The sequence below is a fragment of the Cricetulus griseus genome, chromosome 6, assembly GCF_003668045.3.
Source record: "Cricetulus griseus strain 17A/GY chromosome 6, alternate assembly CriGri-PICRH-1.0, whole genome shotgun sequence".
Taxonomy (NCBI): domain Eukaryota; kingdom Metazoa; phylum Chordata; class Mammalia; order Rodentia; family Cricetidae; genus Cricetulus; species Cricetulus griseus.
The window spans coordinates 74,733,200-74,863,567 of record NC_048599.1 but is presented as its reverse complement, the minus strand read 5'-3'; the positions used below and the strand labels follow the sequence as shown (position 1 = coordinate 74,863,567).

General features: G+C 42.2%; 1 protein-coding gene across 12 annotated transcripts; it reads right to left on the bottom strand.

Annotated features, from left to right (window-relative positions):
- Positions 1-16,403: 16,403 nt before the first annotated feature.
- Positions 16,404-99,387, bottom strand: Cd44 (CD44 molecule (Indian blood group)). 12 transcript variants are annotated; one of them, XM_027422375.2, is made up of 19 exons: positions 99,080-99,387; positions 64,947-65,112; positions 61,505-61,638; positions 56,111-56,179; positions 53,065-53,286; positions 49,148-49,273; positions 47,140-47,256; positions 45,669-45,794; positions 43,273-43,386; positions 42,685-42,801; positions 39,761-39,889; positions 38,194-38,316; positions 35,053-35,154; positions 33,275-33,364; positions 32,325-32,522; positions 29,813-29,872; positions 25,581-25,652; positions 23,507-23,585; positions 16,404-16,832 (listed from the first exon to the last, which is right to left on the bottom strand). In XM_027422375.2, exons 1-19 carry the CDS (start codon positions 99,150-99,152, stop codon positions 16,628-16,630), a joined length of 2,322 nt encoding a protein of 773 aa, XP_027278176.1. In that variant the 5' UTR covers positions 99,153-99,387; the 3' UTR covers positions 16,404-16,627. The 12 variants fall into 12 exon arrangements, with proteins under 12 accessions (XP_027278176.1, XP_027278178.1, XP_035302163.1 ...); XM_027422377.2 differs by lacking the exon at positions 39,761-39,889 and having other exon boundaries at positions 99,080-99,381; XM_035446272.1 differs by lacking the exon at positions 43,273-43,386 and having other exon boundaries at positions 99,080-99,381.
- Positions 99,388-130,368: the final 30,981 nt, after the last annotated feature.

Genomic DNA, 130,368 nt, shown 5'->3' with positions numbered 1-130,368 from the left:
GGATTATAAACACCCAACACCATGTCTAGCTCTTTGTGTAGGTGTCAGTATTGAACTCAGGTCCTCATGTTTAAGGCAAGCACTCTACTAGCTCTTTTCCTAACCCTGTAGAGGGGTTCATGGAAGAATAACCTTAAAAATATTAGCACAATACTTGGAGCACAGCAAGGATTGAATTAAAGTTATATATTATCATCATCTTCATCACCATCTTCAGCAGCAGCATCAACACCATCTTCACCACCACTACTGATGACAACTTTTTAGTGGCTAAGCTGCAAGAAACCACATATCCTTTCTCCCATGTTGGTCTTTCCCCCATCTATATTACATGGACATTACTGTGAAGTCTACAGCTCAGCTGCCCTTCCCCAAACCCGAGTTTTGCTGACAGATATTTACCTCTCCCGAACTAGTCAAGGATAAAGCATCTTTCCTGCAGAAAAGTTTCATGGCTCTCCTGAACTCACATTGTCTGACCCTTGACATGCTCTCCATTATATAGCAAGCCTCTGTGCTCAGCAAGGAGACAAGGTACAGGGTTTCTTCAGGGAAAAGCAACAAGTCTCAGACTGGCCAAGGAAGCTGCTCACTGGAATGAGATCTTGAACTTCTCACCCTCCAAATGGAAATAGGATTTTGAGAAATGAAGCAATTCTTTTCTTTACTGGAGAGTCCCTTGGGGAGTCCCGAGATCACAATGCTTATGTTCTCACAGAGACAAATGTCATGAGAAAAAACATTTCTGTGGAATGTGCCCAACCCAGCAGAGCCATTCAGAACTCCTTTGGCTGGATCTTTTCCCAGTCTCTTCTTTTGTCTCATTCTTTTTTTCCTCTGCATCATGTTCATGCATAAAGGATGTTCACACATCCTCATAGCTCCAAACAGCAGAACTTGTAAGAAACTTCTGAGAGCATCTTGGTTGTGGAGTTCATCGGTCGCTTATGCTTGTCTCTGGTTCTCAGCAATATCTAGACCCCCATCACATCCTAGTCTACTGCTAATGAATTATAAACTATTAATGAATGCATTGTTTTCAGAGATTTTTAATATTTTTATTCACGTGTATATGTGAGTCCGTGTGAATGGGTGGCATGTGTGGTATGTCTCCAAAGCATGGCAGAGTTCTCTAGTTGAGGTCCATGGTTTCTTTGTCATTACATTTCTTCTTTTGGAGTGTGGAGACAGGGGTGCGTGTGTGTGTGTGTGTGTGTGTGTGTGTGTGTGTGTGTGTGTGTGTGTTTGTGTGTGTTTGTATGCACACAGCTGTGTGTGTATGCATATGTGTGTGAAGATATACATGATGTATGTGCATGTCTGAATGCACATTTGTATGTGGATGTGGGCAGATATTGTCTATTTTATTTTTTGAGGCAAGTTCTCTCACTGTTCACTTGCACTGGTTGGCTATGAGCCCCAGAGACCTAACCCAGTGCTTGAATTACAAGTGTTTACTACCTTAGCTAGCTTTTTAAGTAGTGTTGGGGATTAAACTTAGGTCCTCATGCTTACACAGCAAGCACTATGTTGGCGGAGCCATCTCTTGACCCAGAATTACGTATCTTAACGTGATCTCTGGTGGTATTAAAGTTTTATTTATTTTTGTCTTATGTGTATGAGTGCTTTGCCTGAATATATGTATGTGAAATGCCTATGGAGGCAAGAAGACAGCATGGGATCCCCTGGAACTGAAGTTACAGACACTTGTGAGCCACCATGTGGGTACTGAGGACTAAACCTAGGTCCTCTGGAAAACAACAAGTATCCTTAACCACAGTACCATTTCTTCAGTCCCTATTAATGTATTTGGATGAAATGCCCTCATATGCTAACAGCTATAGTCACAGGCCTTTAAAAACACGTCTCTTCTCCTGACTGGACAAAATGCAGAGAGAAAGAGACTTTGGGGCATCAGTCTAAAATGGAATGTCTTCATCAAACCTTTCCCATCAAGGATCAGGGATCAATGCAGAAGAAGAAGCAGAAAGATCATATAGACCAGGGGAGGTAGACTTCAAGAAACTGTCTTCCAGACATAACAGGACTGACACATATATGAATATGCAGGCACTGTGTGGCAACACATAAGACCTGCATGGATTCAAGCCAGATGTGGTCCCAGCACTTAGAGGGAGAAGTGCACATGGGGGTCTACTCCTAACTAAGGAGACATTTGCAAAGGATGCCTGCTGGCAAATGGAAAACAAAGTTTTGTTGTTTGTTTGTTTTTGTCCCTTGGTATATCAAACACACTAGATGGCAGTGCTCCTGCTCAGGAGGAGCTGGCCAACATAAAGTGAATTCCATGTGTTTTTCTGTGGGGTTTTGTTGGGGAATTTTTTTTTGACATATTGGTATTTTTGTTTGTTTTGATTTTGATTTGTTTTTGAGAGTGATAGCAAGAGAGAGAACACATAGGCAAGGGGAGAGAACAAGAGGTTGGGTAGGTAGGGAGATTGGGAGAAGGGAAAAATATGATCAAAAATTATTGTATGAAAAGCATTTTGTGTTCCAGCTTAGATATCTCTTCTCAGCCATTAGCTCATTAGAGAACAAAATAAGATATTTCTGATGTACCAGCAACAAATGATGTCTAAGAAGGTGATGTGTTTAATAGTAATGAAGACTTCCTTGCAAGACAGACCAAGGGAAAGGTAAGAAAGGTAGCCCCTACTAAGATAATTAGATCTGCAGCTGATGACCAAAGTTGACTAAAGCTTCAGAATCACACACACAAATTTTTTTCTGGTTCAATTTCAAGTTAAAAGTCAGGTTATTTTTCAAAAAGCATTTGTGTTAGGCTTGGCATGGTTGTGATACATATCTTAAATCCCAGCTCTCAGGTGGAACTCTGTCAGTTCCAAGCTAGCCTGGTTGACATAACCAGTTCCAAAGCCAGCCATTGCTGCCCAGTGAGACCATGTCTCAAAGCAACAAAGAAACAAACATTAATTCATAAACAAAAACAACCCCTCCCAAAAAGCAGCAAAACAAACCAATTAAAAATCAGCCATGCTATGAGAAACACTGATAGATTGGTTGATTTCTGCAATTGCCACAAATTGATAATAAATTTTTCTTCCTGGCCATTCTCCAAAGAGATGAGTTTTATTTCTCCAGATGGGACCTTGCTTCAGAAAACGTCAAGTGGAGCAGACAGAGAATGTTCTTGCTCAGCATTTATTGATCATATTTATACATAGTAGCTTATGTATAAACATAAATATAGAAATACATGAATGATCGGTGTTAGGCAGGTAGATATAATCATAAAAGACAGATAAATAGATATATACATAGGTAGGTAGGTAATAGAAATACATGATCAATATGATAGAAATAGATAATAAATACAAATAGAGGATAGAAATAGGTGATAAACAGAGATGTTAGAAATAGATAATTGGTAGATATGATAAATAGAAATAGATGATAGAATGTAGATAGAGAGATGATAGATAAATAAAGACAGACAGACAAATAGATGACAGATAGGCATATAGATGTCTATTAATTTAATTTTTAAATACTCAATGCCTAGGAACCTTCCTAGCTCCGTTTGACAAGTAAAGAAACTAGGAAGAGAACATTAAGTAATGTCTGCTAAGTAAGGTGATGACCAGGGATCTTTCACTTCAGAGATTTGGAGTCTGGGAGACAGGGATACAGCCTCCCAGCTTCTGTACATCAGCTCTGCAACTGGACCCAACCTCAGTATTGCTACCCTGGTGACTTTACTATTTACACTTTGTTTTTTGTTCAAGATTCTAAGTCCCTAGAAGAGGATGCAATTATGTTCCTTTTCCACTCCACACCCCATCATCTCTGCCCCCTTGGTGTCTCTATGACAGAAGCACCTGCAGGTTGTGCTGGGACATAAGACAGTCCTTTAAAAGCAAAAGAAAAAAACCAACCAAACCAAAAAAATCCCCAAACAATTTTTTATCTTACATTTCATGTGTTCATGCATGTACATGCATGAGTCTGTGTGCACCACATACGTGCAGTGCCCACAGAGGTGAGAAGAGGACATTGGACATTCTGGAACTGGAATTATAGGTGGCCGTATACTGTCTAAAGTGGGTAACTGAACCCAGATCCTCTGGAAGAGCAGTAAGTGTTCCAACTGCTGAGCCATCTCTCCAACCTCCACGCTGTCTTAGAGACCTTCACTCAGCTCATACCTGAGGCTGTAGCTTTCCACACTGACTCCAGCAAGCTTCCTCTGCTGTGTGTGTGCTCCCTGCCTTCCAGTTCTGCTCACACCTTCCTCTCCTCATGTCCCTTCTCTCAGTGTCTTTGTATTTGTGTGATTATGTTCTTTTGACACATTGCCATGATCGGAGTTTCCTTTAGGGAAATACACAGATGAGTGTATTTAATTAGTGTCGTTTAACTGGAAGTTGAAGACTGGGGACTAGGAAGGCAGTTGAGCTGGTAGCGTACTTGACTAGATTGCATAGATCCTCAGTGCCACTAAAACTGGGCCAGGTGGCACGTATTGCAATCCCAGCATGTCAGAGGTTGAGGCAAGAGCATCAGAGGTTGAAGTTTATCTTTGGTTACATAGACAATCTAGGCTACATGAGACCTTGACTCAATAAAGTAAACTAAGAAGAAGGAAGAAGAAGAGGAAGGGGAAAGAAAGAAGTGAAGGGGAGGAAAAGGGAAGAAAAAATATCACAGCTGAATCACCCACTCACTCTCAAATGGGATTCACAGCACAATCTCCTTCTTAACTAACAGCACTAGACCAGGAGTGAGCTACGCCTTCCCTAGAAGTGCATGCATGTAATTGCTCCACTAGCTAGCTCCACCTTGACGTCCTGGTGACACTGTACTAGCCAACCTGCAGAACATATACCAATTTAGTTCTAGGTTATGATTTAGACTGGGAGCAACCAAACACTGCATTTGGAAGAGCACTAAAGCACAACCACGTGAATTGGTTTCTCTTTTCCTGATATCTAGGGTGTCTCTGGCTATCATTCACTTGTACATTTATTCAACCTAAACGAATAGGCATTAATGTGCCAGGAATTTCCAGGTACGGAAGCATTGCAGAAAACGTGAAGCTGACTATAATGATGGAATACTCAGCTATTGGTTGTTTGAAAGTTCTATGTATTACTAATAAGGGTGGAATGAAGAAAGGGGAATAAGTTCCTTACCCCAAAGTCACAGAAGCTTATCTGTGTGTATCCATGCACTCACAAGTGTCTATCTACGTCATGCTATGTGTCTTGGTGTATATGTCTGAGCACTGATGCTGTGTGTGCTTCTTCTGGAATAGGCATTGTGGAGAACACCTTCCCAAGAGATAGTCCTCACCTCTTCGTAACTCCTTCCCTCATCCCCTTTCAGTTCCAATGACGATCCCCACAGCCTCCCTTGTCCCTAGTTCCCAAACCCCATCTACTATGTCAGCCTGTCAGCTTTCCCACCCTCCATCCTTGATTTGCTTTTTTCCTCTTGGGCCCTGGTCATTCCCCATGGAGAAGGGTAGGAACTGGCTCTGCATCCTCTGAGTTTTCCAGGTTGAAGCTTCCACCCTGGCTTGTGGCTGGATTTCCCCTGGGTTGCTGAAAACCCAACCAGTCTTACTACCTCTAGCATTAATTTTTCTCAGAAAGTCCCTATTCTGACCCAGTCAACAAGTACAAGTGGTCCACCTCATTTTGATACTCTTCTTAACGGAATTAATACCCATGCAAAAGAAAAATATCTACCCCTACCTTGCCTCTGTGGTAACTTATCAGACACCTTATTGTTACTGGACAATAAGGAATATGGCATCTAAGACACATTTCTTCAGACTCTGGAGTCTCTGTCTTGACTGTAGAGGTAATGTTTCTAGATGTTTGAAGTTCCTTTCTTGATTTTTTTCTACAATGATAGACTGTTGCCTGTAAGTCAAACTAAACAAAACCCTTTCTCCCCTACGTTGTTTTTTTTTGTTTGTTTTTTGTTTTTTGGGTTTTTTTGCACAACAATATTAATGAAACTAGAACATCCACTTATAATCAACCTGTTTGTTTAATAGGCAAATCTTATTTTAAAGTCATTTCAATCTGTTTTGGTCATTTTGAAATTTGTTTAATGGCTTGTCAGAGTTCACACCAGTTCTCTTCAGGAACTGCAATGAAAATATCCCTGTTGAAAGGGTTGGTATTTTAAAAAGGATGGGGAGAAGTTTCAATTGCTTACAAGTGTTTGCTGCTGCACAAGCCGAGGACCTGAGTGTGTTCCCCAGGATCCACATTAACAAATTTGAAAAGCAGACATGGTGGGTCACGGGGTGGGGGGTGGGGGTGGGGAGTGAGGGGGTGTTAACTAGTCAGCCTAGCTGAGTCATTGAGCTCCATGTAGTGAGATGCCCTGTGCCAAAACAAAACGAAACAAACAATAACAAAAATCCAAAGCAGATGGTGTCCTGAGGAACAACACTGAAGGTTAGCCTCTGTACACACCCCCACACACAACTGAACCCCCATGCCCCACAAAAAGGGTTTGGTATGTTCAAATAAAAACAAACTGACATAGGCTTCAGGGAATCTATTCTGGCCCAAGCTGTCCATGCAGAGCTCAGCTCTGCTCCTTTCTAGAAGAGAGATTATGTTTCATGTGCCTTGGTTTTCCTCTCTGTAGAATGAGGATAAATGGAGCTTTATCTCCCGGAGGTGCTCTGTGTCTCACTTCAGTTTTATTTTAGCATGCACTACTGCAGTGCTCTGTACTAGGGAATGTTCTGAGAACTTTAAAATAACAATGTGTTTAGTTTTGATTGCTCTGTAAGCCACATGTTATCTGTATTAATCAGTCTACAGAGAAGTTGAATAATTCAGACACCATGTCTAAGACAGTGCCTGGAAGATAGCTGTTTCTCAGGGTCATTAGTCATAGGCCACAATCCTTCTATATATCCCTTCAGAAAAGGCTTGACTACAATTATTTGTATTCCTCAGATAAGAATGTGTCCAAATAGAGAGCACAATGCTTGGAATTTAGCAAATATTGGGCAAATGATAGTCACATTGCAACTTAATGTTTCCCTCATGATCTCTGAGTCTTTTTCAAAACATAAAATGCAGATTAAGTCAGAACATGCATGATTAGTTGTACCCTGACTTTTCCCCTCCCAGACTACCCAGAAACACTGGTCCTCCACACAAGCCTTTAGTGAAAGGACCCCCACCATCCCCCTCTTTTGTCTTCTTGGATTAACCTTGAGGATTCAAGGATTAAAGTCTGGTAGCAGAATTCAATTCCCATGTAGATCAAAAAGACTTTTTTTTGAGAAGTCCACTAGGGGGCATGTTATCAACAGGCCAGAGAGCCAACAAGATGGCCAAAAACCACAGAGAAAATGACAAGTTTCTAGAAAGTACATGAACACAGGTGTCAGGGACTCTTTGCTCATTCAGTGAGACTCCAGCTTGGTGTTACATGAAGAGAGACCACAGCATTGCCAATAGCTTTGCAGGTCAGGCTACATTTTGTGTTTCTGAGTTCCAGTGGTCCCCAAACCCAGACTTCAAAGATTTAGACAGTAAGCCAAGAGTGGCTAATCACCCTGCTGGAACTTCATATTGTAAACCTGACTCATGGGCTTGCTTTATAGCTATTATTATTTATGTAGCTACTGTGTTCTCAGACGAGACAATGAACAGCTGTTAGTTATTTGCTCCTGAATAACTGTTAAAGTTCCGCTCTTCTTTTCATGCTTTCCTTTTTATCTTTCTGACAGCTTTTCCTGGCAATTCTCTCTTTGTCCTTAAGCAGACTTCACATGACAAGAGGAGAAAGTAGAAAGCAAAGTTCTTGCAGAACTCCAGTGACTTACAGAGAATTCTGGCTTGCCCACTACTGCTCAAAACCAGTCTCTCCAGTTCTGGGCAGATGAATTCCAAATTACCTGCATAGGCTCTGTTGAGGCAGGACCCTGGAAAGGGGTACCCATTCCCTCCTCTCACAGTAACAAATCTGCCTAATTCAACAATTCAAAACCGGGGGCGGGTTCCCTTTCCTCTCTGATAGCCATTTGAATATCAGGGTGAGAGAACTAGGGATTCAGCAGTTCCATTCTTAGAAGTCTTAAGACAGGTTCAGGGATTCTTGGATCGTTGTTGACTTCCCTTTCAATCGTGATTCATGGTCTATCCAGCTCCCTACTGTGTATCACACAGAAATGGTGTTAAAGCTGTCAGGAATGAGGAGGAACGTGAAAGCCTTATGCATTTATCAAATTCCATCATCTCATTTAATTTCCCAGATGTCTTTCTGATAGAAATAATTATCCCCATCTTATAGATAAGAAAAACCAAGACACAGGATTGCTAAATGAATTAAGATGCACATAAGTAAACAAAAAAAAAAAAAACCGCCAAAGCTGGGTTTGAACTGAGTCTGGTTTTAAAGACTATCATGCTCAAACTAAGTGTTACCTGTCTTTGCTGGAGTTTGTGCCATTTCTCCTCAGGGAGTGAGGATAGAGGAAGTGGTTTGGATGAGACTGCTGGAAAACAGCAGTCACCGCATGATGAAGTCAGCAGTCTGGAAGTCTGAAGGGGATGGGATGGAGGGGGCAGGAGATGGGGAGTCCTAACAAGCAAACAAACTACTGGTGTTGAAGACCAGATGTCAGCACAGGCAAGGAATGGAGCCCGAGGCCAAGGCACTGGATCAGACTTCCTTCTTACACGACCCTTTGCGTGGGCCATCATGGCACAGCTCCCTACACTTCCGAATGACTTGATCCGTCTCCTTCCAATAAATGCAGAATCTGTGAGGTCCTTTATGGCTTTCTAAACAAACTCCATCAATATAGCCTACATGGTGCATCTCTTCACTTACTCCCAACCCTTCCCAGTAGCTTCTGGAGGACTCTTTCTACCTCATTAGGCACAGAAAGCTAGCTTAGGAGTGCTGGCCTGACTCGAAAGGTTTGGAGATGATCTATTAATGTCAACAAACTCAATTTAACACACTTATGACGATAGGCAATAAGACATAGGAAGTCAGAGCCCCATCCTAACCATACTGCTTTCTGCTTGGGTGGTTTGGAGACTACAGTGTATTTCTCTGTGTTTGTAGCTGACTCATCCATTAAAAATGGGATAAGAATTCCTCTTTTACTATTTGAGTGCATAACCACACATATCTACAAGTGATCAGTAGTAAATAGTAAATTTTGAGGCCATATTTGATCTGGGACTTTTGTCACCATTTGGAGGTACAAAACACAGAACCTGTTTTCAAGTGGTCTGCTGTAGTAGAAGAGACAGAATGATGGGGAAATGGATAGAATTTAACTGTATCAGTAACCTGTGGACAAGGTCAAGGTGCTATTAGGGAAGGAGAGTATGCTCAATCTGAATAAAGGTGGGGTGAGACAACTTCCTGAAGATGACATCAAAGCCATGGGTGGGTGCCCAATTTTGGTTAATGTGTAGCCACATCTTGGGTAGCTAATATTACATCAAGGATGCCAGCTGTTTGCTTTGGTGACTCCTTGCTCTTAGGTCTTGCTTTGAAAACAAAAGCTCTTCTGTGAAAAATCAATGAGCTTACCTCACAAGGTGCCCTGGGTTCTGAAATAATCTGGATATAGTCACCCTAAGTTAATAACCACACAATTAGGCTCAGAGTTCAGGAAATTGGAAGGGATGGTGAAGGCAGAGACTAAATACCTATGTACATGTGTACATGACAGGTAGGATGTGTGTGTGTGTGTGTGTGTGTGTGTGTGTGTGTGTGTGTGTGCATGTGAGTATTGTATGAATGTGTTCGTATGGATGTATGCGCCTGTACGTGAAGACCAGAGGTTGATGTTAAATGTTCTTGACATCTCTGATTTTTTTTCTACCTTAATTTTGAGATAGGTTCATTCACTGAAACTGGAATTGGTCTATTAAGCTAGCTTGGCTGGCCAATGAGCTTCAGAGGTCTGCCAGTCCTGGGTTTACAGACCTAGTGCCACCACTGCTCTTGGCTATTTATGTGGATGCTGGAGATGAGGATTTGAGTCCTATATAGCAAGTGCTTTATTGACTGCTCCATCTCCCCAGACCCTGAGTTAACATTTTTGAGAGCCTATAACATATCAGGCAACACTAAGTACCTCGTCTAATAAGGGTAACCCTATCACAGTTTTCCTGTCCACCCCTTTATTGCAGATGATGAACTAAGATTCCAATTATTTAAGGCATGTGAGCAGGGTTATATTAAGTAGGTGAGAGAATCAATATTAAAACTCAACATTTAATACTGACTCCAAAGCTCATGCTCTTTTTAATGCTCTGGGCACCCTCCCAAACACACACATACTTGCACATGCTTGCTTCTTTCTTTTCCAATCTCATGCCATTTATGAATTTGTTCATGGTTTTCCATACTAATGTTATCACCAACATGGCCTAACATTTCTTAAACATAAACATAAACATGAGAGGTACCCTTGAGCCATGAAAATCTTTCAACACACCTGATGACACTAAAAGCTCTTGTAATTGGTCTCCCTCCTAGCTTCCTTTGGAAGGTGTCTTTGTTACTCTTCTCACTGGGAGATAGAATCTGTTTTGTTTTGTTTTTTTCTTTAAATCTGAGCTGCTCTTGGGTTTGGCTTTGGCCAATACAATATGGTGGTAGAATCATAGAAAGTTAGTTCTGGGCTTTGGCCACTAGGAGCTATGTAAGCATCCAGTTTCTTCTTAGGTCCCTGCCAGGCCTATATAAGCCAGCTGGTAGCATGTAAGAGGCATATGGAAACAAACTCTTGGCATCCAAGATGAAACTATCCTAGACCAGGCAGCTTCTCTCTGAGCAGTTTATCAACAACATAAACATGAATGAGTCAACTGAGCCAACCCCGGTCGGCAGATGCACTGAATCAACCCGCAGACTTGGGAAGAATAAGCAAATGTTTATTTTAAGAATCTAATTTTGTATCAGCAGCTAGCTGATACAACCAAAATGTGAATTCCTTTTTAATTAGGAGTCAACAGAGGCAAAACACGTATACTTTCCATTTTTAGTCTGTTCTCCAATTTGGATGATTTCCCCCTAGACTGGATGGACCATCTTCCCCTGGGATCTCTATCCACTGTTTTAAGAATTTTCTTTATTTCCTCAAGCTCACATTTTTCCCTTTCTTGGAAACACTTATTTTAGGTAGAGTGTACCCACTGGGAGTTGCCTAAGAGTGAGTGAATGGGCTTGGATACTGTGCATATCTGAAATGTCTCCATTCTGTTCTTACCCTTAATTTGTATCCCAGCTTAGTTGCTAGTCTAGCCTGGAAACAATTCCCTCGAAAATTTCTTTAAGTATAGTTAAATGCATTCAATTTAGCTCAGGCTAAACAAAACACCTTCATGAGGTTCATTTAGTTCAAGTGAAAAATTCCAATTTTGTATTCTTGAAGGCCTCCAATTACTTTTCCAATTCTAGGTGCCCTTGGTTTGGTGAGGGTATTATAGGTACACAGATATTTACTACTCTCCTAGGCTCAGTGTGGGCTGAAGATCAGATTATTTTGGAAATATCCAAGCCTCTGGAAAAGTCTTTTGGGGCACATCCCATCTGGGAAGCTTCCCATGGGCAGGAAGCTTTTATTCCACCATGTCTCTTGGCCTTCTTTCTTCCACAGTGATGAGTGAGAAGTCTGATTTTCTTCTGGTTATGTTGTGTTTGTTTGATTTGATTTTTGAGACAGGGTCTTTCTATGTAGCTGACCTATCAGACTTATCTTCCTCTATTTTTGACTCACAAGAGCTGGGATTCTGGGTGAACAGTATCTTATCCAGCTCTACAGTATCATGCCCAGGCCCTAGTTTGAGTCTTACTTACTGATCCTTACTGCACAGCCCCTGTCTGTTTCCCTGAGGCACTATCATATTAGTGTCTTCAGACTTTTTTCCAGGCTTGTAAAATTCCATAGAAAGGTGGAACTTCTTGAAGGAATCAGGACTTTGACAGTGTTCTGGAAGCCAAGAAGAAAGAGAAGACCAGGGAATTTGAACAGGTCCATATGCACAACTTCAGAGTGTGTGTGTGTGTGTGTGTGTGTGTGTGTGTGTGTGTGTGTGTGTGTATGTGTGTGTGTGTGTGTGTGTGTGAGAGAGAGAGAGAGAGAGAGAGAGAGTGAGAGAGAGAGAGAGAGAGAGGAGATATTTATATTGCCAACTGTGTCTCCCTTGTTGCCCTTAACTATTTTACCCTCTCCAAATAATATATTTTTGCTTTTCTGTGGGGATTGTGAAAGGACAATAAACTAGACTGCATAAAGGAAGGGAGGGGGCTGGGACTCCAACTGCTCATCCACCTTCCTCATCATTTGCAGGATAGTTACCAATGCCAATTTCTGGGCCTCTGTGGCAATCATTTCACTTTCCCCACAATTGATTTAGGGTTGAACACTTCCAAAATTTTCAACCAGTTATCAGTTAACCACCATTTCCTAGCTTCAAAGTATTGTTGCTCTCCTTTCTCCTCCCAAGCTTCTTTTGAGAATAACTCTTCATTTCTGTCATGTCCTTTTGTTGAAGAGAGGGTCTCATGTATCCTAGCTGGCCCAACATTCAATATGTGTCCAAGAATAGCCTTGAACTTCAGATCTTACTGACTCTAAATTCCAAAGGCCAGGGTTACAGACACACACCTGACGGGGAATGTACTGTATATGTTTATCTTATTGATTGTTAAATAAAATACTGTTTGGCCAATGAGACAGCAAGTTAGATGGAACTAGGAGTCAAAGAGGATTCTGGGAAATGTAGTAGAGAAGTGCTGATCCAGGCAGGAAGTGACATAGCAAGGAGACTCATATTTAAGCGAAGGAGAAACAGGAAGGGTCCCTTTTTTCCCGTTCGCCTCCTCCAGCGACAGGATATGAGCCACCAGCAAGGAGGGACACCAATAAGGTGTCCGATAAGATAAGTCTTATAAAATATATAGATTTATGATAATTGAGACTGAGCTAACAGATGAGGAATCCTAGTTATTGGCCAAGCAGCTTTGAACCTAATACAAGTTTCTATGTATTCATTTGGGCCTAACTCTAGCGGGTGGCTGACATAAAGCTCACACATGGCGGTGGGGCTCAGGCAGCTTTTGGCAGAAAGATTTATCGTAACACACACCACTACACCAATATGTGTAGTGCTGGGAATGGAACTCAGGCCCTTGTGTATACCAAGCAAGTACTCTCTCAACTGATCTGCAGCCCCAGATGTGGTTAAGAAGCTGTCATGATAGTTGGAATTAAGGTATGTTTACTACTCTCATAAACCAAGAGGCCAAAGGCAGCCCTAGGCATTTTAGGAGGTCACACTTTACAGCATCCAATCATCCATTGCTTAGATGATTCTGAAGAATGTATCTCCTGGGGGCAGTCAAACTTTTCCTCAACATTAAATTCAAGTGATGGAAGTTTGTGTATTTGTTTGTTATTGTTGTTTCTTTCTTTAAGTGGTACATCACTGTAATCCCAACACTTGGGATGTAGGAGCAGAGGGATCAAGAGTTCTAGGGCTGTGGAAATGACTCAGGGGTTAATATACTTATAGCACATCTGTGAAGACTGGAGATCAGATCCCTAGAACCCATGTAAAACATTGGTGGGCATAGTGGGTCACCTGAAACCCAGAGCAAGGTGGCTAGCAAGACTAGCCATACTGGAGAGCTTTGGGTTTAATTTAAAGACTCTGCCTCAATGAATAAAGTGGAAGAGTCAGCAGGGATGACCTTGATATCCACCTCAGGCTTCCACATACATGTCTGCTCCAGCATGTTTTTCTATACACATGCAAACAAAACAAAAAAGGAACATGAGTCCAGATGCCTCAGAAACCTATGAGTTCTTCCACATTACTCAGACATCCAGAGAGTCACTCTCTGCCCCTCCCCACTTCCCAGGCCCCTCACATCAGAGACCATGGGTTCCATTTCTTATGGCTTTTTAATGTTTTCCAATACACACTTTCAATTGGGCGATATATACATCACGCTTTCCTCATTATTATTGGTCAATCAATAAATATACAAAAACCAGAGAAAGGGAGGGTGGTCTCTGAAAAAAAATCAAAGGAACGATAACAAAAGTCATTGTACATACATAACAATTGGCTGCACTTGAAAAGTCAACACAGGAGATTTTCACAAAGTGGTCAATTCTTGTTCCTCGGAACCTTTTAATTTCCCGAAGAATGTGGCTCTTTCTTCTACTTTGTTTCAACAGTCTTGAATGCATGTTGGCTATAAAGCCAGTTCTTGGTGTTATGGATGACAATGTAAAGCTTTTTTCTTAAAGAAAGCCTTCAGGACACACGAGAAATTTACAATTGCTGGTAAAAATAACATCTGAAGTGCTCATGTTACTTTACAAAAATCACTAAATGTCACCCCCTTATTTTTATTAACAAACTCCCAGTTCAATGACTTATCCTCTATCACCTGGCAAGTCATTGGTAGGAGTAACACAAAGTCAGATTATGCTACCAGAATCATAATCATCATGGCAAGTATTATCCTACCCCAATCCAACTGGTAGGCATATCTGGAATGGGTAGAGAATCGTCTCTGGCCCTGAGACTTACATGCCTCTCCTAGTGCCTCTAAAGGGTATCTAAGTATCAAGGAGAGCATGGAAGAGTCTTTTGTACCCTTTATACACAATTCCAGAGTGGTTTGCTGCATACAGGTTAAAGAGCCCAGGTGATCCTGTTGTGGGCATGTCAGGCCAGGACAGCTGTAAGGACAAGGAACATTCTAACACCAGTTGAGAAGAATAAACAGTCACCTAGTGTGTATTTCAACTGGAAAAGAAGAAAAAAACTAAGTGTCTAAATATGAAACTGACTAATAAACATTCACAGAGGAAGAAAAAGAAAATCTGTGGGAGCCATGGCATTGGAGAGAGGTGAACAGGGAAGGAGGGAAAGTAGGTAGGGGAAGCTGAGGCTAGAAATAGTTTTGGAAAGTCTGTGCATTTCCTTAAATAAAGCCTGAGTCCACTCTTGATATAAACTCAAACCCAATTTAGATGGTAAACTTTTCTCTTGCATTTTTTTATTTGAAAAAATATTAAACATATAAATTTAGTCAACAGTAACACCATGGGAGACTTAGAAAGGAAGTCTCATCTTACAGAAAGCCTTACTTTATAGATTTAATTTCTTCTACAAGTAACCAGGGAAGATCCAGGAGCAATGGGACATTCCGGCAGATGGATAAATGCCACCAAACACTTACCCAAAATGTGGGAAAAAAAAATGAGGTTAGAGGGTAACACCATTCTCCCTTGGCTAAACCATAAGTCTGCTTATCCGTTGATAAGATTCCAGTAGTGGGCAGCCCTGAGGCTTTCTGGGGGATTCCCAGGCACCTCATTCTGAGGACCAACTGGTTTGTGAAAATGTCAACAAGCACATCCATGGAAATAGTGGGATGGGTTGTACACCGCACCCTCCTTATGCCAATCTACTGCTTGCTGTCTGCACTTTAATTTCTGTTGGCTGCTCTTTCATTGTAAGGTGTCACAAGTATGCACCATATTGTTTTGTGAAGTCACTAGTAGGATCAGTTTCTACGAAATAAGACTCTAAAAACTGAAGGACATAGAAACTTAATGTGCCCTTTAAGGGAGAGAAAAGGGTGGCCCAAACACAAAGGTGATTAAAGCTTTCCTACACACAATTCAGATTCCAGAATAGGAGAGAAACCCTTTTGATAGCCCTAGATACAAAACAGTGTTTCTTTGTTTGATCTTTTAGGAAATTCAGCCTGGTGAACCTGAGTTGGGCATAGATGCTCTGGCACAGGTTTAGGAGGACCATTCTAAAGTCATCCTGATATGCTATGAAGACTCAAACCTTGCTGGTTTAGAAACTGAAGGATCACAGCACAACAGGTCAATATGGAAGATGGACAGGTGTTTATTATGAATCAACTTATACCCTGTTATGCTTCTGACAAAAATAAACTAAAAAAAAAAGTCATACTGAACAAAGGACCTCCAGGGTTTGATTTTTCAAAAACAAAGATAAATAGCTTACTACAGATAAATAGCTTCACCCTTTGGGGTTCTTTCAGAAGCATCTGAAAATTTTCCAGCAGAGAGGGGAGTCTATAAAAAAAAAAGGTATGTAACCAGTACACCTGATCTCCCACCCCACTGGAAAGCAATGCCCGAGATTGGGCTGCTGGAGAGGCAATATGGACCCGTTCAAATTTCTTCCCAGAGACCAATCCCTCTAAGCCCTGGGGTAAGTCCCTGGCTGGTGGCTGTTACCTGGGACTTAGGTTAGGGAAAAGATTCAATAGGGACCAGGAATTTGCATTTGATAGAAGCCATCCATAGCATCCCTTGGGAATGCAAGACCTCTAGGAAGGAGCTGGAAGAGTCAAATTCTTAATGGAGTATTCTTTGGGCCCTCATTTCAGAAAGCAATGCTGTTTTCATAAATTGGAACAGACTTTTAACAAAATGCAAAAGGAATAGAAAATTTTGTGCAGAAACTACCCCCAATAAAAATAATCAGTAGCACATTGCATCTGTTAAGGGTCCCAGCTCCCAGTATTGACATGTTTGCGATTTTGGTGTCTTTCCAAGTTACTGGTATAGGCACTACACCCCAATCTTCATGTCTACATTCTGCAGATTCCGGGTCTCATCCGCTGTCATAAACTGGTCTGGAGTCTCTGAGGGTTCCTTGTTCACCAAATGCACCATTTCCTGAGACTTGCTGGCCTCCCCGTTGAGCTCACTTGGCTTCCTGTCCTCCACCTTTCCATTGCCACTGTTGATCACCAGCTTTTTCTTCTGCCCACACCTGATGAGTTTTAAAAACATCATATGAGAAAAGGTACACAATCAATCAATCAATCAATCAATCAATCAATCAATCAATCAATCCATCAACCAACTATCATCATCATGACTGAAACCACAGGGGATATCAACATGATCATCAGTACAAGTTAGCATGGTCTTCCCATGTGCTAAGCACTGGGCATGGTGCCCTTTCTACTTGGTCCTCCTAACTCATAACACCAGCACTTAATTGTTTGTTTGTTTGTGACAGGATAGCTCTGCCTGTCCTGAAACTCACTCTGTAGACCAGGCTGGTCTCCACCTCAGAGATCTGCCTGCTTCTGCATCCCAAGTGCTGGAATTAAAGGTATGCACCACCACTGCCTACTGACACCAGCACTTCTTAAAGTGAGGTCCCTAGTCCAGCAGCAAAAGCACCTGGGGACTTCTCAGACATGGACATTATCCACTCTACTGCTTACTGAAGAAGAAATCAGAAGGCGGTGGGGCCCAGGATCTGAGGTTTAACAGACTATAATTGCAGCTACTCTGGAGGCTGAGACAGGAAGATCACAAGTTCAAGGCCTTCTTGGACTACAAAATGAGTTCAAGACCAATCTGGATAGTGAATGAAACCCAGTCTTCAAATAAAAAGGCAAAAGAAGTCTGATATGTATAGCTTAGTGGTAGAGTACTTGCCTAGCATGCATGATACTCTAGGTTCAGTCTGTGGTACTTGGAACAAACAATAAACCACCACACTGTGGTGACTTCTGCTGCAGTCAACTTTGAGAATCAGGTACCCAAAGCTATTATTACCCCCAGCCCTTTACAGCTGAAGAAATTGTTAGGGATCTGAAAATCCAAGTCTTTCTAAGTTAGTTAACAAGCAATGAAAGAGTCAGGATGCAAACCCTGATCCTTCTGACTCTGGAGTCCTGGTTCTCCATCCCCCATACCATGCAGTGCAAATGTTTGCCTGTGAAGCATTCAAGTTCCACAGCCTCAGATAAACGGTGACGACTGTGATCATAAATCATTCTGATCTGTGTATCCAAGAAAGTTCCGCTACTTCCTCCTTCAGCCCTTGTCAGTATTATTACAACATGGACAGAATATAAGAAACCAACACTGATTCAGAAGGACAAGGCCATACTGATTTTTGTTTCTCTAAGGTTGGTTAACTTTCACATATGCTGCTATAGGATGCTTAAAACCAATGTAAGAAAGACCATTTGTTGTCACTTTGAGATTTCTTAGTAATGTTACTCAAGATTCTCAGACAGGAGAAGGGTTTCTGTGGAAAGCATGACTCTGACCTTGCCCTTGTGATTCTCATAGCCCTGCCTGGTCCCACACAATCTGACTCAGAGCTTCCTCCTTGTTGTAACCTGCTCACTGCTGTGCATATAGCAGTTATATTAGGCTAATGGATGCAAAGTCTTAGAGCTTCACAACTATGACGAGGGGAAATAGATGAGCACTTATTAAATGCATGCTCAATTCCAGACACAGTACAAGTAGTTTGTTATAATCCTTATTAAAGCAGCTTTCACTCCCACTCTTGCAGCAGTGGGAACTGAGGACCAGAGCACTTTAAGGGCTGGTTTGAGATTGCAGAAGAAGTAAGAACGACAGAGTCCATATTCAGATGTTGAGCTTCGGACTGAAAAGGCTGCATTCACCCTGGCCCTGTCAGTGCTGAAGATTTGAAAACAATGAAGTTGGAACAGTTCTCTTTGCTGCTGGATATTTCCAGGTCTAGAGTCAAAGCGTCTATTATTTGTGATCATGGGCTCTTCCCTGCAAGACTGCCAAGGTCATAAACTTTAATCTCCTGTTTGGGAAAGTCAAAACCATACTGCCTCAACAGGAAGCAGATTCTGTATCTTCCAGCACAGGTATGGGGAAGGGTGGAAGGAAAGATGTTCCAACTGTAAAATAAATGGATGAGGGGTGGGGATGTAGGTGGGGTCCATAGAGACAGCAGGATGCATGATGAAGGACTTTAGTTGGCTTGGTATTGAGATCTTAAAGCTGTGTGACCTGAAGCATCTCACTTGACTTCTCTGAGCCTCAGTTGATAATATGTACTTGTGAAATCAGGCTGTTGGACTGTCAGCCTCACAGGATTGGGGCAAGTACTTCACACAGAGGGAACTCCATAGTCTGCCTACTACTGCTATTTACTGTTTTATGAACAATGTGGGTTGAAATAAGGCCTGGGATAATCAGAGGAGAACCTGGAATATAGTAAGCATTCAGAAGTGCTGGCTGCAGTCGTTAATGGGATGAAAGCCACGTGATGTGAACTCTAGTGGTTTCTTCAGCTGCTTCCACTGTAACCACCCGACAGGGATGACAACATCCTAGAGAGACCTTCGTGCCCCTCCTTTGGGCCATCAGACAGTTAAAACAAGGGACCCTAAGAAATGGGAATTTCTTCCAAAAAGAATCTCATACTTGGGGGAAGAAAAAGGCTGAATCCTGGGGCCAGCCAGAGGGGAACTTGTCTTTGGGATAGAGAGCTCACATAGTTCCCACAAATTGTAACAACTTCCGTGCAGGACAATCTGGAGCTCTGACAATGCTGGGTCAATGATGGGTGGCATCATGCCTTCACTATAATCGCTTACATGTTCATACCTCTTGCCTTCTATTTAAACCTTAAACTCATGTTTGGACTCTGAAGATGGACTGGGGGAAGAGTTGTCATGGGATAGCTTTATTTGTTCCTCTTCCCAATGTGGCCACAACTGACTACCTCTCCTTTCTCTGCTTTTCACAGTGAATTGTGAAACTGTAACTAGCCTATTGGGAATGGGTGGGCAAGTCAGGGGCTAGGGTTCGGGCTCTGACCCTGACAACCCCAGCCCACCATTGGCCTTCCTCTAAGCACTGGTAGGATAACTCAAAGGCTGGAGGAGAACATTGCTGTCTTATTTCAAATTCTCAGGTTGCATAGCCTGCGTTCTTAGAGGACAATTGCCTGACTTAACTAAGTCTCACTTGCTTATTGTTTATCAACCAGAGAGTTGAAGGGTAGAATAAGAAACAAAGGAAAATGCACTCTAAGTATTGAAATATGCCTGTGCATTCGGACAGGACCAGATTGTTACTCCAAATCAGCAGTTCTCAGTCTTCCTAATGCTGCGACCTTTTAATACAGTTCCTCATGTTGTGGTGACTCCCCAACCATAGACTTATTTTTGTTGCTACTTCATAACTGTAATTTTGCTACTGCCGAAGTACAGAGGTCCAGAGCCAGTGCTCATGACTGCTGAGCCACCTCTCTGAGCCCCTCCCCACCAGAACCATTAAGAAGCTGTGATTCTCATGGCCCCTGTGTGTTTGTATGTGTGGTTGATGCACTGAGCACCAAGGTGTCCTCAATAGTGACTGGATGGAATTAGTAGTGTGTGTGTGTGTGTGTGTGTGTGTGTGTGTGTGTGTGTGTGTGCATACATAGGTTTGTGGGCTCCTGGGTGCACATGAGTGTGGAGACCAAAGGTCAATGTGTCTTCCTGAGTCACTCTCCCCCTTATTTATTTATTTATTTATTTATTTATTTATTTATTTATTTTGAGGCAGGATCTCTCACTGAATCTGGAGCTCATCAATTTGGCTAGGCTGACTGTCCAGTAAGCTCCAGGGAGAGACTTTTGGATCTGCCTCCCCAGTGCTGGGATTGTTAGTTCACACTACCATGTCTAGCTTTTTATGTAGGTTCTGGGGACATGAAACTCAGGGCCTCATTTGTGCTCAGCAATCCACTACTAACTGAACCACATTTCCAGCTCTTAGTAGGTATGAGGCCCTGGCATATTTAAGCCTCAAAACTTTTAAAGAAGAAACACTGTCTTCATTTTCTCTCATTCCTCATCAGGGCTAACAGCCATAGAAGCCTGCAAAAGATGTTATTGGATAAATGAATCCCCTCTGGAGGCCTCATTTTCCACCAAAATTTTTTGGATGAAAATAGGGTTCCCTATCTTTCTTAAATGCAGTGTTCAAAGCAGAAAGGCTCTTGCCTCCTAACAGGATTAGAGATGGGCTATTAGCTTTAGGAAGACAACACACATTAAGGGGCCTGTGTGGCCGTTAACCACCCTTCAGCAGCGTGGCAAATCTGTTTTCAATTATCAAATCAGGACACAGTAATTTATGGTGTCCATGAAGCTGCTTTTCTGGTGAGAGGCTAGTTCAGCCAGCTTCTGCCTGTCTCTGTTTTTCTGTTGCTAGGGTGATGGCTGGCCTGGGGACAAGAAGAGGAGAGGCCATGAGGCCCTTTCTCTGCCACTGAGGAGACAGAGAACCATGTGGGATGAGATGCCACAATGTGACAATGTGCAGACTCCAACTGCTCTCAGGGACAGTTGAGATGTTTGGGGAGGGCCCCACACATCAACAGCATTGGGGACATCTCTATGGTGACATCTGCAAAACTTATGGACTGTATATGTGATACCTCCTAGGGTCTGGAATCAAAGGCTGATTCCAAACAAAAGGAAATTCATATTTAATTGAGCAAAAATAATCCAAGAGGAAGAATAAAAACTCTTTGAAGGGAATCCCCAACTTACACATCTAAGTTGAACTAAAAATAAGCCTGTTTCTATCCAGTCATAGGAGCCCAAAGGAGATCTCTTAGATTTCCCCTCAGTTTTGGTATGTGGTCAGTGCTCATGACTAATGTTTTCATTATGCTCTCAAAGTATAGGTAGCAATGCTGTGACTTGGTTGAACATTTTCATTAACCCTAAATAAAATAAAACAGTATTACTCTGAAGATGATAAGAAAGCCTACAGAGACTATGCTGGGCGCTGGAAAGAGTTGCTTATTGTTTCTGAACAACAATAAAGGGAGCCATTATGGGTTTAAAGAGAAATCTGGCACTAGGGAAATGACCAGAGAGCTACAAGGATGACACAAGCTAACAATCTAAGCAATAGTGGAAAGGCTACCATAAATGTTCTCCCCCGATAATGAGATTGATGACTACCTTATATGCCATCCTAGAGCCTTCATCCAATAGCTGATGGAAGCAGAAGCAGACACCCACAGCTAAACACTGAACTGAACTCCTGGAATCCAGTTGCAGAGAGGAAGGAGTGATGAGCAAAGGGGTCAGGACCAGGCTGGTGAATCCCACAGAAACAGCTGACCTGAACAAGGGGGAGCTCATGGACCCCAAACTAATAGCTGGGAAACTATCACAAGACTGATCAAGGTCCCCTGAATATGGGTGTCAGGGAGGAGGCCTTGGCAATCTATGGGGCCTCTGGTAGTAGATCAGTATTTATCCCTAGCATACAAATGGACTTCTGGAGCCCATTCCACATAGAGGAATACTCCCTCAGCCTAGACACATGGGGGAGGGCCTAGGTCTTGCTTCAAAGGATGACAGACTCTGAAGATCCCCCATGGAAGGCCACACCCTCCCTGGGGAGCAGAAAGGAGATGGGATAGGGAGTTAGTGGGGGGCAGAGAAGAGAGAGGGAACTGGGATTGACATATAAAACAATCTTGTTTCTAACTTAAATAAAAAATAGAAGAAAAAACCAACAACAATGAAGTGTATAATTCTTCCCAGACATCTCAGAATCTGAGGCATTGGCGGGGGGGGGGGGGGGGCTGTAGGGTGATATAGAGACACAGCAAAGTCAACCCAGTTTAGCCGGAAGACTCTAACCTTCCATGAGGCAACCACAATGGCTGTTTACAAAAAGCTTAATGTCTGTAGCAGACACTTTGGGAAAAAAAATGAATCTTTAAAGTGTCTGTGAAGATTGCAGATTTAGATGTTTTTTGGAGTACCCTGGATTAAGTTCACATCTCCTACTGCTAGAGTTACTATGGTCCTGCATTTCACCTTTTATTTAAGATATATATATATATATATTATATATATATAATATATATATTGAATACTTTTGAAATACTTTTGAAATATTATAATAACTTTTGAAATACCGAGCCTTTGTTAAGGTGGAGGGGAGGGGATTCATGGATGTGAGCAGCCTGTTTGCCCGTTCTGTGGTGCTGAACTTATTTTCTTGCCTAGGAAAGTTAATCATTGTTTCATGGACCCCACTGTGATAAAGATTTTCCTGGGTCAATGCCCTGAATCCCTGAAAGTTTCAATTAAAACTTTTGGAAAACACAAAATAACATCTTTACAGAGAACCAAACAACAAAACAAACCCAGGGCCCATGCCAACTTTGGGCAGGGTCTAGAAGATTCCATAAGCTTCCAATGGTCAAAAGAAGATGACCAATTCTTGATTTACTATACAACATTTTGTGACTCATGAAAGAACTTAGTAAATGCTTGTTTAACAAACCAATGGCTGAATATACACATTATATGACTTCCCAGTGATATATTTCATAACTTCTATCAGATAGTCACCATAAGAGTTTGACCATGAAAAATTAAGAACAGTAAGATTCAACCACTGTTTAAAAGGAGGGGTTCTGATGTTTTATTTCTCTGAAGAATGGGACTGAGAAAGGCTTGTTAAACTAAGACATGCATTGGATCCCTGGGATCTTGTTAAAGAACAAGCTCTGATACAGGAGGTCTGGTGTCAGGCTGAAAACCATGCCCCAGGGTACCAGGGCTTCAGGCTATAGTCAGAGCATCATGGATAACCCTCAAAGTGGAAAGCTGAAAGGGTTCTCTCTCTTACCTTCTCCTACTGTTGACAGCAATGCAAACAGCAAGAATCAGAGCCAGCGCCAGGAGAGATGCCAGGATGATGAGCCAATCTGGTGAGAATGAACCAAAGGACATACATGAGCTTCACAAATACTTTATGGAATAAAAATGCAATTTAAAATGGATATGCTCCAAATAAAAACCCTAGTCCACTCTGCAGAGAGGTCTGACCAATAGGTACAGCTAGAATATTCTACGAAAAACTTGGCTGCAATTGTTCCATCCAACAGGCTTCTCGATTAATCTTTTACGAACAGTTAGTCAAATCCTGCTGGAAGAAAGTTCTTTCCAAAGGCATATCAAACAAGATGCTGAAGCCTGTATGTGTTATTGGTGAAATGTTAAATAGATTAAAGGAAATTTACATTTTTCTTAACAGAAACATTCCATGCCTATGTAAGAGCATCTGCCTTATATTTCATTCAAAGCAAAGATGGGTTTCATAACCCAGTGGGCAAAGGACATTCTTATGGTGAGTGTTAAGGTAGATTTCTGCCAGTCATTTCAATTATTCGGCTGCTCTTGGCAACAGACCCCAAAACACTCATGCTTTTTTATGTAGAATTTACACTTTCAGAAAATTATAGGATCTCAAAGTGTGTTGTAAAGATGTTCATCATTATGCTATTTCTAACCACGAAAGTTGAAACTGACCTAATGTCCAATGGTGAGGGATTAAATAAATTAATCAGGATACATCCACTTTTGTTAAGTGCTATAATTCAAGGGAAAGCTTTTAATGACATGGAGAGTGGAACTGACAACAGAGAATGTTAGCTAAGCTGCACATACAGCAGTTTTGAAATAAATTACTTTGAAAAAATATTAGGAAGAACATCTTTAAGACTTAAGTACTTTTGGGTACTCAGATAGACAGTAAGTGATCTGCATTTCTATCCATTTTCTAAGCTGTATTTTCTAAAGTTTATTTGATAATTATGCAGCACTTGTGGATTAATGCAATGTTATGCACATGTTTTAAACTCCGGCTTCAATAAGATTGACAAGTTGAATCAATTCAGTTGCAGATGTGTGGAGTAAACGAAGGCTTGACAAAGAGGAAAGACAGAAAGTTGTCAGTCATTGTCCACTAGTTGGAAGTCTTGCTTTCCTCCTGTCAAATGAGGCATCCTCTTTGGCTCACCTCAAGAAAGCAGGGTCACTGTTGGGATGATGCCATTTCTGTTCTGTTCTGTTCTCTTCCCCCATCTGCCTGACCTCCAACACTGAGGGTTCCACGTTCCTTTCCCCTTCACTAGGATGAATCCCTCTGCTTGAATTCAGCCTATCCATCCCCTGTCTGCTCCTCCCTGGAAGTTTTCTGCCTTCTCGGGTGGTCATCAAGCTGAAGCAAAGGAGCAAGACCCACAGGGAAGCTGTTTGGGCCCCCCCAAAGAAAGCATTGAAAGGGTAATGTGCAGCATGCAGAGAAACTTCCTTTGTGAAATCCCCCCTTTGCACATGCTCAATTTCAACACCAAGCTACAAGGAGAAATTGTATGAAATGCTAAATCTTGCAGCATGGGACAGCCAGAAGTCAAAGCTCCCTCCCTGTACATGCGATTCTTTATAAAACGTTTCTTCTGGCTGAATGAACAGACTGTTCCTCAAAGAAAAGTAGTTTGGGGAGAAGAAGAATGTTTTCACTCCACCCAGCACAGATGGTCTCATATCTCCTCCCTGCCCTTCCCACCAATGCAAAGAGAATTACACATTTCATCTCCAGCCCTAGAAACATAGGGAGAACCGGGTTGAGATAGGAAGGACCTGGGTGAGCCATGGGGGGTCACCTGGGGGATCGTTCATGTGAGTAACTGGCATACCAGTTCTTTGAGGAAGGCCTCATGTAAACTCTTCCAGGACATGAGGGGCCTAGAGGGGAAAAAAGAGAGGTCCCCTCCTTTTCTATGAAGAGGCTATCATATTTTTGTTTATCCTTAAGCTTGCAAAGAGGTGCCTGATGTGCATTTAATGAGGCCTCTTCTAGGATATTCTGAGAATCTTACTGTAATTAGCTTCCATTTGCTACATGGTGTGAAACTCACCTGGAATCTGAGGTTTCCTCCCTGGAGAAGAAGTTGTGTTCACCCCACCATCTTGACTCCCACTTGAGTGTCCTAAGGGGAGAAGCAACAAGCTCTTTCAGCCCAAATTTGGAATGTATAGCCAGGAGTTCCTTCCAGAGTGTTGTCCTGGGCTAGCCTCCAACCACTGCCTCACTAGACGTTATAAACAGATTCAAGAAGCAGACATCTACAAAGTGTTAGACAAAAGATACATTCTCTCTCCTCAACTCCCAGGAAAGTTCAGTGTGACTAAGCTAAGGCTTACAAATATTACTTTTGCTGTAAGGAATAGTGATGGACACTGTTTGAACTTGAGCTCCAGTGCTGGTCCACCCAGGGTGTAGAACCTAACTTACTAGCTACTTGTGCTGAACCAAGTTATCATCTCCAAGTCTCTGTTTTCTCACTTATAAAATGAGGATCATAGCAGAAACACCTTCATTGTTGTCTTACAGAGGTCAAAGTATATGATAGTAGTAGCTGTGTGTAGTTATAACGTTCTGTGTTAAGACCTTGCCTATAAGCAGGGCCCTATCAGTAGGGAGCTGGCTACCAATAGGATATCTCAAGTTTAGTTCCAAACCTCCATAAATAACATCTTCATTTTGATAATATCTCTAATGTATTCATGTGCTTCAGAAAGTCCAAAGTGAATCTAAAAATCACGTGCTTTGTGCTGCTTAGTTTTTTGTCAACTTGATACTAGCAGGCCTGGGTCACCTGTGAAGAAGGAACTTCAGTTGAGAAAATGCTTCTACCGAATTAACCTGTAGGCAAATCTATGGGGGGGGGGTTCTTGAAGAATGATTGTTATGGGAGGGACCAGCTCACCAGGGCAGTGCCACTCTAGACAAGTGGTCCTGGGTGGAATTCAAGTGGAGCAATCCATGGAGAGCAAGTCATAAATAGCATTCCTCCACGGCTTCTGCTTCAGTTTCTGCCTCCAGGTTCCTTCCCTGACTTTCTTAAGTGGACCATGACTCAGAATATGAAAGCCAAATAAACCTTCCTCCCCAAGGAAAGATTTGGTTATGGTCTTTATCACAGCAATAGAAAGCAAACCAGGACATACATAGGCACTGATATGAACACTATTTTTTTTTTTGCAGGAAGGGGGAGCAATGGCCTTTTCTGTCTATAAATAAAAGGTTATTAGAGTCTATGCTAATACAGTGAAACACAATAGAAAAATAAATATTTTATACTGTTAAAATAAAAACAAGGAAACGAACAAAAAGCCCAACTTGGAAGGGAGCATTGTGAGACAGACCATCTATGAGTCAGAATCCAGATGCCTTTTCAAACCAAGGATGACATTACATTTCAAAGGAAATTTCTTGGTTTTCTGTTTTCTTTTTTCCTTTACTGTTTTTCACTAAATAGCAATCTGTTCTGGAATCTTGAAGGCCACCAAGGGGAGAAAAACCTAGGAAAGACTTTTTGGCTAGCCCATTGGCCAGGATGGCTGGGCTTAAAAGAGTGTTTTCTGAGAGAGCCAAACATTAGACTCTGTAGAGTGGATGCTGAAATCTAACTACATAGGATGACTTCAGTTTGGACTGTTTTGTGCTGTGCTAAAGCTCCCACAAAATGGAGCAAAGTAACTTCTGTGCTGTTTCCACAGCCCTGTACTGTGGTCTCTGCTTCACAGATCTCAAAGGAGTCCATGGCAATTTTTCTACCCACCTGCCAGTGTCCTGGGCAATTGGCAAGTTTATGCATGCACAAGTCATGGCATAGCAACTATCCAAACTGTAGAGCTTTGGCCTTGAAAACCACTGTAAAGGTATAGTCACTCCCACTGGTCTCTTTTGTCTGACGCACGGCAGCTTTTGATATTTGAAAGGGAGGCCACTAATAGATCATAATCTATTTTCCTTTTCCAAAGAAGTGCTCCCAGCAAGGAAAGAACTAGGTGTGTGCACAAGATGAAACCTCCTGGTTAAACAATAGACACCTGCATAGGAGCCAAAGGAAAAAGACTAGTTCCCACCCACCTGATTCTCACTTCAAGCAAAAGACCAAGAGGCCAGAAACAGCAGGCTTCCCTGTGCCCAAGAGCTCCATAAATCCAATCAGGGCAGAAAAGGCCTGGAGAACAAGTTTTGCAAAGCAGGACACTGGGCACACCAGTTTGGAGATAGGGCCCTACCACAGACATGGGCACAGAGATCATTCAGTTGGCTTCAGCAGTGAGAAAGGCAGTGGAGAGTGTAGCATACAAACCAGCTGAAGTGGAGGGGCTTAGATCAACCCAGACCCTGATCCAGTTTGCATCTGGATAGGACAAGATTAGGATCTTCCCACAAGCTTCTGTGTGCAGTCTCTGCAACTGGTCCACACATCACACTCACAATAGTGGTGGTCTCTTGGTTTTGGAAGCTATGCCTTCAAACTTAACTGCTTACATCCTCAATACCTTGTGTTCCACATAGAACCTAGATTACTGAAGTAGGTATCATGGTCTTTCTTCTTACTGACAAGGAAATAAGAGCTGGGGAAGACCAAGTGTGCTAAGGACTCCAGTGAGCTCGAAACATCTGTCTCTACTTCAGGGTAATTTCTAATGAGCCTTATACCTCTAAGTTCCTACATTTAAGGGATGTTATCAATGCCTCCATGTAAATATCCATCCTCACATTTTCTTGAACCCTGGAGGCAGTCCTTGTCCCACATACAAGTCCACACCAGAGGATGCTAGTTTTTATGGATTTCCTGGTCCCTATGGACCACATAGATTTGTGATGATCAGAAGCTCATGGTAGGAAGTACTGAGAGAAACTCTCTATAACCCCAGCATTAGGCATTAAAAGTAAGCTTGCCTCATGTCAGATTTTGCTGCCTGGAGTAATGTTTTCAGGAGTTGATTTGAGTCATGGCCAACAGCAATCTATTTAATAATGCATGTCTGGCCATAATTATGGTCATTATGGAATTTTCTTCCAGACCAGACTTAGGAGAGGCAATCTGAGACCCCAGGCCTAAAACCTGGCTCCACTACTCTCTGGTCATATCAACTTGGCAAGTTGCTTACCTTCTCTCACCATTCCTTATTCTCCTCATCTGTAATAAGGAGATGATAATAGTGTTTTCATATATTATAGGGTTGGCAAGGTAATTAGATGAGTTAATAGAAAATTAACTATGAACTCCCTGGCATTGGGCTTACTTACTCGACTGAAATATCAGTTTCATGTAGTTCAATGTACAAATAAAATGTTTTGCTTAATCTTTCTGGCATATAGTAAATTCTGAAGTGCTGGCTACTTCATCAGGTGCCAGAATTATGCTAAACACTTTCAGGTATTCATTGTCATTTGGTCTTGAAAGGGCACCCTGTGACAATATCTCAAGATTATCAGCTAAGACATTGAATCTCAGGCCCTGTGATCATCTTACTCAATTTATAGGTGGAGGAAGGAGAATCAAACACAAGCTATGTTACGTCAAAAGTGTTCTCTTAGTGACTCTGGAATGGGACAATGTTAGATGGGGGCTCTCCTAGTCAGGGTTACCATTGATGAAACACCATAACCCCAACCAAGTTGGGCATGAAAGGGTTTACTCAGCTTACATATCACAGTCCAGGAACTCAAACCTGGCCGGAGGCAGGAGCTAATGCAGTGGCCATGGAGCAAAGTGCTGCTTACTGGCTTGTTCTTTGTTGCTTTCTCGGTATGCTTTCTTATAGAACTCAGAACCACCAGCCCAGCAGTGGTCCCAGGCACAATGTGATGGCCCCTCCCCCATCAATCACTAAGAAAATGCTCCATATTCTTGTCTATAGCTGGATCTTACTGAGGCATCTTCTCAACTGAGGTTCCCTCCTCTCCAATGACTCTAGCTTGTGTCAAGCTGACATAGCACTAGCCAGCACAGAAGTACTGCGTGAATTCTTCCAGACCCTTTCAGATAGAATCTCCTTTCTAGAGAATTTGTTCTCAAACTGTGGTACCCATCCCAGAAGTATCAGGGTGAATGGGAATTTATTAGGCACACAAATGCTTGGGCTCCACCCCAGACCTACTGAATCAGAAACTTCAGGGTGGGGTCCAGCAAAGTGACTTACTAAGCCCTCCCTGTGACTGAAAATACATGTGTGTTCTCTTTTTAAGTGTGAAACAATTCTCTAGAGACACTGACTCAGGGTTCATTAGCAATCATCAGATTCAGTGATCTTAATAGTAAGTGACTAAACATTTCAAACTCACCAGCTAATTCGGTCACAGTGTGGGGATTCCCACTGGGGTCCACGAATGAATCTTGGTCTTCTAGAATAATAGGCAATAAAAAAAAATAGTCAGTACTGTGTGTCCACTCACACTGTCATCTTCATTTCCACCAGGTGCGTTTTCAGAAAAACATCATCTGCTAATAATGAAGTCACAGCTCATCTTTAAGACCTTGATGAGTGAACTAGAGTCTTAATCAAAATTAAGGAAACTGAGGCAACACCAGCCATCCTGGATGCTAAAAGTATGTTGTGGGTAGACATCCAAGAACAGAGTATTCCGGGGGAAAATACTACAATGCTTTCATGTGGCTGGGGTTTGAAGGGGACACTTCTTGGCTTTGATACTGGAATATAATCACTTAAATAGGATCTGGCTCAGATAGTGAAAGAGGTTTCTCTGAGTCTAAAACAAAAGAATCTTAGGGATGAATGAGGCAAGGACTCAAAGGGAAAAAATAAAATGTTTAGAGGAGAAAGGTCAAACGTAAGTGAAAAAAGAAACAGTGAAATAGCGTGAATGACGTAGAGCTGGGTATCAGAATAAATCTCAATTGATTTTTTTTTCAAATTTACACCTGCATTTTCAACAGTCATTGATATGATCCCATCTTCTCAAATATCTATCATCAGAAAACTTTAGGTTGTGACAAACTCAAGAGGGGCTAAATTTAAATCCCGAGATGAAATCTTAGATTCAGCATATAGGAAACATAAACAGAGATCAAGGGCTCCTAAAGTTGGTACAGATCATTACAATGATGCCTAGAAAGAGAATACAGTGAGCTGCTGATCACCATTCCCTGGTTAAGAGAGGGTTGCTTGGAATTGCTCCTAACTTTATGAGAGACTGCTTTTTTTCCCTCAGATAATGGTTATAATGATGGACAACAACATTTGCTGAAACACCACGTGAGAGTCCCACCACCAAAGTCACCATTTCCAAAGCCATCACCATCACCAGGCCCAACAGCACCACTGCCATTCATGGTTCAGTGCTTTGCATTGAGCGTGTAGACTGAGAAATGTGTACTGACAGAAATATCATTTGTGAATCTTCTGGAAGGAACCCATTTACTAATCACTGAATTCACAGAGAACTGGGAGAAATACAGATACCACCACCTTTCTTACAGTTATCAGATGGGATTAGCACATGTGTGTACGAATTTGGTAAGCACTTTACTTGTTAGCAATTAGACTCTGCAAGCCACCTAAGAAACTATAACTAAGATTGCCATTTCAAATTTAAATCCATTAAGTGGCATGATGGAGGGGACCATTTTTGCATGAGAACATTGCTGGCACTCCTAGAATTGATTCGTTCTGCAGGAATCTTACAGCAGCACTTGGAAGTTTTAATGAAGAAAAGATGGTTATTAATAAGGACACTAAGCAAAAAGCCTTCAGAGTAAAAGGGGGCTTGGGCTTGCCAATATTGCTGAAATTGGTATTTTTAAAGATCCTTTTCTTGAAGTCTTAGAGTGGAAAGCCAAAGGAAATATGTCATGCATATGACATCCTGGGTTTTCTTTCCCTCTGTCAATCAGAACTTCACCACTACCATCTGTTTTGCATATGTGATTCCCATGAGATCATTATTTTGTCTTTTGGGAGAGTGGAGGAGGTTGTGTCTTTCTACAAGTGTGTGTGTGTGTGTGTGTGTGTGTGTGTGTGTGTGTGTGTGTGTATTTAAGGTTATTAATCTTTAAGGTGTTAGTGGTTGAATGGTAGAGGTACCTGGACTATATGCACTAGCAGGAGTGGGCATCTAGTTTCTTAGCCACAGAAAGCTTTTTCCCCTTTCTACAGAGTTAGTTTCTTAATACAAACAAAGAAATAAAGAAGAGATGTAGAGAAGATTGCTTATTTGAGAGAAAGGTCTCATGCTGAGTCCATGACAGATTTAGTTGAGTAAGTCATTGTTTACAATTACAATAAAAGTGAGGATCCCAGTTTATTAATAGTGAATCATGAACTTTGAAGCACACCAGGAGTAGAAAAGGTTCATATACCAAACCATCACCCAAAATGAAATGAACCAGTCCATCATTACCTATTAAAGATAATTTCAGAGGAAAGATACCAGTATATGAAAATCAATTAAATTGGTGAAGCTTTACTAAATAGTTAAAATATATTAGCTGAATCAAGTGAAATTTCTAATATTTAACTATTTCGGTCCACAAAAATGTAAGTTTCACATGGTTCAAGTTAATGTATCACAGAATAAAGAAAAGACAAAGCAAGAAAGCCTACCATGAGAACCAAGTCACAAAAAGTAAATGGAGATTACACAAGGAGATGCAAACATTATTTTATCTCAAATAAGTCCAAGTTTGCTGGCACTAAAATTGATGATCAATGATGAAAACCATTCCCATGGCACAAAGTGATCTAATCGCAGCCTGCACAGAAAATATCCTCTACAATAAGAAAAATATATATTGTTTCTCCAGAGAAGCAAACCAGATGACAAATGACCAAATTACCTGGTAAGGAGCCATCAACATTAAAGTCGGAGTCTGCAGCAACAGTCGCTTCAGTTTCTCCAAAGACCCCAGTCTTAGCAGGAGTCACTAGGGTGAGAGTCCCATTTTCCATTGTGTCTGGGTAATGAGAGGTGTAGCCTTCCAGAGAAGTAGTTGCATCTTTGGGAAGGCTTGGACCTCTTCTTCCACCACTCCTAGCTGTGTGGAGGTGGAGTCAATGACAAGTCCATGCCTGTATGGTCACCACCCACCATGTGCTTGTCTTCAGAAGGTAAAGTTACTGAGACATCTTTATACTTGTTCTCCAAGACCAAAAGCATATGGTACTGAATAAAAACAATGTTTTACAAAAGACACCAGCTGGATAGTACTCAACAGAAGAGATTTTGGTGACTACTATCCACAAGAGGCATTTCTTACAAGATTTATCTGAGTCATCAAGGGGAGGTTAATCCCATTGTGACCTTGAACTCAGGTACTACAGGATTTCGAGCTTTATTTTCAGTTGGATCCACTTCTGAGGAAGAGGGAGAAACAAACCATTGGCTTTCCATCTGTCTGCAACTGGAATAATAAATTCAAGATCCAAAAGACCTGAGTCTACTGACTTAATCTTTTCTGTGCCAGAAGGGCATTGCTTCTTAGTCACCAATATTGTGGAGTTGTGGTCCAGAAGACAAAAATGGAAATAATATTATTGTAATGAATTTCAGAAAATCTTATAGAAACAATCATCATTTTCTAAACCAACTCAACAGAAAAGTTTGTACCTAATGTACATTGGCTTCTAAAAGGTCTATAAAGCAGGAAAGTCAGAGACCACCACCAGACACACCTTTTGATTAAAACTAATGTATAAAAATTAGCAATGGATGTACCACCACCGAAGATACCAGAACATTTTGATTTCTGCTAAATAACCAAAGCTAGTTGGGCTTTATGATCCTTACTGCTAGATGGCAGAACAGAAGTTGTTGAGTGGTATTTCTCTTCTTCCATTTCTCCATGTGATGTAAAGAAGTCCTGAGAATGACTCTGCGCTGTTTCAATGAGGGATGAAGTTAGTGTTAATTAGGAACCATGATACAAGTCCTTTGTTGCCCACTTACATTGATGATCTAGCTATGAATTAGCAGATGGATAGATACAAAGGGAGAATGATAAATTTGCCCTTTATCATCTGCCCGATTGTTAAAAATATACAGAAAAATTATATTTTGTCCCTAGTTAGCTTCTTTTTCTCTTAGTGCAGTTCCAAAGTGAAGCCAAAGCCAAAACTTTGCCCTCCCTGGAGCACCTTGACCCAACTACACTAGGGATCCCCAGGAAACAAAAATCACAGATATGAAAAGTAGAGCTTTAATTTCAGTTTTCCTCAACCATTAAGACTGCCAAATTGTGAACAAAGAAGTTATAAGGAAAAAGTGCTATGTAGCTTGTCTTCGAACACTAAAGAAAAAGCTCATCTCCATCAATTAACCCAGAGAAAATTTTACAGGGAAATACATGACTCCCTTGTAGAAAGCATTGCATTTTAGTTACTTCTTTGTTAATAGGCTGTGATCTCGCCTATAACAGGGTTTCACTTCACTGCACCAAGGAAATGCTTGCCTGGGCAAACACAGGGCCCTCAGTGACTTATCAATTTGGGATTGAATCATTGCCCATATCTGAAATTACTTTGACTGTTTTAAGTTTCTTTTGTGTTCTTCCAAGAAAGGCACTGACTGACCTCTGAGGAGCGGGTACAAAGGCTATATAAAACATGCCCATGAGCCATGTCCACCACCAATAAATGCAGCCAGGAGAGACCTTCACCAAATCCCAAATCCAACACCAGAACAAAAGCCAACAGTAACACAAAATGGAAATACAAGTCCTGCATTGGCAAGAGCCATTTATAGGCTTATTTATATCTCCTTTGATGCCAATTACTGTTGTTTACATTAATGATGGTCAATACATGCCTGCTGGCTTTTTTCCCTATGCCTAAAGGTCTCCTATAAAGGACTCTGACCATTATGTGTAGCAAGAAGTAAAATGAGGCCTTCTTAATTTGGAGATTTCTTTGATAATCTGCCAAGAATTTATGAATGAGTTTGGGTTGATCCTTGGGCTATCCTTATACACATGGTGAAAATTAAGGACACTAAAAATTTCATATTCCTTCATCTTTGGCAGATGTTTAAGGATAGAAAACTATGTTAGCAAATGATTCTTTTTAATTCCAGGGATGCCACTTTGGTCAGTTATTAACAACATGCCTGTTGCTCCTCTCAAGTCTAAATGCTATTTCTCTATTCACTATGATAATCTGGCCCTCATGTTACACCATCATGAACGCAATCTTTCTCCTTCCTTGGCTGGAAGAAGGGTGTGAATGAAAAAGTTTCTATTAAAACATAGAGAAAACAATCTACTAGTGATGGTCTTCAATGTCCTTCACATGAAGAGTTGGAGAAGAAACATGGAGATGAATTAAGCCTCCATATCCTTTTGCTAATAAAAAGTCATTGGCTCTGAAGGAGACTCTGAATGAAGATAAAGTCAGGTTTAAAGAACCCATACAAGAAAGACAGCCAATGAAAACGGATTCATCCCCTGCCTGAGCTGAACCACCTAACAAAGACCACACCATTCCACCACCAAATGTGACATTTTGACCAATGTGAGCAGATGTGAAGTAGGAAGACAGGTCAACAAAAGAGCTGTGTGTCATTATCCTTACGAGTTGTCACTGAAAGTGGTCCTGTCCTGTCCAAGTCTTCCACCAAATGGGTATTTGGAGCTGTAGTAGGCTGAAAGGTTGTACTATGACTGGCGTCCGTATCTGAAGGAATTAAATCTGTGTTACTGCCTTATTCCCTATGCCATTGCCCAAGGGCCATTGTCATACAGCCAAGCAATTTTTATATTCAGCCTGATAAGAGGAAAGAAACAGGTTCACATGTACAGACTATGCTAAATGATTGTTTCTTTAAGAATACCACAGGATATTCATGGTTTTCATTCAGGGCAGAGTCGAGTTAAAGCTATCACATATTTGTTTGCTTGTTTTGCTTTGTCTGGAAGGAAGTTGCAAGAGCACTCAATGAGGCTCACAGTCCTGGCAAAGGGACAGAAATGTAGCCCATGTGTAATTTGCTCAACTCCAAGGCAGACAAATACAGTCAGACTCATGGAGACAAATAACACACACAAGCACCATTTTGTCACCTCCTGCTCACCAGGCCAAACAAAACAACACCAAGAAAAGTTTTTAAGCAGCCATTGAATTCCCTTATTTGGTTATTTCTGTTCTTTTATTTTTGCTTCACAACGTAAACACAGAAAAAACAAAAAAATATACACATTACCCAATATAACTATGTTGAGACAACAGGAAGTATCCATAGACAAACAAGAATCATTCTTCCCATAAATATAAGAAAGACGTATCTTGGGAGTTCTGATTATAGTATTGAGTGGTATGAAACATCCCTGAAGTAATTAAAAAGACTGCTTTTTCTGATGGTTATCACAGATCTATTATGGGCTGGAATAACAAGTTCAGAGTGAAATAAAGGCCAAACAGTCCATAAACACCATCAATATTGCTAACTCTACAATTTTCTCAGTCCACCCACACCACTGCCTCTGGGGAGATCTAATCAGTTCCAACAGTGGGAAGCACTGGGATATGGGACACCCACATTGGGACTCCAGCCTTTGCATGCTAAAAGCAAAGACAGATAAGATCTCTGTTAGAGAAAAATGTGTGGCTCACTCTACCATCAGGATTTCAAAGAAGAAAGGCCAGTTGCCCCATTCAAAATTTTAAATGGATACCCTACCAGGAAATGGCCTTGTCTGATGAATGTCTGCATCCACCCTTGTTTATTTTTCCTCTGATTAGAAAAATGCTTTGAGGACTGTCATGTCATTGTACGATAGAAGCTGTCATGTGTGTGTGAGGAAACGTAGTAAAGAAACTGCAGACATGACTACTTCGTGATATGGTTTGTATTGTAGGTGTGTGTGTGTGTGTGTGTGAGAGAGAGAGAGAGAGAGAGAGAGAGAGGAGAGAGAGAGAGAGAGAGAGAGAGAGAGAGAGAGAGAGAAACAGCCAGAGGCATCTGGAGGAGTTCAGAACAAAGAAAGGAAAAGGTAGACTATGCATGGCCAGAAGACTGGACATAGCCAGGGCTAGGAAAGAGGGAGAGAGAGAGAGAATAGTGGAGACAGCAAGATAGCAAGAGATAGAGAATAGAACACAGTGAGAGAGTAAAAAAAAGTAAGAATATAAGGAGGGTGAGTAGCTGTGGGGAGGGGAGAGCCAGGAGACTGGCACAGGGGACTTTGAAATGTTGTAACAAGTACTTGTGAATTGCGACTGAGGGATCTTGGAGGCCAACATGGGCTTTGATCTGCAGTGGCAGGTATATGTCAATGGAGAGCCATGTGTCCTTTCTGCCAGAGCTAAGGGAACTGATTCCTTTTGACAGATGGGAACTGGTTCCACAAGTTCTTGAGGAATGCTGGCCTTTATCTAACCACTAGAAATCCTCCTATAGTCTAGATTGAGCTCCTTTCTGGATATTTGGACTGCCTATGAGATCTAACACCTTTTACTTGATTATTTACCTATGAAATCGAATCTTTCTCTCTTCTTCAGGTTGGACACTTAATAATGATTCTGGAGGTGTTTTGCTGAGTTTATTTATTTATTGATTGATTAATTATTTACTTTTTAGAATGTATTTCAGTCAGATATGTGTAGAGCATATGGCTGACAATTTATATCCAGAAAATACATCTAAATGAAACTTCTCTGAAAAAATTTACAAAACCCTGTATTTGGTTATTTTGGAATGTTACATTTTTGTGATAAGGATATTTTGTTTTAAAAAATGTAATTCTGCTCATGAGTATAATAGAAACCCAGTCTTCCAGTTGTTGAATCCTAAGAGGACAATGGCCACCAATTCTTGGTGTTTCTCTCAAGCAGGTTGCTGCTGTTACTTTTAACAGGAAAGTTGCTTTTAAATGTGCAAATTAGTCAAATAATTCACAACCCTCCTTTCTTGCAAAACTACAACTAATACCTTTTGCTTTCTCTTTTTAAATTGCTTGTGTTTCAATAAGAATGAAAGGCATTAACAAAATAGGAGTTTTTGTCTCATGTATAAGTTGTCTATTCATTAAGTTCATAGCCATTCAAGGAGGGCCCAGAATGGTCTAAATCACTAATATTTCAATACCACATTATCTCTAAATGAGGCAACAATAAATAACTTTACAGAGTCATTGCATTGTTTGTTTACATTAGCTATTCACCTTTTTTTTTTCACAAGTTAGATTTGTATACCAAAACCAAAATTTATCTTTGAATCTATAATGGATACAGTCACATCACTGAATCCATTTTTATTGTTTCTTTTGAAATCTTTGTACTTAAAAAGGAAGGAATCTTAAGAATATCCTTTTCTTAGTCAGGCATGATAGTAAATGCAATTGCAGCATTCAGGAGACTGAGGCAGGAGCATCATCAAGAATTGATGACCAGCTTGGGATATGTAGTGAGACCATCTTAAAGTAAGAAACAACCCACCTGTCTCCTAGGTGTAAGTAACTTCCACTCTTGTCAGCCTAAGACTGACTAGTCCTTAACCTTCCTGGCAAATTCTATACTTGCTGACCAGAACTGTGCACACAGATGATGTGCATATCTATTTCATACCGATTTGTATCAGCAAACTAATTTTTGAAAGTGCACCAGGATGCTTAGGAAAGTAGACTGAACTAAAATCAACAGTACATTTCAAAGGGAAAAGACACATAGTTGATTCTAAGAAACATGGTATATTAAAAAGTTTCAGATGCCGTTTACCCTTCCTTTCTGTTTGATGATCTTGTCCCATTGGATGTGAAATTGGGTCGAGGAACTCAGTCCAGGAGACGTTCTCTTGACTCTGGGTTGTCATTCTTTGACTTGGATGGTTGTGGGTTGATGCTGTTGTCACCATGCAGTTCAAACAATCATCAAAATGTTAATTGACATTTGGGCAGGGATATATAGACTGGCTTTTTAAAAAAAGACTTTATTCTCTAGAGAAGATAATGAAAATCACTTTCTAGTAGTGAGGACAAAGGAGCTGCATCAGTTTAGAATGTTTTCCCACGTTTGGTTTCATTTGTGTTCAATTTCTTGGTCACCAGCATGTAAGTTGGAGGATGCATAGCATTAACAAGTGCTGTAATGGATAGAAGATGAGTTACAGGCATCAAGGGAGGATGAAGTAATTGTCAACACAAGCTGCCACAGTCCCCTAAAGAAAGCCTTGTAAGAGCTCAAGTGCATGATGTCACTCTGAGACAATCACCTCCCACAGTGAAATGCATGAGCTGGTAGTGATAAACAGAAGACATCAGGTAAAGGCTTCCCAAGGGATGAGCATGAAAGTGCTACTTCTCACAAAAGCACAGAGGGGGTCCATCAGAAACATTGCCTTCTAACAATGAGAAATGGCATGTAGGTACTCGTGGATTATGCCTTTGTTTCATTCTGTGCCATTGGAGAAGTACAGGAAGAAAGATTACAGTAGCATTCCCCAGAAACAAACACACCAAGGAGCCAGTCACCAAACTACTAGTGATTCATTTACAAGTTGCCCTGCACTGCAAAGAGGTTATGTATCAGATTCCACATTGCAGATGGAAACATGGAGATATTTCCCACTGATACCAAGTGATAATGTAGAATTCACACACTTTGCAGGGCAGGGTGAATCACAACGCTTAATCACACAGACAAAGGAATCATGCAGAGGGGCTTGCAGAGACATGTTATCATCTGGCATCCTTCACAGATGATAAGACTTAAATCTAATTCCCACAACCCCACAGTTCCAGAATGGAGAAGATGACTTTATTTGTAAATGTGATTAAGCAGTTGTACATTCGAGGAGATATTCAAAACAGGTAAGAACAAAAGGTCAGATGACATCACCCAGGGATCTTTCTTTTTCTTCTAATGCTTGAATCCACCCACAACACTAGATTTCTAATAAAATTCTTTCTTATAAGCTTAGTGCTTTACAAAAATATAAGGAAAAAACAGACTTGTATTATATAGTAAGTGAGTTTTAGGAAGCAGAAACGGGGTTTTCATTAGAGAGGGCCTTTGTCATTGTCTCACTAGGTGATGCCTCAAACTAGATATGAAAACCACACACGTAGAGACTAAATCTATTTTTTTCATGTGCGTCTATCTATGGCTGTCCAGGTAGCTTGTTAAGAACATTAACACTCTGGATCTATGTTTACTTCAATGTGATGTATTAAGGAACCAAACACCTTGGACAATTCCTTCAGTGTCTTTTTTTGTGTCGACTTTCCAATGCCCAGTATTGAACTCAGAAAGTAGTTTCCACCCACATTGTGAAACCCTCCATTACCAGTTGCCCCTGCTGTCACATGGGAGTCTTCAGTTGGTGTGGGGGAGTACTTCCCCTGCCATCCATTCTCAAACCACTGCTCTTGCTGAGTAGCAGCTTCTTCTGTTGTACTACTAGGAGCTGCCTGGGCTGTGAGGAGAATGCTGATGGTGAGCCATATTGTCTAGGTTCTTAACAAACCCTCTGATATGTCTGTCTACATTAAGGGTAGAGATAGATAGGTAGGTAGGTAAGTAGGTACATACATACACACACACACACATATACACACACACACACATATATATATATATATATATATATACTATATACATACACATATAGATATATAGATGATAGATAAATGCTACATACATACATAGATACATGGATGATAGATAAATACATACATACATGCATACATACATTCATAATAGATGATAGATAGATAGATAGATAGGTAGATAATGACAATAATAGTTGGTGATAAGCTACTTATATTCTGAAAGGTAGATTCCAGAAATAAAAGTTTTAATTTTCCAATCCTTTAATTTTCCAGATGGGAAAAGAAATTTCATTTGTTGAAAGTCATGTACCCAGAGTAGCACAAAGTCAGGATGAGACCTTAGCCTGTATATTATGAAGTCTAAGTATTCTTGTTTTAATATTGTCTGTAGCCTCACATATTCTGCCAGAAAGAGCTTCTGTTGGAAGAATGATCTCTGTGTTCCAGTGATTTTTGCAGTGGGAAATGTGTTACATGACAACTCACAACACTATTGTAGTAGGCGACATTTGCAAATAGGCTGCACAACCTATCACCACACTCAGCAGAAACATGCTGGCATGCAGGCTATGGGGATGCCTGGGATGTTACTGTCATGTGATTGTCTAGGGACGTTTAAAATTGTAAAATCTCTTCTGAACAAAGCTAATTCAGTGGAAGAAAAAAAAAAACTATTCTAGCCAGTTGGGGAATTATATAAATAATAACAGCATCAGATAGGCTTAACCTTTCAAACATTGTTTTAAAAAGGCAAGATGACTGGGATAAAATCCCATCAGAGTGCTTCCTGGAAAAGTCAGAAAGCCACTGACATTTTCATCTGTAACAGTTCATAGCAAATTTCTGATTCATCAGGAAAATTAGAGCCTATAAATTGCCAAACCAAAATAACTTTCATGACTTGCAAAATTCACTGTATCTCATTATCTTAGAAAATGGTTTGTGTGATTTTGTAATAGCAAATATATTTTTAAAATGAAATTCATGCTAATTTTGCCTTTACATTTTCCAAACCATTCCTGGGATTAACTAATTATCCAAAGGGAGGGAGGCCCAAATCTTTAGTTATTTTCCATTAGTTAAGTCACTATCTCGCAACAAGTAATAAAGTTAAAAAAAATTGAATGTAATTATTTTTAAAAGTAAAAATTAGAAAGTGGACTGCTATGCTACTCAAAGTTTAACAAATAAATAAGTATACATGTGTGCTCACAACACACACATGTATCTACATTCACTCTATCATTTATTGTGTAAGTATAATTAATCCTTCAAGTGTCCAACCATGCCCTGGTGTTTTCAGTATAGTCAGGAATGGGTTAGGAAAACAGAGAACTTCCACTGTAAACCATAAGGGCTGACTGTTTTCTAGGAGTTGTAATGCCCCCTTGATGAAGTCCAGAGGTTACTATTGTCTATTTTGCAATCATTGATGGTAACTTCTGTTTGTTAACTCTATCTAGATTTTCAAATATCTCCTAGTAAGTTTACTCCACATCCATCATATTTTTACATTAGATGCATTTAATCCAAGCTTCTTAAATAGCATTCTGCTTAAATGCAAACATTAAGCATTCTGCTTAATGCAAAAATAATTGATAAGAGAGCTGTTAGAACCCAGGGGAGACTGGAATGGGTCCTGTTTCATCTATATTCTTTTTTCACCAGTCTACTTCTTGGTTAACTCAACCCTTAATCTTTATGCATATATCAAATTAACTAGGGTGAGTAGGCAATGTCTGTCAGACACTCAGTACAATGCCCAGAACTTATTAACCCGTGTCTCTAACTTTTCCTTGACTGACTGAACACATCCCTAGAACCAAGAAATCCTCAGCTCTTTGGTTCCTAAGCTACTGTTTCTTACATTTCCTTTTTAAGAATATTCAAGAATATGAAAGTGGTGGTTGAACTATAATTTTTAAAGTGCTACAAGATGTTATTGCAAGGATCAGTTTTATCCCAAATAAAGTAGACATCTCTCTGAGATACAGATGAAAGATGAATACATTTCACTTTTTCTTTGTTTTCTTGTCCTAGGTTCATAATCCAGTGGTGAAACACAAGATTGTTTTTGGAAAACCTGAGATATTTGTCTATAAGTAGAAATAACAATAGGATCATCAGGCCCTTTCCCAAGTTGCCCTGAATTTTTTTTAACCAAAGGATAGCTTAGAACTTGAAGAGAAACCGTATGAGGCCTGAGTTTCCAGGACACAGTGGTACTATTCTACCACAGAGCAAGGAAGAGAGTATGGAAATAAAGAAACTGGATATATCACAGGTATTCACTGAAGTTGATTTCAAAGATCTGCCCACTCATGAAGATTTCCTTCCAGATCCCACACTAAATACTTGAGGAACACACTCCCAGTACCACATCTCCAAAATCACATACCAACCACCAAAACAGAACCCTTAGGAATCATTGACACAAAAAAACAGCATCTCATATCCACTTTGTAAGCATTCTGGTCTCTCTGAAAATCTGACAACTAACTTGTCATCTTTCTTCCTTATTTCTAAAATTTGTGGGCAGATCTGGCCCCTTTCAGGCTCTGCAGATAAATTACTTTGCAGAGACAAAAGGTGTGGCCAACAGCTAAACAGCATCTCTGCTAACTTGGGTACTAGAACTTCAGAGCATTGTCCTTCTTACTTGTACTTGTAGCATGTGGGTTCTCCTCTTCATCCTGATACTCATGGTGATTGAAAGGAGGCTGTGGTTCCTGGGTCGAGTTTTCTCCATGAGCAATAGTGCTGTTTCTGTCTATATCTGTTGTGATGATGGTTAAGTACACTGTGACTTTTAATCAAATAGTCTTAAATAATCCTTTTCTTCTACTGAAGTACATGTTATTTACTGGTCCCATGCCTAAGTACTATCTCTGAGTACTTACTCTCAATAAATCTGAGTGACTTCACTAATCTGTCTCCAGAGAAAATGAACAGGTACAGATTTCTATGATATTACTTATTATTCCAGAATAACCAATTTGTCAGAGACAGTACAATAAACCATTCATATGGAGTAATTTTAATAACAAAATGACATAAAATGACTTGTGTCCAGGTAGTATAGTTAATAAATGACTCCCATGTGGAGTTGAGTACCCTCATGAAAGTTCGCTAGGGAAAGTTCGCTAAGGAAATTAATTAAATTTCCCACGGAGTCCAGATGTTTGACCTTCACAGTATCATAGGCTTTGAGGGAAAGTATCATTAACAAATGTGCGTAACTCATTACCAGTCATTCTGGTGGTTGTCTGAGGTAGTACTTCTGGGTTTGAATGGCTTGGCTTCCACTGAATCCAGTCTTGGTTCTGTTTTGTATGGTCAGAAACCCGTGGGGTGGATGAAACTGTGATAATGATGATTGAAGCAATTAGAAAAATGTTATTTCTGGAGCCTTCATTGCTTGCTTTGTACATTTCATTCTTCTGTAGTCTACACATTAGCTCATCTATACAAGGATGTATAGATGGTTGAGTGGAAATGGGGAGAAAGGAAAGAGCCTTCAGCTTCATCCACCGTGTTGTTTTGTATCTCAATGTCCTTTGCATTTAGGACATGAGATCTTCTGGATAAAATAGTCAAGGAGGTTGCAGTAGCAGGAAGAACAGCTTTGAAGACACTAGCCCTCCACCAAGAATGACCAAGATGTGAAGAGTTTTGCCCATCCATGCAAATTGTAGGAGCCCTCTGCATCTGGAAGCCATTTGTTGGTATCACTGGTAGGTGAGCTAGCTGTAGAGGTTGATAGCTGAGTTATAACACAGGAATCACTATTTTGTTAGTGATTTTGCTGGGGAAAGACATAACCACAAGAGCCAAAGCTTTCATGTCGATGGTCTTTGGAAAGAATCTCTGCCTTGAAAAGCCATATGGATTAACTACTCTCCCCCCCCACCCCTGTACATATACCAAAAAGCCATAAGATCCTCATTAAATAAAGAACATATTATAAGCAAGCCATTCACAGCTACTGAAAAAGAACCAAGGTATACAGTTTCATAGGAAAGAATAAGAAGTAACCGTCCACCATCAGTCAGCACAACAAACTGGAAAACAAAGACATGTCAGTTCACCAATGCCAATGTCATGCAAAATAAGCAGGCTGGGATAGAAGGTTCGGCAATGCCAGAAATTGTATCTTTTGTAAAAAGGCTATTTGCAAGTTCATCTTCCTTCAAATTTTACTTTGGTAACACAAAACAATTTCATAAGTTAAGAAAATACTTTAGAGTCATTAACCACATTTCTAATAAGCATGAAAAAAGTGATAGTTAGCCCAAGCCTCCAGGAGAAAGAGGGCATCCTGTTGAATTAAAAGGCTTAGGTGCTAAGTAGAAAAGTGAAATTGAATACACACTATAAATATGGGGGGAGATGACATGACAACTTTATCCCCTGGAGTGTGACATAACACATTTGTAAGTGGTTCTTTTGAGATTGATGTCTAGGGAAGCTACATCCTGAATCCAGAAGACACTGTCATAGTAATACTCAATGTGTGTGGGTTCTTTGGGTTCTTTTCTAATGTTCCTAAGCTCTGCAGAGGCTCCAGCCTGAGAAATGCACCACTTAACTCTTTATATAGAATATCTGGGTTGTCTCTACTATTTGCTGTATCAATGCCACACACTCAGATGTCTTCAAGCCACAAGCTGCTTTTAGATCCTTCCCTCACTAGGTGCTATTCACTTGGGAATGAAATCCTTCAATTGTAATGGGATGGATAAAGCTCTGGCTCTCTAAGGTAGCTGATACAGTACCCCAAAATCCTTTCTCCAAATGTTAATTGAATCAGGTTTATGATTCTCATCTCTGTCCAGCAAAATCTTAGCTTATGATAAGTTTAGGGAAATCGGTCACAGGGCAGAACAGGATATTTTTCTCTACATTCTCCCTCTTGATGTCCTTAGGAAATTTTATAGAGCTCACAAATTTGCACATGGTTACATAGTGGTGTCACTATCTGCTTTTATTTATTAACACTGTCTTTTTTAAAGCTTAGCTGGCATTCATTCTTCCTTCTACTGTTATTCTGTTATATTAGTGTCTGGCAAGTTGGTTTAAACTTTTTGAATTTTTCTTTTGATTTCAACCATTTTTGATTAATTAAAGAAGTTTTTGATATCTAGTGCCTATGTTTTAAACCATTACAAGGCCTCCCAAACTTTCAATTCAGGATCATGTGCAATTTTTAATTCCCCTCCTCCAAGTCACATTAACATCTGTCCCAGCAGTCCATGAGCCTCCTGTAGGCAAAAGTTTTGGCCTTTCCATCCTTTTGTTCTCATTGTCTGGCACAGCAGGGACACAGTGAATATTTGTTGTAGTGTTTTAATATGTCATTCCCTAGTCACACCTGAGAATGCAGATATTCTATAAGAGCAGACATTGATAAATAAGACAGGAAGAACACGAAGTGTTGGAAACTTCAGGACCCATTTTTCTCAGCAATATTTTTGGTTTCCATTTTATCTCCTCCTACAAAATCTCATCAGAATGGTATTAAAGTAAAATCATAGATTCACTCATTTTTTGCATCATCTGTTTCCCAAGAGAGATACTGTATCATCACCTAGGTCCCTCAACAAGTCTTGCATATATGGTTCTACTGTAATTGTTTATTCTTACTGGTGCTGGAGATAAAATCTTCATCATCATCAATGCCTGATCCAGAAAAACTGGGGTATTTGTCTGTTTCATCTTCATTTTCCTCATTTGGCTCCCAGCCTGTTGGATTGGTATTTGACTCCGTACCTGTTGTGGTGACTTGCATTAGTAGTTGAGCTGGCTACCAAGGAACCCATTTCAACCAAGGAGGAAAGTCAGGCCCGGGAGGTGTTATGGAGTTCCCAAGATTTTAAGAAGAAAGTGAAAGCGTAGGTTTGTGTATCTGTAAAGCCTCATATCTTAAGATAATACACATTAAAATAATTGGCCATGATCTTTACAACTCAATATTCTTTAAGGAGGCTAAGAATAACTATAGGTAGAGCCTACCTAAGAAGTTAGAGAAAAACACAACAAAGCACAGACCCGTGCAAATTCCCCCTTGCTTTCAGATGTCTCTCTTATTACATCTTTAGAATATTCTATTAAAGCTCGGGTGTCAGGACAGGAATAGGAGGGTTTCACATATCCCTATTTGCAGTCAAGACACTTTCAGAAACACCCCAATGTCAAGTTTCTAAAATTCTATGGTTAAAAACATATTTTTAAAATTCATTTGTTTTGTTTTATTTTTATTTCTTATCATGGTTCCTTGGTTATATGAAGTAAGGGGTTTTGTTTCAACATTTCTAAGAAGGTACATACTATTTTTCAGTCTTTTTCTTTCCTCAGATCCTGCGTCCCTAATGTGAATATAAGGAACACTATTCATCCTCAATAAAATTTCCCATCGAGGAAGAAAAGGTCAGTTAACAGAAATATTCTTGTCATTTATTAATCAACCAAAAGGACTCTTAAAGAGGCTGATGACAGTGGACTGCTGTCCAGATTTTGAGAATTTCTCACTTTCAATTTTTGGATGCCACTTTTAAAAAGAAACTGGAAATCTTTGACCTTTTCTCAGTATATACTGCAAAAGGTGTTTTTTTGTTTTGTTTTGTTTTGTTTTGTTTTCTAAAAAGGATTCTTCTAACTTTTGAATGCAATTCAGACTATCTTAAGGGATTACCATTTGGTTTCTTACTATTGGTGTCTAACTAAATCAATTGATAGAAATCTTCTGTATTTTGGTAGCTGTGCCTATGTCATTTTACATTCTCATATTTTTTTTTGACTTTGCTAATTTGAGGATGCACTCAGACAGTCTTTTAGAGTTGAAATATTTGTTACTACCAAAAACTTGCCCCACTTTACAATTTCCTAATTAGCTTTATCCTAGGCTATATCTATTCATATAAAGTATAGAAAAGAAAAACCATGTATTAGTGATATTAAAACAAACATAAAGATATCAGAGTTGGTCTTTCCTAAATTGACACATACATTTGTAAGACAGAATGGCATTTAGATTTTAACCACATCCCATAGGTTAATGAGAATTATTAAAGGCTGTCAGGCAGGCATATGATACACGGTATCTGTAACTCATTACCAGGCATCTTCGTTGTTGTATGAAGATGACTCTTGGACTCTGGTGGTTGAAAAAACCATGAAAACCAGTTCTGGGCTTCTTGCCTCTTGGGCGGTGTTTCAGGAGTGGTCATCAAGGCTGTTGTAACCATGATTGAATTGATTGTTGAAATGTTAATTATCAGTTCCTAAGAAATAGCATGGTAAATGTTTCCACTCTCTCCCTATCCAGAGAGACAGCTATTCTTGACATAGGTAGTAGAAAGAAACGAAAAACAAGAAGTTCTGTTCTTTCAGGAGCCCAAACTGAAGTCAATAAAATGTCAGAGGTGGAGGGACCTTAAACATAGAGTGGTTCATGTTTTCATCATAAGATGAAAAACCGGTGTGAGATACTTATCTGAAGTCCAGTCTGCAACAGAGAAGTCTCAAAAAATTCATGAGAATTATCTAAAGTGCCAGTCTATAAAATAGAACAAGGGTTGAATATTTGTCTCCTTCCCCAGGAAGCCAAATTAAACCTGAGGTGAGAATTTCAGAAATAGAATGCTCTTCTAAAAACTAGAATTAAAACATCAGGCGATATTTTAAACAATTTAAGACTGAACTAAATTTAAGATCCTCTCCAAATCTGATCATTTGTGATTTTAGAGACCAGCTCTTAGGAACCCAAGCCCTTTGATGTTCTTCACAATTGAAGGTGGCCAACCAATATCATTCCCATGAGTTTAGGGTATGATATTCTGCCAGAAGTCGCAGGCATGTAACCCCATGAATCCCAAATGCAAGTGAGAAGAGGGACACACAAGATGTCTTCCCATCTTTTTCCAAGGAGGGTGCATATACCATAGAGACATTGCCCATAATTATTTTCATGTCAGCACTGTACTTTGCAAGAAAGAGCAGTCCATTTTTTAAAAATATAGTATAATGTACCAAGAAAAACAGGAATACATGAAGGGACCCAATGACTCCACCAATACCAAAGCAATAGTCTCGATTTGAACACTCCCAAAGGTTGCCAATTATGTAGTCGTGATGCATATGGGAATATGAAACAATAGGAAACAAAAAAAACCAGAATAAGTTCAAGCAGAGAAAGCTGAAGCCATCCATAAGTTTCCAAATACAACAATCAGTGAAATTTCTTTTGCCAGTTATCAAGAAAGCCGAGAAACAATTAAAGATGAAACAGCCACAGAACCCCATGGTTCACACTATTTGTCCCATGAAGATGTATCATACATATCAGCATAACAAACAGCATTTCCTTATTCTGCCATCTCTTTCCTACACCTGTCTGCCTCAGCATGCTATTGATCACTGTGATGTGCTAAGCACGCAAAACAACAGCAGGGTTTCCTATGTGACTAAAGAAGGAAGGATCTAGTTTATCAGTGTCTTACAAGGTGAGAACATGCATGAGGCTATTTTTCCATTTTTATGACACCCTGTCTACAGAGAGAACGCCTATTTAGAAATATGGCCATATTACCTGTCAACATAAGTTAATAAATGAAAAAATCCCTATTACCTCCCATTATTATATATTGATTCACTTTCCCAACTCCCCAGGCAAAGATTTCAAGTCAAAAAACCTGAGAACTAATGACCAAATGTCCCCACTATTTACTTGTGACCCCTACATGCTAATATAAAGCAACAGGTCACTGTCATTTCTTAGAACTTTCATAAAAGGTTTCAGTGTTCAAAGGTATAAAAAAATCTATCCTTCCTATTACGAATCAGTACTTCTCTGTGTTTTTGATATGATTATTTGGTTAGTAGATGTCTTTCTAGAGGTCACCTCCTGAATGACTCTCCTAGTCATAAGAAAAAGAATCTGACTGTGTTCATGTTGCCAAAATGAAAGTAAGGCATTGAGGAGACACTAGATCCACAGGTCACCATGGCCACTAAATGATATCAACACCTGATGCCAGCAAGGATGCTGTCTAAATATGATAATGAACACCAATCCTTAACACCTCACTGAAGGCAGCTGACAAGCAAAAGATACAATAATTTACCTGTAGTTGCTGTCGTTGTGGGCTCCTGAGTCTGAGTCGTGGATTGTGAATTACCAAACCAAAACCATATCCAATTATTTTGTTTCTGAGCTGCTGCATGGCTGTTTGAGTGCACAGTTGAGGCAACTAGATTAATTATGAAAATATCATTTAGTGAGATTCCCCTTTCCTCTATCAAACCTGTACTCTCTGCCCTATATACAATATCGCTATTTATTATAGGATGAGGACTTAAAAGGGGAAATTAGTACCCAGTTTTATCTTTCCAGCCTCCTAACATTTCACAGAATCTTAGGACAGAGTCAAAAGGGCAGATTAGGGCATGAGTTCAATGAATCTCAGTCTTCTACTCTAACTCCCTCAAATCATGACCAGGGGAAAACTCAAGCAGCAAATTAATTGTGATGGAGAGTGATTTGCTCTTCTCCAATGGCACTGTCATTCAACCATGATCTGGATGTCTTCAGTGCAGCGGAGCTTACAATGACTTCCATTCATTAATCTTCAGAGGGTCTTTATGAATGTCTGCATCGTTTCTATTTGTTCAGTATTGTACCCAGGTAACCTGTGACAATGGCCATTTCAAAGCTCCACCCTCACTCATCAAATACAAGTTAAACTTCATAGCTGGGCAAGAATTTTGGAGAGAGTTCATATTTAAAATGTTTTCACTAGATGACATTTTCTCCAATATCTGTCTATTACATTCCTACATAAAACTCATAAAAGCAAAGACGTGTTGAACTCTGTTCAAGTTAGAGAAAGGATAATAAGAGCATATATTAATTAAAACTTGTTAATTAAAGTCTTTCATCTGACTTTCAAGTTTGACTGGTTTCCAGAATGTTCCCCCATAGGAACAAAATGGCAAATGCCATTGGGATAAATGTCTGAATCTGTTGGAGACTTAAAAAGAAAACATTTTAAATCAAACACCTCTCAAAAATAGACGGTCTTCTCATAGTGCAGGTAATTCTTGCATAGCACAGATAATCTACTGGATCCCATGTGAACTCCAGTTTAGAACAGGGACATCACACAATAACGAATGCCAAAGATGCCATTAGTGAGAGCAGAGATAGAAGTTACCCACAATGCCCCCCAGTAAGGTACCTACAAGAGTCTACAGACTTCCCACTACTAGAAATTGCACTAAAGATGCTTACTTTCCAGAGCTCACCCTCAAGTACCCCAGAAAAAGCAGCTAACAAGAAATGGACACACTGAGACAAATGAGCATTATTTCTGTCTTCCTACATGGAGTTGTGTGAGAGGAGACAATGAAAGAAGTGTCAGTCTAGCCATCAGTTTCCATTTTGCCCCACCCAAGTAAGGTCATGCGAGACGGAAAACAAATTATTTCATTTGACACCCAGAAGACAGGAAGTAGAGCCTTCCAAGGCAGGAGCCTATTTCCTAAATTAGTTTAGGCTTCTTGATTCCAGAGAATTTCAGATGACCAATAAGAAGGGACTGATGACACACCTCCAGTCAGACTCTTCCAAAAACAACATTTATAAATTAACAGCCAGTGGGAAAACCCAAGTCTACAGAGCCTGTTGTTCTTGCTAGTTTTTCCTGTTGCCACCCACTGAGCACCCTTAAGGGAGGAATGGGCTGGTGAAGCCAAACACAGCTTCTTTCCATGTCCTCAGCCAGCCTAGCTCTTGTGCATGCTAATCTGCATCCACTCCCTCTCACTATGTCTCAACCCTCTGCCCAACAGTGATAAATTAGCCCTTGGGAAGCTCCTCTTTGGACTCAGAAAGTAGCATTCTATGCAGAAGCTTATCAGTGCCAACTCTGCCGTATCACATGCTATGTACAAGTAAACTTAACCTGGTGGGCGAATTAGCTTCTCTTTCTCGCCTGGTAAAAGGAACTGAGCCACGTGCTCTGTAGCAAAACTCCTTTTCCCCTCAAATCTTCAGCTATGTTTTCGTTACCCCTCACACACTCCTTTCCTTTGAATTCTGAGCTAGGATGTTGTATCCATGAAGGTGGATCCACCTCTGACCCCCACAAACTCCTGCAGTGTCTGGAGCAGAGAAGACACACAATATGGAGTGAATGGAGGAAAACCTCACTCACCCTGGCTTCTCTTTAATATTACTCTGTAACCGTAGTTACCATCAGAGAATAAATGACATTGGAGGGTGTGGGATGCTTGAACAGATATGCATTGTTTGTAAGACTGAAGACTGTGTATGTGTGCACATGTGGAGGCCAGAGGTTGACATAACGATGTTTTTCTTGATTGCTTTCCACCTTATTTTTGGAGATAGTTATCTCTCATTGAGCCTGCAGCTCACTCATTTGACTAGACTAGCTGGCCAGCAAGCTGCGGGGCTTCTCCTATCTCTGTCTCCACAGTATGAGGGTTGTAGGTGTGGTGCACGCTGTCATGCTCAAGTTGTTATGTGTATGCCAGGGATCAAAAAACCCAGGTCCTCATGCTCGCAAGGCAAGCACTCTACCTATTGAGCTATCACTAGTGCCCCAGAATCTGATGGAGGATTTTTTTTTTTTTTGACAGACTTCAAAGAATTTTCTGGGGATGACTAGAATCCTGCACCTGTTCACATTACCCCTTCCCCTCACTCAGCAGCCTGATAACAGAAATTGAAAACACTGCTGAGTGAGTTCAACTTATATCAGAGTGCTATGGAGGCTTCCTGGCTTCTGAGTGATGGAGTAAAAAGAGCCCTACCTTGAATATTTACAAGCCAGTACATTCCTGCCAAACCACGAAGAAGCCAGAGTTCCACCCCTTGTGAGTTTGCAGCCAGGAAAGGAGAAAATCCACACCATACTAGGATAGCCAGTAGAAAACCTCACTTCCCTTTTTGGTTAGAATAATCCTCCACAGAATGAGCCCAGCCAACTGAAACCTCATTCTAAAAGAAACAATAGAGGAAGTACAGAGAGGGAAACAGAGGAGATAAGGAGCTCTGAACACCTTTCTACCAGAGTCCAACTGCACAAACCCAGTGTCATCCAATGCAGCCGCATGTACAGCCTTCCCCAGCTGTCACCCCACATACCCAACGAGCACTGGGATCTTCCCTAACAGACTGAAATCTAGAACTCTGCAGCTGACGAAGGTGCTCAGAAATACCCTCACACCACTGTGAGTTTGACCATGCTCCAGTGAATATATGGGCAACACAACATGGGTTTGGTATATATTTTTTTTTCTTTTCTTCTTTGTTTTTTTGTTCTGTGGAGGTCTGAAGGGTGGGAGGTTGGACCTGGGAGGACTGGCAAGTGATTGTGATCCTGGTGCATTATGTGAAATTCCCAAATAATCAATAAAAATATTATGTTTGAAAAAATAAAATCCTTCATATTTGTTTCCTTGGACCAAAAGAACAGAACAGTTTAAACAATTCTGGTTAAGGAATATGACTGGATATTATACAATCAGAAAATTGAGAATAAATCAGGTTTAAACATAGGACTTTAAGGCAGGGTTGTAAAAGGAATCTTTAGAACGGAGTGTACACTTTGCAGCCGAAACTTTAGTAGAATAGTCTTGCACATAGTGAAAAACCACAAGAATGAAACCATCAACACCAGAGATTCTTCCTGTAAGAGGTCTAAGGCATTGCTCAGTCATAAGGAATGAGAGAAAAGAGGCACCTCCCCGGGAAACTCTTCCAATATGGCAGTACTTATCCCAAGATAAGAGGTACAGAACTAAAGGTGGAGGCAATGTGAAGGAAAGTAGGAGTCAGTGCACACTGACCAGGGATGTAGACAGGCACAGGAGCCTGACTCCCCAAATGATATCACCCAGATCTAGGTGTCTAAGGATGGCAGGAAACAAACACTAGAGTGTGCATCACTCAGGAGGGTCATTGGCATTCTGTCAAAGAACAGCTATAGGAAAAACACAGCAATTCCCTTCTCCTTACTGGTGGCTGGGGTGCTCCTGATGAAGTAGGGATCATCCTGGTCTCCAGTTGAGTGTACAGTGGGAAGGTTGGTGTGAAAAACATAGCCATCTGAGGTGCTCTTTTCACTGGAGGATCCGCTGCTGACATCATCATCTATGGTACTTGTGGCATTGATGTCTTCTGGGTGTGTTCTGTACTCGCCCTTCTTGCTGTAGCGGGTACCATCACGGTTGACAATAGCTGAAGGACACAGAGAGGCACCTTCAGAACTTCACAGCTGATACATATTTTGAGTACCAGAAAGACAGTGGATTGTCGTAGGACACAACTTTGAAGCTATTTTCTTTTGCTTTAAAAACATCTGTCTAACTAGTGCTGAGATATAGTCGGTGAGATGCTCTGGAAATGGGGAAGAGAAAGTTGAGGTACTAGGGAGCCCCCACATTTGAATCTGAGCTTCAGATCTGTCTAGATAAGGTAACCCTGCAAGCTTCAGTTTCCCTGCTAGTAAAGGAATGAATGGCACTGCTTTCTGCATGAGGTCATAAGCAGCATGTGATACGCTGTGATATGCGTTTGGCATAGTAGTTAAAATACCTGGAGGCTCCATTGGTGACACCTCTCCCACACTATGCAATCCCTTCTGAAATATGTATATATTTTGTTATTATTAATTCCTCCAACTCCAGTAAGGATCTGAAATAGCAGTTGTAAGGCCTCCACAAAGAAGTTATATTTGCAATCCATTCGAAAGACTCTTTGTGGCCGGGTGTTGGTGGCGCATGCCTTTAATCCCAGCAGAGGCAGAGGCAGAGGCAGAGGCAGAGGCAGAGGCAGAGGCAGAGGCAGAGGCAGAGGCAGGCGGATCTCTGTGAGTTCGAGGCCAGCCTGGTCTCCAGAGCGAGTGCCAGGATAGGCTCCAAAGCTATACAGAGAAACTCTGTCTTGAAAAACCAAAAAGAAAGAAAGAAAGAAAGAAAGAAAGAAAGAAAGAAAGAAAGAAAGAAAGAAAGACTCTTTGTAAGGGGTAACTTTTATCACTTTTAGCAAATACCTATTTCTGGGTAGAAAAAATGGTTTGTATAAGTATTGCCAGAGTTTCAACCATCCTCAGGGAAATTCAACACACACACACACACACACACACACACACACACACACACACACACACACACACATCAGAATCTTTGGTTTAATAAATGGTTGACCAGAATGAACCAGAGGAGAAAAGGCAAAACTTAATTAATTCATTACCCATCCTTAAAATGTGTTTTCTGCCTTGAGCCTCAGCCATTTGCTATACACAGCTACTTATGTACACTTCACTGGGGATGTTTCCTGCTAAATTGCATGGGTGGTACCAAGGACTCTTGTTTCACTTATCTAGTTTGCTTAAATGAAACTACTAGTAAAACCAATGTTGGAAAACATTCCACGGTCCCAATCACATTGATAGTGTCTGCAGAGGAAGATCTGATGAGATTACTGACTACTAAGGGCTACGCTCTTCTGATGAACTTCAAGCCAAGGCAATTTATATTACGTTACCATTAAAAAAAAAACTTCATTTATTTAATGTGTGTGTGTGCACACCTGTCTGAGTTTATGTGTACCATGTGTGTGCAGAAGCTCACAGAGGCCAGAAAAGGATGTTTGATCTTCGTGAACTGGGGTTACAGGCAGTTGTGATATCCATGTTGGTGCTGGGAACTGAACCCAGGTTCTATGCAAAAACAGTTAGTGCTCTTAACACTGAGCCAGCTTTCCAAGCCCCAGGCAATTTATAAAGAATGGAAGTTTATCTTGTTTATGGCCCTTGAGTCCTGGCTGAGAAGTTGGGATCTGCTGAGGGTCTTTTTTATGTATACCATCATACAACAGAGAGCATCATGTGGTAAGACAACAATCGAGCCAGCTCAGGCCTCTCTTCCTTGTCTTATAAAGCCACTGATGTCATCAAGCCTCACCTTCTTTACTCCATCCGATCCTAACTACTTCTCAAAGATCTCAACCCCATTTACTACCAATGTGTGAAACTGGAAATTATGTTTCCAACGCATGAACTCTTGGGGCAGACATATTCAAACCATGGTATTGACCAAACTTACAGAAATCTGGAGTTTGGAGGAAATGTTCAAGATCCATGGAAATTGGGCATTTCTTAAAGCATCTTACAGGGGCCAGGCACGCATGAGACACATTAGAGTCACGTGATGATTCTGGCATGCTGTATCTTACACATAAGGGAGCCTGAAGTTTAGGAGGAAAAGTTGTGGCTCTAGTATCACATGGTAGCTGTTGGGATGTGAAGCATCCTCTGACTGCTACAGGACATAGGCCAAGTGAGAGGCTGGATTTACACAGTCTAGGGAGAGCTCATCACACTACTGCTGCCGCTGTGTCCACACACCCTGCTGGGGACTGACTCTAAGGAAGCAGAAATAAGTTTTCCATCTTCTAAATTGGTACATGCAATTTTTTATAGATGATCTAAGATGGGTGTGGTATAGATGACATTGAAGCACATACCAGGAAGCTTGTGGCCTTCATAATCATGTACTTCAGTTATATAGACAAGAAAATTCTCATGTGGGTGTCTCCATCCCTGAGACTACTTAAACCTCTATTTTACAGAGCGCAGCTCAGGTGCAATCTTTAACAGCTAGAAAACTATTATTTACCTTGTCTTGCACTAAAATTGATTTTTAAGGTTACCTCTAATTTCTGGCAAGTAGTATCAGTTTTCCCTTTGCAGTTTCTTTTTAAAAAAAATGAATTTTATTTGGAAGAGAATGATCAAGTAAGCGATGGTGCAGTGGAGTACACAGATGGGTTCCCAGTGTGTGAAAGCAGTTTTCAAATGACTGATATACCAGGAATGCGGCATAGGGGTAAATCAGAAGTTTTGCACCATCATGGAAAAGGAGAATGGGGTGTGGAAACACAGCCATTCTCCAATTAGAGAAACAACTTAATAGCCTATTTGAATAGTAACAGTAGAGAACACAACAGATGCCTTTGCCAAGAATGAGACAAATCACCCGAAACTAGAAGGGGTACGTACTTATGGTAACTGGTCCGTCGAAGGAATTGGGCAGGTCTGTGACAGATGTACAGTCTTCTTCAAGGGGTGCTAAGAGAAAGAACAACAACAAAAAAAAACATGAAATAAAATAAATGATTAAAAAACCCTCACAGTTAATGTGTCCTATTAATCAGTTAGAACAGAGTTTGGCTCTCATTTGTCCTAAATAACTTTCTTTTCTTGAAACTCGATAAGTCTATGAGAAACTTCTCTACCCTTTTTGGTGTGTTTTTACAATCTTAAATTCAGAAGTTCCAACAAACGTACTATTCCCACCCTAGCAACTTCGTTCGTTAAGAAGCACATGTATTCTAGGGCAAGTGTGCTGATATCTGTAATCCCGGAGCTGGGGAAAATAGATTGGGCTATACAAGGACAGAGGGAGGCAGACATTCTATATCTGGCATTGTGGTAAGTCTGATGTTTCATGTTTAATTGGGAATAAGATAGACATGGCTCTTCTCTAATTAAACATTATTAAATAGGCTTCTAAATTTCCTTTCAATTGCAAAACAAATGTGTAATCACTGTGAAAAATTTATAATGAAGGCATGTACAGACTATCATGAAAAATCATTTGCAATCCCAGATATCAACGTAGATGACGGGAAACTGGTGAACACACAATTGACATAAACATCAAAAGAATTTACTCAGTAATCAAAATATTTACTAAACAACAAATTCCCAGTCTTGTATTAAAGGATTAATGGCTTCATTTATTTGGCTGATATTTATGAACACTTCCTCCATGTGCAGGACTTCACAGCAGGCAACTAGGCTGGCCAACTTTGGCATGGGCACCCATACTGTCTTGGCATATATCATTTGGCTTCTTTTTTATTGTCTTCCATTTATCTTCTACTCTCACCCCTTCTTTAGGATTCCATGCTATGAGTTGGCCTAGCTGGTCAGCTCCAGGTGTTTTTAGGAGCTTTCTGGCCAGTACTTTCTGACACCCTGACCTATAATTCCTGACTTGTGTGTTATTCCTTTTTCTGAGACACGGGCTGTTATTACTCTCATAATCCTCCTACCTAAACATCTTAAGTACCGGGGTTACAAGAGTGATGCCATCATACCCAGCTGTATTACAGCTTTTATGGTGTGCATATCCACTTAAATATTAGAAGACAATTTCTTAGGTTTGTTTCTTCTAGAATTGCTTTCTGACCAAGAGAAAAGAAGAAAGAGATAGATGGGTGGGTAAATACGCACATATATGCATGGAGGTTTGGAGGGCCAGGGTCAGAAAACTGGCAGACAGCTGTCACAAGGAAGGCAGGTCTCAAGCATTTTAAAGTTCCCTTCCATAAACGGTTGCACACTCATAACACAGGCAGAAACAGAAATTGGGCAAACAGGTAGTGGCTGTTCATCAGTTACTATAAACACCTTTTGCCCAATATAAAGAGATTGTTTAGTATTCAATCAGTTCTTTGAAAGCAAAAGCTGCTGATGCTGTAGACATTCAAACAGGAGGAGAGTGAGTGTTAGGAAAAAGTATTCTTGCGAAAGTTGCTGTGAAAAAAAATTTAAAAATAGAGCCTTTTAAAGAAAAAGCCACCAATGGTGAGACCAGTATTGTACCCCTTCCTGACACATGTCACCCAGGCATATCACCTTCTAATTTCTTCCTCATGTGCACTACGATCTAAAATTGTTCACTTTACTTGATGGTGATTCATGCAACTCTCACACCACCCACCTGCTGCTTCCCACCATGCCATAGTGATACATGGGCTCTACCAAATCAGAGGAGTAAGTTCATCTGCTTGGGCCAGAACACTGTGTGGCAACAGAGAGACACTTAGCATTTATTTGTCAAATGAGAGGAAAAGGAAGGAAAGATCTCAAGTCTCCCAGGAAGCACATCTAAGATGCTATTTCCTAAAATGGTTCACATGTATCAACAGCTCCAGAAGCCTAGAAAGTGATGCTCTCAGTAGTTTTAAAGAGTTAACTGAGTCTTTCTAAGGGCCACTCAGCATTCGCAGGCTAGGTCATAGAAGATAAAAGCAGACAAAAGATGAGCCTGCTTTTATCCCTGGCTCTAAAGAATTTACAAGTCGTCAAATATATTTCTCTAGCTCTTTATTCCTTAAAAATATTTTCCAACCCCCTTATTTGACAATGTAGATACTGGAGAGATTTGGGAGGTACCTATTCTCTTTGTCTCAGGACTGAGACAATCTATGAGTTGTTTCTGGTATTTGGATGTGGAACATCCCCCAGAAATGGGCTTGTGATTTTCCAGGAGTGTAGTTGTAATGAGCTGGGCATGTCAACAACACTGAAGCTAGTCAGTCAATAATGAGAGTGTGTTCCCACGGAGCCTCTTCATGCTCCATTTCACCTAAAATTTCATAGAGAAGCCAAATCTGGCCAGGATGCCAAGATGCATGGTGACCCACATATGCAGTTAACATATTCATGACCGTGTCCACTCATGTGACCTCATTAGATTGAGCTTCACTCTCTTATGCAATGTACTGCTGTGGATGTCCCTGAACACAGGGACTTGTTAAATACTAAATTGGTCTTCCCTGGGGCTGTATTCTGAGGAAGTTTGGCTCTACTGGCTCCAAAAGGCTAAGATAACAATAATTCAGTCTTGGTGTCAATCTCTGGATGCCAGGTAGAAAGGGCACTTCCTCCAGGGTAACTTGTAGGTGTTCCATGAGTAAATTGCCAAACATTTCTCAAAGAAATGAGTGAATGTAAATCACAAATGCAAAATATGCTCCTTAATTCTACCTGAAGAAAAGAATGAGACATCTTATAGAAATCAAACTTTAAAACTCATGTTGGGCCTAAGATGCTAAGAGATGTGGCAGAAAAAAAAAAAAAAAAGATCACAAAGCCTTTTCCTGAGGGCTGCCTTAATTTTCCCTGGGAAGTCACAGAAATATGGGTTTTAAGCTTATAAAAGTTATCTGCTGTAGTATTGCTGGCTCTTCTCTCTGTTGCTAGTTTACAGGGCTCCCTCCCCCTGGGACCTCCTGGTTGCAGTCCCTGGGCTAGGTATAATCTAAGATTCTTCCAAAGACATTCTTGGAAGCAAGGTGGAAGCTGCCAGGTTCTTCACTTCATGTGCCAGGATATGGAAATTGCTTATCCCGCATTGCATTTATTCTTGTCTCTCCTTTCTGTATTTTCTGTCTTATTGCTTCTAGAAGATTGTTAATTCTTTGAAGACAAGAAACACGCTTTCTGGTTCTTTCTTACCCTCAATTTACTTAACACAATAGTGTGCAGATACTACTAATCAATAAATATTGTCTTTGAAATTATTATAAAAGCTTATCAACATGGAGTCCACGTAGAAAATAGAAAAAAATGAAAAACAGTTATTACTTTTCAACTTTACTACTTTTAACACGGTCATTTGGGGATGAAGCAGATCTCTAGTACTTCTCCCGGTTTTCAACAGAATTAACACCTGCGTCTGTAAGGAGAAGAGAGTTGGTTCATCAACATTGTTGACTGCTGTGCTGGGGATGGACTCAAACTCTGGGACAACATGAAGGAAAGGAAGAAAAGCTGCAGCAGCTGTTTGCCTTGATCGCTTGCTTCAATTCCTGGCCATAAAACAGTATGTGCTTTTGCCTGTTTCAATTAAACTTCTCAGCACCTTAACTCAAAGTGACACCAACTTGTAAACCAGCTGAGACAGTGTGGGAACACAGCAATGTGATTTACTGCATACATTCCCTGAACAAGACTCAGCAGGAGAAGCAAAAAAAACAGAACCCAAAGACTGAACAGCTGGCAGGATCACACCAAGCTGAGTCTTTGCCACCTGTTCAAGCCCTTCATTCCTGACCCCTTGTACAAAGATGGAAGAAGTTAACTCAGGGTGCTCTGTGCCTACTTCCTGTTTATCCATCTGAGCTTTGCTTCATTACATTGAGTACGGGCAGTGCCCTGTATGGTTTTGGGTGGACTTCCCCATTTTGATTGAACTCCTTGTGTGTTTTTTATTCAAATGATAGGGAGAGGCAAACTTGCTGTGATTTTTCTCCTTGTCCTATGTGTGTGTTTGTGTGTGTGTGTGTGTGTGTGTGTGTGTGTGTGTGTGTTCTCCAGGTCCTGTGCATACTTGGAATAATTCACTGGGTTCATATACTGTATTTCAACTACTTGGCTTCAACATATCCTCTTTCCCCCAAACTCTAGATTTCTCCTCTGAATTCCCACTCTAACCCTCAGTGCTTGTGAAATAATGGGTAGGTAGCACTGGCACAGTCAAAGGACACTGATGTAGTCTCCTGCTGCCCTTGATGCCCCCTGTTACCAAAAGCCCACATAGCTGGTATATCCTACCACCATATTATACTAGCTCTGGTTTCTTGGGAATAAAGTCTTTAGCCACATTCCAGCCTATTTTGCATCTTCCTTCCATGTTTAAGAAAATTTACAGTCTTGGAAGATGTGACAAGTTCTCCTCAAAGCCTTTTCTTTCCTGCCATATAGTTTCAACCCTTCAGGGGAATAGAAGATACAGTTTGAGAACTATGACTTTTGATTGTTGGCATTTAAAACTTTGACATTTATGGTTCTTCTCAAAAGACTCTGAAAATGTATAGTGCATTGAATTCTTTGTGGTGGCATGAATAGACTTGTAAGCATGATTTTTAAGCTCATAGTTGGGAAAGGCTTCACAGACCAAGGAGGGAGCCCAGCATCTCTATCTTAGCCTTCTTATTCCTGGTGGTCTCAACCATTGGGTAAGGGGCATTTTCAAGAAGGTCAATGGTCTATCATATCCTCCTTGCCTTTTCACTAGCTCCATTTACAATAATACTCTCAGCTATTTGGTTTGCACCCCCAAACTGTCAGTAGATGGGTACCACTTTCCTTTAGAAACTGCGTCAATTTCCCAACACACTGAAGGCTCTAGCAACTCCTCCTCTAAACCTCTTTAACTTCTTTGCCTGTAGTCCTGTCCTTGACAAATACATAGAATTCAGGTGTTCCTGTTCCGGCTTCACATGGCCTTCTCATCTGTCAAGAGCCCCACTCCTTTTCTTTGATTGTGGGTCTCCTAAACACTTCCTCAGATATACCCTTCCTGTTCACCTCTCAAATGAACATCATCCCTGGAGCTTGTACCTTCCTATGGTGCTTACTTCTTTAGCACTCTCCAACCTCGTGTAAGAGAATTGATATTTAATTGTTCATCATCTGCTTCCCAATCCTGACACGATAGTACCACGAATACAGGAATCTGGGTCTTCCCTTCTACTGTAGAGACTCTCAGGACTCATCTTGAGTGGAAGCTTCAGGAAGCTCCACCCAGGCTTTTACTGAACTACTGTCAGCCAACCATGCTCCCACAAGCAACCCAAAGAGCATGCACTTAGAACCAACCTGAGGCATTGAAGCAATATGTGTCGTAGTGGGAGGCATTGGATGTGAGGACATACACCCCAGTGTGATTGGCGGCACAGATGGCATTGGGGTGGATCCTCGGGATCACTACCTGGCCTTCTATGAATCCATACCTGCCAAGGAAAAAACACAAATTTATTAACCTATATGGCCAGGACATCTTTACATAATTTCCCATCAAATGACATTTAATGCATCACAACACTTCACTTTTTCACCCCTAGGGATATTAGGGGTTCCAGCAACTGAGCTCCATAAAATCTAAAAATACCAGTGCAGGAGAAATTTCAAAGCTGACAGAGGCAAATAGATTTTGTTTAAAGACCAGGAGCTGACGATCTTTCTTGTTTTTAAACACAAAGATTCATGAATGGAAAAAAATATGTTCCATATAAAATTTATGGCCAGCAATGTTATTAAAGGCAACAGAAAGCCAGAATTACAGAAGAAATAAGCTGTACAGATTTGACACTGAATTAACTTTTTATTTTCCAAAAAATGACATAAAAATAATAGCAAGAGGATTAGCCTTCCTTTTAGTCTAAGATTACACGTCTGACTCATTTCTTATCCTCCTCTTCTTTCTTGTCCTCTCCTCCCCCCTCGAGCGCCCCACTCCTTACTCCCCTATTGCCAACACAAAGCCTTGCACCTGTGCTGAGTACACAGCATGTCTGACTTTGTGAGCAATCCAGACCAGTGGAGATAAATTGGCCATCATTGAACTGAGGACAACAGCAATTAGGGAAGTAGAAGCAATGTCCTACTTAACAAAGTTCTTCAAGCAACACACCATCACTCCTGCACCCATCTAGGTGTTTATTTCTGGGAGTTTATTGGGTCTGGAGGCCTTTTCAGATATAGTACACATCACCTCCATCCTAGTGGCCATCTGACATAAGCACAAAATGCCCTAAAACATGGCATGTGGGATGAGAAAATGCTACTACTCAAAAGGAAAGAGGTGATGTGCCAGCAAGAGAATAAAGAGTGAGATCCTAAGTTCCACAGGGTTTGAGCAGTACAATGCAGGCTAAAATGCATCTTTTTAAGAATCTCCCTTGAGGGGGCAACAGCACAGACTGCAGCACCCTGCAAGACCTGTGGCAATGAGAGTGGCTTGGAAGCTCCTAAGCTCCAAGTCTCTCATTATGTTGGTGTTGCAATGGAAGCTGGATGACTAATTCCCCAAAGTCTCCTTTAGCTGTTGGGGGGAAGGCAGACAATTAACTGGTAAGAAGTTCTCATGGACCTGAGAGTTGTCACTAATCAGGGTGGGGCAGACAAGGCAGAAGTCCCTGCTGAGCCTTTGGCCTAGCCTGTGAGACTATGCCTTCTGTCTTTTGGCAGATATCTGATGCCATAGCTACCTGAGGGAAATTATGAAAGTGAGTTTTGAAACACTTAATACCAGTTATGGCTGCAATGACAGATTTCTGCAGCAGAGGTTTTTCTTCATATTTTTTCTAAATAATACATGACAGTGAAACTAATCTTCACTCTGTCCTCCTGCATCATGTTGATAAATGTGTGTGTGTGTGTGTGTGTGTGTGTGTGTGTGTGTGTGTGTGTGTGTGTATTAGACATTCTAGAACTGAATACATTCTTGCATTCTCTTCGTGAGTTATTGTGAATTTTCACTACATCATGTTACTTGACAATTTAATATACACATATTACACATGAGTTGGGGACATTAAAATTTCTGTAGGTGAACATGGCATGAATGAGTCACTTTCTACAAGGAGAAAAGACATATTTATCAAGTCCTTGCATCCTCCCCCTTACTCAGTCCCTTGTGAGGGCTTGGTCATTACATTCATACTGATCACAACCAAACTGAGACTCCTCTATATGCAAGCAGTGTGATCTATGACAAACTGTAAGGCTCTGTTGCTTCATCTAGAAAAAGTCAGTAATAAACTGGACCATTTAAAGATTAAGATCAAGGATGTCTTTAGGATGCACCCAGCAGCTTGGCACTCTGTATCTGTTTCTCTGGCTCTCAACAGATGACAAACCTCTGTATTTCACAAGTACATCTTAACTGCATTTCACAATCATAGGCCAGCTTCCCAAAAGCACTTTGTTAGCCCAGTGACCTAGTCAGGGCCTGATTTTTTTTAAAACATAGCCTTGGGTCTTGAGTAAATGGTTTTGCTAACTGGCCATCCTTCATGAAGATAGTGGGTCAGGTTCTGCTGTCAGAGTCATCACCCATCCTTTAGCATTCTCCCAGACTTAGCTCTGAACACTAAGAGACAGAGATGTCTAGCTGGTACTACTCAAGACAACATTCTTAAACAATGAAAATATTCTCTATAGAATCTATGCCATTTGATAAGGCAGCTATCAGGTGAAACGTAGTTTGTGCCATCAACTCATTTTCATGTAACCTAATTGTAATGAACTTAAATGTAACTCACTGCATGTGGCTAATGGTTACTATATTAGACAAAGCAAGAATCTCAGGGAATCACTCAAGAGGTTGGTTCCTGAGTCTGTAACTAAGGGCAGGGGATAGATGCAATTAACTTCCATTTAATAGCTTCCATGAAGAGGGCTGCAGCTGGACTTTCTAAAAGCATTTTGTTTGCATGTGTGTGCACGTGTGTGAGCCCTGGAGAGGGAAGGGAATCACACTGCCTAAGCTGGAAGCTGAGGTGGGGATTCGGAGCAGGTGTGAAGACTACCCAGATCTGCAAGTGAAATCAAACCACACCAACCACGTGACTGGGGGTGTCACTAAGCATCCCATTCATACATGCTACTGGCCACAAAAACAAACAAGAAAGCAAGAGGCAGGATACACCCTGCCTCTTGTGATTATCATGGATTCGAGGTCCTCTGGGGCCTCAGGTAGAAGACTTCTCAAGGCTTCTGATAGCAACTTACTTTAAGGTAATATAGCCTTAAAAAGTCCATATCCTTTGACTTACTTTGTCAAACAACAGCAACATAGAAGACAACTTAAAAGCTGAGAGAGGGGGTGGGGGATTTGGAGAACGTGCTTTGCATCAAGTCTGTACAGCTAAGACTCTGCCAGCTGCCTATTTATTTTAAACACTGTTATTTGGTTCATGTTTTCTTGTGGTTCCGACAATGATACTGAATGTTTCTTCAAAGCCAGATGAGTGCTATGGGAGCACATTAGCAAGAGGGTTGAAACTGATATGACCCCTATGGCTTCCCCTGATTCCCCCCTCCCCCCCGCCCCGACATGCGCATGATTCACAAAGGTGTCTTTAGCTGACTTTAAATTTTAGTTGTCATACCGGTTTCAGAAGGTTGACTTAGTCAAATTAATAGGTAGTGCTGCCTTTTAAGGCAAGAACCCATTCAACTGCCAAGGAGGAGCCTTCCACTGTAAGCTCTGACCCTTCCCAGTGGGCTTTCCCCAGTGAGGGTGCTGGTCTCTTACCTGCATGTTTCAAAGCCCTTGTGCAGGGCCTTCTGCATCTGTTCCATGGTGGGCAGGGTGCTGTTGAAAGCTTGGCAGAGGTCAGCTGCCTCAGTCCGTGAGATGCTGTAGCGGCCATTTTTCTCCACATGGAATACACCTGCATAGCGGCAGGTTATGTTCAAATCTGTGGGATCAAATGGAAATGTTAGAGTCTTTTGCATGAATAATTTGCGGAAAACTAGATCAGTGGTAAGAAGTGCTTATAAGTGAAGACATTAAAAGAAACAGGAAGAAAGAAAAAAAGCCAAACAGAAGGTTGTGGTGATGGCTCAGTCAGTAAAGTGCTTGCTTTGCAAGCATTAGAACCTGAGTTTTATACCCCCAAACCCACATACAAAAAGCTGGCTATCGTGGTCAGCATTTATAATACTAGGACAGGCAGATCCCTTGGGCCAGCTTAGCCTTCTTGGTGAGTTCCAGGCCAATGAGAGACCTTGTGTTTAAAAACAAGGTGGGTGATAGCTGAGGAATGACAGCCAATGTTTTCTTTTTGCCTCAACGCGCATGTGCACATGTGTGAACACACATATAAATGTGAACCTATACACACACACATGCATACTCCTGAAAGGCAAATAATTGCATATGCTATCTTACCCTTGAAATCCCAGCACTTGGGAGGTTGAGGCAGGAGAATCACCTAGGTTCAAGGCCAGTCTGGGCTACATGGTGAGTCACAGGTCAACCACAGCCACTGTGAAAGACCTTATCTCAACAATATCAACAAAAATCCAAATAAACATCTCTACTGATGTAGCCTTCAAAATTCACTCGCTTTCCAAAGATACATCAAGCTTAAATCTGAGACATGACATCATAAAGGAGCCCTATCCTTAAAGTAACGACACCAACAAAGATTTTTTTTATTCTTTCTTTTTATATTAGTTCAAATTAGGAACAAGCTTGTTTTACATGCCAATCCCTTCTTCCTCTCCCTCCATTCTCCCTCCCCCCTGACCCCCCCACCCTTAAGCTTACTCTTTAAATTAATATAAACTCATGAGACACTTACCAAATCCAGGGGAGTAATGAAGAAGATGTCAACTACTAAGAAAACACACACACACACACACACACACACAGAGAGAGAGAGAGAGAGAGAGAGAGAGAGAGAGAGAGAGAGAGAGAGAGAGACCAATAGTATTACATATGCAGTTCTGTATTTGGGACCCCGCTCCTCGCTTATTCTTATATTATGAGCATGTTTCCACAATCAATTGGTGTTGCTCCTGACCGTATCATTTCTAACACTGTATATGCAGCTGCACACAGAATAAACTTCCTCCTGGTCAAGACCAATGTGATCAGGCTGCAGACTCCCTCCCTCTCCAGCCTGGGAATTGCTATATCTGCTCCAGTCACAAAGTTTTCCCATCAGGCACTCTTAGCTCCTGCAGACCTGAAAACACACACCTGCTTTCTTTTCTATACGGAATGCCCTGTCCTTATAGTCACATGGATGGTTCCCTTGTCTTCTGAATTGTCACTCCATAACATTTTCTCTCAGCAATGCCTGAGGTACCAGGCGAAGAGATACAAACCAGGTCTGGAGGAAGAAAGAAGTGACTTCAACCTAGACCCTGAACCATCCAAAGTTCAAGTCATCTAGCAACAAGAAAACTGAAGCTGGACAAAGGATTGCTGAAGAGGTGATGGGACCAATTCTCTCTAGAACCACAGGTTCCTCCCAAACCCGACTTTATTCTACATTTCAAAGTGGGCCGTACTGGGGGAGGATGACTTTCCCCCCTGAATTGTCCTTTGGTATCTTGAACTTTGGAGTTCTGTGTTGCATAACTGCCACCAGTACCCTAAAATCTTTGCATATGTATTTAAAAGTCAAAAAACAGAAGCTAGGAAAAGAATGAAGCAGCTTCCACCAGAAGGCAGCTTTTAGATGGCTGAGGTAGGAACTCCTCTCAGATGTGTTGAATTCCCTCAAACCGGGTTTCCAAGCAGCATTCCATCTGCTCAGGGCCCTTCATGCTTAGGACAGGGGAGAGGCACAACTAAACAAATGTTTCACAATGATGAAATAGGGCCCATTATTATTATGAGTTATGGTTACTACAGGTGACAGCTGCCTTCTTCTAGAGCAGGAAGCTGGTTCCAAACACGAGAAAGCAGTGTCAGACAGAAGCAAAACAAAAAAAAACAAAAGTCACCCAGAAGGCATAAGCCAATGCAAGTTGGTTTCTTTTCCTTGGTTTGTGTCATCAGCAAGCAGGTACTTTAAAAACGAAAAACCATGAAACACTGGAAGCAATGAAGAAAAGACGCCTTGTGTGGTTAATTCCTTATCTGCAGGGCCCAGTGTTCTCCGAAGTCACTCGTGTAGTTCTTGGCTGATGAAGCAATGAGCACACACAGGAAGGAAATGCAGAAGGGCCCTTTGAAATGCTGTTTATTTTTACTGACATTTGCAGCTTAGGTCTCAGTTGGCCAGTTTCACAAAGGGACCCTGTCACTCAGAGAGAGGACAGCCCTTCCAGGCCTCTCACTGCTCCAGCATCCAGAAGGAAAGAAAAGTGACTCAAAATGAGCTTCTTGCAGGTGAAGCTCCTAGGGACTTCAGTCAAATGCAATCTGACCCGCAGGCTCCTGGCCCAGGTGGTTGCTGTTAACTCCTGGCTTAAAAATAAAGGCTGAGGCTTGGACAATGGTTTGGAGATGAGAGGCAGTTTCTTTCTTATGAAAATCAATTCCAGCTTGCCACCTGGCCAATGGAATATGCAAATGAAAGAGAAACCAATGCAAGCTGAGACTTTTGAGTAAAATCCCTTGAGTTCCATGAGCAGTAAGCAACATTACTTAAAAGACAGTGTCTACACATGGTGGTTATTCAGAAAGTGTGCCTGAGATTGACTCTGTGTGTGTGTGTGTGTGTGTGTGTGTGTGTGTGTGTGGTCCATTATGGGCAATACAAGACAGAGAAGCTTAGCCTTCATCTTGCTAGCTTAGCCAGGGGCCTGACATACTACAGACATCTGAAAGGGTTGCTGGGTGAATAAGAAATTTTCAGAAAATATGAAGCGCAAGTTTCCATTTCTTTTAATCTTGTGAGAAAGAATCCAGCTCCTAACCCCAGTGATATCTGGACAGTTAAGAATTGCAGCGATGATGCCCCAGGCTTCCAGTACAACTGTCACATGAGTCGTTGATCATACCTTAGCTGTGGAATACTCTGGCCTTAAAATGGGCTCGAACCCTGGCAATTTATAAGGAACTCTCTTCTTTATATTTATGTAAGCCCTGTTTTTTTTTTTTTACCCCAAATGGTATTAACAATCCCAAGGGCAATAACAGTAGTGAGTACTTCTTTGAGTGCCAGACACTCTTACAAGCACTTCACAAGTGTTAACAAATCTTCTCCTTAAAACAACTCTAAGTGGTGATATTAATCACCACTCTCTAGAGAAACTGAGGCATGGCGAGGAGGAAGTATAGAAACATACTCGAGGTCACAGAGCTGCAGTGGTGGAGAGATATTCAAATCCACCTGGACTGGGCTTCTAGGACCCACAAGTTTCACCTCTATCTTCTACTCCTAACCCCAAAGTAGGCAACACTTCTGGCTTCCTTATTCCACCAATGCATAGCCAACACCATTCCCAGGTATCATGAGAGCAAGGGTGAGATGGAAGTAGCAAGCACCACAGAGCATCTCTAGCAGAGAACAGGTATCCATGGCAGTGGGGAAGAGCTTCAGTATATCTATCTGCAGTTGGTCCTTCAGAAACAAAAGCATCTGGATGTGGGAGCTGCTCTGACTTCCTAGGGCTTAGGGGATAATTCAGCCCATAAAAAACAAGCATAAGGTCGGTAAGAAAGCTGGCTGAGTGGTACACTCTTGGAATCCAGAGCTGAGGAAACAGACACAGGCTGATACCCAGGCCTTCCTGGCCAGCTAGCCTAGCTTTCATGGTGAGTACCAGGTCAGGTAGAGGCACTGTCTCAACGAAAATAAAAGGTAAGCAGAACAACTTCTGAGGAATGAGAGATATGTTGTCTTCTGGCTTCCACATATGTGCAAACACCTAAACACCTACACATCTGCACCCACATGCATTCAGGCACATGTATGGGAACACATGCCATGCATGTGCACATAAAGAAGCTAATATTAAATCACAATGGCCCCTCTCCAACAAATCCTTCCTTATGAAGATCCACTAAGAATGCTTTCTGCTGAGCTCTCTGGTCTCCAATAAGTCTCCTGTATCTTGCAATGACTTGAACTGTTTAGAAGTCCCTCCCTTTGAGAGACAGATGGGCTCAGTGAAAGATGTAGACTGAGGCTACTTTCTGATTCCAAGAGAAGCCTCCAAGGAGTCATGCCATGCCTTTAGAGTTCTCAGGCAGGTTGTGAGCAGGGCAGGGGCATCCCTAGGCCCATCATCTAACAGTCTGGTCTGCCTGTCCCCAGGAAGACCAGGAAAAGGAGACCACATGAGTGTCTCCATGGGTACATGGGAAGGGCAATAGCTTAGCCTTCTGATCTCCCCTGACTCTGCAGCTCTTTGCAGGTGGCACAGCTAGGTAGCTGCTTGACCTCTCTGATGTTCAGCCTTGTTGAAGCAGAGTCTGTGGGACTCATTAAATGAAATTTGGTTAAAATGGAGCTTATAATAATTAAAGTTGTGAATATTGCTCACTTGTTAACTGCCTTTAGAAACTTCACCAATACACTGGCAAAGTTATTTTAAATTTTTTATTGTTTTGAAATTAAAACATAATTATATAATTTCCCCTCACATCTTTCCAGACTCTCCCATACCATCCTTGATCCTTCTCAAGCCCTTTAAATTCTCTCTCTCTCTCTCTCTCTCTCTCTCTCTCTCTCTCTCTACATATATACACATACGTGTGTGCACATATCCTGTTCAATCTATTTAATATTCATTTAACATTACTTGTATGTATATGATTTCAGGGCTGGCCACTTAATATTAGATAACCAAGTAGTAATATATATATATATATATATATGTGTGTGTGTGTGTGTGTGTGTGTGTGTGTGCATCCTGTTCAATCCATTTAATGTTACTTGCATGTATATAATTTTAGGACTGACTAATTAATATTCGATAACCAAGTAGTGTACTCATTGCTGGGGAAGAGTCTGGAAAACTCATCTTAGAGATGAAGACACTAAAGCACAAAGTAGTATCCAAAGACATCCAAATAGAAGGGTCAGACTTCTAGCCTGATGCAGACTAGATTAAAAATTGCTCTCAGAAAAGTCACAAATGACCTATGGCACCATCCACCTTATCTCTGGTTTTTCCTAAGCCTTTCAGATCAAGAGTGATAGATTTCACTAGGGAAATCACCTTAGTGATTTAACACTTTGCTTACACTGTAGAGTCAGGGAGAAATGGGTTCTTTCTACACCCATTCAGTTCCTAAGTGGGAGAAAATCATAACACCATTTGAAAGGGAGCCACTATGTAATTTCCACTCAAGTTTCCATTATGTGCATCTTCCCAAAGTTGCTTGAGAGGTAAATGGGGGTGGTTCCTTCTCTAGAAGGCAGGTAGACTCCCCACATCTGCCAAGAGACAACAGCCATGCTTTGTTGAGAATTCTCTACTGGCTACTAGAAATGGCTGAGCCTGGAGCTTTGTTTCTATGAACACTTGCTGTTTTCCTAGAAAGAAACTGTTTCCAAGGACCACTTGTATTTTTGTAACTGGCTTTATCTATCTACATAATGAAGTCAGCATCTCTGTAATGGGTACAATATGTTCAGGTTCACACAGGTTTAGGGGGCCATTTATGAAGCTAGACCTCCTATAGGTAAACAGCCACATATTCCACATGAAACCACCAAGGGACACTTACAAACATAATGTATCCAAAAAGGTAGATAGCTCTCCAAATCTCTTGGATGACCCCAGAAGAATTAAAGCTTGCCAGCAAGAGCCAACCAAGTGCTTGGTCTCCTGCTTCCATCTCCCCACAAGTTATGAGGGAGAATTAGGTGTTTTTCCGTTGATTTGGCTCACAAGTAGTCTGTGCATGAAGCAAAGCTGGTGTCTTAGAGATAGGAGTGAAGCTGATGTCTTAGAGATAGTAGAAATAGAAGGTGGGCCAGTTCCTGCAACTCAGTGACTTGCCCAATTCCCACAGTTCGCTTATCGTAGATTGTGGGAACACCAGCAAGCAAAGGCAGCACTTATTCTGGGTAATGTTTCAGTTTTCAGGAATTTTATACCTAATAATTCATTTTATTCTCATGATAATTCTATGCAATGGGCTCTTTTATTAACTCCATTTCACGTATGAGCTGACTAATACACTGAGATGCCTTAAGGAACTGCTAGAGCCAGGCACAGACTGAACAGTCAAGCTGATCCCGTCACAGTGTTAAACAGCAGCTTAGACATGGAAGGGACGGTCAGAATCCCGTTTGCCATCCATGAGCTTTGTAAAGTGTGGAGAGGCAGTCATTAAAAGAGCTCTACAGAAGAGACCTTAATCTTACCAAATATGATTTTAGGATGAGAACGTCCTTCACTCTGGCTGGAAGGGGAAGGCCTTCACCCTGAAGTTATGAGTTGCTTTGGTAGAAGATTGCCTTACTATTGGAACTTCTATCCTCTCCCAGGGAAGAAGTCCTGAGCTGGCTACCTCTCTCTGATTCTACCCGTTCCTCTTCCTAAGATACTATTGGAACTTGGAATAGTCCAGTCCCAGCTGCAGTTCCAGTCTTCAGACCTTTATACCTCAAGTGTTCCAGCCATGTTTAGGCAGAGCTAGTGAGAAGAGCTGGTATTCAGGTCTGGACCACAGCTGGGTTCACCACAACAGAGAGTACTGTGACCTTCTGAGACATCTACTGGCAAACCCAAAGGTCTAGACTGACCAAGTAGATTCTCTAGGCTGATCTAGCTGGAGCCTGACACACTTGATTGATGGTCATCAACAGGATGGCACTCCTAAGAGACAGCTACCCTCTTAGGCAGTGAGTGGCATCCCAAAGCACTGGTGAGCATGTCATGTGGTTTTCACTTTCACAGTGTTCATTATGTATAAGCCAAGGCTCTAGTACTGCCTTCTGATTGGCTGAACTTACATCCCACACAGAATATGATGCAATTGGTGAGCCTAACCAAGCCAATTCTGATCAGAAGCAGAAAGGGAGACTGCCAATTAAAAAAAAAAACATATTGGTAATTAGATCACCCATGATTAGAGATAGGACAATGCAGGGCCTTGAACAAATTATCTGTGAGAAAAGAGAAAATAACATTAAGAGTGACTGAGCATGGTCCCCTAGACCATTATGAGGAAAGCACAACCTCAGGGGACTTTAACTGCAGAATCCTGACCCCACTACAGCACTCCAGTCACATAAAAATTTTTATAAGGGGTTTGAGCAAGCTGTTCCCAATAAATCCATAACTCATGGTCATGAAGCATCATTCTGAAGTGCATCATGAACAAGTCATTCTTTTTTCCACTCGTTTGATGTCTTTGAAACCCAGAAGCTACCATCTGGGAGCCTTTCAAGCTGGTGTAGCCCCTGCTTCTAGCAGGCCTGCCAGTGGTGCAGAAGAAGGCTGGCAGCCTTCCCATTGTCCCCACACCACTCATCCTATCGTCTGATTCCCATGTGATGGGTGCCTAATGAAAGAGCATATTGTTCCAAACGAGGCCAAAATCCTTGTCAGTGCTTGGACTGCCTTTGGCTGCCCACTGCAGACCATGAGTCCCTAGTGACTCAGTCTCTCCCAGAATTGCCCCCAAGGCGGGTGAGGGTTTAATGAGCAGAGAAAACAGTCATGCACAATCATACAGAGAGAGGGAATTTCCTCCAGAACTTGTCCCGGGGTGCTTTCAACTGAGCTATTCATCTCTTGGCTCTTAGAGACGAAAGGCACCCCAATGTCTGGGGGCCTGGCTGAACACCCTGACCTCTCAGTCTCTTGTCTAAGGAACAAGGAGTCCATCATGAACCAATGGGACTCTATGAAAGAACAACCCTCTCAGAAGCTGTCACCCTGGCCATTGCTGCCAAGTCTTCCAAATAGCTGAACCATTGCATAGTCTAGAAATACCTTGCGTAGTTTCCAGAATTTGTGAAGAAGCCTTCCTGCCTTTTGCTTCAGTGTTGGGGACATGGGCAGTGAGAACCTGCTGAAGAGCCAACCCCTCCTTCTGGGTCCAACAGGGTGTTTGCCCCTTGGTGTTACCTCACTACAAAAGAGTTCTGTAAGGCCAAATTGTCCTTGGGGAACAAGCCTCCAGGAAGACAGATGAGAGCAAGAAACCACAGTGTATACCCTTGCATGTTGCTATGGCAACCAGGAAGTCCACTGGCCTCAACACCTTTGTTTTTTTCTCTTTTCGATCTTATTGATTTAGCAGATTGACTAGCACAAACCCAGGATGTGGTAAGTGAACTGACAAAGCATCAGAAACCCACACAGGGTTTTTCCTGCTGCAGTTAGGAAAAGAAAAAAATGATAGCTCCACTTTGTCTTGCAATTACATTTTTTCTAGGCAGCTGTAATTACTTCTACATCATCTAATTAGAGTACAGTTTCTGCTCAAGTCTAGAGGCAGCACTTTGAGAGAATGGTAGATCAGGAGAGGTGCCTTGTGAAAGATGAAGTTGTTACTTGCTAATATCTGCACTTCAGAAGAGATTAGTGGGTCCTGACATGCTGATATGCCAGAACCTGCATCTGGGAGCTGTAAGCACTGGTCACACCCAAATCCTGCTTATGACCTTGAACAACTCACAATAGCAATCCGGACACATCTAGTCTTCCTTCCTCCTGGGATAAAATGAGAAAATGCTCAAAAGACTTTGCATACTTTTATGGAAATGATCTTATGTAATCCAGGACCATGTACAATAAATACATGTCAGTTGAAAAGCTATGAAAAGAAGAATATAAATCATAAACACTAACCCAACAGCATAATCACCGGGAATCTCAAATCTAAATAAAATTAATTGATAGCATAAAAGATAGGACATCCTTGGAGCTTGTGGCATCAAAGGGCTCAAAGTACAGTTATGTACACCTGAGGCACACTGAATTCACAGAAAGGTATTCAAAATTCTCACAGGAATGAAGACATGCTTTGGTGTCACTCCCTACAGAATGTATTCGAATACTTGAGACTTTTATCTTCTTGTCAAGTAGGACTTAATCTCACCAAATATGCAATACCGGAAACAGTCCTGTGAAGCCTGGAGAGTGGGTACTATGTACCCATTTTACAGATGGGAAATTTAAGGAATGAGAGATGCAGGGAGACCCTAAACACAGACATTTCCTCAGATCCTCTGGGTCTACTGGTTTCTATTGCCCTTTGCTTTGGGTTGACATCAAGCCAAGGAGGGGCAACAACAGCAGTCATGGAGAACAGTAGTGGTGTTCAGCTTCTTCCCTTGACTGCCATGATGTATTGGTAAAAATCATGATAAATAAAACAAGTAAACATATAGTTGGTTGAGGTGGAGCCAGAATGAAGCCTTTCAGGTAGAGCCAGAGCCTGGAACTGCCTGTTGCTCATCCTCACTCCAGTACCCAGCCTACCCTGCCAGTGACCCAGGCACTCCCCAAATTCCTTAAGGAAATATCTAAACCAGTCTGGAGAACTCTGTGCTAAAGGCCAGTCATTAAATGATAATCATCATTTGGTAAGGGTTAAAGTCAAATGTGCCAAAAAAAATGGGTCACCCCACATGGTGTCCATAGAAACAGACAACGAGCAATCAACACAGGGTTCTGAAGCTTCAGTGTTGTCCCACATAAAACACATCACGCAAAAATGCTTTAGAAATAAGAGGCCTAGTATTTTATAACTTTTGCATTTCTTCCCTTGTATCAAACATAAAACTACCTTGAAACTTAAAGTCTTCTATAAAGATCACCATGAATTGACATTAAGAGAGGAGACAGCAAAATCAGAACTTCCTGTATATATTCTACCATGACTGTGGCTGGATAAAAAGTGGATCTGACAAGATTTCAAGACTCAGTAGTTGAAGTAAGGCTTATTATTTTTCAAGATGGAGTCATCGAAAGGAGGTATCTGGAAGGCTGCTCGATTTCTACAAAGCTCAGCTATAGCTTACAGCTACAGTTGAGGGTGGTTCCTATTTTGATTTTCCTTCCCTTTGTCTGTCTGTTTTAGCATCTTTTCTAGTGAAAGTGCAAAGATTCCAGAAAGCATGGATGGAACTGTTGCTCTGTGTGGGATGGAAACACAGGTAAGGTAAAGATTCTACATCATTGGACTCGGAACATCTTCTGGAGGTTGAACAAATGACCTTCCTCATTGGAGAGGTAAGTGAGGCACTACTAGTCCAACATCTTATTAAAGTGGCAAAAGCTAGAAACCACCACAGAAGACTCAGTTTGTGAAAGCCACAGTTACCTACTTGGGACAGGGAGATTCACACTTAAAATGCAAGCCACCTGTGAGGCAGCTTTCCACACCCAGTAGCCTCTTCCTGTTACTCAAAAAGCTGTATGTTAATAACCGAGTTTGGAAATAAAATTAAGTTGCCCATAAACTTTAACCCTTACCAGCAAGTTACCTTTTACCTGTGGCTCACCTTGTAACCAATACTGACTAAAGGGGTTTGAAGCTGGAGCCACTCCAGAGGCTAAGTTGGTGCCTTTGGTAGGGTTACTATTGCTGTAATAAGAACACCATAACCAAAAGCAACTTGGGGGAGAAAGGGTTTATTTGGCTTAGATAGCCTGAGTGACAGTCCACTGAGGGAAGCCAAGGCAGGAACTCTAGCCATGTGGGAACCTGGAGGCAGAGGCCATCGGCTCAGGAATGGTCCTTCCCACAGTGGGTTGGGCTCTCTCCCATCAATCACTAATTAAGAAAATGCCCTAGAGGCTTCCCCACAGTCTGATATTGAGGGATTTTCTCAATTGGGATTCTCACCTCTCTAATAACTCCAGTTATGTCAAGTTGACATAAAACTAGTCAGCACAGTTGGGAATTATCATGAGTTCTGGGTCATTCTGGGCTACTTAGGAAGACCCCACCTCAAACAAAAAATACAAACCAAGATTTATGCCTTTAGATTACTTTTTTGCTGTCTTCAAGTATATCAACAAACAGTTAAGTCACATGGCTATAAAATATGTATTTTCACCAACAAAGCATTGTAATAACTAGGCAGAGTTCTAGGTGCCCCTCGATTCCAAAGTTGAAGGCACAGAAATTACCAGGTCACATTTCAAATTTGCTATCTCCCTCTTCTCTTTCCTTTTATACTGTGTGCGAAAGAGAACTGGGAGAGAGGGGTGTGTAAGATGTCTTTCCCTATACAAGAACCTGACTACTATTTACCCTTTAGACCGTTTGTGTACACAAACATTGTGAGACAGATGCAGCAGAGGCTGGATTGTGGGGAGATTTTTTAAAATCTGGGCCAAAAGATTCCCAGGATTAGGACTCTTCCAATCACCCAGTAAACTGAGGGCTTGTAATTCACACCTCTTCCTGTGCTTTCAGCCTGTGAGACTACATTTGTAGCAGCAGTGCCAGTCTCAAATGCCAAGCTCCCAGAACTCATTCCCAACAAACTTTTATGTCCAAGTCAAGCCACAGGGTTTAGAAAAGAATCTCCAGCACTTGTTACATGCTTACCCAGAGTGGGCCAAATACAACTTCCCGCTATTAAAGAATATGGCTCGTGCGAAGACCCACAGGCCTGGAAACAAAGGAAGCTACAAATAACCCCTCAGTCAAGTTGTCAAAAGAAAATAAGGTGTCGATTTCCCTTAAAATAAATGGCCATTCACTATGACAAGGGCCTGTCATAGTGACAATATGGCAAGGGCTACTCTTCTACAGAGAGCTCTAGAAAGTTCTGGGTGAGAAAAAAAATTGCCACTTGGGATGAAATCTGTACCTCCCAAAGCATTCACCATCCTATAATAAGGGCATGGTGAAAGGTGTTGGCTCACAGGACCAACCATAACATATGGATGCATGTGCCAGCTGTGATCCTGAGTGCTGGAGATAAAGACAAATCCCTGCCATCAAAGTGTATATGAGCAAACAGCAAATAGATAAGGCACTAACCTATGCATGAGGCAGTTCCAGGTACTAATAGTGCCATACAGAAAACAAAAGAGGGCATTGTAGGACACAATGGTAGGGCTGCAATGGCAGGTAATTGGTGTGATCTTAAACTCAGTCTCCTAGGAAACTGTGGGCTGCTTTTGTTTGTTTGTTTATTGCATTTGGATGGAATTTGACACCTGGGGTGATGACTAATCTCCATTGTCAGTTTACCTGGATTTGGAATCACCTGGGAGACATACTCCTGGGGATGTCTGGGAGGTTTTCCCAGAGAAGCTTCACTGAGGAAGGGAGACCCACCCTGACTTTGGCTGGCCCCACCCCATGGATTGGTGTTCTGGACTAAATGAAAAGAGTGAAAGGAATGCCAGAATTCCCTGATCCCTGTCCCCTGGTCTTCCCAGATGTGAGGAGCTCCAGATGCATGCTCCAGCCACCACAAACCCTATTGTGCTTTGCCTGTCATAGTGGACTGTACTCTCTTTAACCATAAGCCAAAAGAAATCCTCTTTCCTCTAACTCCCTTCTGTCACAGCCATGAGAAATATAAGTAATATATTTGACAAAAGGAAATCTCTTCCTCTACCCTATCCCCAGACTGAATTAAATTTGGAATTCATCTTTGCCTTCCAGAGTTCGAAAGGAGATGCCCCTAGAATTTGGACTTCTTGATATAGAAAAGAGAAAATTGGAAGGTAAGTATTTGACAACTGAAAGCCCTGTCTTTGTGTATCATAAGCTGGTTACAGGCTTGGGCAAAATAGGGCTTTATCTATCCCTTGTAGATCTTAGCCAGAAATCCAAGGCAATTCAGGGTCCCAGAGTAGCCGAACAGTGTGACTCCGAATATCTGTGCCAGTTTTACATTAATTCCTGGTACTTGAAAACAGCAGGGATTTAACCCCATGAAATGTAATATCTTACCAGATCATTGCCCAAAAGTAGGGCCCTACATCAGCTATGTCATGCAGGGCGTGTCATATGTTTTAACCTTGAAGCCTCGGGTTCTTCATTAGTGAAATGAAGGTAACAATTTCCTTAAGGAGTGCTTCTAAGGATGAAATGAAGAAACACAGCTGAAGCACTTGGCAAAGTGCTTGATAGCTATTGGCCAATATCTCAAAGATTAAGGTGTCTCAAAGAAGCCTATAGGTGAACCTCTTATGCCAACTTAATTTACGATCAGTCACTATATCCTTGATTAAAACCAAGGACACTCAGCCCACAAGTTGACTAGGAATCATGACCTAGACCCTAGCTATCCAGATATGTAGCTTCTTACGATTCAAGCTGTGAGTGAGAGATTATGAATGAAAAACTGAAAAAAATACATAGAGGACAGAAGTAGAGAGATAGATGATAGATGATAGATAGATAGATAGATAGATAGATAGATAGATAGATGATAGAACTGAATTGATCTGGCAGATGAGAGAGATCCAAACATTTTATATAAAGAACATCATATCTGCCCTATCCAACCAGTGTGGGTCCCATTAGGGCCAGCCTCATTCATTTTTACATCCACAACGTTGGACATAGAATGGGACATGAAACAAATGTCTCTTTGGTTTAGTGGGGGAAGCATTACTTTGGCATTGAGCTCAGTGGTCATTTCCTTACCGATAAGCTGTGGGTACTTGAAGTATCACTTCAGCTCTCTAGACCTTAGTGTTTTCATCAAAGAAGTGGATTCCAGGATCTCTAGGCTCCAATCCAGCCTTGTTCACCTAGGAGAGGTCTGTGTTTCTGACTAACACTCCCAATGCTCCAGGGACCCAGAGGCTCTTTTCTTGCCTGCTGGGTAGTGGCATTTTGCTCCTCTATCTGGACAGCTAGGGTGTAATGATATTTCAAGCAGAGCAGACTGGCCAGCAGAGTGAAAGAGCCGACAAAACAAAAAGATAGTGTGGACAGCATCCTGTTCTCAAATTGCAGCAAATGAAGCCTTCTGCACACAGGGCCCAGAGTCCACCCATCAACTGAGCTGAAGGCAAAGAATGGTTTCAATTAAGAGAAACACAACAAAGTTGCTAATTTCCCTAGAGAGAGTCTTCCTAAATTACCACAAACATCCCCAGAATTCCCTGCAGTGAATTTCAGGATTTGGGGCCAATTCAAACTATTCTTCAAGAGCTGCTCAGAGGGAACAATGGGGAACTGTCCCCACCCGGGCTGGCTCCCTGGCTCCCTAAACCCTGGTGGTCTTTGGGTCCTCATTGTTCCTGAGAAAAGGGGGGGGGATTCTCATTATTCTCTTTCTTCCTTAGCAGTCAGAGTTGTTGCAATTGGGTCTTTTTACTCAAGATTCAGGAAAAACAAAACAAACTTTTTAATCTAAATTCTTTGAAGACAAGAAAGAGACCTTGGCTTTTCTAGGCCTCTGAGTCCTGAGAGCAGAAGAATAGAATTAACCCCACAAAGTGGAGTAGGAACTGGTTGGATGGTGTTGGAGGGGGAAAGTAACATGGGAAAGACACTAGCCCATGCGCATAGGATCTGAGACATCTTAAACAAGTAATTCTTATCTGTATGTCTCTACTTCTCACTCCTTTGATTCTGATGAAATTTTATTCAATTGTATTTACCCAGAAAATAGATGGGTGTAAGACAATAAATAAATGCATGTGAATTGCCAGCCAAGAAGTAGACTATAGTACCTGCTCAGTAAATGTCCTTTCCAACAGGAAGAGGAAACCATAAGCATGGGCTCTGAATCAATTATATCTCTATACAATGTAAAGTCATCTTTGCTTTGATAATTGGTTGTTTCATTCCAAACAGCAGTCTAAAAACATTGAGCCTGACTCTCAGAGACTAAAGGGAATATGGGAAGCTGACTCAATTACACCCATCTTCCCTGTTTTGGGGTGTGGCTGGGAGTGGCTTTTGGAGGAGAGCAGAACTAAGCAGTTAAAGGCAATTACAGGTATTTCTGGAGGTAAAAGAATTGAACATCCCAATGACAGACAGGCAGGCATTTACTTTATGCACTCAGAAACTGGCCCCCAAGCTGGGACTTGTGGGAAGGGTGTGGGCCCTGAGAAACTCCAGTAGGAGGAAGCTATCACTTTAAACTACCCCCTAAAGGCTCCTCTGTGCTCCGAGGCCACAGAACAACACTGCAAAGAAGCATTTCTAGGGCTTGGGGGAGATGGCTCAGTAGGTAAAATGGTTGCCACACAAACATGAGAAGCTGAGATCAGACTTCTAACATCTACGAATGAGTGAGGAGGGAAGGCCTGTGCTTGTAATCCCAATGTTGGGGAGGGAGAAATGGGGGACTGTCTGGATGTTGCCGGTCAGCTAACTCACCAAATCCAAATCGGTGAGATCTAGTTTTCCTAAGAGATCTTGTCTCAAAGCAGAAGACAGAGGATGACACTGAGGCATCAATGTCTGGCCTCGACCTGCACACCTGCACACACACACACACACACACACACACACACACACACACACACACACACACACACGCCACTCCTCCTCCAGCCCCACCACCAACTGGAAGAACAAGAGGCAGGAAAGGCTGATCCTGCTGAGACAAGCAGCCTGCGAGATTGACTGTAATTTTGCAAGTAAAGGCAGGACCCAAAGTGGGTTTCCCACCTCGATTTCACCAGCTACAGCCAAGGTTCCGGGAACTTCACAGGCTGCTTCATTTGCACAGAAAGTAAGTGTTCCAGTAAGTCCATGCGGGTGTCAGCACTCTGATGTACTGACCTCGCCAAATGAAATGAGAAGTCATTGGCTAACATTAGGCTCAGAAAGGGAATGAAATTTTTCCCAGGGCAGTTGGAAGTGTTCCCCAAATGTGCCAGGAGCACAGTTCGGGCTGAATGGGGAAGAGACGCCTCGGATCCTTGGAATCATAACAATGTTCATAATTATTACTGCTGAATGCTTGTTCCATGCCAGAAATTCTATCAAGGGCTTGATGCACAGCATCACATGAGTCCTCAATTCATGGGAGTTGAAATTCTGTTTCAGAGATGAGAAAAATGAGGCACAGAGAAGCTAAATGCACGTGTAGGGCAGCATGATTGTTGAGTGGCAGGTCTCCAATCCAGCCATGAAGCCGAGACCCACATTGCTTTCTCAGTATACATAACACCGGATGATCCTGACAGTCCAGACTTAACTGTGTGGTCTGGAGTAAACATTTTCTTGTCTAGCCTTTAGAAAAAGATAAAATCCCTGCCTGTAAGAGACATTGCTCTGAAGCCCCATGATTGAAGTTGCAGTCTGTTTCTGAATGTCTTCCAGAGGGTCTGGGAAACTTGTTTGGAGAAACCAGATGAGTTTTCCAAAGTTGCAAACAATGCAGAATCCATAGGTGGCTGATGACTGTAACACTCCAAAAGCAGAAACAGGAAGATCACACACTTAATAGGGAACTTTTCCCTTACCATGAGACATCAGCTGAAGGAAGCCTGGGGGTTACCTAATGGTACTTGTTTGTAAGGAGACAATGTTCCAAATGCATCCCTGAGCAGAACCTCTGGGGACTTCTCTTACTGCTCCACCAAGAGGGCTTGGAGTATTCACAGCTTGCTTCTGCAAACCTCAGCCCAACATCCCTGTGTCAAGAAGAAGAATGCTTCTTCTCTGCCTTTCACATCCATCCCGAGTGGTCAGATGCTGCACACATTCAGATTCCCAGGTTTCCCTTGCAGGAAACCACAGAAGAGAATCTCTTCAGTGATATCACTCATGGAAGAACTGAGGGTATTGGGGTGACACATATCAAAAAAAAAAAGAAAGAAAGAAAAGAAAAGAAAAGAAAAGAAAGAAGGTTGGAGAGAGATGCCAGCCTGCTTGGTGAGCTTTCTTCAGTTAAGCACGTGTGTGTGTGTGTGTGTGTGTGTGTGTGTGTGTGTGTGTGTGTGTATGTATGTAACACAGAGAGAACACAAAAATAGTTTACAGAGATTCTATTAATTGATAAGTAATAGACTTACCAATAGAGGCTAAAGATAAACAATACAAATAGATATATGATTGATAGACAGGGTAGAGACTCATAGCCAAATAGATAATAGAGAGAGAAATGTGTTTTTGTTTTCAAAAACTTGAGATTCAAGCAGGCTAAACTCACCATGTCTAACCATAATCTCACCCAAACCACTCCAATACTAAATAAAGTAAATCACAAGCCTTCAGAGAAGGGAATTCTAGTTCCAACCTCAGTCATTCAACAAGGATTCTTCCAGAGATTCTATGTGATGGGCACTGTGCTACTGGGGTCAGGACAAATAAACAAGGTGCATGGGATCACAATCCCATCTGAGGTAATAGCCCAGTGGAGAAGCCAGACATTAGACAAGTCAACTCCACAGCACAATGAGTCATGATAAGAACACAAGGTGTGATGGGATCCAAGAGCTCATTCTACTGCAAGCCTTTGCTCTGTAAGGTCCTCGCTGAAATGTGCTTTCAGCTGGGAACTAAAGGATGAATTAGGAACTAGTTAACCAAGCTGAAGCTCAGCAAGGTGCACAGTCAGGAAATTTACCTCAAAATAAAGCCTAAGACATGTTAGCTCAAGAGAACCAGTTTCCTCTAGCTCCTTCATCATCAGGTAGAGAAAAACCAAGCCTCCTTCATTTGTACAAACCAATCTCATCCATGAGGTCCATCTTTAAACATCTTTGGATAGGGTCATATATCCTTGAACTTTATTTAGGTGGTCAAAAAAGAATGGAAAATCACCACAAGAAGAAAAGAATGTAAATGCTGGGTGTGGGGTGGGGGTTGAGGATATGTGCTGCAAAAAGACATCCTGATCATGACATGGCTGTAACTCTCAGTAACTCACTGTGACTGTGGTAACCTACACAAGACTGGGCCTGCCAATATTTCATCATGGATACAGGAGATGATAATGAGGTCCCACCCCTCCCTAAGGAACTATCAGCCGTCAGTGGTTGCTGGGAGACAGGGAGTCACTTCAGTGGTGTAGCCACTGACAAGTTGCTGATGTTCCAGTAAATAACCTCCCAACCATACTCATGAGAGCAACTATAACTAAACTCAGCAGGTCACACACAAAACCAGACTTGACAGTGAGAGGAGACTCATTAGGAAGAAGAAAGACTTCAGCAGAAGACAGATGGGAAGGAAAGAAGGGAATGGGGAGTTAGAATGAAAATCATTATATGCACGTATTAAACAGTCAACAATTTTTTTTTAAATCCTGAAGGCCTTTCTCAGGTTGTTAGACTAGTGAGCTAAATGCACTGGGGCAGGGGAATAGCCCAGAAAAAAAACAAAAAACAACTCCTGTCTGTTCTCAGATTTATTAAAAGGTTAACATATTGAACCCTTGATCTTTGAACTCAAAGAAACTAGTTGGAAGGGCTCCACCCACATGAGCCAAAACAATAGTAGTATAAAATTTAGTAGTCAGCTTCAGACATCCTAAAGCTAAATAGGGGGCCCATGGGTGCTAATGTAGTTTGGAGACACAGTCTTGAGTTCTGAAGGTCTAATCTAGGATTCCAATCCTCAGAGTACACCAATTAGCTCTGACCTTGACTTGTAGTGAACTTGGGAAAAATCATTAAAACTTTGCTACAGTTGTGTGGGGGGGAGTACAATAATGCTAACCACGAAGTTAATGTGAATACTGGACTGGATAATGGAGCTGAAAACACTTCACACACATTAAAACACTCCAGTGGAAAATGTAATAGGAAGGGGAAGCCTGCCATCTCCTTTGGGGGTCATCAGCTCAGAACTTACAGGAAGAGATGCTCATCCAAGGTCAGGGTAATTCTCTTCTAATGCATCACTGAAAAGAAGTGGTCCTTGAGCATGGGGCAGCTCCAGCAGTGCAGAGATGGGTTGCAAGTCATGAGTTTCCAGTAATAAGGTGTTCAAGCATGCAAAAGATGAGCCCAGGAGCTATCTCTTATGAATTGTAGCAAGTTTAAGGTTATCTCTCAATGGTTTTCGTTTTTATGGAAGAGTAGAAATGATACATTTATAGCTACTGAGATCAAGAAAAAGATATAGACCCACTGAGCCTCAAATTGTAACGAATCCCCCACAAAGCCTAGCCATGAGGTGCAGCTTCTCAGAGAAAACTGGAGGGTGTGGCCCAGAAAAATAAGACATTAGCTCTGTGTTTTTGGCTTTGTCCCATATTGAATCTCAAGCCACATTTCTAACAGATTGATAGATGCTTTCTGCGGCCTTACACATTATAGCAGACGTTGTTATGATGGCAATATAGATCTAACTGAATTCAAATTTGCACAGAAATCTAGAACTTGTGCTGAAGATGCTGAAGACCTGACTCCCATCTCCAGTGGATGGATCATGATTGGCTTAAGTCAATCACTGTGGTCTGAGTTCTCCTTGCTAGTTGATGGGGGATGTTCTTCTGTATGCTGTGAATATGTGTTTCTCTTATTGGTTCATGAATAAAGCTGTTTCAGCCAGTAGACAGGAAGGGTGTAGATAGGCAGGAAGTATAGACAGGGCTACCAGACTAGGAGAATTCTGGGAAGAGGAACACGGAGAGAGTGAGTCGCTGACAAGAGAGTGCCATGTAGGTACTGGGAAGGTAGGACGCCCAGGCATCCTCCTGTAAGATGAGGCCATGTGGAAATACATGGAGTAATAGCTATGGGTTAACAATTAAGAGAGAGCTAGCCAATAAGAAACCTAAGCCATCAGCCAAACAGTTTGTAATTAATATAAGCTTTTGTGTGTTTATTTGGGACTAAAGGGCTAAGGGACCAGGAGAGACAGAAACTTCAGTCAACAGCCAGTCATATGATCCCACTGGTCCAATGAAAGAAGCCCTATGGGACAACCATTTCTCCATTCTAAAAGAGAGGTGCTTGTGAACAAAGTGTCCCTTCTGCTGATGGACAATGGTATAGATACCATGCTTGAAACTGTGGATGTCAGGTGGGCAAAAACTGTGGATGTCAGGTGGGCAGCATGAGGAAGACCAACTGCTGTTAGAAGACAATGAGAATAGCTAGGCGTAAGGTTAGAAAAAGAGTATCACGAGTCTTGGCAATATCACTGAGCTCCTGAAATCACCTAACCCCACATTTCTTACTGTGGGAGAAGTTATTCTGTGAGAGCTGATTGTTCTGTCACTGAGATGTCTGGCTGGATGCCCTGACAAGTGTGGACCCAGATGCAGGTGGTGGATAACAAGCATGTGGCTTGCTGCCTCAATGGGGTGTAGCTGCTGGTGGGTTGTGACAGTTGTAACTTCATCCCTATCTCACCTACCAAAGGAGCTACATCTGAGTCAGAGAGGATGGGAAGGATGTTGTCATCATGATGGAGCAGATACCCTTCACTTTTCTCTCTTGTATCACACATGGCTGCTGACAATGGAACATTTGGAGCAGCCTCTGCCTATACCATTTGGTAAATATTTCTTTTAGCATCACCAGCGTTTGCATTTGAATGCTTGTTTTCTCACTGCACCCATGTCACCACTCTGAAAGAACTGTCATCTTCAAGAAGTCTGAGATTACCAAGAGGATAAAGCAGCAGTGAAGACCCTGTAGTCATATCCCAGAGTGGATAGCTATTCATCTTGTCTGAACACAGAGATATGCCTGCATGACCACTGGAAGTCACTCAACATGACACCTCACTCCCATATGCTATCAAACTTTAGGTCCAAGTCAAAAGTTTTAATCCTACACCCAGGCTTAACAACAAAACCTGTAAGTGAGTTATGGATTTTCTCCAGGGCTACACCATGTGTCACCTTCAGTTTCTTCAGAATTTGCCTTCCTTTGCCTCTCCAACACATGCTCCTGAAAGTTCAAGTCACTTCATAGATTCCCATGATTCTCTTCCACCGTGGTCTGTTGCAGAGCAGACATGATGAGCAAGAAGCTTCACTATCTGGAGAACTTACATTTCTTGTTCTTTTACACAACACAAAAGTGAAGCAGCCAAAGTGGGGCTTGGTTTGCCTAATATCACTATGAGGAACTTTGACCACACCCATCAGGCTGTGTTTTCACACAGAGCTGGTGGGGTTCTGAGAAATCCAGAAAAAAAAAAAAAAAAGGATCTCAAAGTCTCAAAGAACAGCAGATGCTGCAAACACGACAGTCACCTTATGGGACTGGACTAGATGGGCTCCCCTTAGTATTTGCCTTCACTAGATTGTGGGTGTCTCTTTCATAACACAGGACACCTGTAACTTACTAAGGGCTCAGTTTTTGTTTACTGTCTACCTCCAGACGTAATGTTGGTTCCAGGAAGCACTGATGAAACTGTGCTTCGTATCTCAAGTTACATCCTCAGTGTCCAGCAGACACTGTTGTTGCACACATACTGCTGACTCAACCCATAGAACATATGACCATTGACTCCACTCAGAATCCCAAAGGCCAGGTCAGGTTGCTCGGGGTTTTTTTCCAGTTGCCCCATAAGTCAGAAAAGATCCAAAGAACACCAAATAAGACAAGCAAGAAAGTACACAGCTCTAATGCAACAATGGTCTTCAAAGAGTATAATCACCTATACCATTCCCTGCTGTGCCACTAACATACTGTTCCTTTGGCTTCCACCCTGTTTACAGTCTAGGTCTTCTCAAAGTAGTCATTCAGTGCTCAGTAACTCCTCTATTATTTCAAGGAGGAGAAATGGAAAAAGACTTGTCTAGGAGTCAGAAGACCTCAGTTAACTAATTAATTGTGTGACCTCGGGTAAGTCATTTGAAACCTTGAGGTTTCCTTCCTTTAGATGTCAAATAAGACAAAGGGGCTATATACTTTCCAACACTTCCTTCTGACATGGTAGCATCTTTGGCTTGTGGTACCTAGGCCACAGTAACTTCTCTCTTAGATTTTTTTTTTCTTTTCTTTCTCCATTTCACCATCTTATGAGCCATATGTTAGTGCTTCTGTGGGGATCCAGTTCTGATGGCACCTTTCAAGCTGACTCTCAGTACTAGAAAAACTACACAGTAACCATCCCACCTGTGATGGAATTACCCTACCAAAAGCATGGAAACTCATCTGTGTAGAACACCTCAGTCCTCTGCCAGCCTGGATGTATTCTCATACCTCTGGAAATGCCATAACTAAGAAGCCTGAGCCAATATGAGCCCTCTTAGATAAGAAGAGGGTGCAAACTCTGAGAAGATTGGTGAGCATTCCAAAGAATATGGTTTCAACGATTGGGGTCAACCAGCAACAGGAGACACAGATAAATGTGAAAGTCAACCCAGGTAATAATAGCACCCCGTAGTTTTATTCACATGCTTCAGCCTGAACAGGGGGGGCAAAAAACAAAAACAAACCTACTTTCACACCAGCAAGCAAAGGTGCAGAGGTCAAGGGGAGGCAGAGGGATTATTATCCTAGGTGGTTCACACAGTATATCAAAGCATTAGACAGATAAAGCCAATAGCCCAAGGTCACACAATTAGGCTTTCACAGGTTGGGAATTAGAGCAGAGTGTCCTAATCTTACCCAGGGGCTATTTCCAGTAGACTCTCCATGGAGCCTTTTGTTTATACCTTGGTTCTATCTTATCTTACCCTCCCAGGTAGTGAGCCTACTTTTTCCCTTGGGGATGAGTAGTGGGAAACTTGAGTGGCCAGAGTGGCTTGGCTAGCCTGAGCTCAGAATTCAGATTTCTTGACTTTCTTGACTTGGACACTATGAACTGCGCCAGTCTATGGAATGTCACTGCTGTTTTTACTTTTGGGAAACACAGAGGAGCGCCCAGTGGCAGCTGAGAATGCAGAGGCTCTGGGGCTGATAAAAGTTGTAATTAACATGCACGTACAACCCTTTCATCTTCAAAGGCTTTCTTCCCATTAGCCAGTTATTTCTCCTATCACCCTCATGGGTGAGGCATCGCTTTTTTTGTCTTCTCAGTTTGCAGATGGAGGTGATGTGAAGAAAGGGCCCTTTGCCAGGAAGTCTGGCCTTGGTTCAAACAGGAGATTCCTGGCTCCAAGCATCTAACTTGACATGGGGTGATGGGAAAACAGAATGAGCACGAATCAAAAGAGAAGGCACAAGTCACTGAACCTGTCCTCTGGGTAAAAGACTATTTTTATACTGTTCTGCAAGGGGGATGGGGTCACCAGTACGGCTCTTTATCTAGACTCAAGAATGGCTAAACTCCCAGAGGATTCTACATCTGACTTTCACAAACATATACTAGAGAAGAGTGGTGCTGTAGTATGGTAACATTGGGAGCCAAATATTCTATATTTTGTTCATGGCAGACATCACTAATAGATCATAGTGTTCTTTGTATAAAGATTAGGCTTTTAAACACAGCACCATAGGCAGCATCTATTGATCAGTAATAAATGTCACATGAGCAGAAATCAACCTATTACTGATGCCATAGGACTTGTTTGGGAGTCACTTGAATTGTAACTCTCTGAACCAAGTAAAGACATTAAAGTTCTCACTACCATGAAGGAGTCCACCTTGTTCCAAATGCTGTTAGCACTGCCTGTCAGGGTTGAGGGCTTCCTCTGAGACTCCAAAGCAGAATTGGACCCTGTAGATAATGCCACTATTACTGTCACCTGGAAGTTGCTGCATTTCATCTCTTCAACATGAACTTCCTCATGGAGACAGTTGACTCCTTTAACTCCAATGAAGCCGTACTTTTCCACATGCCTTACCTTCCACATGTTTTACCTTATTGGTCTCTCATTTTTCTGTGTTCTCTTTCCCTCCACTCTCTAATTCCCTGAGACCTTCCTACACACCAGCAGCACAGGGGCACACCTTGCTTTTTCTGATTGCCACTCAGTTATACGGCATCTTGTTTAATTCTCTTCTACTAACATGCAGATGTCGGAGGAAAAGAGCTCTTCTGTCTCCCTCACCCCTCTCCATTTGTCAAAACACAATTCCACAGAATGAACTAGTTGGTTTGTCACCCTTGTTTTTATAACTGAGGAAACAGAAACAACGATAAAGGAAGGACCATGCCCATAGTCATTTTGTGACCAAGAAGGGCTATCTGCTGGCTGCATGTGGGCTTTCACTTCTCCTAGAGTAACACAAAGTCTGTGTGACTGGTTGGAAGTAGGGACAGTGGAGCCATAGTCAACAGCAATGGGCACAAATGTGACATGAGGCAAGAACCTATCTGGGATTTTATTTCAACCAGTGTTTGGTGAATTCCAGGAGAATATGATGTGGGGACAAGCAGAAAGGGGCAATCTGACTGAAGACCTATGGTGAATGGCAGAGGGCTGGAAGTAGACAGAGTATTCAGCCTCTGACCTACTTTGAAAACCTCCACAGAAACACAGTATTTGTGATTTTTCCCCCACTGAGCAAGAATTTCTCTGGACTGATAAGAAGAAAACGTTTACAAAGATCTAGGAATCTCTTGGTAGAAGCAGTGAACTGTGTTTTACAGTGCCTTACTTACGTTTATATTTTATGTACATGTATTATATATATATATATATATATATATATATATATATACATATATAGTGTGTACATATATGTTATATCATCATTTTATTTGATGTTTATGAGTGCTTGGCCTGCATGTATATGTACTATACCTGAGCTTGTTACCCTCAGAGTGTCAGAACCCTTGGAACTAGAGCTACAGAGACTTGTGAGCTGGCATATGGACACTGGGAATAAAACTCGGGTCCTCTGGAAGAGCAACCACTGCTCTTAACCACTGAACCATCATTGCAACCAATATGTGCATAGATTATAGTGGGTGCTTTTACTGAGTACATGGATGGTTTTACGCTGACATGCTGTAAGGCTGCTTGAGGGAGGTTGAGATGTCTGGATGCTCACAAAACTCTGAAAGTAAAGGACATACTCATTTCTTTTCATCAGAAGTTGGGTTTCCAGGCTGTTTGGTACAAAATTGTTTGAATTATCACTTGAAGCAATGAATGTTTCCTTCAAATCCTGCCCATAATCTCAGGGCTGGTTCTCTGTAATGGAAGCTGTGTGGATGGGAGGCATCATTAACTTCTCTGTCCTGGACTGCTGCATCTGGCCACTTCCAAGAAAAAGGGAGAATTTGGTGGTATACGAGGATGGAAGTACCTTGTTCCCCAGGAGTCACTTTTGCCTGCTGGTGTTTATAAAGCGTAACTGGGTCATTATGCTTATTTCTGGCATGGATTAATAATTCACTTCTGACATTTAATCAACACTGGGCACCACATTTTCGGTGCTGTACAAGTATAATATTAAGTAGTGTTATTGTTTCCCCTAAGTTTTATGAAGCATGGGTAGCAGTGAACTCAGGGCGATAACTTTGCAGTGCAGGAGTCCTGTAAAGGACTGTGGAGATCCCCTAGGTCTCATTGTCTCCTTTCACACATGGAAAAAAATAGAAGAAAGTGATGGGGAAGCATTGTATAGTTAGTACAGTAACCGAACAGAAGAATCATTTCTATGCTAGGAGTGCTTGTGTATGCTGGAACTTTAGAAAACATGAGGTGAATCTTGTTCTAGGTACAACTGCTCACTCTGCTCTTAGGTGACAGAAAGAGAATGAACCAAAATCTCTCTCCCAGCCATGGAGTCTTGGCACCACCCTCCCCAAAAGCAAGCTTCTTATTCCAGCAACAAATGTCTGATTACATGGAGCAGCTCCTTAATCTGGAAAACATTGATGGGGAGAAACAACACTCATTCTCTCTTCCCCACGACACATTTTTAGCGTAGGAACCAAAAAGCCAACATCTTTTCTCAGAGTGTTGCTGAGAATGAGATTTTGATGATGGGAGTTCACTACGTACAATGTCAGATTTTCAGGTAATGGCTGAATCATAGAAGTAGCCACACTTAAAGGAAATCAAGAGGCCTACCCTACTGGACAAAATCTAATGGGCTTTTTAACCTCCTTGTCTTGCCTGACACATATAACCTTAAGAATGATCCACTTAAGATGAAGAGAGAGTGTTCCCAGAAAAGAAACTTCATGGAGTTTGAGAGTTACTACCAGGAACACCAGTGGGGAAAATGTTTTCTATAGCCTGAAAAGAAAAGGAAAGGTTGAAAACAAGATAGCCAGATCCTACCAAAAAGATCTAAAATAGTTAATGATGGTGATTTCTTCCCCATAAAGTCCAGAAATTTTATTCAGTTAACTGTCTAAATATCTAATGAGAGCTCACAATAGTTGGGGGAATATGTAACAATGGGAGCTACGGTATATGCAGACATGTTCATAGGGCATGCCTTTTTCCATCAGGAGCTTTGAGGATACACAGCTACAACTAAAGAGCATTTCTTTTGCTTCCTTTTAAAGCAAGTCTTTATTATTTTGTGTGCATTGTACACCCATGTGTGTACGTGCATGACTATGTGTGTCCAGGTGCATGTGCAGCTGGAGGCATGAGGACAACCTCATGTCATTTTTTAGAAGTGGTACACCCTGGTTTTTGGAGATAGATCTGCCACTGGCCTGGAACTTGTCAAATAGGCTTGGTTGGCTTCCCAGAGACCTCCAGAGATCTTCCTATCTCCCGGGCATTGGGACTCTAAGTGTACACTGCCACTCCTGGTTTTTTACATGGGAGTTGAGGACTGAGTTTAGAGCCTCATGCTTTCAAGGCAAGCATTTTACAGACTAAGCCATCATCTTTTTTTTTTTCTAAGCCATCATCTTAAGTGAATTTTTAATGAATGATCAGGAGGTTCAACTAGTGAAGAACAGTGGAGAGTAATTGCACTTAGGAGTTTCTAAATGGATGGTGATTTCTTCCCCATAAAGTCCAGAAATTTTATTCAGTTAACTGTCTAAATATCTAATGAGAGCTCACAATAGTTGGGGAAATAGTTGGCTTGACATCTAAGGTATGAAAAGGCATAACCCTATCATAGAGAATCCAAGGCAAAGACAAACTGTTGGTAGGTTTCCTCTCCAAACCTTATCCATGCATGCATGACCTGTACTCTTGGGCTTCCCTGAATCCATATCCTTCCTTGTCAGGTGGGGAGACCCTACAACTCTCTGGTAGCTACATAAATGACAATGATGCAAAGTGCTCTCTAAACGTCAAGTTGGAACTCATCTCTGTTAGACTTAGCTTTTTGGACAGTGTACAGTAATCTTTTACAACGTTTGTGCCTGACATACTTATTTGATGCTTTTGGAACCCACAGAGATGGGGTCAGGATTATAGGGAAATGGCTGTCAAGGCCAAAGGCAAGTACCAGCTGCATGCAACCACTCTCTTCTCCCTTGTGTATTAGTTAAGACAGTGAACACTTGCAAAAGGGTCTCACTATTATCCTTTAAAAAAAAAATAAGGCAAGGAACAGCTCTGCCTAGCTCATGGCTGGGGGCGGAGTGCTTTTGGGAGGCACTGAAGACCTGCTTGATAGTATAGAGATGCATGGCATTGGAACAGATAAGGAATCCTGAATGAGTTCCTGTCATGAGGCTAAAGGCTTACAGCCCTTATCACAGACTAAGTCACATGTGCCCAAAGGGCTTCATGTCCTCTCATCCTAGACAGCTTGTTTCTCAGCCAGAGGTCCCCAGAGAAAAGGATCTTATTCCCTGGATGACGTTCACCTGCTGCACTAAGCCGATTGCAGGTCACTTGGTTCGCCATAGAGCTGGGAAGCAGGATTACCATGAACTAAGTACTCAGAGACCTGGATATGTAAAATCTAACTCCTGGAATACTCTTTTCTCAGTTTCTTTCCTTCCCCATCAACTCCAGTTTGTAGAATGAAGACCCTAGATGCAGAAGCTCTTGGGCAGAGTGTGTTGTTTGTTTCTCGCCTCAGTTTTCTTTAACCACAAGCTACAGTCTTAGATAATGAAAAAAAAATCAGTCAGCAAAGTCCACCTTCGCCCATGTGAGGAATAATGAAGTGATCATAAACAAATATTCATATCACCATCCATTAATTTACTTCCCCAAGTCTATATCCTCCCCAACACCGCACCACAAAGAAGGGACTAGACTCCTGTTGAGGTATTAGAATAAGTGAGCCACTCAGAGAATTTTGATGGGAAGCGTTTTTGTTACATGATCTTTTTCCTTTCAGTTTTGGCAAGTCCAGTCCTCTTCTCTAACATCATGTTTTAAAATGAAAGGCAAGGGGCTAGAGAGTTAGCTCAGTGGGTAAGAGCACCTTCTGTTCTTCCAGAGGACCAGAGTTCAGCTCCCAGCACACTATCAAAGTCACAGTTGCCTGTGACTCCAGATCCAAGGCATCCATACTCTCTTCTGGGCTCTGTAGGCACCTGCACCCAAAGGACCTGGCTTTGAATCTTGGCCCCCTTGCTTTACAACCATGTAGCCTTGGTATAAAATTTATTTAAATTTTGTACCTAGTTGTCTCGTATGTGAAAAGAGGATAATAAAGAACTGTTTTGTGGATTGGTATATAACTTAAACAAGTTAGTATATAGAAAACAACTAAAATGTCAGTTCTGTTTATTATGATTATTAACATCAGTAAATGGTATCCCAGAAACCTATAATTAGCCACCAAAAAGCAAATACAGAAGATGTAAGGACTCCCAAAAATGCACAAATGCCCAGCCATTGTCAAAGGCATAGATGCTCAAAATCACAGCTCCTATGACTGATTCCTTCCTCCCTGGGGTTTTGCAATTAATCTTTATTTTCAAAAGCTGAAGACTTGAGGAAGGTTCTTGGGACCTGAGTTTTGCAAATCTCCTCCTTGGTGACTCAGGCCATCCCCACCCACTTAGAATTTGTCTGCCCACACTTGCACAAAGGAGGGACACTTGCCCCAGGAGGGCACACCCAGGCAGCTGGTGAACCCCAACCTCATGGAGTTTCTGGCTCTGTGAGTCTAACCTCTACAATATCATCCCCTCATTCCTGTGTTTGACTCTCTGTCTCAGAGTATTGGTGGGAAGGTGATCCAAAGGAAGGAAGGATCTGCCCCAGTTGTGAGCAACTTTGTACTGGGCAAGCTCCATGTAAAGGAAGCTGGTGGGGTGTCCTGTTAGTTGCCAGGCTTCCTTCAGATTAGCCATTTTGGGGGTGTAGTAGTGTCAGTTTGGATAGCAGACCATAGAAAATACCAGAATCTTCTGGGAAGTGTTTCTGCCTTTCTCCCTGCTGCTGCCACCTGCCAGAAGCAAGTATGGGTCAGCGGTTGTGTGGGCCACTTCCCCAAGGACTCGAATCTCAGACCAGCAGCTCACAAAGCCAGCCATTACTGGACACTGTTTCATTTTGAGGTTTAAATGTGGGTTTGGTGTCAGCATCCCACTCCCTTCTCACTCAGCCATTCACTAACCCTCTCCTTAGACCAGCCCCATGGCCAGCAGCCACCAAAACCACAGACAGACAAACTCTCTTCTTGGAAAGAGGACATATAAACCCTATTGTAAGCAGTTGACCAGTCAAGCCTTCTCCTCGCCCTGTGTAGAATGACAACAAAGCCATCAACATGCTGCCATGTACACTTAAACATATATGCACATTCAGTGTGTTGGTCAGAATGCCTCCATACACGAAAACTCTTATTTCTCTATTTGAGACATTATTTCAATTCAATATTGTGATCCTTATTGCGGGTCAACACTGGGGTCTTGGGCCACAAAATGGTTGAAATATAATCCTTGACATCAGGGGGATTCATGGGACTGCAGAAGGCTGATAGCAGAGGCATTCTTCCCATTCTTCCCTAATGGCCCTGCATCCCCAAACCCTTGCTGGCCAGTTTGGAAATAGTATGAGTTTGGTTGGTTGGTTGGTTGGTTTTGTTTTTGTTTTTGGTTCTGAAGACTGAGTTCAGAACTTGGTGTATGCTAGGCAAATACTCTGTCACTGAGTTCCACACTAGCCCCAGGAGTCTGAGTTCAAGAAAAATTTCAACCTGCTAAGTGAGTGAAAAGTAGGGCTCAAAATTTAAGGCTCTTCTTTAAAAAAAAAAAAAATGCTTGTGTCCCCGTTCAAGCAGAGGCACAAAGAAAATTGAGTCATCAGCTTCGTGTTGTGCAAACCCCAAGAATTTCTCTCTGAAGTAGAGAAGATCCCCTTTGAAAACTCCACGGGGCCAGGAAGCAGCTGCCACCTGCTTCAGATCACTCTTTCACAAGAATCATTTCCCTCTCACTCTGGGTGGGGTTGCTAAAATGGAGGTACTGATAAAACACAACTGCAGCTCACACCTTGTCCCAGGACAGGCTGTAGGGGAAGCCATCTCTCCTCTCACTCCTGTTTATTACTGGAGCAGAGTCTATACACTTCGGTGGCAGAGTGTCTCCTGGAGGTTCCCAGTGGATTTTGGTTCAAGATCTATGACTTCTGTAGAAAGTCATGTCAATCCACTGCCTGGGATTTCAAGACTTCCCCTCAAATGAGGTATATATAACTGTCCAAAGAGTATGGAACAGCGGTTCTCTATGGGTCATTGCATCTGAAATGCCTGCGAGGGAAGCATGGGAGTGACTGTGGGCCCTTTCTTAATTTGCAGGCAGAGGCTATTGCCCTGACTTGTCTCTTAGGCAAGGGGAAGCCTCTCCCTTTTTTGCCAAGCCTACACGTCTAAAGGGGCAACTGGACTCTGATAAAGAAACTGACTTACTCCAGCAGTAAATAACTAGGTTGGTATCTCTGACAGCTGTTATTGAACCCGGGGAAAGGGACAGACTAGCCAAGAGTACAGTCTGCTTAAGGGTGGCAAGAGAAGCCTTTCATAATCACTTTGCTGACTACACGGGACAGGAACAGTGAGGGACAACATTATTTCCGGAATCCTCCAAAAGTGGTGGTGGGTGACGTAAGATGATGAGGCACCCTAATTCTGCCCTTGTGTCCTTGGGTGACTCCCATTATCTCTGAGCCTCTATTTCTTTGTCAAGAAAGTGGTGTTAGGAAAGTACTAACGTGTATGACTATTGCAAGGCTGTGGAAGAAAACCTACGCTAAATCCAACTCAATCTGAGCAGTGGGTGATTCTTAAGAATTCCAGATGTTGAGTGGCAATAGCAACATGCCAGGGTTTTAAAATGGGGTACTCCTAACTTTTCAGTGATACTCAGGAGGCATCTGAAGCCCTAAAACAAGATGGATCTATCTTGAGCATCAATTTCCTTTAGGGAGAGATATAGTGATCATTATTCTTAATGATATATTGGGTCATAAAATACAAAACTGTGATGATTGTATAAGGTAGTACACCTTACACTGAAGGTGCTAAAATGTTGCTATGCCACATCCCGAATTGGCCACACCCTCCTTACTACTGCAGGGAGAGGGTGGGACTCCCAGAGTCCTCCAGAGACTGGAGTGTTTCAGGGATATCCTCACACCCTAAAAGAGTGGGGAAGTCACCAATCCCTGTCTTTCATGGTTTGTTTCCTCTTGGGAAAAAGAAGGGTTTTTTCCTAAATGATCGTTAAAGTCCCCATCTCTGAGTCTATGACAGTGAATCAGGAAATTTTTCTGGAATGAGTGGAGGAGATCTGTCATAGACCAGGAATTTCATGTGGTCCAGCATCCCCTCCTGTGTAGGGGGAAGTTGGCAGAAAATAGAAACTTTTTCCCTCAGCTGCCAGAGTCCCCAGCACATCAGCTCATCACTACTTTGGAAGGAAGTAGATGTCCTATGTGAGCAGGGGAATAACAGAATGAATCAAGTCTAACTTCAGTGGGGATGGATCTCACGTCCTTATTTCTTCACATGGGAAGACTCAGCCAGGACCCTAACTGCTAATGGAAAGAAGTATCCAGAATGCTCTGAGTGAGCAGAGAGACACCTTCGGCTCCCGAGCCCCAAGATTCTCAAATGCACCCCTCTTTCTCAACAATGGAAATGCAATTTCCTAGCAATGTTCTCTGGCCATGGAGGAAAGGACATGAGCACATGGAGGCTCATTCCCTTCTGTCCAGGGTCCCTTTCTCCTGCATTGCACAGAGTACCTAGGGTCGCTGGGCTACCTCAGAACATGTTTCTACTTTTTGACTTCTGATATAACACTGGACAGTTTCTTCTGTCACTCCGCCCCTGCCCAGCAAAACTTTTGCCCAATCTCATAGCTTCTTCATCTCCTAAAACCAGTCACTACCAGAATGGGGCAACTCGGATGCCTCTCTTCTCTGCCCCGCCCTTTCTCCTCAGGCTCTGCCCACCCAGACCCACATCCTCTAAGTCACATCTCATTTCCGAGTCTCGGTTCCTTTGCAACAGTTTTACAAGGGCATGAAAACCAGGCAGGCACTACTAGGGGCCCTCTGCCCTGCCTCTCCTGGTGCCACAAGATACAACAGGAAGGTGAAAACCCCAAGGCAGGAGAGAGCTTGCTGGTCTCTAGGACCTGACTCCCAGGGAGCACAAGGGATCCAAAAGACCTGGGAGTAGGCTTTTTTGAACAGCCGGAAGACAATCTAGGAAAACACAGAAGCTCAGCTTCTCAGCCACAGCAAAAGGTGTGGATGTCCAACCTTTCTCCTCTCCTTGGACTCTAGGTCCAGGCCTCTCCCTGCCCTTCTCCCACCCATCCTGACTGTTTCTGACCTCCAAGGGCCCCTTGGAGCTCTGATTCCCTTTGAAAGCTTCCTCTGTAGCTTTAGCGGGCCAGAATGCCTCTTTCCCTGAAGTCTTTTGGCTTTGTCCGGAACATGTGTTCAGATATTCCATGACAGTCTAAGCTATGGAATTTAATGAACCTGAGTTCATACCCAGCACCACTCCTTGCTGTGTGAATATGAGGAGTTACCTAACCTCTCTGAGCCTGTTTCCCTACCAAAAAAGCAAACAAACAAAGAAACAAAAAACTTGATACCTGAACACTTCTCACCAAATCACCAGGAGGATAAAATGTGATAGCATATGTGAAATACCTAACATCGATCCTGGCACAGCAAAAGGGTACAAATAAACGGCCAATAGAGTCATGTTGCTATTCTTCTTATTATTTGTATTACTTCTGCATCAGAATTCAAAACTTATGATCTCTACCTGGCATACCTAAAATCCCCATGTTGGCCACCCCCTCCCAAAAAAAAACCTGGGTTTAATAAATTCTTGCTGAGAGGAACTCACTGTAGGCTGAGCTGACTTAACCTAGCTGACACTTCTTTAAAAAAAAATTAACTGTGCTGGTGCTAAACAAAGGGTTCATGGAATTATCTGTTCATATATAGACAAAGGAAGGGAATGCTTGGAATTGAGCCATACTGAACACCTGACCCCAGCTCCTCCCCTCCACAGCCACCAAAGTCACCAACTTCATTTAGATGGGATGTTAAGGTCTCTGCACTAAAGTTCGTGTGTTACCCTGATACAGGTCCCCTCTTACTCTGAAGCTGCCAGGCATCGAATATGAGCCGTGTTGCTTTTTGATTTTGCCAAGACTGGCAGAACCAGGGGACCATAGCGTTAGACAGCTGGTCAAATCATTGCTTCTGTTATGTGCCCTCCTTGGCCCAGGCTGGAACCTCTTGGGCTCTCAGAGCCTGAACACAGCGCCGGTTCAAGTTCCCACAAACTAAAGCAGTTGGTGACCAAAGCAGACTGTAAAAGCCCTCAAAATCAATCTAAGCCGAGGTTCTCTGTCTTTAGTTTTCTGGGGCTCCTTTCTGAAAAGCTCATTGCAGGCTCTCTGACTTACAACTCTGTGGCCACCTTAAGGACTACTCTAGAGATCTCCGCTACTGCTCTGCCCCAGTCCCTGGCTCTGCCCTGTCACCCACGACAAGCCTGGCCCTGCTTGCGGAGCCCTTGGGCACCCGAGCCTGTTAGTCCGGACACCGGCTGCGTGTCCAAGAGTACAGTTACTTTTGCGCCATGTGCTCCGGCAAGCGCCAGCGACCTCGCCCAAAATCTGCGGCGGGCAACCTGCCCAGCCAACTTTCTTCTCCCTTTCTCTTTTCCTTTCACCAAAGCGGCGCATCCCAAGAAGCAACCCTCAAAAACTGTGTAGCCTCAAAACCCAGCTTTGCTTTGCTGAGCCCACTTCACTTTATTTCCTCCCCGGGGGTCAGCCCAGGGGCCGTTCTGCTGGAGTGAGCACTCTGCGTTCACATCCCCGCTGCCCAGGCTAGGGCCACTCACCGATCTGCTGTTGCGCCAGGCTCAGCGGCAAGAGGCAGAGTCCCCAAGCTGCGTGCCACCAAAACTTGTCCATGGTGTGCGGGATAGAACCCAGGAATCTAGTCGCCTCTTAAAGAGGGTCGCAGGGAGCTGGGGCAAGGAGGATGGATGGAACCTGTCACAGGCTGGGGGCCGCTAGGCAATGAGGCCGCCTCGGAAGTTGGCTGCCGTTTTTATTCCAGGCTTTGAAAGAGTGACCTAAGAGGGAGGGAGCGCGCGAAGGACACACCCAAAGCGAGGGGGCTGTGACTAGGCAGCCAACGGAGGTTTAAAGATACACCAGTCTGCTTTCGCTGCTGACTCGGAGACCCTGCCCTACTCTCCCGGGCAGCTGAGAATTGCTGCCGCCCCTGTCTGCCCACCTCCCACCCCCAGGCCACTCCACAGGTTTCCTTCTCTGGCCAGCCCTCCTGCCTTTGGGGATCATTGCCTGGGGCAAGGAGAATGACTGAGTCCTGTGACCTCACCCCTCTGAGTTCAGCCTCAGGTCTCTCCTTTGCCGCTAAACTTCTGGGAACCTGGCTGGAGAATGACTGTCTAGGTTTCCCAGGAAGCTGGATGTCTCCTAGGGAGGAGCTGAGACAAGAGGGAGACCCTGCTGGGAGAGAGGACAGTGCCTTCCAAGCCAGGGTGGATTTGAAAAGTGGGGAATTTGTGGGAGTGCCCACTCGTCTTTCCCTCTGAGAGAAGTTCAAAATTCTCAGTGGCTCTTTGCTCAGGGAAACCTAGCGATGACCAGTTATGGGGATCATATCTGACCCCTTGGGGGTCATATTGGACTCTACAAGTCCATGCTGACAACCTCCCATGCCAGGAGGCTGTCTGTCCTTCCACCCACCCACAAACACACTTCATTCATGATCTCAAATTAACTAATTAACCTACCAGTTCCTTAAATCCTTCTGGGATTCCCCCATTCCCCTGTCTTCCTTCATATGCACTAACCTAGTCATACCCCATCCATCACCAAGCCTTCCATTTATCTATAGCACAACTTTTCATCCAGCATCCCATAAATCCCAAGCTCACCTCCCTCCGCCGTCTTCCCCACCCATCCCCCAACATGCTGATGCTTGTACACGGTCCCGTTCCATCATTTTGTCCAGCTTCATATCCACTTACACATTTGTCACTTCTTTCTTGTTTGCATTTATGCCCTCTTTGCTGCAAACTTTAATACACTGCCATTTATTTCTTCCCTGAGAAATCTCAAAGAGGGGTGCGCATTGCCATATCCTTCAAGGGAAATATTTCAGGGCTTTTCGAAAGCAGGGGGAAATCGTATTTTAAATCACAATTCCCTATCTTCTCTAATACCCTGTGAGTCACAATTAGGACATCAAAAGCAGTGTTTATTTTTAATGTGAACTACTGAAAGTGAATCTGAAGTGAACATCTTTGCTGAATGAGATGCATGGAAAACATGCCTGTGGCAGGACCCTGAAAAAATCATAGCAGAATTTCTGAGGGAAAGTAATATTTTGGGATTCATTGAAATAAACTGAAAAGGTGAGAGAAATGCACCCAGCCACCTGTCCATCCATTTATTCATAAAACATGTAATGAGTGCCCAAGGGTATCAAGATAAGCCAAACCTTGTTTGTCTCCAGGCACTGGTTTACAGTCACAAGCCAGCTGCTGCTTACAATATGAAATGTACTGTAAAATAGAGGCAGGCCTGGAAAGATGGCTCAGTGGTAAAGTGCTTACCACCAAGCATGTGACCCAAGTTCAATCCTTGGAACTCACATGGTGACTCATGCAAATAGTCCTCTACCCTTTACATGCATGCCATGGCATAAATCTATACACACTCACTTAATAACTATTAAAATGCTTAGAAAATAATTCAGCCAGCCTTTTGCATCTATAGATCAAAATATTCATAAGAAATGCATTTTGTTCTTAGTATCTGTAAGCTTTTTGCTTTTCATTATTTTGTGAACAACATGGGTTAACATCTATGCATCACATACATAATACACATCATTCCGTTGTATTAAGTATTACAAATTATCTAGCAGTGATTAGAAGAATATGTGTGGGTTATATGCAAATACTAAGTCATTTTAAATAATAAGATGGGTGTGATATCCTGGCTGATAAGGAATGACGTGTACCCGTGTGTGTGTGTGTGTGTGTGTGTGTGTGTGTGTGTGTGTGTGTTTGTGTGTGTGTTTAGAACACCACCAGCCCAGCAATATGAAGAAAAAATTCACAGTATTTTCTTGGGAACACCAATAAGAAACCCCAAGAGAGGTGTTACTTGAGGCAGGTGTAAAAGAGAAGGAATTCTTGAGAAACTGAATGGACATGTCACACCTAGGGAGTTCTGTCAAGGAGTAGCTGGGATTCAAGACTGTTTGGTTAATACTACTTTGGGGCCTCAAGATAGGCAATGAGCTTTTATGTGCCTCCATTTCCCCAAGTATAAAGTGGGCTTAATAATAACATCTACTTTGTAGAATTGATGAGAAGGGAATGGCTTTGAAAGTCCTGCATCTCTTAAACACTGGATATGTGTATGCATGTATATTTGTACACACACACACACACACACACACACACACACACACACACACACACACAGCACACACGGAGAGGACCAGCTTGAATATTAGAGCAGATGAAAAGATTTAAAGGGAGACAGCAAGAGAGAAGACTTCGGGGGCCTTGGTGCAGATGGCAAGGAACTTTGAGCTTGATCCTGTAGAAAAACAAGAACCATTGTAAGTTTTTAAAATGATCTTATATGAGAATACACATAACATAAAATGTACTTTTTATCCACATGCAAGTTCAGTTAGATGGCATTTAGTTAATTCACAGTATTATGGCCCCTTCACAACTTCCTTGTAGGTTTTACAGTTAGAAAGTGCCTTACACCAGCATTTTCAGAGACAGTGATGGGGCTGCAAACTGAACCCATTACCTAGCCAGTCTGTGGCTGCAGGGTGTGACTCAAGGATCTACCTCTCCAAGATGAAGAAGGTACCTCTTGGCCTCATGTGAATACCAGACACTTTAGAATCTTCCAGTAGCTGGAAAGAGCTGGACACCCTGCTGTTTGTGACCCAGAGGCCATTTACTTCAAATTCTAATGACCCCACCATTTGGGATAAATATCCTAGTGGATTTGGTGAACTATGGATGGGGAATGATTTTTGTCTGTTTCTCTTTGGAGGTGGGGGAGGGAAATTGGTAGCCACCAGGAATGATGTTTGTTTTTGTGGTATCCAGAGGATCCTTTGAGAGCCCCTCAGAACAGGACATAGAGTCCAGAGCTGAGGATTCACAGCTGTGTTCCTCCCTTGTTCTCATTCTACAATAAAAATTCCACACAGTCATATTTATAAGTTAGAATACCATGAGAGAGTTCATTTTGACAAAAATTTTACTCTTAAAAAAACCAGGGGGTGGGAGACACCAAACTAGATAACCTCAGACTCCACCTAGCTGGACTCTTGGAATTAGTTCAGTAAACAATACTGCTCAAAGGTGTGTGGTGGGAGCCGACTGAAAATGCTTTGCAAGCTATAGAAAGACATGCAAATTCTCTAGAAATTATTATTAGGATTCTTTTCCCAGAGGGGAAGGCTTGCTGTCTCTTCCCGATAGTTCAGTGAGGGGCTGAGACAGCTTGCCCTGGTGCCACAAATGACTCATTTTCAATAACAGACTTACTGAGTCAGGCTAGTCCTTGGGAATTCCTGGATTATCTCTGAGCCCCATCTCACCCCCTTTTCAAACACCTCACCCACACCACCGGCCACAAGGTCTTCCCCAGCTTCTCTGCTGTGCCTCTTATAAAGGTGAAATCCTTAAAATAATTTACTTCAGGCTTTTGGTATCAGTTGTTCATTCAATCAGCCACCTTTTGTAATCCAAACTTTGGATGTGGGGAACTGGAAAGGGGAGCTTGAATTGGTGGGGCTTGACATGAGCTCACAGGGTTTGGAAAGAAGCCAGAATGCAGTCATCAGCATTGAGCTGAGAAAGCCCAAATCTGAGCATTGACTCTGCTGTTATCAGTGACTTAACCTCTGGGAGATTTGGGTTCAAAATGAGGGTAAGGGGACCATCTCCATAGTTTAGGAATATCAAGGAAAAGAAGACATCAGGATTCCCCACTGGGGTGCCCGCTTGGTGGAGAGATCAGTCATCACCATAGGAGCTGTCTGAGTTCAGGGACATGACTGTGTTGGGCACCAGTGTATCAGTTGCTGTGGCTGACATAGCCCAGTCTCTGGTTTTATCTATCATGATCCATAAATAAGCACTGTACAAATGCCTGAGTGAGTCCTGCTCTCTTTTTCCCATCACAGCCTATGGGGTGTTTCGGAAGCCACATGAGCTCACAGGTTGATGCATGTAGGCAACTTGAGGGTTGTTGAACCTCTATAGGCAGTATTCTGTGAAATGACCAGTTTAGCAGCCTGAAGCCTGTACACATGAACAGACTAGCTGTTCTTACAGAAACACTGGGGCCTGATGGCTTCTGATGGATGATAAAAAATTTCTTCTTCTTCGAAAAAGAAAAATAAAATCTAAACCAAACATGAATGGAAGTATGAAGGGCTAGGCTGGGAGAGCCAGGGATGGATTGTGGAACTGTACAAACATTGAACAGTGTTCAATGTTTTCATGGAGCTGTTTCACTGACAAGAATTGGGCTGTGGAGGTGAAGGTAAAGATAGCATTCCAGTTAAAACTGAACTCTCAATGGAATCCATTCTTTGATCACAGTCATGGGATGATTTCTACACATGCAAATGAGCAGTAGTGAGAAACTCTCATGAAATCATCCTAGTGGAGTTCAAGGAACTGATAACTAGGGACGAGTGAATCTTCATGATAAATAAGTAACCTTGAATGGCTGTTCTTCAGCTAACAGTGATCAAAGAGTTGGGCCTTTCAAATTATAACAACTGAAGTCATTGGTATAACTGCTGAACACTGGGAACGCCAAGGGGACAGAGGAGCCTAGATTCTAGATTGGATGTGTCAGCCACAAAATGTCCTTCACAAAGAAATTTTGGGGCTAATGAAATATCAGCCAAACCCCAAGCTGGTTGGTAACAAACTTGGAAATGTGATTATTTGAGTATGGAATTTGAATTAATTATTCTCTTCATTCATTCATTCATTCATTCATTCATCTCTCCATCCACTATACAACTAATAAATACTGGGTGAATCTTACATATTCTTGATTTTGAAATAGTTAACCATAACCATTCCACCATAATCATTGCCATCATTGTCACCACCACCAGTGCTATCATCACTATCACTCCCAGCACAGCCATCATCATCATTACCACTGCCCTACTTTTGTCTCTGTTGCTGTGATAAATACTCTGACAAAAAAGAAAAGCAATTTGGAGAGGAAGGGGTTTATTTCCTCTTAAAATTTCTGGTTATAGTCCATCATTGTGGAGAAGGCAGGAACTTCAAATAGCTAGTCACACCATCTCCATAGTCAAGAGTGGAGGGAAACAAATATATGGACATGCTCATTTGCTTTGTTGCTTGCATTATCTTGCTTACCTTGATTTCTCCACTCTTATGAAGGTCGGGGCTCCCTAACTAGGGAATGGTGTCACTCACAGTGGGCTGGATCTTCCCACAAAACTAACTTATTAAGACAATTGTCTATAAAAATATCTAAGGGCAAATCAATGTAGACTCATTGAGACTCTTCTCAGGTGGTTCTAGGTTGTATCAAGTTGACAAATCTAAGGTCACAACCACTATAAACATTGTCCTTACCATCATCTTATGTTCCTTCCTAATTTTTGATCTGGTGAAACCACCAAAACAATGGAGTCCAAATTAATATTTGCTTTATTTTTACTCTACTCAGTTTCACTTAAGACAGATAAAAATTAGTTCTCTCTAATGGAGTCGCACTGGGTATACCATACTTAAGGGTAGGCCCTATGCCCAGAAGTAGATGGCCAACACTAAATGAACTCAATGGTGTTATTGTATAATTTTGTCTCATGTTGCTTTTTGGGAGCCTTTTTTCTTACTGGCTTTTGGCTTATATATTAGGGATTCTTATCTTGTGTTTTTAGGAAGAGGGAGAGTGTGTGTATATGTGCTTCTTGAGTTCTATCTTACTTTACTATGGTTTTTTTGTTTTTGTTTGCCTGTTTTCTAAAGAGAGAGAGAAATAGAAGGCATGGGATTGGGTTGATGGGGATGTAGGGAGAGTCTGGGAGAAGGTGTGAAAAGGAAACTATGATAAGAGAGAAATTCCTTTGAAAGCCGTTGCTCCATAGCTGCTAGCTTGCGGGGGGGGGGGGGAGGAGAAGGACTGCAGTTAATAAAGTGGAGGACAGGACATGCTGATTCACAGTTTTCTTAAAATGAGGAAAGCTTATTGAATAGCAGAAACTCAGACATTGACTGCTCACTGGCAATCTGAATTTGTGGAGGGCTATCTCTTTCTCTCTATGGATTCAACATGAAATAGCAGTATGTTCTGACTAGAAATGAACACTTTTCTCTGTCATGGCACCTGAATGCGTATTCATTTCCCACACTCCTTGCAGGATACTTTTTGTTTGTTTGCCTGCTTTTATCTTTATTTTTGTTGTTTTTGTTATTGTTGTTGTCCAACCCACAAGATAAAATTCCTTCTCTGATCATGAAATTTAGTCCCTGACTTGGTGACTTTACTATGTGATTCCCCACTTTCTATGAGGGTGACTAAATGATCCCAGTGGCACAGCCTGATACAAGTTTAGTCCTGTTAGAGCTGGTCATGAAAGCTAGGAGTAGAATGTAGCTGAACATACATAACACAAACTTAAAAGCTGTGGGGCAGCCATATACCTCCATCAGTCTGTATGGAGAAGCAGGAGAAAGACAAATAAAGCAGAGACTAGGAGACAAGCATAAAAATATGTCCTCCCTTTTGACACTTTGCAGGTTCGTTGGCTGCTGTGTGGCATCCAAGCCCTTATCACTAATTTCCTTCATTTTGCTTCTGTTAGCCCACACTAGTTTCTATGACTTACAACCAGAAAGACTTAATGAATATAAGACCATCACTTCATTCTACAGATTGGTAAAGTGGTTCAAGTGGATGGTAGAGATGCCTGCTGCCTGGTCTAGACCTCAGATTTGACTGCATGGCTTCGGTCTTCTCTTGCTCTCTCTCACTCCTTTTGTGACTTGGGCCTCTTTCAGTTCTCCTAACATTGTCACATTCAACCCAAAGAATCTAATTATATCTCCTGTACTGTGACAGAAACTAGATTCCTGAGTGATTTACTTACAGTTGTGAGCTGATCCAAATGAGTAGTATGCCTCATGAGTCCTGTCTTCCAGAGCCCCTTTCTGCCTGGACATGCCTGATAATCTATTTCAAAGGCAAAACCTTCCAGCTGGCAGACAGTAACCACTTCTCTTCAAAACACCCAAAGGGTAAAACTTCTGGGCCTGATGTAGAGTCATGAGCCTCCAGCCCAGTCCTGATGGGGTTTAACATCAATACTCATGGAAAAGGAACAGGTATAGAAATAGAAGGTGAAGCCAGGCTGAATACCATTCCCTGACTACAGAAGACTGACTCTAGATGGTGCTCCATGGCTCACAAAGAGACTTGTTGAACTAAACTGGATTAGGAGAGGATGTGGGCAGTGAGGGGAAGGAGAGAGGAAGAAAGACATATACAATGAGTGTGGTTGTGACTGTATATGAAGGTGGAGGATAAAGAGCACAGATATAATCACCATGACAGGAAGGAAAATAAAGCCTTCCAATTGTCAAATAGGAATATGACAGATCCTGTCACCAACCAGGAGCGCAATAGATGCCATCTGTGTGTAGTGAACAGACTAAGCACCAAGAGACAAAGATGAGCAAGGCCTGCCTTCTCTCCTCAAAGAGAGAGTGGCTGAGATCCATGTTGGTAGGTCAGTGACCTTCATTAGTTCAAGAGCATTTCATAAACACCTCTATATTCTAGGCCCTACTCTAGATACTAGTGCTACAACAGCCCAAAGGCAGGCTAGTTTCTCTTTATCATTGAGGAAATCCAGGGTAACTTTAACCATTGTTTGGGAAGGTTGGTCTGAAGAGGTGCCATTTGAGCAACATTTACATAAATATAAGAGAAACATTTGTTGAAGTACCTGGCATGCTATGTACATGACTTGCTATGAGGACTGTTAGTTGGTTTGGAGGCACAGACATTGGGAAATGAGCTTTTGACCTGCTTTGCAGGCCATGGTGAGAAGTTTGGATTCAATGGCTTTACATGGGTGACACCCAAAAGATCATAATGATGCTTAGGTCACAGTGTTACGAAGGACACCAAGGCTTTACCATGCAATGGGTGAAGGTTACTTGGTGGAGTCATAATGCACATTAGGTCTACAGGATGTAAAATGGTAACACAAATGCTAGGTGGGCAGCTCAGAGGTAGAGCTTCCTGGTGTGCATTATAACTTGAGCTAAATCCTGAGCATAATGAATAATCTGATCACGGGAGAGGATCAAACTACATTAGTTAGAATAGTCTTGGCAATGCCTCAAAACAATAAATTTCAGTTATTTAGTGAACAACAAAAGATCATTCTTGCCATGCTAAGGCAATTGTGGGTTATGTGTGGACTAGAAAAGCATAAACATCAGATTAACATAACATAGCCAAGAACCTAAAGCAAAAAGGGCTAAAACTATAGCACTTTAGAGAATTCCAATAATATTTCAAGGCAGTTTGTAATATACTGGGTGAGAAACAATATATAGGGCCTACAAGAGGGCTCAGTGGAACTTGCTTCCAAGCCGAACAATCTGAGTTAAATCTCCAGACTCTAATGGTGGAAGGAGAAGACAGTCTCCTGCAAATTGTCCTCTGACCTCCCAATAGGTACTGTGGCACATAAAACACACACACCACACATATATGCTATAACATAACATACACATATATCACACACACATACCCTACACACATACCACACACACACACACACACACACACACACACACACACACACACACACACACACCACATACACAATGTAAAGAGGAATAAGAAGATAATGAAGAGATTCAAAGAAGGCTGATATTAACCCTCTTAGTGTGGGACAGAAAGGCATTGTAGCACCCACACACCTGATCCAGTTCCTGATGACTGAATAGAGTTTAGAATATCATCCTTTACTTCTTTATTTCAATCTTCCCCTTTTCCTGACCTACCTCCAGCCTCATTCTGTAAGTTGCTGTAACTATCTCTTAAGACTCATTATTCTCAATAGATCAACTAACTCCAAACATCATTTACCTGCTAAGTGACCTGGGCCTTTTACTTCCTGCTTTTGAGCTAAGTTCTTCATTTAATGCCCATTATACCCATTGTGATAGTCAAAGGATACAATGTAGCAATGTGCATATTCAATCTACCATACGATTTGGAATATAGGGTCCAAAACTGGTGTGTATTTCTGACGTGTTCTCCAAATTCAATCTTTTTGTGACTTTCTCTGCATTTCCCTGTCCCCTCTTTCATTTTGCACTTCCCTGTCCCCTCTTTCATTTTGCCTATCAGATGGATCGGCCTTTTTATGTGGTAGATCTAATTTTGGTATTGATGAATTTTGATTCAACAATGTAAAAGTCCTTTGGCATGTGGAGGTTTTATTTTGGGGTCACCTAACATCCATCACCACCCCCAGTAGTTGGGAAGGTGATGATTTTAGGCTGAAGATGTCTCTACATTTCACAACATGGCTTCCAAGTTCTCTGAAGTCATTTCCGTTCATGTGGTGGAAGAAAAAGAGCATTGAAATTCTCTTCGTGATGTTTCCATGGACTCTGTCTGTCAGTGAGACCACCACTTCCTAATTAATCACAAAGCCACAGAGCAAGACAAACTGGGGCTGATTTCCAAAACCAGAAGAAAAGAAGGAAGAAGACTGAGAGGCAGGGGCATGGGAGGGAGGGGGGAGGGGGTGGAGCAAGTGAACAGAAAACTGAGATAAGATAGGGTGGGCTTAGTGACATTTTTTCCCTCAAATAAATGAAGTTTAATAAAAGTTGAATGGAAGAGTACACAAGACACCAAAGGAAATTGAAAAAGAAATGCTTGTAAATATGGAAAATTCAATAATTATGCAGATAGAGAGAAATGTATAACGAGTTCTGGAATGGTCACTCATCAGCTTCAACAATGAGTTTTAGCCTATATTTTTTGCAAGCATCTTCTGCTTCCTTCTCCACATCTGAATTATTTTGAAATGCTTCACAAACATCATATCTTTCAACCTGTAATATTTCAGTATGTGTCTCTGTGAGATAAAGGCCTTTTAAAATAACATAGCCACAATCTCATCATTGGTCATTTTATTTTTGATTAATTAAATAATCCATTCTTTGATAATTTTTATGCCTATGTATAGTATAGTTTGATCACATTCACTCATTGTCATTTTAATTCTTTCCAACTAGAGGGTCAATATAAGTAACATTAAAATAGACCACTTTTGAATCAAACGATTTCATTTAAATACCATATCAAAGCCAAGAAAGATGGTGCAGGACTCTAATCCCAGCTCAGAGGCTGAGTCAGGAGGATTGGAAGTTCACGGCTTGCCTGGGCTATAGAAAGAGTTCAAGGCCAGCCTGGGAAACTTAGCTTAACCTTGTCTCAAAGTAAACTATACCCAAAGGCTGTGATAGCTCACTAGCAGTGCCTGTGCCCACCACGGATGGACATTAGCTTCAGTCCCCAGTACTGCATGACAACCACACTGAGCTGCAGGAGACACAACTGGTGTCTGACAGAGCTCTGGAGAAACAGCCTGGCCTGGAAGATGATCTCTGTTGCATACTGGGTGGCCCCATATGAAGCTGCCTACAGGAGCAAGGAAGGAGGCCCTGTATACCTCTCTGTAAGTGGGAGCTGAGGAATGACTTCTTTTATTTTTCATCCAACTCACATCAGTGTCACAAGTGACCCAGTTGGGGAAGATGACAAAGCCTGGGAAGAGGGTGAAAGGGCTACTACCACGATGTTCTTCAGAGGGTGTTCTCTTAGCTGGTGCCTCACAGTGTGTCTAGAGAAGACCCATCTCCTTTGCCTACGGGTCAACAAGTTTAGCTGACTTTCCTTGCCAGCAATGAGGCCACGAGAACTAGGAGAAACTGGAGGGAAAGTCCGCAGAGACAAAATTGGCTTTCATCTCAATTTTACCCAAACTTTAGCTTCTGTTCCCCTTTCCAGCCCTATTAGGCTATGCCCTGTCCCTGTCACTGCCTTTGTTTGTGTATAGAATTTCACATTACTGTGCTCTGGAGTTGTGAAGCAGGAATACGCAGGCTAGGGGAGTCCTGTGTCTCTTCAGACGAATGAGCCAGAAGTAGCCTTGCTTAATCCCACGAACACACTGCCCTCTACATGGTGAAGTGGTCCATAAAGGGGTGCCCTAACACACCTGTGCTGAGCATCGATGGATGCACATATAAAGGAGAGAGGAGATAGCCAAAGTGCTCTCACTTTCCCAGAAACTGCTCCTCTATCACACAACCATTTCTTCTGTCTTTTCTAGTTACTTTTCTTGTTACCATGACCATGCTTGATGAAAACATCTTAAGGAAGAAAGGGTTTGCTTTAGTGCATGGTTTATGCATGCAGCTCATTGTGGCTGGGAAGCAAGAATAGCCTCAGCCACGGCGGCAGCAGAAGCATGGAAGAACTGGTCACTCCACATCTGTAATCGGGAAGCAGAAACAAATGCCAATGCTCAGCTCACTTTCTTGTTCTTCAGCCAGGGACCCTGGTCTGTGAGGTGGTGTCACAGTCACAGTAGGTCTTCCTTCCTCGACCTACCCAGTCTATAAACTCCCTCGGGTATATGATCAGAGGTTTGTTTTCTATGTGATTCTGGATCCTGTGGAGATAATCAGAATAATCCATCCCATCCATTTCTCTCTCCCCCATCTTCAACGCCATGCCTCAGCCTCTCACTTTCCTTGCAGACCTGTCTCTGGACTGGGATCCCTCCCACGAGTTACAGGCTGCATGTGCCTGTTTGGGAGGCTGAAATTCTCCCTTTCTTTTGCACCTTGGTTCTTGCTGCACAGCCTGCCACCTCATCAACCTGGGTTTGTCCCTGTCTTTTCCCCCACCCACAGAGTGTCAGCTCCCAGTGCCCTCCTTCAGGCCCCAGATGTGTCTCTATTTTCACTGCACACAACCTGGTGACTAGAACACTGGTTCCAGTGCAAGGTCAGGGCAGCCCCTTCACACTGCTCCCTTGAGAAAAACAAGCAAGCTTCTCTTGCCCTTTTGCTGAGCAGGAAGAAAGAATGACAGGAGGTAATGCTAAACGCTGTTAATGCTTTGTACTCTGGGGCAGAGCCTGGGCTAGGCCTACACTGTGAGTAGTTTCACAGAGCCTAGTCTCATGAGCAATGGGTAGCATGGAGTTCCTTTTGATGTTACTAGCCAGACACACAGAGAAGAGCTGTCACAGGATATCTCAATTAATTCTGAGCTTGGGGTTGGCTAAAGCTACTTAGAGAATCAAATGACCAGAAAGGTTAAGTAAGTGACTTGCCCATACTCAAATCCTGATCTCCTCTGAAAGCCCCGTTCATACCACCATGATGATCCCCTATGGATGGAGGGAAGGAGGAGGCAAACTTACTGTGATGCTTTTTTTCTGGCAGAGCCATCCAAGAACTCCTCTCCATCCCACACCTCAGCATTTGCTTCTTTCTTCCTGTCCTTTACTCATGTGTACCTCACTTCCTCTAAAGAAGTGGTGTGTGCCTGCACCTCTTCTTCATCCTGTCCCATGTGTGTCTCTGCCTGTACCTTGGGGATGGTTATAATGACCTGGTCAAGCTACAGAAACTCTCACAACTACCCAGAATTTCAGAACCCAAGTGGCCCAGGGTGAGGTTCAAGGTTTCTCTCTCTATGATGCTATGGGAACCTGCTCTCAGAGCTCCACTGTCTGATTCAAGTTGATAACTGAGTTGGCCCAGTTGAGGAAAGTGGAGAAGAGACAAGGAGAAACTGGCTTAGGTTCAGACTTCTTGAAAGTTTGGCTAATGTCTACAGGTCTATTGGGCTGGGCTATGTCCAAGGTAGAACAAACCTCCCTTACAAACACAATCACCCTTCTGCCACCACTGAACTAACTGGTACACACACACACACACACACACACACACACACACGCACACACACACACACACACACACCAGCTTTTATTCACAGTGCGCCAGCATGCCTCTAATTCTCTTCTTAATGTAATGCTTCTACAATAATGAAAATGCCTTTGGTAGAACAAAAAACCTTATCTGAGATCCCTTTACTATTAAAGGTTGATGTTTTACTTTTGTGCTTCTCCTTTCAGTTTTTTTTATTACATGTGAGCAGATTTTTTTTTTTGTACAAACTTGTTTGTTTATTGTTTGTTTGGATTTTTTTTTTTTTGATACAGGTCTGTCCCAGCTAGGGATTCTATTGCTGAGGAAAAAAAAACACCATGGCCAAAAGCAACTTGAGGAGAATAGGGTTTATTTGGCTTCCACCTCCATATCATAGTCCATAATAAAAGGAAATTAGGGTAGAGACTCAAGAGAGCAACTCAGAGGCAGGAACTAAAGCATGTACGTCAGAGGAGGATTGTGGACCGTCTTGCCCCTCATGGATTACTCAGTTTGCTTTCTTATACAAGCCATGACCACCAGTCCAGGAACAACCCTGCACACCATAGTCTGGATGCTTCCACCTCAATCATCTGTCAAGAAATAAAAATGCCTACAAGCTTGACTAGATGCCACTCTAATAAAGACATTTTCTGAATTGCGGGTCTCTCATCTCAGATGATCCAACCTTGTGTCCAGTTGACAAAAACAACAACAGCAAAAACAAAAGAAAAAAATAACCGACTTGGACAAAGTATCACACTATATCTCAAGCTAGCTTGGAATTTTCCAAGTAGGCAAGGCTGGCCTCAAACTTAGAATAATCCTCCTGCCTCAGCCTCCTGAGTGTTGAGATTGTAGGCCATCACACACAGCTTATTTATATTTTTCATTGCTTATTTTCCCATGTAAGTTTTATAATTACCATTTTTACTTGCATCTAGCCTTGCACTGACCAGATACAGCATAATTTATTTAAATAGATTCTAGCTGACATACACTCAGGTTGTTTTCTTTAGCTACAATGATATAAAAAAAAACTTTTAATGGAAATATTTATGCATGCAGCTTAGAGCCTCGTTTCGATTATCTTTTCAGACAGCTGCTCAGGATGGGGATGATTCTGAATAGCTACAACCACACAGCCAATAAAGTTAGTACTAAGAGTGAAGTTCCAAAAGTTGGTGGTGGAGCATAGGAGAGTACTGACAAGAGCTAGCTATGCACATACTAAGAGTACCGACAGAAGCTAGCTATGGGGGCACATGCTTATAATCCAGCTCTGGGGAGGCAGAGACTGACCTCCAGGGCTTGCGGGACAGTCAGCCTAGTCTAAGCACAGAGCACCAGTTCTTGTGACAGACTTTACCTCAAAGAGCTAAGTAAACGTCTCCCAAGGCATGCTACCTGATGTTGACCTCTGAACACACAGGTACACCTGCAATCACACACACACACACACACACACACACACACACACCAGCCAACAACTGGCTTAAAGTCCCAGAATTGACCCTTTCTATCTCTGTGACTTTGAACAAAATATTTAATTTCTCAAAACCTCATTTGCTTTAAATAAAGAACAAAGCTAATATAAAACATAAATCACAAGGTTATTGAATAAAATATAACATATTCAGAAATATTTTGGTTTATCCTAATATTACCAATGCTATAATTATGGCTAATGTTAACCCTATTTTGAGGTTCTTCTAGACTAGGCTGATTCAACATCATATGGCTGACATTTAAGATATTTCATGGAGGCAAATGTAGTCTAGTCTGGAGTCAATGACTCAGCAGTTCCTCTTAATCCACTCATGCTTTTCATCCTTGCAATGTCAGTGCTATATTTTGAACAGGTGACTGTCCCCCAGAGGCCCATGTGATAAAGTCCTGGTCTTCAGAAGGATGCTATTGAGAAGTTGTAGAACCATTAAGAGGTGGGGCCTTGTGACAGGTCTCAAGTCATGTCTTCAAAGGACACTGTGAGGTGCTAGTCTTGTCTTCTCTCTGTCTCACCTGACCATGAACCATCCTCTGACACTTGCTCCTACTGTGATGCACTGCATTGTCATAGACACAAAGCCAATCCGTCATGGGCTGAAACCTCCAAAATGGTGAGCCAAAAGAAACCTTTGCTCCTTATAAGCTGATTATTTCAGTTATTTGTTATAGCATCAGAAAGTTGACTAACACAGAGAGCTGAGTCAGAACTCAGCCCATACTCCATTTCTTTTAGGAGTCTTTTAAAGGCCCATTTTGGCTCCTGATTCTCAAGTTTGAACATCTTAATCCATGACTCACTAAACATGTTTATTCCTTAACTGCATTCTGTCTGTGATAAAATTATGAAAGACCAATTGATTAATAGATGGACCTAGTGATTTAGCCTCATATAATCCTAACATTTTTATCTTAATGTTTTTATTGCTGTTATAATTTTGTAATCGGGGATGATGTCTAGGGATCTAATGACTGCTTCCTTTCACCTCTCTGAGTTTAGCATTCAATAAAAATACATCCAGAGTTATATATGTGGTCATAATTATTGTCTTTATTATTCTGAAATGCCAAAGAAAATAACATAAATGTGTAGCTACTGGATACTTCCCAATATTGTCCCAGACATGAGCCAACAGCTCCTCTCTCCACTGCAAAATAACTTGGTTCCAGTTCCTTCAGCTTGACTGGACAGTGGCCCTGAAGCCAGGCTAGAATGGGTTCCTTTTTGAGCTCAATATCTGCACATTTGAACATAATGACTGTCCTACTTAGGGTTTCTATTACTGTGATGAAACACCATGAATGAACAAAGAAACTTGGGGAGGAAAGGGTTTATTTGGCTTACACTTCCATATTGTAGTCCATCATTGAAGGAAGCCAGGGCAGGAACTCAAACAGGGCAAGAACCTGGAGGCAGGAGCTGATGCAGGGGTCATGGAGAGATGCTTCTTGCTGGCTTGCTCCTCATGGCTTGCTCAGCCTGCTTTGTTATATAACCCAGGACCTCCGGCCCAGGGATGGCACCACCCATAGTAGGCTGGACCCTTTGCCATCAGTCATTGATTAAGAAAATGCCATACAGCTGAATCTTATGAAGGCATTCTCTCAATTGAGGTTTCTCCCTTTTTGATGACTGTAGCTTGTGTCAACTTGACATAAAACTAGCTGGCACAATGACAAAAGGCTCACTCTCACTGTTTGAGCTTTGTTGGTTTCTCTGGGCCACATTTCCTTCCAGATTGTGAAATAATTGCCAACATGAATAAGCACACACTATGCAATAGTATTTTACGAACCAACTCTTAAGCCTTTAAAAGTTACTCTATGAAAGAGATAGTATTATTTTGTTGAAGATGAGGAAAGAGATGCAGACATGATAAGACTTTCAGAGTCATACAGCTGGTAAATGGCAGGGGAGGGTCGGTGGGGGTGTGTGCTCACATTACTGTGGGCATGGCCCCAAAACACTCATCATTTCATGAAAGCAGGGGTAACTGTATGCCAAACCCACAGGATCTGTGTCATTGGTCTCATCCACGAAATATTAAACTTCTGTTTTAGGGACCAAGTCAACATTTTGCATGTGTTGTTGGAGAGCAGGGGAAGACACATGACAGAGTGGTAAAGCCTCTGGGATTGCCTCTGTATAATAGGACAGTGCTGCAGTTGGAGACTCTCCGTTCCTGAGTAGCCAAGGAGTTGAGATTTGGGGAGATGGAAGGTGTCCCCAAAAGATCAGTGTAGGGGCAGGGCAGGGCAGGGGCAAACAGTCCTGATTCCTTGCTGTTGCCCTGCAACTCACTGGATGGAGAATTCTGAGCAAATAGCTTCACCTACTTGCGCTTCAGTTCCCTTATCTGTAAAATGAGGCTGATGCCAGTCAGGCTCACCTTTCTGAGCCCTTTCCAGTAGATCAATCAAGTCTAAATAAAGGATCCCATTGATTGTCCAGTATGGAGTGAGTGCTGGTAGCCTGGTGGCTTTATGCCTCCTGCTGTTGTTGTTATTGTCATCACTGTTCCCCCACGAGAACATGAGAGACTAGCAGCACAGCTCAGGGAAAGACATCTGCTGCTCGTGCTCTGTGCTCTAGGCATTTCCTCCTTCCTTGAAGCCTCCAGCAGCAGCTGCCTTAGTCTCCAGGTTTCACACATACTGTTCAAAGCACATTGACCAAAGCCTGCTGCTGCCCCTGGAGCAAAGGAGGAAAGGGGAAAGGGACACAGGGAAGGAAGCTTCCCCTGGCCTTCCCCAGAGCCTGCACCCCACTGACAACCCCAGGTCCCAGTTTCCCAGGCAACAGCGAGCTATGCGCTCTGCATCTGAGGCTGTAAATGCCAGCTGTTGGTCACTGGTTCCGGCTATATATACCATGTCTGAGAAGCAGAGCAGCTGCAAGCTCTGGGCAGGCATTGGAGCAGCCACCTCTCTCTCCCAGTGTATGTGGGGTGGGAATGGGGGATCAGGAAGCTGGAGACAGCTTAGCCACTTGCAGAGCCCTGGGAACCACAGCTAGCCTAGGGTGCTGACTGCCAAAGTGGTGTTCAAATTTCCACATCAAGACATGCCATCATCTGCTGGACTCCAGCTGGAACCAGAGGACTCAACAGGAGAAGCAGCGACTCCTTCAGCAGCCTGGGCTCTTAAGCTGCTCCCAGAATCTGCCTGTGAGTCTCTGGTTGCTTAGTCATGGAACATGGAGCTGGCAAAGCCTTCAGTGGAAACATTCCATTTTACAGATAAAGAAACTGAGGCCTGGAGGGATGAGGTGACTAGTCTAGGATAGCACATGAGTCAGGAAGGGCTGAGCAGGAACATCTTGCCACAGATAGTAAGCCTGGGGCTGTTTCCTTTTGCAAAACCAGAGCCCACCCCAACGGTCTTACCAGTAAGGAACTACCCTGTGATCCACTTGAGGCCCGAGAGCCCAGGACACAGCAGAGCTGTCCCAGTACTGCACACCCTTCACAGAGGGTCTGCCAGGAAACAGGTGGACAAAAGGGTGGCAAAGAAAAGTGTATATTGATGCAGAGACATGCATTCTCAACTGTGAAAAGAAGGAAGTGTACAAGAAGCCATTCCGTGGCTCCATTTTGATAAGGAGTATGCCCATGCATAGAAAAGACTGGAAGGAAAGGAAAAGCAGTTGCTATTAGAAGGCAGAATTAATAGAAGTCTTTGTCTTCCCCCCCTCTGCCTTACATGAGGTTGCTTGATTGGAAACAATTTTAAAGTAATACAAAATAAGTAGGAAAATGCCTGGGTCCATTGTCACCCTCAAAGCCACTGAGATGGGCTTGGCTTGCTGCAGCTTGCAAGACAGACTGTGCCCATTGCATGAGGTGGGGGTGTTTTCTTTTCCAGTGAAGAGTGAACAAGCTCAGACCTGAGGGCAGGAAGCCACACCAATTCTTCCAAAGCCCAGTTGTGGTAGCTCCAATTCTGGGCGCTCCTGGTTCTGCAGTGTCCTCTGGGGCAGGAAGGGACTGCATTCCAGGCTCCAGCATGAATTCCTGGTTACCTGAGGGTGTGTGATAGCTGGAGGCAGAAGCCAAAGCTGAGGGCTGAGGAACAGCAGGGGGGAAGAGGGCAAGAAACCTCTCCGCATCCCCAGTTGTCTCATCTAGGAAACTTCACCAGAAAATGTCATCGTTGAGGCATCCACACCTTATTCACGTTTCCTTGCCATTTGCCTAATACAATGCCAAGACCCTCAAGGCAGACCCAGCTTTCTGCCTATCCCATGGAGTCTACTCCTCTGTGGGAGCCTTCTGACTCTTTTTCACTGACCAGAGAGGTGAGGTGCTAGAGTTTGGGTCTTAAATGTTCCTCAAAGTTCCATGTGTTACAGGTCCAGTCCTCAGCTTGGTTGTGATTAATGCTGCAGATGTCTCTTTCAACATGTGCATTTCGTGTGTTTTAGGTATACACCCAATGGTAAGGTTGCTGGATCATATGGTAGTCTTACTATTTAATTTGAAGGGAAACCTCTATTCCATTTTTTTTTTTTAGAACTTTGAACACTTTTTATTAGGACACCTATTCCATTGCATAGATATGCAAGTTTATTGTGAAGGAAGAGGATGCCGTGCAAATCTGAATCTCTCGGAATAATGGCCTTATAGTGTAACAGTACCTGAATGGGGACTTCAACGGGGAGGGGACATTTGTAGGGGGACATCCTGCCCTGCCTGGATCATTTCTACTTCTTTGCTTTCTGTTCATAAGGAGGAAATCCCTGTCCGTTTTCAAGGCCATGCGGCATCCTCTTCCACCCTGTTCTCAGTTGCTTCCTGGTCACCTACCACCTCCACCACCTACCGGAAGCTAGTGGCTGCCTCTCCTCAGGAGTAGACTCTCTTTTCAGCCACTGCTTCCCACCCTCTCCTAGTGAGATGGCTAAGGAATAGCTCCTGCTCTTCCACTCTATGGTGTCAGCTCCATGTGCCTCCTGCCTTGATTAGGGCTAATTCTCCTGGTAGTTTCCTTTCTGAGCAGTCCTGAAATGGTGGCTAAACCCAACCAGGCCACTCTAGACAACCTGGAAGAAAGCTGACAAAGGTTGTCATTCACTCTGTCACCTTTGCACAGCCCCACCTTCCCACCACTTTCAGGTCCTGATTCTGCCATCTCCCACCACCTCCCCCAGGCAGGAGACAATCCACCATCTCTGGTAAGCCCTATCTGTACCTGCCTCAGGCTCAGCACTTCTTCCCAGCTTCCCATTCCATGCTCACATCTGGGTGATAATTGAGTATTAAAGGTTGGGGCAGGTGCCGTCTTGCCCTTTTGTCTAATTGATCCACAGGACAGACAGTGGTGTCTTGTCTATGCTATGAGCGCCCATGTGGATGGGAGGGTGGAGAGATGACACTAAAGACACAATACATATGAAATTTGATTAATAGCTTGTGCTCTGACATTCCTGTGGGACTTTGAGAAAATTAGTTAAGTCTTCTGGGCCTCTGGAGAGAGCATTTTCCCTATGCATTTTTTGAGAATTCAGAGACATACTACACAAAGAGCCTATAACAGTGACTGGCACATAATTAACAATAAATGTTCAATATGTACATGATATTATTACTTGTCTGCCTTTCAACAAGTACCTTAGTTTAGGGGGTTTCAAGAATGTGACAGCTTTATGTAATGTCCTACATCAGAATTTGTGGTGTACTGATGCCTTCTCCATCATGATTCCCTCACCCTGGAACTGTGAGCCAAATAAACCCATCCTTCCTTAAGTTGCTTTGGACAAGTATTTTGTGGCCACAATGAAGAAAGTAACTAACACAGAAGAAAACAAATAGCTCAGTTTACTCAATAGGACCTAAGGGGCTTGAGTTCAGGCACTATGAGTGTGTAAGGACCTCACAGAGAGTAGGGAGGTAAAAAGCATACCAGAAGATGTGCACCCCAGAGCTAGGGGTTGAGAGCTTGGGAACCCATGTGTCACAGGAGGGATCCTATATCCCTGGGAGGCTATGGTGGCAGAAGGGACAGGGAGCACGGATAAGCTTGCACAGAGCCTCCAGTCCTCTTCAGACCTCCTGGGACAGGCTACAGCATTAAATAGACCACAGAAGAAGAATATCTGGGGATAGTCATCTCTCAGTGTGAAGTCTCAACTTCCTACCTGAGTTCAGCCCTGGTGCTATCCATAGGGGGAAGCATGCAAATCCCTTTCAGCACTGAACATTAAGTATAATGGCTGTCTAGGACAGGGAAGAAGAAAAGCTGGATAAATGGCAGAGATAGGAACGAATGCATGGGAAGGACTGGGAGGGGCCTGTATGACTCAGGACAGATCAGAGTCTGCCTGAAAATGCCCCTCCCCTACCCCTAGGGCATGCACAAAGCCCCATGAGAATGAAGAGCAGGAAGGGTCTGGTATATGACCACCCAGGTGCTATGTGGAGGAAGGGCAGTGGTCAAGACTGGCCTGGAGAAGAAAGAGAAACATTCCAAGGGAGTGCTGTAGGGTAAATGCCTTTTCCCTAGTCCCTGGTGGTAAGAAAGAACTAGATTTCCCCTTTCAGGAAATGCTCAGGACCACCAGTTCTCAGGCCAACTTGCAAGGCAAAGTCAGGGATGGAAGTTCTGGTGGACATCACACCACTTCCTCCTACTGGGCTTCCTCTTCCTGGAGCCCAGGTTTTCAGCCCAGTCCTGTCCAATGCCACAGCTCTGTTTCTTCTTTGGGGAAATACCAGGAACTGGAATCAAAGGAGAAAGCACTAAGCCGCAGGAGCTGGGTCCTGACTGAGTCTTTTTGTATGACTGGTACTGTGAATTAGACACATTTCACTTGCTTTAGGTCTCCTTATACTTGTCTATACAATGGGACCACACACTTGCTCTCCCTAATGCTTGCCTTGAAGGGAATGTTATGACATGGGCTGGACAGTGCTCATGGCTCCCTCACCAAATAAGAGTTATCTGGGTGAGAACTCTTCGGCATAGTTCACTGTTGCATGTCAACATCTAACATACATCCCTAGCAAGTCTGCAGGTGCTTTGCCTAAAATTGTGGTAGTGAGAGTGAAGCTGATAGGAAGTTATGAGACACAGAAAGGAAAAGTAGACCTCACACCCCAGAGTTTGCTTGAGGCCAGCAGATGAGAGTCCAGAATTGTAACACAGGGTTGGAGATACAGCTCAGCAGTAAGAACACTGGTTGCTCTTACAGAGGACCTGAGGTAGGTTCCCATCACCCACACTGCACTTCACTGTCACTTGACTTCCAGGAGATCCCCTGTCTTCTGTCCTCTGCTGGCAGCAGGCATGAATGTGGATCACAGACAAATGTTCAGGCAAAGCACCACACACGTAAAATAAGAATAAAATTTAAAAATTTATTCTTAAATTTTTAAGTAGATGGACAACATCTACTCCAAAGGCAACAGCACAAAGACTATTTTTGTAGAAAGATATCTCGAAAAAAACAGTTTTGATAGAAACTTAAGCTCTGCTTAAGTACATATGGATTTTCTTCCTTCCCTTCCTAGCTCCAAGCCTGCAATTTTCCAGGAACCTCACCAGATACCACATTTATGGTGAAAGACATGTCCTAACCCCTGTGCATCCTTCGTGACTCCGTGGTCTTATCTCATCAGAATATCATCCAACAAGTCACTTCTAGATGCACCCTATCATCTCATTCATAGAAAAATAGTTCCCCTAACCATCTTTGTGGTTTTCTGGAAACTCCAGCTCTGCTCCATACTGGCTTGTCCTAAAATTCAGTTCTTTATAGAGTCAGGAATCAGGCTTCACCTGAGTTCCTATAAGATTAAGAAGAGGCCTCCTGTTACCATTAGAGATAGTGTGGAGCTGCAGAAAAGGACTTGATTTCCCAGCTTCAGTGGGTCCATATTCTGTCCCAGCCTTATGGTCACCTACACTGTCAAAGGTGTCACCTATAGCTAGAAAAGGAACCCTTTGGGCACTGACAGAGTGCACAGGAGCCTACAGCTTATACCCGCTGCTTTCACCCCTGGAGAGGCTCATCATTATTCCCTAGGAACCATCTTCCCTTTCTCCTGATAAGAAAAAATTCCAGTGTACTCCGATTTGGCACAATTTACCATTCAACATTACTTTTCTCACCATCTCCACATACAGAGGAGCCAACTAGGACACAGTTATGACTCCAAAAATAAGACAACTTGGGTTGATATTCTGAAAAACCTGACAGGTTCAGCTATAATTTTGTCATTTGTTCTTCTCCTTGTTCCTGACTGGAATGAAGCATAGACTGATGGAAACTTAAGAGCCATGTTGTGCCCATGAGGATGAACACCATATGCTGTGAGGGTACAAAGGTCCTTATTGGCAGGTTGGAGCCGTGCCATGTTGCCATCAACTACCCTTTTCCTGAAAGTTAAAATTCCTACCTGTTTTAGTTATTATGTTGGAGGGGGATGAGGATTTTAGTAGAATCTGTTTTGTGTAAATGAACATAGCTATAAACAACAGCTCTTTTACTCCAAAAGATACAGCCTCATCATCCTAGACTATGCTAGTACTGTACACTGTAAAAGCCAATCACCTTCCCTACCTTGCTGCAAGCTCAGTCTACAGCAATTACACATCCTGTGTGATTCCTGCTGCATCCTCAAAGGCCCCACTCTTCCTGCTAAACACTGGCTGCTTTCACTGCTTTTCTTAAAACCACAAATAATAATAATAAAAAAAAAGATTATGAGTTCTGATTTTAATGACCATCATTTGGACAGTTTTAAAAATCATTATTAGTACATGAAAATATCACCATCTAAAGAAATTTACTTAAATTACATGAAACTCGGGGTGCACAAGCTTTGTGAATAATTCTGCTGACCTCCCACAGAATAATACAGGGCCCATCATTGCCCCCTCTGACTTGCCATAGGCAAGACACAGGCAATCGTTTGGCAGATTCTGATGCCAGGTGCACTGAGCTATGGCACATCCCACACAGGGAGAGCTCGGTTGATCATGCATAAATGCATAAATGCAATATTCATGTACATATTTGTCTGATCATTTTCCTATCTTAATCAGACTTATAAATTATTTGCTCCACGGCTTTGGGTGGTCCTAACAATCTCCTCTTCTTCTTTGCTTTCCCTCTGTATTTTCTCCAATCTACCTAAAAGCACATTGGTGCAATGGCCTGAATGTTTGTGCCTCCCAAAATTCATATAGTAAGACACCCATGTCCAACATGATGGAACCTTTTGAAAGACTTGAGTATAGCTCTTGTGTATGAGATTGTTGTACTTAAAAAGGAGACCCAAGAGGGATCATTTTTCCTTTGAAGCAGATCCAATTGTGAGCCCTGGGCTGGGAGATGGCTCATTTGTGTAAATGCTTGCCATACCAGTGTGAGGACCAGAGCTGAATCGTCAGAACCTACACAAATGGCAGTGGGCCTGGTAGCCTGCCTGTACTTTCTGCCTAACTTTCTCAGGACTTTCTCCCTAACATTTGTAATTTTAGCATATCTCAAAATTATGCCCACTTTCGGGAGGAGTAGGTGTGAGTTGTGACTTCATTTACCTCTATTTTGACAATCATGGCGACTCCACGCATAACTAATGAGAACGCAGAGTTCCTCTGTCATGGTGTCTTGTTGGCAGTCATTTGGAGAAAATCACAGATGGTATGGTAGAACTGCCTGATAACCTCTCACCGCTACCTTTTTCAGGGTTCATGTCAGGACTATATTCGTAGCCCCTCCTCCCCTGGAGTTAGGTGAAACCATGTGGGCTGAGATCCTTACAATCTTTTCATCTACCATATGCACAAGTATAAGGAGCCACAAGATGGAAGGAACTTGGGTGGCCTGAGTGTCTAAATAAAGTAGTGGTCTGTGGTTGAACTGAGCTGCTACAGGAGCCAGAATCAACTTTATGGTTCTGGTTCCCCAGTGTTTTGAAAGTTTGTGACAATACTTAGCATTATTTATCCACAACAGTATTGTGGTGTTTCTGTTCTTTTTTTTTTTTTTTTTTTTTTTTTTTTTTTTTTTGGTTTTTCGAGACAGGGTTTCTCTGTGGCTTTGGTTGGAGGCTGTCCTGGAACTAGCTCTTGTAGACCAGGCTGGTCTCGAACTCACAGAGATCCACCTGCCTCTGCCTCCCGAGTGCTGGGATTAAAGGCGTGTGCCACCAACGCCCGGCTATTTACTTTTCATTACAGCTACTTAAATCCATGACTATTGAGTATGTTTACTTTTTAGTGTCAACCCCAGCTGCTTGATAGGAAGCATCTTGGAGCTGTGAGAAACTCGAAATCCTTGACTTTGTTCCCAGAGCATCTGGTTCAATTGCTTGATGATGAAACCACATCTTTGCTAATTAAAAGGAACTCTGGTAGCTGAAGAGATAGGTCAAAACTTAAAGGGCTTCAGTTGCTCTCTCAGAGGACTGGGGTTCAATTCCCAGCACCCATGTGGAAGCACACATTGTCTGTAACTCCAGCTCCATGGGATCTGACACCCACTTCTTGCTTCTATGGGCACAGGCATGCACGTGATACAAAGGCATACTTGCAGGCAAAACACCCATACACATAAAATAAAATAACATTTTTTAAATGGACTTCACAGCTGACTTTTTTACAGGACATCCATGTTTAGGACCATTTTTCTGCATCAGGGCTCATCAAACTGAGTGTACATGAGAGCACTTGAGGGGCTTGTTGTGACAGCCTTTTGGTCTTGTCCCTTACCTTCCTACCTGAGGCCTATGCTGTTGGTTCAGGAGCCAAAACTTGAAAGCAGATTCTAGATCTTTGTTTTCCTCATAATGACAAAAAAAAAATAGTGTTAGTCACTTAGTAATTCAGCAGATAGTTGAGTTAAAAATAAAGGCATGTAGGGACATATACTTAATAAGGCACAGATGCAGTTTGAGTTTACTGGTCTGTCTAGCCAAGACATTCTAGAAGAACAGGAAGAAGGGACAATAGGCCAGAAAAAAAGTGTAATACTCTGAGGTGACACGTGGAAGTAAATATTTACAGAGCACTTTGTATGGACATAGCACCATATAGTCTGTCTCTGTTTTTACTTCTAGCTAAGGGAAAGTTCCAGAGGAAAGAGAGAATTGTAGATATCTGGATACTCTGAGCAGTAAAACTTACATAGAGGCAAATGGACAGTTTTAGAAAACATACTAAACTAGAACATGTGTGCATGCATACACACACATAAACACACCATGCATACACACCACTCACACATGTACATGTTCACAAAGAAACCAAACTTGGATTTGGTATTTCAAAGAGGCACAGAATCATGGTGGGTGGAGTGTTGGAGTATGTAATGATGCAGCCATGAATACTTTTGTAGCCTTCTGATCAACTGGACCTCTTCTGTCTCCCAAGCAGAACATTGATACAGTCATAATCTGAATAAAACTTGGGCATGGGAGGATGGGAAGGAGACAGAACTGAGTTTGATATGTAAAATAATACTGTTTCTAATTTAAATAAAATTTATTAAAAAACAAATGAAGTAATACAGCAAAAAATCAAACAAAAAAATTGACATGTAAATTTCACTTTCCATAGCATATAACTTCCCCATATATGGAGAGAGAGAAAGACAGACAGGCACATATAAATGATTCACTTGGCAATAAGTCTGTTCAAATTTTCAAATTTAGTGGTATACATACATGGAGAGACAACAAACAGACAGACACACATAAATGATTCACTTGGCAATAAATTTGTTCAAATTTAGTACTTTGACTTTATTTCAGTCATTGATTCTACTTTCTAAATCCACCAATTAGCCCAGGCCATGGTGGCACATGTCACTAAAGTCCCAGCACTCAGGAGGCAGAGGCAGGCAGATCTCTGTGAGTTCGAGACACCCTGATCTACAAGAGCTAGTTCCAGGACAGCCTCCAAAGCCACAGAGAAACCCTGTCTTGAAAAACCAAAAAAAAAAAAAAAAAACCAAGCCCAAAACTAAATCCACCAATTAATCTGATACTACACACTCAGAAAGAAATGTATCCTATTTATTGACACTTTGTAAAGTACAGAGACAGATTCTGGCAATTATTGCAGAAAATGTGAGAATGGTGATTCTCTTGAGAGACATTTATTTGCTAACAGAACTTTAAAGGCAGCTGCATTCAGATTAGAATCTACACAACCAAGGACATCACCCCAAACTATACCTTGATTTCTCCAATGCCACTACAAGCATTTTTCTGGGCAGGGATATTATTTCTGTACTTGAGATACTGTGGCTCTCAGGGATTAAATGAAAGCTGTCCTAGCTGCCACTGGTTTGCTATCAGGATTCCTGAGTTGGCCTCCCTGGGCTCTCTTGGTGAGACTCAGGGGCACAATATCTGACTGGTGAATAACCTTGCTGTAAGGGAGCCTATGAAGGTCTCTCTCCCTCCCATCTCGAGACATAGGTAGGAGCTGGGAATACGGGTCAGTGGTAAACCACTTGCCTAGCATGCACAAAACTTTGGGTTCACTCCTTAGAATCTCAAAAATAAATGTTATCAGATGGGAGACACAGAGAAAAGAAACCTTGATTCAAATGAGTAAATTACCATGAAAGCTGCCCATATCATTAATTGTAACCATAATCTAAATCAAGCTCATTGTGTGCTTCCTTCTATAGACATATTTATTATCTGTTAGAGTTTTCAGCACAAAAATGATTAGAAGGATTGGAGAGTTGATGGGGAAGGTGTTTTCAAAGTTGTCCACTTCCTCAGTGGGGAAAAAAAAGGAATCGTTAGGGGTCAAATAGAAGAAGCAGACCTGGGACTCCTGTGTCTGTTAAGAGTGAGAAGATGCTGATGACAGGAATCTTCTTGGTCTTCTTGGGTCCAGACCCACAGTAACCTGACCTTAAAATAATGGACTGTTTCTTGCACTTTTGCTGTGTCCTACATCAAGAACAAGAGGAAACCATTGAAGATGACTCTCAATCTTGTTTCAGGATTTCTCTAAAGTTTTTGAAAGACATTTAAGAGGTATAGCAGAAAAATGAATCGAGTTGTTGTTCCCAGAAGTAGATTCAGGAGATTGTGGATGAAAAGTCCATGGAGAAATGCCTCAAATTTCTTAGGCTCTGGGAAACTGTTCTGAGGTACAACTGAACTTTCCTCACAGCATCCCCAAGGTGATTACACCCCAGGTGCCCATGACAACAACTAGATCGTTAATAAGCCTTCTATTGGGTTTTCTCCATTCCCTCTGCTTCATGGAGTCAGTTTCCAAATTAGCTACGGGGACTCAAGTTGTCTTTGTAGAAACTGCCTTTGAAAGGGCCCACGCTTAGTCACAGTTGCCAACCGTTGACAGAAAAACAGTAACTTCTAATATCCACTGACATGAAGGAGCAGAAAGAAGAAACAACTATTTCCACCAACTAGAGTCTTGTTCATTCCTCTCAGATCCCCATGTCACGGACCCATTACATGTCAGCCTCCTGGAGCACAATGGTAGTGGAGAGCAGAGAGCGATGGGCAGGAGTGTGGCTGCTGCTCATTCCTGTCCACTCCTTTTACCTACTTGCCTCTGAAAGTCTCTCAACTACTGTGTCATGTCAGGGAGATGGACTCAGTTATACTTTCACTTGAAATAGCATTTCTTCACAATGTGTACTCTTCTTAGAAGGTAGTGGGAGAAAACAGAGGCAAAGATATAATTATCCTAAATTACAGCCTCTGCAGACCCTATTTCTCTACCTAATCCTTTTGCCTAAAGTGATAACTATTGTTCCCTTCTTCGGTTGCCCAATTCCATGTTCCCCTTTGCCACCATCATCACTTATTCTTTTCCCTGTTGTAATCCAGAAAAACACAGGAGTCCTCTTCATTTGCAGACCACACGATCAGGACTCCAAGGAAGAGTATTATCGGGTCATGGTCCCATCCTAGTTACTGCTGCACTACTGTAACAAAATGTCCTACAACAACAACAACTTAAGGAACGGTCATTTGGCTCAGCTTTAGAGGTGTCAGTCAATTTGGGTGGGGAGGATGAGACAGAACAGAACAGTTCATGTTATGATAGGCCAGGAAGGAAGGGGGGATGGCACACCATCAGCTTTCTCCTTCCCCCCTTTTATGCCACCTGAGCCTCCCCCTGATGAGATGGTAGTACCACATTCAGCGTGAGTCTGCTCTCCCCAGGTCAGTCCTCACTGGAAACAGTCTCATAGACACATCCATAAGTATGCTTCACTCATCTCTTAGATTATTCAAAAATCCAGTCAACAACTGGTATGAAGCACCAACACCCCTGATCTTTGTCTTTCTTGCACTCCCGTTGTACCTTAGAAAAGCAATGGCCTTCTCTTTCTTCTCTTTTGTGTTTCTCCTCATAGTTATGGAGGAGTATTAGGAGGAATATTCCACCCTTGGGCATTAGAACCTCCAAAGCCCCTGCTCTTGAGAACACAAGGAAGAGCTGGGTAATGGTGGTGCATGTCTTTAATGCCAGCCTTGGGAGGCAGAGGCAGGCTGATCTCTCTTAGCTCAAGGTTAGCTAACAAGATCTGCAGAATGAGTTCCAGGAGAGGCTCCAAAGCTACACAGAGAAACCATGTCTCAAATAAAATAAAATAAAATAAAACCAACCAAACAAAAAAGAATACAAGGAAGAGACAACCATCTCCAAATCAGGTTATTTCTTGCGCTAGTGAGGTTGGTAAATGTGGGTACTTCTCTACACTTTTCCAGAGCTATTCATTCTCTGGATGGTGGAGATGGCACCACGGCACCCCTGCATATCCTGCATACTGTGCAATAGTACTCTGCCCACACGGGCTGCTGCCTTCTGGATAGAGCCATAACCTACCTGGCACTTAGACAGGTCATCTTACTGTTGTTTTGAGGGTTATATGAGATGGTTCTCTTCCATATGTGCGTGTGTGTGTGTGTGTGTGTGTGTGTGTGTGTGTGTGTGTGTGTGTGTGTGTGTGTGTGTGTGTTCCCAACGACCCCCTGCTTCCAGACATTCTTGGTCCAGTGTATTCCTTCCCCCTTGAATATGGACTAGACCTGGTGACTTGCTTCTAATGAATAGAATATAGCACAATGAGATGATGTCACTAAGACTAGGCTAAAGAAAAGCTGTGTCCCATTTGTTTTCTTTCACTCTTTTGTTTGCTTGCTCTCATGGAATCCAGCTGCTTTGTTGTGAATTGCTCTCTGGGGAGATCTGCCTGGCAAGAAGCTGTCATCTTCTGCCAATAGCCATATGAGTGGGAGTAGTTATTCCTGGGAGACAAGTCTTGAGATGTTTATAGCCCTGACCAATGTCTAGCTTGAGGCCTTGTGGAAGATCCTAAGTAAAAGTTCTCAGCCGATCCAAGTTCAAGCACCTAGACCACAGAAACCTGAAAGTGGTGTTTGTGTCTCAGGGTTGATTATACAGCCATGCTTCCATACAGCTCCTTCTGGATGAGAGGGCATACCAGAAAATTCTTTAGTCTTGATCCCCATGCTGTGTTTCTCTGGTTGTTATAAAATGACAAATTACAGCCAATGATGCATAGAATAGCATCAGACTAGATAATATTGTCCACATAGCCCTGAATGAGAGTGTCTATTGGAATATTCTAAGGAAAGAAATTTCCATGAACAAAACAGGCATCTTTTCCTATGAAGACAAACCTTTCCTTTTCCATAACAGGAAAGATTCATTGTAAGCATCCTGCTATCTGAAAGTTGCAGGTCTTTTAAGGAATGATCTTCCAGTAGAGGTTTATATTGGCTTTTTCCCAGGATGGTCTTGGTAATTGTGAAAGCCAGGTCAGTCTTGGTGAGGGGATGCCTTTTTTTTTTTTTAACAGATGTATGCACTTTATCCTTGTTTCTGTAACCACACATGGACCTAGTACAAGGTTAACTCAAAGAGACCTGCATAGTGCTCTGTTGTGTATGTACTAAAAAGAGACCAGTTTTATTCAGACACATCACCCTGACCATCTGATTGAAGCTTTATCTGTAACCAGTGCTCTTGTTGGCAAACTTGGGGGGGGGTCATAATCTGTGACCCAAGTAAGGTCTGGCCACCTGTCCTCCATAAGCCAAATTAAAAGTGGGCCAAATTAAAAGTGGAAAATAGAAAAAAAGGAGGTTTATTTAATGTGGCCACATTGGGAAGAAGGACAAAGAGGATATCCCAAGTCCATCTTCAGAGTCCTGAAGTAAAACCAAAGCTTAAATAGAGGGCTGAATATATGCATGCTTAAGCAGGGCAAGTCGAGATGAGTCCTGCCCTCCCACTGACCCATCTTCTCTGGGATTCAGCATTATCCTATAAGATGGCATGACAAGCTGTTAGAACTATGTGAAATCTCTTTCTGGAGACTTTTCCTTCTCCCATCAAGAGACTCCTGGGGAAATTCTCATTTTGAGAGGTCTATTGCTTCAACTGTATGAGATATCAGATTGAGAGAGACACATGTCTGTTTATAATATCTTCATTTTAGCCAAGCCAGTTATGCTCTCAGAGATAAGTATCTTCACATAGATATCTTCATACTCAGTGTCCATTTCCAGAGCTACATCTCTGTATTTCTCTCC

Bases quoted from the DNA above. Each gene is read 5' to 3' on its own strand.
- Cd44 (XM_027422375.2), bottom strand. From the start codon at position 99,152: ATGGACAAGTTTTGGTGGCACGCAGCTTGGGGACTCTGCCTCTTGCCG. The intron at 35,155-38,193 runs GTAAACGGCATC...TAATTCCTTCAG, and splicing joins TCATCAAACAGAAAGGAAGG to ATACGGACGCCAGTCATAGT. The intron at 29,873-32,324 runs GTAATTTGGTCA...CTATTATTCTAG, and splicing joins TGTTGATGGCTCCTTACCAG to AAGACCAAGATTCATTCGTG.